We start from the raw sequence: 144179 nt of genomic DNA on the forward strand, positions 1-144179 counted from the left end.
GACAAGGGAAGAGTAAAAATGGGAGTCTGGGAGGATAGATGGCCAAACGAAAAGGCTTTAAATCACAAGGAAGGGCTTTTTCCCCTTTCTTTTTTAAGGCCTTTTAGTTTTGGTGTATTAGAGAGGTGTGTGTTCCAGATGTTCCTGACCCACAACCCAAGATACAGTGTCAAACATGGAGATTAAAGAGGTGAATTCCAATGTGACTCAGAAGGGATTCCTTTTAGGTCAGTTGAAAATACATTTTCTTTCCAACAAGTTCCCGTGGTCACGCTTTACAAGTTTGAATGGAAGCCTGAAATCGCAATGGCAGCAATCCATTCACCACTGCGATTGGAACATTTATGTATTGTAAGTTCCTCGGGCCGGCACGCTGTGGGTTATAAAAGGTGAGCTGCTGTTGGCATGACAAAGTGCTTAGAGGCAGAATTTGATGTCCTCGCTCCCTACATCTGTGATCTAGATCGCTTGCTTCATTGGTGTCATTTAGGTTTGTTCTGGAGCAGTGAGTAAACCAATCTTCTTACATACACCCCTGTCTGCAGTTTGTCTTGATTTATGAACAGGGAATAACCCAACCGAACTTGAGGCTCATTTGTCAGCTGTCATTAAGATGTACTGGTAAGGTGTTTTCCTGTTACAAATACCCCCTCCTCAGTCACTTTGCTGCTGCCGCTGCCCGTGGGCCGTGCTGTGGAGGAAGAAGAACAGAAGAGTCTTGCTGGCTCTCCAGCTGCGTGTTGCTCACAAAGAAGAGACGGCTATTATGTCCAGTTTTTCTGCCTACACCAGAAGATCTTGCTCCCTGCACAGCAATCACTCATTCTTATTTTTCATCTCTGCGAGTGAGCATGCAGTGGGTTCCCTGCGCCAAATCCTTGCTTCACTCCTTGCTTCCACCCCTCTAGTGCTCACAGACGTGGTTGCGCTCTTGTGGGCTGAAACTCCCACCGGAGGCAGACACCGATTTGGCTCCAGGATGAATCTCGATGTACGCGGATTTAAAACGCCAAGTCTAGCATGAAACTCTAGGGCCATGGGAGACTAATCAGTTGTTGAAAAGTAAATCAATCAATCAATCAATAAAGGCACATGTCTGACGTCTGACCTGCTACTAAGAGCTTAGCTGCAAAACAGAAAAGTCCCTGAATTCTTTTGTTATGAATCTCTTTGGTTGAAGGTTGGAGAGAAGTGGAGGAAGAAACATTGCCACCAGTGAAGGGAAGGAAGCACGAATGAGGCTGACTGAGCCGGCGAGCCTGAGAGAGACACATTTGCTGGTCTGTCATTAAATATGCATTTCCTATAGTGAAAGTCCATCTAAACACACTCCCTGAAGTGACATTTAGCTGCAGTCCTCCAAGCTGCTAGACACTAGACACATGCAGATGGAGAAGAAGAGATGGGAGTGCAGGTTTCACAGGAATAAGCAGCAGAGGCTTTGAAAAAGCCGTCCAGAGGGGAAAACCGGAGCACACAATCCCAATAACGCAGCTTCAGTTCGATGTGTTAATGTTAAATATTCAAAAAGTAAAAAGTGACTGAAAACCCGAAATATGTCGGCTTTTCCATGAAAGCAAAACTGAAAGTACTGTTTCAGTAAGTGAAGCACAGGTGACTGCTAAGACTGTGCACACCCACAAAGCTAGCTGTCATTAAAGCACGAGTCTAATTATAGTGTTCAAATTAAACCCGTGCTCAAACGTCAGTGTATCAGAGGCTCTTAGTGGGTTCATTTACCCTCTGAGGTCCAGTCAGAATATGTAATTTAGTTTTTTAATAAAGTGCTTTCCCACGTCTTGGCAAACAGCCGTTCTTTGATGTATTTTGACAGCAGTATTTCTGAGGCCATAGAAACTCAAACCTCTTTCAGGAGTCATCATTTTCAAGAGCCACGTACACGAAGCACACCATAGAAAATGCAGAGAGAGAAAAATCTCCTCCAGCATCACTCTCAGAAGCCTGAGGGAAGAAACTAGAAGAGATGCTGTTTTGAGAAACAAGCACGACTCTGTTATCCTTGTTCTGCTGCTCTCTATGCACGAAACAGCAACAGGTTGAAATCAGCTTTTTGGGGAATTACAAAATACAAATGTTTGTTTTCTTTTGTTCATAAAATAAATATATTTCATTTTGGGGAACATTGATTTGCCAGGAAGTGCTAGATTGGCCAGCTAGACCCAGAAGGGTTCATAAAGAAAAGACGATTAACCATACTACATACCACATGATTAACCCCGACCAGTCCTTACTGACTGCGCCCCGTTTGGCAAATAATCTTCACTTTCAGGTCCTCGTGAGGAGAGCGGTGGAAGAAGACTGTAAACCCTAAGAAGACTGAGGAATCAATCCCAGTCACTGACACATCTAATCTCTGTCTTATCTCATGTGAAGAGTGTCAGTGCTGCTGCTTAAGGCTAAAGCTAGCACAAAGAGAGCAGACGGGTTTTTGTCAGAGCAATGAGACTCAGCATTAAGTAGTGGAAAAGCACCGGGTGCCATTCAGTGCCAATAACAACAAATTACTAACACAGCAGTTAGAGGACTTTGCTGGATTTCACACTGGAGAACAGCACAGATGATTCACTATTCATTTCTTAAACTCATAGTAGCAAAAGGGAATGTCCTCCTAATATTTCAACCGAGTCTCTTCTTATTTCAGCATTAATGAGAAGTGCACAACTATGAAAACCAGGTTTGGACACATTGCTTCATCGAACCAGTAAACGTAAAATGTTGCTTTTCTTTAAGTAACTTTAATAAACAGCTGCAGGGTATCTGAGCGCGGTTTTATGTCTTCACAGGTTTCAGTGAGATCATACATAGGCTCCCTCTCTCAGCTGATTGGTGGAGGTTTGCGCCCTTCTTGTTTTTAATCATTGACGCGTGCTCAAAGTGAACCCACGGAGTTTTTCTCTTACCAGAATCATCATATTTTTTTTCTTAACTGCTTATACAGTTTAAACTGTGGGACAACTGGAGGCTTTCCCAGCTGTCACAGGGCAAGAGGCGGGGTTCACCCGGCAGCTAGCCTATCAGAGGGCTAACAGAAAGAGAGAAGGACACAGTGATTAACATTACATCTACAGCCAATTTAACCCACGCAGACACAGGGAGACAAACTGCCAAGCTTTCCTCATCACAGCAATGCCAGCGTCTACTGAACTATGAATTAAATGCAAAAATAATGAGATTATTATTATTAGGAATCATTCGAAATAAAAGAATCTTTCCCACTGCACTATATTTGGGTACAGGTTTGTCTGTTTTGGGTGATATATTACAGCTGTTTGTATGTTGTTTCTGTTGTACAGAAATCGTACATAGATAATAAAACAATAATAGATTTTTCTGCTTTTCTGGCTGTTTGACTTCAATTGAACTGACAAAATCTTACTTTAATACTTTCATATCTGTGCAGAGCGTTACAAGCTGTGTAGCTGGCCAACCTGGTGAAACTTTGACCGACTAAATGTTTGTTATTAACGGTTTAGTGTCATTTCCAAATGATTGTTCTTAACCTACAAAACTGCAAGTGCAAGCTGATTTTGTGCTGCATTGATTTTGAGTGTAACCCATTTAAAAGTGATTACATACAAAATAATTGAATAATGTCCACTTGACCTAAAAAAGAAAGAAAGAAAGAAAGAAAGAAAGAAAGAAAGAAAGAAAGAAAGAAAGAAAGAAAGAAAGAAAGAAAGAAAAGCCTTTGTAGAGCTCCAGGAACACATGTTGTAAAATATTTAAAGCTCTCGGCTCCTACTTCTGATTCTGCTTACAGCCACACACTCCTGCAGTGTTCCTCACTTTTCCCTGTCTTAATTTAATGCCTGGATATATGGGAATGGTCTGTGCACTTGTCTGCTCTGTTTAGTGCATGATGTGTTGTATATGTTTGATCTAATTATCTTTTTTCTGAAGAATTTGGCGAAATACAGCAACTTATAATAAATCTGCCAGTATCTCAAAAAGGGGTCACAGAGGTTTTTAAATGTGGTCTCATGGTCGGGTCCTGTCTGACTCTCAGAGGGAGCTCAGGCAGTGGCCGTCCACCGAGCTGCTTGCTTCCCTTCTGTGACTGACGGCTGAGAGAAACTCTTTTCTTTTACAAATGCACAGAGCACCCATCTTTTGTCTGATCCCACAAGCTTTTCAAATATATGTAATAACAGTGTAATTAGATGATACTTAAAGCAGGTCTTTGGTGCTTTAATGTGGCACATTGTCTCCCAAAACATATCTACCTGTAATTGTGCAGTTACAACAATATTTAGATGTGTTTGTTTACTATGTACCAGCGTGAAGGATCCTGAAATTTCAGATTAGCTGAACTGACTGTAACTTACTACAAGAACAAATTACAAACATGAATCAAAACTAAAAGCAAGAACCGTGCACAGAAATCAGCTCTGAAAGAAAATGAAACCAAGGCAGAAAACAAAACTCAAAGATTAATACACAAAGCCCCAACAACTGCACAACCATGACACAATGCAACCATGTTTTCTTTGTTTAATTTGTTTTGTTTTCTGCGCTGGCTGACATTAAAACTAATTTCAGCAGAGGACACTCTTGTCTTTCGAGCCAAATAAATACCTAACAGGGGATGGTCTGAGTGACACGCTGCATGGATGCTCTTTTATCTAAAACATAAGATGAAGAAGCTCTTTTGTTTCTTGCAGTGCTTTGATAAAAACATACAGGATATGACTTACAATCAAAGTTCCTGGGGAAACCCTTCTGTGCATCGTCCTCTTTTCTGTCATTCCACAAAGGAAGGTAAAGGTCCTGTGATGTATTTGAACTCACACCTCCTATTCATGTGTCACTGGAGCCAGCTCACCAGGTCACACGGCACCTTGGATCCAAGAAAAAAGGCCAAAGTGAAGGTGTGTACCTTGTGCACATGCGCAGTGGTTATTAGCTGTCTTTAGAACATCAATACAGAGTCCCTGCGGCTGTTTCTAATTAATAAGGACACAAAGTGAATACAGCAACCTTATCATCTGCCATCTATTACATGGAAACTGCAGTAAATATGCTGCTGTTGACTGCTCCACCTTTGAGGGAAGTTAACTTGCAAAGTTGGAGCAACAGAGCAGTTTTGCGTGGCAGTGGTTCAGTCAAAGCTGCAGTCATGATAATGAATTGAACTCAACCAGCTGCGCCCTTCCCAAGTTTTGTAAGTGGTATCATGAAAGCATTCAAACATGTAAGGGCAAATCTGATTTGCAAAGCAAATACCCTTAGTCAAACAGCCACTGTCAGTTGTTCGTAAGTAGAGTGTATTAAAAAGCATTTATGTCACTTACAATTATGTATACAGACTTTTTTTTTTTTTTACAGCTACACGCTGCAGATAAACTGACAGAAAGCTAAGTTATGCATGCATGATTTGACATGCAAACCCTTAGAGAGTGTCCTTACTGTAAACATGATGGAATTTTCACAACTGACGTATCCGTGCATTGAAACAATACGTTAAACTATGTTGCCAGTAAAACAGAAACATGAAAAAATGATTCCAAGCTGAGATTCAGAGCTTCTGCTGAGAAACTTCCTCTGAGTGCAGGACGTGGTGCAAGCTGATCACACACATTATGCCGAGCATATTGCCCCTCAGAACAAGACAGTCTACACAGTAAATGTAAGACGCAGATGCAAACATGCATAATGTATGAGCGCGCAAGTGTTCACTTGCAATGTGAGTGCACCATGTTGAAAGTATTTATGACATATTGCGACGTGAATAATGTTCCTAGACACACATATGTGTGCACATATTTGCATCCACATACACATACATCTTCGCACACACACACACAAACGCACGTGCGCGCGCACACACACACACATAGCTGTCTCTTGGCAGCTAACTACTCACTTAGGTTTCACTGAGCAAGCAAAAACACATATAGTATTATTAGCGTATTAAAAGGGGGCTCACAATAAGCTGTTGGTTTTTTGTTACTATTGTTATGCTGTTGTTAACAACTACAACAGGTTTAGTGTACTCCATCTATCGATTACTGAACAGCAGAGACTGTTTACAGAGACCATGGGTTCTGCTTTTGGTAAACTTATTGATCAGTAACTAGTATGTTCAAATAAACCAGGCTCCCGAACATCTATGAAATGTTGCCGACTGTATCATGCTGGATAGGTTGTGTACTGTTGCATGTTACACAGGAGATGCACGCATGAGTGGAATTGTTTGAAACGTACTTGTGTGAATGCCACAGTTGTCTGTAAAAAGTCCTAAATATTTGTTTTTAAAAATAACAGTAATTGTAGCTATAATTTTGTGCATGACAAAACCTTGGTTGTGTCATTTCCTGTCAAATCTGGAGTGGAACTTTCAGAATTATTGTATTTATAATTTTTTCCTTTATTTATGACCATATGGATTCCAAAGCTTCTCAGCTGTTTTTAAACATCATGTTTGCTGATATATTGTTGCCTTTCTTAAACGTCCTTTCAGTGAAACTGCTGGTGGAAGGTTTCTTTGTATCCCAATTTTTAATTGTTAAGTCTGTAAATCTGTTACATTATAACAAATTAGACATCAAAAATGACAACTTTGAAAGTATTCATAAATTTGTTACTAGTGTAAATGACAGGCGTTCTTACATGTTTATACTGGATTTGATCCCGTTTGTTTTATAATCTACTTGTGAGGTGACTTGATCATGTCAGACGTTGACGTTTATGAGCTGGAAAATGAATTGAGACTTGGAACGTGCACATCAAGTGATTCGAACAAGTACAGGTTGCTTTTTTTTTTTTTTTTGTAGAAATGGAGGACGGTGATACTCATCGATCACAGCACCACTTTAATTTAACCATTTCTGCCAGTGTTGCATTTTTCCAGCACAATCAACTAACGTAATGAGCTCAGTGCGGGAAGGTGAGGGGTGGTGAGGGTGGGGGTGTCGATGTGCTTTTGGTGTTGGGGCTGATAGGGTGATCGGATCCTATCACGAGGACTCAAAGCCTGCTGGGTGGTAAACGGGCCTCTATATCAACCAGCTGACTAGAAGGGGGAAACACACGGGCTCTGGAGCCTCCTCCATCCCACACACAGCCTCCAATTAAACAATTATGGAATGAGGCTGCTCTAATTGGAAACATGGCCGGTCCTGCCGCACAAGAGCCTCCACTGCGTCAACGGTCCTTCAGACACCCTACTCCACGCCTCTCGGCATGCCCTTGAGTTGAACTCTCCGCTCTGTCTTGCTGTCACCCTCGTGTTCCTGTTCTCTCTTTCTGTCTGCTTCTGTTTTCAGTTTTAATTGCAGTAGTCCATATGGACGCTGGGAAAACTGCAGTGTCTGCAAGCCTGTATGGACTGCATTTCCTGTGGCTGCTGTGTCCTTTATTTAACACATAACCTTCCATAATCTGAGACTAGGAGTTCAGGATTGCACTGCAGCCGGATCTGGGTGCAATCATTTGCATGTGTCCTTCTGAAGGTTTTTGTTGCTTGTTTATAGGAGTGGCTTTTGTAAACTGGAATAATCACGACACGTAGCGTGAATGCTTCTTCCCTGGATGCGGCCCGTCCCTCAGTGTCACTGTGGAGAAGAATGACAAAGTGCCGTGTCACAGAAGAATGCTGGGCATGTTGTAGCCAGTCGCACAGGTCAGCCTCCTGACAGCGGGCCAGTTTTATGGCTTTGCTGACTGCTGCTTTTAATGGTGTAATTGTGACAATGATCTCATTCTCTCCCTCTCTCCGCCTGATCTCGAGGAGCTCTGTGTTTCCCAGTGGCTGGCAGTCAGGGGGGAGAGGTGGGGGTTCACATTTCATTAGCTTTCAATTCATATTGAATTTATTAATCCCATGCTGGTTCTGCAGGCTCGAAGGCTGCTTAAAGGGGGGGTATCTTCGATATAGACACTTTTTCCTCCATCTGCTTGCAATGTGTGCACAAAACTGTATGAAAGGGGGGGGGGGGGTAAAGGAGCCAAGGAAGGCGGGAATGGAGAGGCAGAATAACAACGACAGCCTCACAACAAGGACTTGTGAAAAGACTGCAGCGGCAAAAAGTGTGTCAGATCATTTACCAGCAGGGATGCACGACTTCGCCTTTTTAAAGGCAGCGGCCCTGCAGAAAGGCTCTTGTCTAGTCAGCACTGCAACAAAGGCACAGCCACGGCTTTATTTGTGTGCCTGGAATGTTCCTGTGTGCTCAGGGGCAGCACCCGAACAACTAACCCTCGGCTCCATCAAGGGAGGGAGCGCGGCGCTAACCTCAGCTAGACCTCACCCCAGATAGAGAAGCCAAGCATTGTTGCAGCAACCGAGCTGACAAGCACTTCACACTATTTAGCTCCAGAAGTGACTCAACAAAGGGCAGCTCTCTGCCTAACTGTCTCTGAGTAACGCTGTTTGACGTCGCGCTGTTTCTGAAGAGACTCTGTGTTGTATCACACGGTCCTGTTACAAAGCACAGTATAGAGCTGGAAGTGAGCAGGTGTCAGCTGACAAAAAACAAGTTTATCCATCTCTTGTGCAAACAGTCTAAAAGCATACATTCTCAGCTGAAACACTTGTAGTTCACGATCAGCTATTCATGATCCCCTCACTCAGCGAGCCTTTACACACTACTGCCCGGATAGAGGCTTTGAGGGCACGGAGCCAACTGCTCTGCGTCCTCAGCACTCTGCAGCCCTTTCAAGCTAATAACAAGAAGGCTGTCTCGTGTTATCATTAAAAAAGCAAAAAACCCTTTTAAATTGGCTTTGCTTTATGTTCTTCTGTTAGTGGGAGGGGCTGCTGGGAAGTTCCCATTCAAGCTCAGGCCAAGTTTAAGTCGAGCTGTGTAGCAGCAGGATAGTGGAGTAAAGCAGTTTGGTAGCATGAAACGCAATTTGTTTGTCTGTCATTCCAGAGCTTGTTGATTTGGGTGAAAATCTTCCTTGAACACCTCTCAGTCAGCTGGTGCGCTACATGCTGTACTTTCTCGTTCCACACGTACCTGATCTGCAGGCCTCGAGCTCTCTCCGCCAACCCTTAGTCTCACGTATTTCGTTTCATTCTTTCACTTTCCTTATGGGATCTTTCACCCCACTGAAAAGGTGCACGCTTATTCCGCATCATGACTGCATCTTTGCAAAGATCTAAAAGAGCAAACGCACAGTGAACCCCTTTATAAAGACTGCACACTGCACACTCTGTTCACCATTGACAGAAACTTGTTCAACAAAACTGATTTTAATAATGAATTCTAAATACGTCTGGACACAAACCAAACAAGGGCCAATTAAATGCTGCAGTGCATGATGAGTCCTCCACCTCACAGGTCAGGTTTTGCGTCTTTATTTTCATTGCCTGCATCATTATGTTTTATGTTGCGGTTCGTGTTAGATTTATCCCCCTCTGTCTGTGATTCAGCCTCATCAGCACACAGTTGTAGTGTTTTAGTTTACATGCATTTACTTGTCTGTTTCCTCCTTATATGGCTAATTCTTTCAGATGAATGAAGTAACACATGCAAATGTTTTAAGCCACTTCGATTTTAAGTTCTCCCTCAGTGTGGATTATGAAGAGGGTGATTACCGTCTCAGAATATTACATTTCACACACAACCTCGGCACGCCTGACGTTTTTCTTCTTCTGTGTCAATAACTTTGCAGTCGATGCCATATGTCATCATTTGAGACAATGAACAGAGTAAGCGGCTATTCTCACTATTTTCGAAAGTGTTTCTCAATCTAGTGGCTAATTATGAGCACTCGGGGAAGGAGCCAAGGAAGGAAGGAAGCAGGGGGAGCAAAGACAACATATATCTCCATGTGCATTAACATGGCGGCTGGGAGGGGGGTGGCTTTATTTGAACGTGGCACAGTTGTTGACCCTCTTCATAACTAACCTCTGCAGAGGCTAAGAGTGGGATATTACCACTTAGCCTCCGTAAACACAAGTTACACTGTTGAACTCTGGAGCTCGGAGTCGTGCTCTTAACTGCCGGGTGCCTCGGCCGTGTCTGCTCGTGAAGGGGAAAACCTCTTCCTGCCTGAGTGGTCACTTTCATTGATTTACAGAAAGCTTTTCAAATATTTCACATGACTGTTATGATCTTTCAGTAGCAGCATTGTTTGTCTTGTTTCTTGTCTCACGCCTAAGGCCACAGGACATACTCGAGAACAAGAGCAAACACACACACACACAAAGCAGAAAGCATACCAAAGGCTTGTGTTACATTTCTGCACTCAGTTTTCTCATCTTCAGTGTTTCATGATTTATCGTTTCAGCATGTTTAATGATAATCAAGGCTATTTTTCCATCCAGTACTGTAATGTTTTTGCTGTCTTATCTGACAATGTTTTAAAATGTGTTAAAATCCAGCCAATGTTTTTCTTCTGGCTAAATTTAACAGATTTTATGTTCACTTTTTCACGCAGGATTTAGAGACACATGGGAACTTTGACAAATGCTCCTACAGCAGACTGGCAGGGACCACAGAGCATGTCAAATCAAATGTCAAAGAAGCAGTCGGCCAAATTCAAACTATCCTAAACTCTCCTTTCCCCAATATGCTTTTGCGCTGCTGGGATAGAATATATGTGACAGAAAGTCTCTGTGGGGCTCAGATAAGAGGGAGCTGGAGATAAGTGAGAGAAAACTATCGGCAGATATGATCGCAATCTGTTACCCACATTACTTTCTCTGGTATGACAACTGTGCTCATCGACTTCACTATTAGATGTTTTTTTTCCATTTCTGTTAAACAGTCTTATACAGATGGTATCATGCCACAATTGTTTTTCGTATCAAGGACTGATGATAAAGCGTGGGAAGCTCTGGAAGTGAGATTAACATCCATTCCTATGGGGAGATTTAAGGTTTAAAAAGCTACGCAGTCCTTTAGGATCAGATGAAAGACAAAGCTGATTTTGCAGAGCTTTGGGGAGTGCACAGAGCGAGCTAAAACTCTTGTTATATATATTGCATCTGTAATGCATTTAAGGGCTTGAACAATTAACATAGCTTTGTTAAATGCTGGATTTTTAAAAATGACAAACAGCTCTCTGTCTAAACAGTGAACAAGTATAATTTTGGTTCAGGCACAAATCAAACAGACGTGAGCAAAGTGTGAAAGATGGAAACAGAAGAAATGATCAAAGAGAATGTCACTTGCTTCGAGTGTGTACAGTTTTCATGTTCTGCAGGTGATCTTAGTGAAAATTTCTCCTCATAAGGTCTTGGAACAAATCGATTTCCTCACATGTTCTCTTCAGGCTACCGCACTGTGACTCCATCAGTGTTTCAGCAGCAGCCAGCTGCTTCTGGTCTCAGGATCATCACCGCCTTTCTGTTTCCCTGTTCTCACTGTAAGTCTTGTGAACAGCAGATGTCACTTATACTTATCCTGGGCACACAGGAAATGAACTGCTGCAGGCAGTTTTCAGGTCTGAATTATGTAAGCGCATTATTGCAGGCTTATACAAAAGTCCACAAATGCTGTAATAATGTCATAAACATAGGAATTTTGGAAAAACAGAGACATGTTCTTATGTTGGGATCAAAGGAAACAATACGTGGTATGATGAGATATATGATTATTCCAAAATGTGCAAATAGGAACTGAAATTCCTTGTGGATGAATCCCTGTATAACAGAAACAAAAGGGGCTGGCTACCCAACCATCGGCCATTCATTTCTTTAAAGAAATTATGACTAAAGACAGCTTACACTGTAATCTAATTAGGAACAGCCAACTGCAAAAAACGCAGTATTAGTATTCCATGAACCTACACTGCTCAGCAGGAGTAGACGACTTAAGGGTTAAAAAGGAAACAAACATTACTCTGGCTGAGTTTCATTTTTTAAGGTGACCAGTAATATGGGTTTGAATACATTTATTAAAAATTGATTGTTTAAAAAAATTATGTAGAGATGCAGATGACAACTACCATATACATAGTGATGCAGAAACAAAGGCTTTCTAAAAACAGATAACCTTAAGCTTGATGCACACTACAATACACAGAAGACAGGGACAAATGAGTTAACTGGGTTTATTTTGCATACTGTTTGCAGCACTAATAGAAATCCTTTTAATTTGGCCCAGCACCAACTTGGATCCTGGCTGGATGAGATCAGAGGTGCAGGATTTAGAAGTCTATCTAGATGTCAATCTATTACTCTGTACTTCAGACAATTTAAAGTGGAAGTTCTTTAAAGCTTTTCTTACAGAGAAGAATTTGAAAAGAACATACAGTAATTACCCTGCTCTGTGTACTGTAGTTGGTGGTACTCAAATGCAACTCTTACTCTTATTTGGAAGGTAAATATTTAACAGCCACACTGCGGTTCAGTATTTTGGCACTGGTGCGTATCTCAGATATCACCCCCTGAACCCTACCAGGGCTCCCTGTCAGATGGTGTGATGAGTAGAGATGTGGCCTTTTTATAGTGAGCGATGTATTTGCTTGGATCTTACGGGTTCTCTTATTTCAAATCTGATGAAACACCCTACAGTGTAACTTTACTCTCTCTTTGATTGGGAATTTGTATAAACAAACAGCATCCTTAACGACACACTTTAGGAAGACTGTGTGGAACATCCTCTGCTATATTGCAACGGCATCAACAACGATTTCTATTTCATTTATTCATGAATTGAACTTTTGCTTCTTACATCTCTTTCACGTGTTGCATTCCTGCAGTGCAGCGCCTTATAAATATGAGATTTGACTGCTTTCATTTCGTCGCTTGAGCTACACAATTTTTAACTACTGCTTTGAATAAAGTAAAAAAAAAGAATTCGCATCAATTCTTTTTGGTCGTGCATTTCAATTGCAAGTGCAACATCACATGCGCTAGGTGGTGCACTGTGTAAGTGAGCAAGTTTATAGGGTTTGATCATTAGTAACAAAATCTGTTGCTCAGTAGCGCCACTTGCGCTGGCCCAGCGGCAATACCTATCAGTCTTGTGTTATTACAGCCCTCATGACCACGACAGTGTCAAATCAACGGCACTAAAAGCGAAAGTCGTTGTCGGGACTTTCAAAGTAAGACGTCCATGAGCGGTAAAAAATTTTTTGCAGGCTCTCTTTTGACATGTTGCATGTAAAAAACAAACAAATGCATTATTTTAGTGAATAAATAGAAATCCCACATGCAATAATTATAGTGTTCAATATCTTTTTCATAACCACGTGTTTATGATATTACTGCAATTGTGAAGAGGAATAATTGCATGCTTTTATTTTTCCGGAAGTGCACCTTACTGTCTGACGCGTGTCTGCACGTGGACGGCTAACTTGCCAAAGATTTGACCACGAATGAGCCAATAGGCTGTGGAAGGCAGAGTTGTCCCTGTGGCCGCCATTAAAGAAAGGAATCCATGAATTCAAATGGAAACCAACAGGAACCGAGGCTGAAATAATGATCGAAATAATCGTTAAAATATAGGCCGGTGCCAGAATTCGAGAGGCTGCTACAGGATGTGTTTCGATTTTAGGCTAAATTTTGCGATGGAGGAGTGAGACAGGACGTTTTTATTTTTTTAAGCGGAGACCGTTTTAGGGCTAAGGGGGAGGGGGAGAGTTGCTTCTTTGCTCTCCTTTTCTTTTTGTTTTATGAACATTTTTCGCTTCCTTGAACGCGGTTTTACTGTGTGCTTTTGACATGTCGACTTAAAGACCACGCTGTCTTTTTTATCCGCTTTTATCCCCGGTGGGAGGAAACTGTAATCGGAAGGTTGTTGAATTAACTATCCTCCAGCCAAATGTTAGAAAAAATATTTCTCGCTGATTAAGCCTGTACATCTTAGAAAACACCGATCCGCAAATTCTTTTTATTTAATTTCCCGGGAAGTGAAATGATGGAGAGTTGGATTTTGCAGTGAAGAAGGATGAGTTCTTGTTTTGTACCAAACGGGGCCAGCTTGGAGGATTGCCATTCCAATCTATTCTGTCTGGTAAGAGATTTAAAACTAAAGGAAAGCAGCCATTTTTAACTAGCTGAACGGGGGCTAAGCTAACGCTAGCCACAGAGGCATCAGTTGATAGCAGCTTAGCTAGGCTTACGGCCCTGTCGAAGCTGACATCGTTTTAGGACAACAAGGTGTCCCACTTTGCTAATATTACCGCGTACGCTTGTTATTTTAGTAAGTTTGGCCCCAGGTGTGACCGCTTGCCTATTATAATCTTCTTTCCATTACATTTCCGTTTCCCAGTTCACAAACAACACACTTGAGGTTAACGCCAGTGGCTTGCAAAGCTTCATTTACTTTATGTCATAAGACCCATACACACATACAGAGCAGCATATAGTCTTGTTAGCACGGAAATAAATGTTGTGCATTTTACTGCCAGAGGCAGGACCGTGCTGCCCTGAGTGGAGTTGTAGCACTTTCTCTCCTTTCGCCTCAGCACCTTGTTTATTATTAACTTGCTGCCTCGTTCTCATTGCATTTCCACTGTGTTTTATCGAGTGTTGACCCGTAAACCAAACATTTCATGGACTTCAGTTTGTGGCGTTTAGTCAGAGTCTGACGCTGTGGTGCCTTTGAATACTATTTTCTTTCCCGTGTGTGTGTGTTTGTGTGGCACTGACAACTCCTGGATGAAAGAATGTCGCTGCCCAACTTGCAGAGCCTGTCGATAGAAACACGCCCCTTAATAAGTCTTGTCTCGAAAGCTCTTTCCTTTTAACAGGCATGTTACTGATATTACCGCCGCAGTTGTCTGTTTGCAACCACTTATCTATTATGTCATCATCTTGTTTATTGGTGGATTTAATCTCCTTGGACCTCATTTTCTAGTATTCACACCAACTAGGGCACAGGCCCCAGGCTGATTATATAATCTGTGGCATTCATCCCTGGGCACTACATCACACGGGGAAGCTACACACCTCAGCTACACCTAACTTTCTACACCTACCACCACCATCAGCATCTTGCCAGTTGTGGCTAGTTGGCATCACCCTAAATAGTTGTGGTTATGCTTCTAGCAGCTCAAAGCTCCCCAGTATTCTTTTAAATCCCGTGCACTAAGAGCCAATCGTGTGGTCTACAGTCTTAGCCACAGCAGCAAATGTAAAGGTGCTGCTTGAGCAGAGCGTCTCTGGGATAATCAGGAACACGGTCTGAATGTGTTTGTTGTTGCAGTTAATTGGCTTGTCAGCAGGCTTAACTCCAGTTTCACTTGTAGGTTAGCCGAGGAGCACAATGTGCTCGTCTCCAACCGCAGGAAATTGTTAATGTGATTGTCAAGTGCTGAAATGCACCCTTTAGAAAAAGGAGACTTCTTTTATAGATTAAATGACATAGAAACCACTCTGTGGTGCAGTGGCAAGGCTGCAAAGTGCATAGATTGTGACTCAGTTTGTTAATGTTATTATTAGTTATTATATTATTATTACATGAAAACCTCAAACAAGAAGTGAGACTACAAGTGCATCACAAGTAATTCTGACACAGAATCTAGCATAATAACAGTTGAGTGAAATATTACACTGTTCTTACCACAAATTGACACAGCTGTCCGCCCCCTAAAGGTAACGTTTTGCTGCAGAAAATCCCCACTCTCTCAGTACTGCTCTGTTGGGTCGATTGTGTGTGCTGAACTCATAATTACAATGTTTACGACAGCACTTGAAGGCAGCGTTGGCTACAGTATACAGGCGAGATAGAGGCTGGTAGTTGTGGTGCTGTGCCTGTCTGGCTGACATTTTCCTGCACACTGAGACTAAGCATAACACCACTGCTGTTATGACTCACTTACTGAACAGACTCCACTTTGTGGTTTTATGGTGAAAGAATGCGAAGACTTTGTGGTAGTCTCTCCCCCCCGTTCATTTTTCCGTGGATACTCTCCTCTGGAGTATGATACTACTTGTTGCATGCTTTTTCTTTCTTTTTTCTTCTTGGCATTTTTAAAGTGGGCTTACTTGGAATAACTCGGAGTGTAAGGTAAATTTATCTGTTCCTCCACTATGAAACACAATTGCAGCTGCCTTGTTGTGAAATTTATAGTTGGACCTGCGATACATTTATGAGCTGGAGAAGGCTGTAAACTCTAAAGAACCACTTGGCAGAGATCTTCCTTTCAGCGATGTGCATCAGTTGAAACTGATTGAATTTTTGCATTCTCCTGAACTCGAAATGCAAACTCACACTTGGTAGTTTCAGGTTTGTTTCCTGACAGTTAACGGTGGGAGAGGGGCAACAGGCAGGAAGAGGGACTTGCTATAAAAGGAGCATATGTGGTATGATTAGTGAAGCTTCACCTGGTGCTTGTCTCTTATCTTGAAAGGCATCTGCTTGAACACAGTGTTCCCATACCAAGAACCAGAACTCTTAAGTTGCTGGAGGGAAGGTGAGCAGCTGGCAAAAGCAGGGGTCATAACCTCCCCTGAGCAGGCATCACCTCAGGCAAACTTCCTGCCTGTATCCACTGGCTTTTTGGCCTTAGCTTCCCTCGTAATGCAGCAGTGTGATTTTTCTGGTTTGGCATATGAAAGACAAAACTTCTCGTGACCCACATCGCTTACGCTGCCGGGACATCTGTATAAGCTGCTGCTCACATACCTGAGCATTTACTAAGACACAGACGGGTGCCTGAAATGTTCAAGGCACACTCGTGCACACAGCCGGGACAGCATGAATGTTGGAAGGAAATACAGATATCCTTGGCATCCCCTGTTCTTTTTTTTGCGCACACACACAAGCTGCAACTAATTTATTTTGAAAGCACAGACAGAACAATTGCAGAAGGCACATTTATCCTTGATAGAGCAGTCTGCCTGTTGGATATTGTTGATGGGAGGCAAAGTACTGATGTGTCTGGCCTTCAGTCTCTTGCCTCTTAAAGCTCAGGACAATCTAAGGACAAAGGGAAATATGTGGTTTGATTTAGTACACTGTCACATGTGTTTTGTGTCAGGTTAAAGACTGTTATGACAGCTAAAACAAAGCAGGGAAACAAACTGTAAGCATGCTGACTGAAGGTGTCTACATTTGAACTACATGAGTTGCAAATGTAATTTAACACCAGTGTAATTCCTAACTGATGTAGCCAACTGTGCGTCTGTGCACCCTGAGAGATTACTTGTTTAAGAAACAGGTTGTATAAAAGCCTTTCACATGTTGTTTAAAGGTTGCGCGCAACTCAAACGACAGAACGTCGCTGGCAGGCAGTGCTGCCGAGAACTTTATCACATGCACACAGAGACGATTTGATCATCTATAAATGCAAAGATGGACTTTTAGCATTTGATGTTGTGGTGTTTGAAGAATTATAATTTACATCAACACATTTTCATTCGTCTTCATTGAGTCCATCCGTTATGAATCAGCAGTAGAAATATTTGGCTTACTTCCCGTCTAAACAAAGCAGATTCTGCTTGACATCTTGCAGGAGGAGACGGGTTTTTATTACTAAGTGGCTTGAGACATTTTCTCATCCAATTCTTCCCAGTAAGCTTAGCGGGTACAGATGTGTTGATAAAATAGAGCTGCTTTTTGTGGTCTTTGCTTGGCAATCCTATTGTCAGTGGAATAGACCAGAGGAACTCGTCGGTACAGTATTTACCCGAGTAGCTCGGTCGATGTTACGTTAGGGTTCAAGTCAAAATTTTTCGTTTATTTCTTTTGTGTAAGAAAATGTGTCCACGGACAGATATGAAGCCATAGCAGAAATGTTAACCATTTGCTAAGGGTTCACTTAACGCGTTGCATAAGTTGTCCTACACTGTGCACAAGCTTCATAAAACTCAGTCTCCTGTATTCAAGCAGCCACCGTAGTTTTTGACTGACAGCATTTCACTGTTGAACCAATTCACCATATTTTCACCTTCTAGATAAGGATGAGGCTGTGATAACATTGACAGCCCTGTTAAGTTGTTGCATTGTGTAACAGGGATCATTTATTGCAAAGTAAATAAAAGAATAGAGGAGGCTGTAGCAGTTTGATAAAGTTTCCGTTAATCATAAAGTCACATATCAAGGTTTGGAAGTGTCAGATTTAAAAAACAAAAACATGCACAAAGGCAGGCAGTTACTTTTTCACTGAAACGATTTGTGTGTGTGGTGTTTTTAAGTTTTATTATTCTAAGTTGTAATTTGATTGCATACTGCACATTAACTGCAGTACAAGAAAGTGTGTAACAAACAGCTGATGGCTGCAACTGCAGAGTAAGATGAAAATGTTCTGTTTCATTCATTCAAGCAGAAGCGTTACTCAGTGTTTTAGCAGTGACTTTGGCATTAGTAGGTAAATCTCAGAGCCACACTGGATGTGGAGAGTTAACCAACTGTTTAATCTTCTCAGCTGATCAGTTTTTATGCATTTAAGTGCAACACGGTATAGTTAAGCCTCTTTTTTTAAGGAACTTGTCAGAAATACATTTTCACTTAATTGACTAAATATTAATGATCTTTATTGTTTTATTATAGATTACAACCGCTTAATTGCCTGTGAATGTAATACTTATGTGAAAGAACAGAGTAGGAAGTGATCAGATAGAAGAGCCCTGTAGCCACTATGTAAATTCAGGGAAGGCTTTTTATTGCTTGCTTGCTTAAGATAACTCAGCAATAGCAAAATGTCAAGGTAATGCTTATTCCAGTTGTATTTTCAGTGTTTCTCCATAGACGGCTCGACAGTTATTTAAAAAAATATCACAGGAAATATTTCAGATGGTGCAAGTATCTGGAAAAGATAATTATACAAACTGTATTGGCATTAATTCAGTATAGAAACTTGTCTGAGTAACGGCTGATGTACTGCGACCGACTTGCAGACTGTGTGCAGCACATAATCACTTCTAAATGTGTGAAACCAATATGGATGAGTGTGAGAGGCCTGTAATAAAATCTGTAGTGCACTCAAGACCAAAACCTTTTATATGGTGAAATGCACAATGCCATGGGGGACAGGCCATGGTCAGTAAGCTGATGAGGGCTGTTCACTTGCTAATTGCCTATCTGTACTGCCTATGATCTGGTTTCACAGTTAACCGTTGTCTTCGCTCTCCCTTTGCATTGTGTGCACAGATGTTTCCGAGCGAGGTGCAGGTGTAAAGAAGCGCTTCTCGCACTCCAGCAGGAAGGAGCAGCCTAACTGCTGCAGCTCTGTTACACACAGTTGTACACAGACTCATTTCTGCTGCTTAAATCTTGGAGTTTGTCCTCAGCATGTGCAGCTGCTTTGAATTCCCCAGGAGTCTGGTTGTGCATCAGAGACCATGGTGTTTTGATCATACACATGACTATAAAGCAACCTTGGGCTTTTTTGTGTTTGACTCTCGGTTTAGTGGTCGAGCTTGTCTGTATTTGAACAAGCAGCCAGGCTGTTTGTTGCATGTTGTATCATATAGCGAGCCTTTACAGGATTCATGCTTAAACTGATGTTTTTTTTTCTGCTTGTGGGTGGAAATATTCATGGTGTCTTGATCTCCTAACTTCTTGTTGTGATCCAACTCGGCCCCAGCTGACACAACACAATGCCTCCCTGTCCCAGCTAACACCATAACGCTAACGCCACTGCTTGACCACAACCGCTGGTAATCACTTGCTCTGGCTCAGCGCCTTTGCACTTGAATTAGGACGTCCCTTGAACTGTAATGGCTTAATTGGTTGAATATACAGACAGACAGCTTGCCAACTCGGCCAGAACGAAATGAAACTAAATGGTGGGAAGATGAACAGTCTGTGTTGTCGAAGATTACTTAAAATGATGTGCCCCTAAGGCATTGTGTGTATGTGTATTTTTTTATGGTAGTTAGCACGTGTGCATGTGTTTAGGTAGACATGGGTAGTCAGTCAGCACTTGGGTGATAAGCTGCAGTGCCAGCCAGCAGCAGAGCGTAATGTTCCTGTTTTAACACTTAATAACCCCACCAGTGATTTACTGCCTATGAGGCTTTTTCCTGTGTGTTTTGTTCTCTTTATAAAAGCCAGACAGTGTTTATAGAAACCCCCCCCCCCCCCCCCCCCACACACACACACACAGTACTCTCCAATAATGAGGATTAAGCTGGTGAGACCACATTTACCAGCATTAGTTTTTTCCTGTGAGTGTTTCCAACATGTCTTTCATGATCGCAGCTGAAACATTAAGTACAAGATCTTTTACAGAAACAGTCGAATGTCCCACTTTGTTTGCGGCTGTTTCTCGTTTGCGTCTGTAGCGAAATGTTTTCTCCCTCACAGTCTCGACAGCATGGGGTGTTGTCAGGATAGTTAGGGGGTGAAAACCCCCATAAAAGAGGATTAATACTTACTCTTAACACTCTGCTCACCACATGTTTCCTCAGAGGTGCTGAGTGGGTCCCAAAGCAGCGACTCTGCACACTAACAGTTTCTCCCCCCCCCCCCCCCCCCCTCTCTCTCTCCTGTCTTGCAGGCTGACTTGACAGGGATCAAATGGAAGAGGTTTGTGTGGCAGGGTCCCACCTCTGCACCAATCCTCTTCCCGGTGACGGAGGAGGACCCCATCCTATGCAGCTTCAGTCGCTGCCTGAAGGCTGATATACTAAGCGTGTGGAGGAGATGCCAGCAGCAGGGTCGGAGGGAGCTTTGGCTCTTCTGGTGGGGTGACGACCCAAACTTTGCTGATCTCATCCACAATGAGCTTGCAGGTGGGAACTCTTTTGCATACACAGAAGTGCCATTAATTAGAATAAATAAGCAATGCATGTTACATTTACTGTTTAGGTGCATTGCATTTCTGCAGCTTCCTCTCTCTATGAAGGTCGGAGTCAGTTATAGGATAATAGCCAGATTAGTACCAGAGTTCAGAGGAGCAGGGCTGTTTGATAAAGAGATGCCCCTCACAGTTTAAGAGCAGTTCATTTACACTACTGCAGAAAGATGAACAGATAGTGTGGCAAGTTGTTTGGTTTTTTTCTTTTAGATGATGATTGAGTACAAGTGGAATGTTCTTTTATTTTGTCAGAGAAATGACTCAAGTCAAAAAGCCATTGTAGGAATATGAAATTCTACTTCTGCTGCCTCTGTCAGACTGAACCAAGGTTGCATAGCTAAATGAGTAATGGCTGTAAAAGATAGCAGAAAGTGTCGAGGACTCGCAGCTTGTGTAACAGAAGCACTTGAACATGCATCCCCCTATCAAGAAACGTTATTGGTTGTACAATGAAAAATGATACAGATGTCACCGCTTGATTGTCAGGTAGGCACAGGGGAGGTACGCTGAAAGTGCGAGCCTCAAGCAAGTGTCGCTATCTGTGTAATCCAACACCTCCGTAGTGCCCCCACCCTTTGCCCTTCTCTGACTGATAACCCAGCCAGCCAGCCAGACTGGTAGTGCCAACATCTGCAGGGCTAACTCCCTCTCCCTGGAGACACTGGGCATCATGCTGTATTATTATTACTTGTGTGTTTAAAACAGGGTTAACATGTCTGAGTGGTCCTAGGCTGCGGCTAAGGAATCAGCAGCTTGCCTTTTGGCTCGAACAAGCAAGTTGGAAGTCACATGTCACCGTTTTGCACAGGGTTAACAAAAAAGGAAGAAGGTATAAGAAGCAGAGCAGGGGCAGCCATGCAGAAATGAGGCACATGCACCCCCACCCCTGACCCTGCTCTGCTTCTTATTTAACTTTTTTTTAGTAATAGTACAATTACTGGTGGAAGATGGGAAAAGGCCATCTTTATGCATGCTCTCTGCCATGTAGATTGCAGTTTGGAGTCTGAGCTAAATACAGCCTGCCTGTGACCCCCCCCCCCCCCCCTTTATTATGGGACATTGTGCCTGAAGTAGCCTCAAAATGGGAGCTGAAGGCTGCAATGGGCAGCACATTTAACTCTTAACAGGTCCTGGTAGTAACCCAAAGTGTTTGGCTCAGGTCTTCTGATGTAGGCTGCTGGGGTCACTGCTGTGTTCTGGCTTTGGGCAGATTAAACATATTTAGTGTTTCAGGAGATGGATATTAGGTAATCAGATATTGTCTAGAAAACCTGGACTGGTATTTTTCCTTCCAGGTATTTTAACACCAAAAGGATGAATCATGTTTTTGCAGTAGTCTCGGCAGCTCGTCTTTGAGGTGTGGTGTTATTTGAATTTTTAATTAACCTCCATTGTGCCTTTTCCTCTTGGGACTAATCTTGACACGGACAGTCAGAGGCTTTTTGCACCGTCCTTGTCTTTGGGTCTTTTCGTGGGGCTGTCACAGCTCTGTACCATTAATGCCAGTGCTGAGCGTGTGAGCACTCGCAGCAGTATTCTCCTGAACAACAACTGTTGCCACTCAGACAAAAGCACCTCATTGCCACTGGTATAAGTGGAAACCAGAGGCTAATTCCGTTTGAAGTCGGAAATCGGAATCTCCGAGTTTTCGGTCAGAATTTACAACAGGAACACCCGATCAAGTCGTACTTCCTAACGGGAAAGTCAGAGAAGCCGCATGAACCCTGACTTAAGAGTCCAAGATGGCAGCAGTGCATGTAAACATTAGTGAAATTGTAAAATCTGTAGCATTACTGCCGTTTATGTCTGACTGGTTAATTAAGACACACAGAGCACTAACCAGCCTCTCTCCATCAACGTGCTGCAGGAGTGTTGTACTGCCAGCATGAATGGCTTCACCCTTCTGAGGAGCAATGTCAGTTTTCCTCGCTTTCCCGACTTTTACTGTGGGAATGCACTTAAACTGAGAATGATGTCACTTCGAGGCAAATGGATTGCTTCAAATGAAACACTTTGTCAGAAGTTTTCTTTGGGGTTGCAAATTCAACAAGTCAACCCCAAATTTCTAAAGCCACATCTTTCCAAACTGTTGCAGCATCTTGTTGCAGCGTTTTATAACCCACCTGTATATCTCTGCGTTCCTGTACTGACGTATCATAAAGAACCGACGGGATTGTACGCTCCCGTCTTCAGCCCAGCGCACGGTTACATAAATTGCTGCGCAGGAAAACTTCTCAGTTCCCAGATTAGAGGTTTTATTCATTTCAGCTCGCAACAGAAAGTCAATTGAATGTTAATAAAGTAGAAAGTGATCATCCTGAACACCAGGACACCAGCTCGAGCTGAGTGTGGGTCTCTGGGCGGGTGTCCCAGAGGAAGCAGGGTGCTGAATGAACACTTGCTTGTGTTTATGGACTCTTCGGGGTACCCTCCCTGTTGAGGTGTGAATTGACAGATAACTCCAACCTGTGCATCCAACCGGAATGTCACAACTGTTGTCGCCTTTTAAGCGCCTCAAACTCTCTGTTGTCGTTCTCTTTTCTTTGGTTCCTGGCATCTTGGGAATTTGAAAAAGCTTTATTTTCTTTTTGTTTTTTTTCCCAGCCTCTATTTTTTTTTTGTCTTTAGTGCAATGTTGGCGGTAAACATGAAAATCCGCTCTTGTCCTTTCATTTCAGCAGCTGAAATGGCGCTTGCTCATTCCCCCACACCCTCCTTTCCACCCTCATTAGATTAGCAGCCTGTGAAAGTCTTTTAATTTTGAGCAAGTGCCATTTCTGTATACCAGTGTGCCAGTAATCCCTTCTCTCCAGGGAGATGAGGGGAGAAGGAGCGAGCCAGAGAGATGGGAGTAGTGAAGGGCGGAAAACTTAAGGGATCTTTTAACGTCAGACTCTTAATCACCATTGAAGGAATGTAAGGGGAACAAACCACCAAGCCCCTTTTCCACACTGTTGGACAACCCGCGTTGCTTGCACTTACACAACGAGAAAACTAATTCTAATCTTCCCCTGGCCATGCACAGAAATTATTCCCAACAAGTGAATGCCATTGCTGAATTAAACGCCCCCCCCCCCCCCCCCCCCCCCCCCCCGCCCCAACTGGGTTAGTATAGGCATGTATTCTTATGCAAATGCAGTGCTCTCTTCATCGTCGTCTCCCCCTCAAAAGCTGGTGGAGTCTCCTGACCAGGGGCAACCAGAGCGAAAGATAAATGCCTGCCTTTTCCTCCTCTCAAAGACCCACTGATCTTTCTTCTTTTTCCTGTTTTGCATAGAAATTAGGGAGTGGATGTCTGTCTGTGAGGGTAATTGCTCCATTGCACATTTGTCCTCAGTCTCCACTAGCTCGCTCAGGTCCTTTTTCTCTGCAAACCAAGTCCCGCCGAGGCTTCTGCTGCCAGCAGCCTGACACCACGTTTCTCTGGGGTGATTCCAAGTTCAGTGTTCCCCCAGCTGAACGTGACCGTAGAGTTGGTGGAGCTGCACTCACATATCAGATTTTTACATTTTTACATTTCCATGTTACGTTTAAGCTGAAAAAAATAGACAAAAATTCTGAAGATTTTTTTTTTTAAAGAATAACTGAATAGTTCAGTTTAACTTCAGTGTTTCTGTATTATAATAGCTAATGTCTGCCTCTGAGTCGACAGATTTCAAATTGAAATGATCTGTTTCTGCTGTCCAGAACGGATTATCAGCGGCCCCTCTCTGCTTCGGTCATTGGTAGCCCCACATCTATTCATTACTGGGTGCTGGGTTAGATCCTTGAAGAGAGGAGAGACGATGGGGGCGGGGAGGTTGCGTTTACAATGCCCACCTCCTCCGTCAGTTTGATGATGAACACACTGAGACGTGTTCAGCGATGGAGGGAAGAAAAGTGCAATTTAGCAGCACTCTGTGGGCTTGTTTTTGCACTGATCATCTAACAGTTGTTTAGCTTTTTTTGCTGTTACGCTGTAATGTGTTTGTAGCTTTGCCAAACTTTTGGAGAATTTTCTTTTGTTGTTGTCGTCTGATGACTTTTGTCTGTGTTTGAATCAAGGATGAAATCAAAACAAGCCTGCTTTGCACCTCAGGGCAGAATCTCCAGTTCCAAAGGGCATATTTCAGTAGTCGGTGAGGGTCTGTTAGCTGAAAGTTTCACTTTCTCACAGGTCGGCCTAACCCCACCCCCCCCTGTGAAGATCTCTCGACTGCGTATTTATTGAACTGCCCTCAGATCTGTGACAGGTGCTCTGTTTGAAGCACGTCCTGCAGAATACAGATGCATGTTGACAATATTCACAAAATTCAAATATTAAGTGTTTGAATTACCGTATTTCCCAGACTACAAAGCGCACCTGAATATTAGCCGCACAAGCTAAAATCAGGGGGAAATCCTGTTTTGTACATACATTAGCCGCACCTGACCAAAAGCCGCAGGTGGTTCAATGTTGACTTATCATATGTAAGAGTAGAGCTGGGCGATATGAGATTTTTTTCATATCACGATATGTTTTTTTCATTTCAGGCGATAACGATATCTATCACGATATCAGCCAAATAACTATATTTGTAAGATTTAAATGTGCCGTTGCTCACAAGTAAAATGTGAAATAATCAGCAGCTTGTTTTTATTTAAATATTTATTTCCCGTAATAAGTTCAACAGGGTAGATGTACTTAAGGAACATGAGACTTTTTCAGATAAATAAAGGCAAATATTGCAAACTACACAAAAGGCAGCCGCTAAAGCGTTTAAGTTTCAAAATAGAACAAACGAAACAGACTAAATTGTCAATTCCACTTAGAAACAAAATATTAATTCTAAAAATAAATCTTAGTTTGTTTTACAGAAGAACAGACAAAACTGACTAACTTTTGTCAATATCAAATAAACTGAGAACTAAAAGGAAATTCTCAATCTCTCCTTGTTGTATAGCTGAGCTTTTCAAACAGTTTTAACAGTTACTTTAGTCTGACAAAAGCCGAATGACGAATCAGCGCTTCCAGTCAGAGACTGAGGCTACGTCCACACGTACACGGGTATTTTTTAAAACGGAGATTTTCCGTTTCAGTTTTAAAAAATAATCCCGTCCACACATAAAGGCAGAAATGAAGGAAAACGCTGCTATGAACATGCCAAAGCAGCAGGTGGCGCTAGATTCCTAACCGTGCAGAAATGTTGGCCAATCAGAAGTCTAGAAGCCTCGGTGGGAAAAAGTAAACAAAGCTGGGGCATAGAAGCAGAACCGAGTCGTATGTGTGGAGGGACAGTAACTGTGTGTATATGTAAGCATTTAAACACTGCAGAGAGTAGAATTAACAGTATTGTAGAAATTCATTTCACCGAAACAATAACGTGGCGCACAGTGTGACGCATGCTCCAGTTTATTGTATTTCCAGACTTGCTTTCGGCACAATTTACAGTGCACGCTACTCTGTTTTTGTCAGACTTGAAATAGCCGAAATACCTTCACCCTACGGAGCTTCTATGGCTCTTCCGTTCGACAATCTCTCCGGCGTTGGAACCATCATCTGTTTTCTCTTCGGTCACGCTCGGTTGATTTTTCTAGTCGGCACACTCATTTCCTCCATTACGCGCTGGCTGCTTCCCAAACAAACACACGTGCGGCTTGGCACTTGTGCTGTACGTAACAAGTCACGCGACGTGACGCTGCGGCTGTGATTGGTTCGGCTCTGCGCTACTTAGTTTGGATTGGCTGTTCTTTTTATTTTTTATTTTTTATTTTATTTTAAGAGGACAAGAGCGGCGAGGTCTATCGCGATAGCTTAATTTCTCTATCGAGTAAAAGTTATATCGCGATACATATCGTTATCGTTCTATCGCCCAGCTCTATGTAAGAGAATATGCACAAAGGGAATTGTCAGGAAAGAGATGGCTGTTTGGAGACACACCCCTTTTATTAATATTTTGAAAAACAAGTTATGGGTACATATTTGCACAACTTTTTAGGTATATGTACAAGTAGCGGTAATTACAAGTACGAAACATGTACTGTGCTTCATAAATGAGTAACAAATGTAGTACATAACAATAACCTGCAGCACACCAGAAAAATAGATTCGGACTACCTTTCAGGCTCAGGTTCAGCGACACGGCTTTAACAAGAAGAAAAGTCAGTCATTCACCATCTTCCTCTTCTTCCTGCGCACTAAAACCACCAAAGTCCTCTTCTCCAGTGTCGGATACAAACAGGCTCAGGATGGCTTCGTCATCCACTCTCAGCTTCTCTTCTTCGTCACTTTCAAAACCAAACAAATCCTCGTTGTCAGTGTCAGAGTCGAACACCCTCAGAAGGGCCGTGGCGGTGTCCTCCTCTCCATCATGCAACAGTCCAGCCCTTCGAAATCCGTTGGTGATCGTGGATGTTTTCACACTTTTCCACGCTGTCAGAATCCACCGGTGGAGTTGAGCATAACTTGCTTTTCGCAAGTTTATCGCCACTCGTCATCCACGCCTCCCGCTGAACGCTACTTTGAAGTTTGTTTTTCGAGCTGCTTGTACGGCACTATGTTGCCTGGCGGATGGACACGTGACCAACATACCACTCTTGAACCCCGATACTGTGTGTCTGATCACATGCCCTTCCGCCAGGCAACGTAGTGCCGTACAACAGCGGCACAAACAAAACAAATCGTCTTACGATATGACAAAAATCACGGACAATCCAGAGAAAAGCCGCACCTGACTAAAAGCCGCAGGGTTCAAAGCTTGTGCAAAACGTAGCGGCTTATAGCCCGACAATTACGGTACACTCCCTCATTATTTAAGTACCATTGATTCTTTAAACTCCCCATTGCGAGTTTAAAGGTTGCCTCTGCTGTTAATTTTTTGTAAGCCATTAATTAGGGTCATTTTTTTTTTTTTTACATTTTTTACAAAGGTAAATGTGGGATGTTTCATACATGACATATCACCATAAGACTTTGTAATCTAAAGTGATTTTCTTTGAGATTAAATTACAAATGAGTCCAAACAGATGCTGTTGGTTACTGACTTGTGATTGGTTTAAAGCAGGGCTTACCCTTTTGAAATTGCTCTGTGAGCTGATTTATTCTGTGTGTAGCATGCTGATGCGTTGCATGTGGTAGCCTATAAGTGACTTTTTGCAATCTGAATTAGACAGATGTGTTTATAAAAGCAACGCTTTTATTAGATTGAGTAAATTTCCGTTACATTAAGCTCAGTCCCTCATCATTTTTTCCTTGCGGTTGCCTGGTTTGAAAGACGTGGTTGAGACTTGCGTCGGTCTAGGATCATATGCGTACATAGCAGTCATAGTCCTGGCACAAAAATGACGAGCCATCCGTTATGTGAACGTCTGACTCTGTGGACTAAGATTCTCACTTGGATAGTGACAGAGGTGATGACACGCAACACGACTTGTGATGCAGATTCAGTCCCACGATGATGTAAGGCCAATTGTAAATGCTGTAGCCCAGTGGATGCCCCAGGCAAGGATTCAGAAAGGAGAAACGCCACTCACTCTTTTAGAATTTCCAAAAATTATTGAGGCGGACAGCCCGTGAAAGTCAGACTGAATTTTGAAATCTCCAAGCTTTAGCTGTAAACATGAACAAAGAGTCCACGAAGCTTTGAAGTGGAGCGTGGTTGGCGTACAATTTAGAAAGGAAACATTGTTTCTTTTTCCTTTTTTTGGGTTGTGTGATTGAAAGTTAATGTCCTACAGATACTTTAAAAGTTGCATTTTGTATCTAATGATGCTATAAAGGATGTTTAATGGAAATACTTCTTGATTGCTACCAAACACTTCTGCCCACACATGCGGTAGATTTGTTGAGCTATACGCTGGGGATGTATAGTGGAGATTATTAGTTACACTTGGTTAACCCTAATTTGGGCTTTTTGGTCCCCTCTTCCTTTAAAGGTGGTTCTACACTCGAGTGTGTAATGCAGAGATTGATGAATAGATAAACCCAGAGCAGGTCTTATGGAGAAAAAAGTGGAAGAGGCCGACGGCTTTTTGTGCTTGGGGATCAATTTTCCAGGGCTAATCTCCTGCCTGTGAACCACCCTCCGCTTTCCTCTTTTCCTCCTGCTCCATCTCCCTCGGCCGCTCTCTCTGATGGATCTCCTTTGGCTGGCACGGCACAGGGACTCGGCCATGCATGCAGCTCTGGCCCATGGGTGCACTCTTCCCTCTCTTCTCTCTCAATCCCTCTTTTCCCTCTCTGTTCAAGAAATATTCATTAATTAGTAATGGAGACTTTACAGAGCACTGCTGGTTCTCTCTTTCCTTGCAGATAAGGATGAATAGAGGGAGAAAGTGGAAAGAGAGGAGAGAACCTTTTGGCCAGACTTGGTTAGAATACCCCTGAGCACAGTTGATCACAAGCCATTAATCTTGCTGTTTAATGACTGATTGCTGCCCTAATTGCTTATATACACAGTTGAACATATGTGTGGGTGGGAGAGGGGCCTGTAACATATATAAATACCTTTGAGATTGTCTAATGTGCAGCACATTTTGGTGCTTTTTGGTTTACCGCTACTTCACCGGTTACTCTCGTTGCATCATAGTAAGGAGAAAAATGGGCCAGGGCTCACTCTTTTAAAAAAAAATTTTTTCACCCTGCAGTTATAATTGGTAGGTTAAATAGAAGCGCGCTCTCTGTAGGGACAGAGGATGAACTTAAAACTTTTCACTATGTTTAAATTGTATCAGTCACATGAGACTGATCTCAGTCAAGTCAGGTGCAGTTTAACAGCAAAGAATGTGAAATGTTCATATTTAACCTTTAAAGCTGGCCGAACGTTTGCTTCAACTCACAATGCCCTTCTCTGTTTTTGTAAACACAGAGGACACGCCTCATCATCTGTGATGGCCGAGTTTCTGCTTGTCATTAATTTATGTTTCCTCTGCAACACTTAAAGCTCTTTCCAAAAGCCTTGACAGTCTCTGGCAGGTTACACTGAGCTGAACTAACATTTTTAGTGCTTTTTATATCTGAGCGACTCGATATAAATGGATTGCTAGCATAGCAACATTAAGACAAAACAACAAAACAGACTTTTAATCTCCTACGTCAGCCTAAGAGCGATGGAGAATCTTCAAGTGTTTAGATGTTAATGGGCCTCGGGCAGTTTGGCTCGTGGGGCAGAAAACTTTGCACCGAGCGGTTCGGCCCTTGTGTTCCAGCTTTTTTCAGTCAGCTTGTGTTTCTTTTCTATAGAAGTAGATGTGAGTTTGCCTGATACTGATGAGCTGCTGTGCTTCTGCCTAAGAGCTTTTATAAAGGTCAACTCATCTGGGTCTGCTGCACAGGAGGCAGAAACATGAAAGTGTCCTAACCATCAGCTGAGCCCATAAATCTTTGTCTAAATGAGGCCACTCATCTTTCACCCCCATGTGCTGACCACCGCCCACCACGCACCACATGTGCGCTCGTTGATCTGCCAGAAAGCTGGAATTTTGGACAAGTGCACATTTATCATGGTTTGGGAAATATTTCGAATATTTTTATTTATTTTCAGAGTCATTTCCAGTCAAAGATGCCAAACATTTTTCAGATGGGAGGATTTGATACTTTGTGTCCTCTAAAGTGAAGCTGATGTGTTTGAGACTATTGGGCTGACGTGAAAACGAGCAAATCGGTTAAATAAATGTAAAGGAATATTTTTATAAATAGTGATTTGTCAGTTAAGTGAGAAAATATTATTGCTTGTTCCATCTGGTGTTTGCTGGAACAGCTCAGTGTGTTCTGCAGCTCGTCACCTTGACTGTGACCTTTGCACGCTGTGAAGTGGATGGATGTTAAGTTACTTCAAGTGTTGGAAGTTTAGTTTCCTTCCTTCCTTTTTTTGTTTTTAAATGTGATTGTGTCTTTTGGTTTAGAGAGGCGGACTGGTAGATTTTGAGCAGAAAGTTATTGTGTCTGTCTGTCTGAAGTGTATTGCAGCGGGCATTGCATGATGAGCACGAGGTCGTTAAAAACACTTGAAGCAAACCAGATGTCTGTTTAAGAGCTACTTGGCGCTGGAGGGAAGGGACAGGCGACGGGGAGGAGGACGAACGGGGCAAATGTGGGTCTTGGCAGAGAAAAGCAAATGGGATAACCATGGCGGTCTTTACAGAGGAGGCCTGAAATGGGACTGGAGGTTTAAGCACTTACTTTGATGTTTTCACGATTTTTCGTCTTTTGAACATTATCGGTCTCAATGATCTGTCTCTCGAATCCTTGATTTTGGCCTAAATCCTATTTTGTTTTTCCCCCTCAAGTCCTTTCTTTTAATCTGCCATCAGTGCCTCAGTTAGTCGGCTTTCTTTTCTTGCTGACTTTTTGCCCTCTCGCCTGTAATACCTCTTTAGGATGGCCTAAAGACCAGATGCTAAATCGCTGAAAGCAGGCTTGTGTTAAGAAAAGGTCCTTCTTGTCTGTTTATGTCCACATTTTCTAGAAAGTTAATGGCTTTATGTTGTTGTTAAAATATTTTTAATCCACTGTTAGCGTTAATTTTTAATGGGGAAATTGTTTTCCTGCCCATTTCCTGCCTTTGCCGTACTTTTCAGTGTTCCTGATCTTATCCCCGAAGATATGTGTGCACCTGATGAATTAGTTTGTTTCTCTGAAAATCGTTGGGAACATAACCCCTTTACTTGGCAGCTAGCCTGAGGGTGTTTTTCTTTTGCTCGGCTGTAATGATTTAAAGGCTAGCCGGAGCTGAAGTTGACTGGATTTGATAGTGTTGGTAATATTTTCTTTCTGAATTGGGCGTCTTTTACATGGCAGGCAGATGTTGCATCCTTGCTTTTCTGGAGTTGAGTAAGCTACAAGCTCTCAGCATCTTAAACCTGCCAAGATGGCATAGAGCCTGTCTCATTCAAAAAAGGAAGCCAGTGTAATTTCCCATGTGAATAACCTTGCAATCATTTTAATTTAAAATGTCGTTACCTGAACTCGCATTAGAACAGCAAGCCAAGAGTGGGCTTAATAATTCAATAAAATTTTGATTAACTTGCTTCTGGGCTGACTCGTACCGCTCTGGCACACGGCAAGCTGACGTGAAGGTGGGTAGGTCACACTCGGTGTTTGTTTCGACTGCGCTCACGCAGAGACGGCACACTCGGGGAGATGTTTGCTGCAGACTTGACTGAAAGGAGCTTAAGTGCTATAAGATGTGAGCAGTGGCTGTTAATGAGATTAGGTCGGCATTCAGGCCAACACTGAATGTGAATCACAAAGCAGCTCTGATATGGGCCCGATCGTGCATTTCTTCATCCAGCGCGGCTAGATGGAGTGTAATGGGTGTCTTGTTTTATTTCAGTTGGACATGCAGACCAATTAAATACAGTCCTGTGCTTTTACGAGTAGTACAGCATCAGGTGAACACTGTAGCTAGGACATTAGGGCATTGTACTTTCCCAATACAGTGGGCAAAAATGATGTCTCACCACTGGACAACGAAGCTCTCTGATTCTCTTATCAGATTTCATTTGTAGCAGCTGTGTAAGTTCCTTCATAGAGAATAACAAGGGCAGCGCTTTTCAAATTCTTTTGCTGCCTCCAGGTCTCCACAAAGCTCTAATAGGTGAAAAAAACCCACACCTGACTTTTTGTACCCGAAGCTGTGGCATTACGCTGACACGTTGCTGTTGTATCGTAATCAGCCTACGGTGATGTCATTATCTCTTAAGGAATTTCCTCTCGTTTGTTTTCATTCCTGAGACGTCTCTTTCTTAAAAAGCTTTCCGCGATAAACATTACGCCCCATCAGCAGAGTGTTTACAGCTGCGCACGTGTATCGCGTGGAATCGGCGATTACTTTTCAGGAAGAGTTTGTGAGAAGGAGACTTATTGGCAGGTGAAAGCAGCGCAGGCATCATCTTATTATTATAGGTGGTTTGAAGTAATAATTCATGTCACTGAGATGTGTAGTAAATTTGTCAGGTCTGAAAGCAAATGGTGCTCGAAGTAAAAAGTGGAAGGGAAAGAATCAGTGCATGAAAGGACGAGGAGTCGAGAGGAGGAGGGGGATTCAGGTGCCAAATCATCATAAGGCTGATTCAGCGTTTGCATGCAGGAGCGTTTCTGCCATGCAAAGGAATGTTTTAATTTTAATAACAGTAAGAAAGTAGATGGGCGTATAAATATACTGGACCGATAGTGTTCACGTGTGCAACATTCTGAGCAAGACGATATTTAGTAAAGTCACTTTGCAGCATGCGTGTAACATTTAAGTTTTACTCTTTGCCTGAGACCAACTTGGGTTCCTACCTGCTGCTGTTTATGGGCGCACTGAGCGAGTGAAAAGGGAGTTGTTGGAGTCTGGAGATCCCTGCTCACCAAGAAACGGCATCACACACAAACTGTTTTATTTAAGGGGGAACTGGTGGACGTAATGGTCACAGACAGTGAATAGCAACGTGAATACAGCAAACATCTGCAGTGAAGTCTCGGTTTTTCCCCAGTGACCTGAAAGCAAAACCGGAGTACTGTTGAACTGTGAATTGTGCTCTTCCACTCCTGAACCCTGGTACTAAACACAAAACATCTGAAACCTCCACCACCTGAAAGCAGGCAGCGGCAGCAGGTTTCCACTTAACCGCTCCCTCTCTCAGTGATCGCACTCTTGTTTGCATGTACACGGCCTGTTTGCCATCTTTCTGACTGTTTTGCATTCCAGGAAATGTTTAATTTCTGTAGCAGAAGTGTCTCTGCGTCCAGACTGTGACAAATATCATGTTACAAGACTGTAACCCGGTCTCCTCTAGTGGTTAAATGTGAATTCACACCGCTGGTGTGATTGGTTGCCACACGTCAGTTTATTTGACAGTTTGTGATGCTGCAGGGTGTTTCATAATGACATCTATAGAATGAAAGGGCCATTTAGTCAGCGTGGATTTTGTTGTGAAGTCGTGGACGCGGCGTGCTCGTGTTCAGTTTGTCAGAAGTTTATACATATTCAGCAGTGATGCGTTATTAAAAAATAAACACTTTCACAGCATTTATGTGTCGCCCACTGTGAAGTCAGATGAGGTCATTCTGGGTGATGAAACGTTTTTAGTGTAAACCTCGGTGTTGGGTGTGATGTGACGATATGTTTAGTTATGACAGTTGGCGTTGCCATATGTAATGTTGTAAACACTGATAAATATCCTTATTAGTGACAGAGCCATCTGATCAAGTGTGAGGCTGCTTCTCCTCAGCACAGCAGCGACACACTCTGTGCTCTCGTGATTGACATGATTGATTATTTGCCCTGCAGAGTTCTTACTGTTTTCTCTATAAAAATGGTACAAAAGCACTCAAATCTTCACCTTTCTGATAGCTCTTTTCTGTTTTCTTTACCAGCCGAGGACGATGGGCTTTGGGAGAATGGCCCTTCCTACGAGTGTCGCACTCTGCTATTCAAAGCCATCCACAACTTGTTGGAGCGCTGCCTCATGAATCGCAGCTTTGTTCGCATCGGCAAGTGGTTTGTCAAACCCTACGAGAAAGATGAGAAGCCCATCAACAAGAGGTAAGCTGGCACTGCTTGTTCTTGGCCTTATCCTCCTCTTTTTATTTTATAACATTGCTGTTTTGAGTGAGGCTGTGATGTGTTTGGGTGCAGCTGAGTGGGATGAGCCCTGACGTTAGTGGTTGTGTTCCCACTGTTCACTTGGCATGAATACATGCATTCGTGTGCTGGCTGTGGGGAGGAGCAGGTATCGGATAGTATGGATCGTACCAGGGATTTCCTGTTGTGTTTTTGCTGCAGATCCTCTCAGTAAACATTGTGTTTGGGCTGTCTTTCATGTTTGGCCCTTTTGCTGGAGCCCGAGCAAACAAAGGATCTGGCTTCATATGTGTTTGTTGATGTTTTGAAGCCTGGACTGACCTCAGGACTGGGTGCATTTTTGCTGGGGAGGGGAGGAGGTACCCTTGTGCCAGCACAGTCTGTTTCCTTTCTCTCCTCTCACTCTGTGTGTGTGTGTGTGTGTGTGTGTGTGTGTGTGTGTGTGTGTGTTGTGTAGCTGAGGTGTCCTCCACCTCCTCGTTGCTATCTGCTGAGCTGGGTTTCTTGCCGTCTGTGTCAGAGTTCATTGATAACAGACAGAGACACGGCTAGTGAGGACAAAATGACCATAGCAGTTCTTCCCCACCAGCTACCCTCCTCACTTTGTCTTCACACTGAACACACAGCCACTGGCTGAAAGCTCCATTGGAGGTCTTTGTAGATAATGCTTTTAAAAACTGCATTTGTAATGTTAGGTGCTGACTAAGATTAAACCATTTGGAGTTGGCATGGTGCTTTTGGTCAGATTTTCCAGACAGCTGATCACGGGGCAGTCCAGCTATTTGATCTTGTGTAGGCACAGCCACGTTTGTTTGTGTTTGCGAGACATTTGCAGCGTCCAGGTTAGAAATTGTGTAAACTGTATCTGCTGCCAGCTTGTTGTTATCACTGCCTCACTGTCGCGTACGAATACGTCTACTGTTTCACTCTCCTACATCTGTAGACAGTTACTCTTGTGTGGTAGCTTCATTTAAACACTGTTATAATAATAGACAAGATGGTACTGAAGATCAAGTAGCTTCTCTCTTGAGCTGTACACATGCCCTGTTTTTAGCTCTATCGCCTCTTTACCCAGTACGCTGATTGCAGAGGGCCCCGGTCAAGGGGAAAAAAACACAATGGTCTTTTCCTCTGCTCTGGAATTCACAGGCCACCCTGTCTGTGCGTCTGGCTTTGCCTCCCTCTCTTTCTCTCCCCTTCCCTCCATCCCCCTCTGCTGTCACGGAGCAGACTGGGCAGGTTATAAATAGTGGTGCAACTACCCTGAATCTCAGTTGTCGTCAAAGATTTTCTTTTCCTCCTCTCCTTTGGTGTGATCTGCAGTGCCCCAGCCGTGCTGGGATTTCAAAAAACACAGCGCCACAAAAGGGTGACAGCAAAGTAACCGGGCTAGTGTCACTGCCGTGTCCCGAACCGCTTTTAATGTAATGCTGTACTGTTAGTTATTCATAAATGGCTCTAGTAATGTTGAACACAGAGCAGAGTCTGACTGTCTTATCCTTCTTTGCCTCTTGTCTCCATGGCAATATTGAAGCTTGCCCTATCAGTACTGTGATAGAGAACTGAGTGTTTACCCCTCGGGAGACCTGATCGTGGTGTGCAGCATGACTCGTTATGACTTATGTCAGTGCGCATATCCAACATCCTTGTCGATGACTGGTTGAGTCCACTGGGAGTGAGTGGAGTCGGAGGGAATTCCCACTCTCATTGTCTTGTGAAAACTCTACTTAACTGTACAATGTTTAACTCCCGGATGCCCCCCACCCCAACTATTGTAACACCATGTAGTTGGATTACTTGACACAGTCGATGTTTGCCAACATAAGCACCTTGCTCTCCTTTCAGTGATTTAATTTAGTGTGACTTTTTCTTCTAAAACACTAATCGACAAGCAAAAGCTAAAATATGAGAATCAGGACGTGGTAAGAAAACTGCAGGTGTGCATGGTCTTTGTAGCTGATTACTATAATCAGAGACGCTGTGTCCAGGAGATACTCATTGTCTTATCTTTCATTTGGAGAGATGAATTAGGAGAACAGTAGTTTTAGAGATCTCCTCATTGAAGCGGTGTAACATAAAGTAGATTTGAGGTTTCTAGACTGAGTCCACGACATCAGTGTCCTGCAGTTATAGTGCCAGGTTTGTTCTTACTGTATCAGTCATAAAACCTTCACAGTGGCCTGCTTGTGTCGTCGTAGCATGCTGGCACCCCCAGTTTAGTGAGTGACTCTGTGATCAACATGTAGACTGAGCGCTTCTTGAATGGCTGTTGGTCTTTTTTAAAAAAGAAAAATCACTCCAGGTTGATTATGGGGGCTGTCCTATCCTGTTTGCCCCTCCTCACAATTCAAACTGACTTTAGTGAGATTGGAAGGTGAGAATTTGAATTCCATCACAACATGACAAAACCAAGTGTTTAGACTATTACTACATATATCGTTATTATATTACCTCAGTCAATGAGGTTATATGATCACCTCGCTCGCTTATGTCTTTCCTGATCTGTCACCTATGCAGAAGCATGCAAGAGCACATTTTTATATTCATTATTCCAGGAATAATGAATATAAAAACTGACTTAAACAGTCATGGAATTAAAAGAAAATCAATGAGAATATATTGTAAATTCTCACTGTGTGCATTTCTACATTTACTCGTAACTGTTTTCAGATGTGATCTGACTGCAGTTGAATCCTCGCTTAAATCCAAACAGGCTTGATTGATTTTGCCCCTTCGTGAGTGCTGATGCGTTATTCCAGCAGTATGTTGTTCTGGATACAAGTGTCTGCTGCAGAGAGCCCAGTCTGGTATAGCTGGACCACAGAGCAGTGCAAAGGTTTACATATACTATTGCTGGATGTTCACCTGTTAACTTCTCACTGCTTTTTGTTTGCTTTGTTGTTCCCTGGTTGGCACTGAGCCACGGTGTATTTACACACTGTATTAATCTGTGTTCAACAGGGCCAAAGTACTTCCATGGAATTGTTATCATGTTGCCTCTTTTCAGTATTTTTTCCCAGTTTTGGAGGAAAATGCACGTGTGTGCTTTGTATCACTTTTATGCCTCTCATTAGTTTTGCTTCTGTGTTTTATGCACCTGTAGTTCAAACAATGCTTTATAGCAGAAAATGTTTGTTTACTTTGACGTTAAATCTATAAGATGCAGACCGACTGGTTGTTTATTGCTGTTGTATGATGGGCTGGTAGATCAGTTGTGTGTAGGCTCTTTGAGAAGTGGTTCTCATCTGGGGAAATATGAAATTGTGATAGGCACATTATTTTCTGTACATACATAGGACGATAAGTATAAGTCACAGTGGATATTTAATGCAATATACAGTGTAGTGTACATGAGTGTACTGCTGGGGCATACTTTTGAATTGGTCAGCAGTCCAAACTTCCAACATTGGAAAAAGATGTTCAAAAGCTGGAACTAATAAATACTGAAACAGCTTGCTGGGTGTATAGCTAAAAATCAGATCTGCAGATGGGAAACGCCGGTCATCCCTCTGATCAGCAGGCGGCTCCTGTGCAGCATCCAAAGTCTCCAGTTGGTGGAGGCTGGGGCCAGCTGACACTGTTCATAACCTCAACCCCAGACCTCAGCACGCCCGTGTTGAAAAGCTTACATCATCCCTGCCCCTCCTCCTCCTCTTCGCTTCTCATTATAGCATGATGTATGTGGCAAACAGTTTTTCTCAATCTAAAAATAATAATAATTAAAATAAAAAACTGCAAAAAGTTGCTCCTCTAGTTATCTTTTATTAGATGACAGACTCGTTTCCATTTGATAAATAAATGGCTGCACGCTGATCAGTTAAATCCCTTTTGTTTAAAACGTGAGCTGCAGCAGCATGAGTCGATCCAGCTGACGGTAATTCTCTTTGTTTGGTGAAAAGGCGGCTCCAAGTTGTGTAGCTTCTGTGAACCTTCTACTGCGAGGTACACTGGCTCCAAGAAAGACAGAGAGGGGGGAGGGAGGCGGGGAGCGAAGGAACAAGCAAGGGAGAGCTCCTCTTGGTTGTCATGGCAGCAGGGAAATGCACCCTGGGATCGAGTGTTTCCAAGGTGAAGCGGGATGCTCGTGCTCAATTGGTCAGCTTAAGGCAGACTAACTCGTCGACTTGCTCCTAATTGGCTGTGCCACTGAAATTCAGAGCAACATTAAATCCAGCCTGCTTTGAGGTTTCAATTTGATCAGGACAAAAGGGATATTATTTCTTTATCTGCATGGCGTGTGCCGTGTACTTGAAGCGGCATTTACAGCATCGACAATGTACTCCAGCTGCGCTGCAATCAGTGTTAGATTACCACTCCACTGTATTTAAAATGTGTGTATTTTTGTTGTGCATGCAGTTGTTGTTATTGTTGAAAGCATCGTTAACAAGTCAAGCTGTTATGAAATGAGGCCAGTCTGCAGCAGCTCGTATTACAAGAGACACACACACTAACAAACATGTCTCCCACACATGCAACTGTCTGCACTTTTCTGCATGACTGTGGCTTATGTGGATGAGCACATTCTTCCGCTATTGTTTTGGCCCGATGTTGGGAGGTGAATGCGCGAGTCCTGGTTCGCTGTGGCAGGCGGAAGCAGAGAGCAGCACTCTGTTAAGTAGGACAGTGCAGGATAAAGGGCCACTGCCTCCAGTCTGGGGCTAAAGTGCTAAATTTATCCCCTCCCTGCTCCCAGCACAACACAAACACACAAACATGTTCGTCAACAATCAGTATGCGAGCCAGTCCACATCGAGGGCAGTCTCGGTGTTGGCACGCAAGTGGCTGGACATAGAACCCGCAGTCAGCGAGGAAAACGCACGTAGTGCAGTCGCACAGATATAGACATGCAGGAGAATTCAGCACCTCTGCTCGGTACCCTGCCCCCAGCACTCGACTGCCTACCCCCTGATCTTGCCCACACTTCATCAGTCTCTCTCTGCAGCAACAGGAACTCCAGGGAGACTGGGCTGAGGGACCATGTGACCCGGTGCTCTGGATATATCATGTTGCTGGAGAGATCCTGTCCAGAAGATAAATATGGCTCTTAAAGGAAAATACCGATAGCTTTCATTGGTATGGTTTGTTTGCTTAATTGCTGCCCAGTGATACAATATTAATGATTCATTTCCCTTGGCGTTACATTAGTGTTACATTTTTAAAGTCCTTGCACCCTCATCTTAGTAAGACTCTATAATCTGTAGCTGTCACCTAAGCTTAACTACATACCGACATCAAACCTGTCAGCTGTGTTGCAGAACTCGTTACCTCACTACTGTAAATTGGTTACAATTTTGAATATCGGAGCAGTTTCCACTGTTTAGTGCCAACCAGAACTGACCAGTCTCTGTTTGTACTGTACCACTGAGAAAACACATTTTAGAAGTCAGCAGTGGAATTCAAGTGCAGCAGCATGACCAGAGTTCCTTGGTCATAGTGAACGATGCGTTCTTAGGTTTCCCCCCACTACCTCGAAGTCACCCTCTCATTTCCTCAGCAGCCGGTGACCCGCATTCCTTCCATTCCTCTCATCTTCCTATGTGACCAGGGGCTATGGTGCAGTACAAGCAAAGGTCTCAAAGAAGTCGTCATAGTTAATCCGTCAGGCGTCACGTCCCCTCATCTGCTCTGCTCTTTTCTGTGATTTGTGTGCTACTGTCTTTAATCCCAACGTTCTGGCAGATGGTCACATTTAAAGATAATATCTTATGGTCGGGGGCATTTCACCTCATCACTGCAGACTCCTGTGCGGCTGCGTCACAGCCTGACCTAACCCTAAAATGTCCAGAAAAGATGGAGGCAGATTTATGGATTGCCAGATGTGTAATCCCTTCCATAGATTACATTGCCAATTACACACACATGTTGTCAAAATAATGACAAACCAGATGTTTGGTTTTAGGTAAACGCCATCTTATCTGGGCTATTATGATAAAAAAAAAAAAGAAGTAATCTGCAGCAGTACTCGCCAAGCACGCTGCTCCAAGCATCACGGAGTTGCCACAGCTCTTGTGTGGGTTTATTTTACCCCCAGTATCTTTTTATTTCTTTATGTAATCCCGAGCTGACTCCGTGATTTTGAAACTGGGGCTCTTTCAGGGCCATAGCGTCTGTTGCAAGAGTCCTTGTTCTTCCTTTTGCTTGAAGGTTTTAATTAATGGCTAAAACCTTTTCACCACATGTGCAGCTTGAGCTTTTAACCTGCTAGTAAAGTCTTGGGCCTCATACTTGCAGGCTTCTGATATTTGTTCTGATAACACGCTAATTAAATTGTTCTGTTAATGAAAGAGATTCTGCCTTTCTGTTAACCTTTCTTTGTTTCATGAAACCTGTAAATTTGGTCATGGCATTCATTTACATTTGCATATAGTGTCTTATAGATGGTAAAAGTGTTACATGCTTTTCAAAAAGCATATCAGCTTATTAGAAAGAAAAGGGACAAAGCGGGCCTTGTCATTGTGGGTTCACTGCAGAAGCCCAGCTTTAATCCGGGATAATGCTGACTAATTGCCCTTAGCTCCGAGTAATGAATCTTTATTATTACAACTGCACAACTCGCTTACTTGTGTCATAATGATCTAATGACCCAGCACACTTTTAAACAGGCTTAAAATTATTTTGTCATTACATACTAGCATAGTAAATGTCCCCCCCCCCCCCCCCGACAGGTATACGCTGTTTTATCCTTTTGTCTCATCCTTTAGTTTATGAGTGTAGCATGCTTTGAACAGACAGAATATTTCAACAGATTGGTATCACACAGCTGTGACACGAGCTCCTCTTTGACATGAACATGTGCACCGTCACAGTTGTGCTACAGTTGCAAAGGGATGATGTAAATGTGGTAATGTGCGTAATGTCTGGCTCACATTGAGAAAATGGCTTTTAGCTGATTGTGTGTGTGTGTGTGCGCGCGCGCGTTTGTGTGTGTGTGTTACATGCTAAATGGGGAGGCAGCTAGAACCCGACTTGCTGTCAGGGTTATGTCAGTATTATCTTTAGTCAGCTACGGCAGTATCCGTGTGCGGTTGTGATACACTTGCAGAGGATCGGATTTCTCCTCTTTTTATGGACTTGTCGTTCTATCTCCATCCATTTTTCCTTCCCTTCCAAGTTTAATCTGACGCGTATAAAGAGACTCAGCCCCCGTCTCCGTTCGTGGCAGAGGGAAATCAATTCAGCGTAATAGAGCTCTGCATGTGTGAAAGTGCTGGCCTTAAGATTTTTAGTTTGGTGTTTTCCCCAGCTCTGAGCCTCCTGTGTACACCAGCTAGAGCTGGTGTGTGTCTCTGGGCCTTGTGTGTTTTTGTGTTTATGTTACTTGGCAGTAGACAGCAGTGTTGTTTTTCCCAGTGGTCAGGTGGCTAGACAGTAGGGAAGATTATATCACCCTGGAAATGTCCTCAAATTCACTGCTGTTTACCGCTTTAATCCTTTTTCTTCTTGGCCTTGCCCTGCTGAGCAAAATGACACAAATGAAAATCTTCTGTTTCATTTCTCAAGCCAAAGGCAACCGTGGCATTTTACATTAAAGTCAGATTTGCACCGCCTTTCTGTGTATGTCCTAGTAACAGGCATGCAAACTAAACAGTAACACTGTTAAGGAAAACAGACTGTTTTGTTCTTTGTAAGAGAAACGCCTTTCACAACTAACCACACTTTCTTAGCATGAACATGGATAAACAGTTGTGACTGAGCGGTGACATAAAAGACTCCGTGTGTGATTGCTGCCAGCTCCAGAATCATTGTTTATTAATGTTGTGCCAGAATCTGTGCCTATGCCAGCATGTCTTGTCACTGCTGCAGCACATGACCAGTCAAAACATGTTTACATGCCCCAGATTGTAATAACAAGCTGTTACAATGGCAGATAACCATGTATTGGACAGCCCAGAGGTGACTGATGTTTACAGTAAAGCAAAATGACCAGAAGTGAAAGGGCCTTTGTTTTCCCCTGAGGAAGGCGCACTGGTTGTTGTGCTGAGGAAGTGTACAGCAGCTAAACGGAAGCCCACGTCTTAGAGCGGAGCAGCCGGACGAGCTCGACAAACATCTGTGGAATGTCACAGCTCGACTGTAACCTTCCTTTTTCTCTCTTCTGTCTTTTCACAACTTCCTCCCCCCAAACTCTTCTTGTCACTTCATGCTAGGGCTGGGCCATATTATACCGTTCACGGTAATACCGGTATAATGTTAGGCAATGATAGGAAAATGAAATATCGCGATAGAATATGAGTAAAACGCGCATGCGCAGTGCCTTTGTTTTCATACGTACATGGCCGATTGTTGAGTGAAACAGATGAACCAGAATTGGTTTGTAAAAATGGTGCAACTTCAGTGATGTGGAACTGGTTTGGTGTTTGTCCGTCAGATACACGACAAAGCACATTTTTTTGCAGAACATGCAAGCGGCCGTCGTTATTGTCATATTTGTCGGACTAAGATGCTCTTAAATCTGGGAGTAATCTGGGTCCTAAACTCCGTATGCTTCTGGTCAAACGAACACTGCAGCATCACTAAGAGTTAAAAACTGTCTAAATTCTTTCATCTTTAATAAAACGATCAGCATTGCTGCTTTACCAGGTGTAACTATGAAGTTTAACTTCCAGGCATCCATGAAAACAAAATGCATTACATTTAACGGAGTTAGAAGCTAGCAGGAAGCTAGCGGAAGTTAGCTCGCTAGTTTCGCTAGTTACCTAAGCATGATATAGCATGTTCTGACTGAGAGATTTCTGAAAAAAAATCAAACGTACAGCTCTGCTATCACTTCCAACATAAATGAAGACAGAAAACTAAACAGCAGTGACGTTTGTAGGGTTACTGAAGTTGGGCTAGCTGGTATATAATGATGTGCTACGTGACCGCTAGCGACACAGCTATGTTAGCATAACATAAACAGTGAAGCTGGAGGACGAACACTAACACTTTTCCACTTATAAAAGTTAACGTTAAGGTTCCTCATGGTTAGAGACAAATGCAATCGCATGGCAGGATGCTGTAAAAGGACCAAACTTCAGTCAGGAGAACAACTGAGATAATCCATCCACAATACGAGGTTAGTCATTAATATACTGCAACAACATGGGAATAGAGCAGCTGTGATAGAATACAGCATTAATGAATCAATGGTACAGAAGTGGAGGAAGCAAGAAGAATGAGTTGAATAAAGTTTGATTTATCTGACTGCTTTGTTTTGCTTAATGTGCCTTATAATCCTGTGCACCTTATGGTCCGAAAAATACGTACTGCACACTGCAGTTTAATGTTGCAAAGCACCTCTTTTTAACTTCAGTGAATATTATACATGGTTATGCTCAGGATATGTCAGCACATTTCTACTGGAAATGCCTTTTGGTTAAACTTTCAGCAAGGAATTTGCATTTGCACTGTTACGTTTTTATAAAGCTTTAATGTACATAAAAACCAGCTTCTTGTTTAAGTGAAAATAAATGATAGGTTGTCTTTTTTGCGCTAGTAATGTTGTGGAGTTGTATTTTGTCTCGCATCAATTATATCGTCAGTTATATCGTTATCGCAAATTTTCAAATATATATCGTGATAAATATTTTTGGCCATATCGCCCTGCTCTACTTCATGCTCCGTGGCTTACAATCGACTTCTGATTCTGCACAGGTCAAGTTTCATATTACCTTTCTAACTCTGTGCGTCGGTGTGTCATTCCTATGCTCAAACAATACAACAGTTCCCAGAAGACTTTTTGGCATTCTCTAAACCTTGTTTTACACTCTCCCAATTAAAACTGGATTAATAACAATAATAAAATGCTTTATTATATGGTTTTATCCAACAAAAGGATGTCTTATAAACAGAAACAAATATGAAAAGCAAGAAAGAAAGTTATAACAGTGATACCACCAAAGTGCAGTTCACATGAACTTAATGTAGCTCAGGCAGTGAATGGTTTCATTGATTTCTGGGAACCTTGGATAAAGATGATGGCAATGACAAAGGTAAACAGGTGTACTTGGACTCTGGGTGTTGTGCAAATAGAAAAGTGGCAAAAGGCAAGGCTAATTGTGTTGTATGTGAGACACTAAGGAAGGAACAAAGGACTTGTATCAATTACCCAGGCAGAGAGATCGAGCTGGAAAGGATGTGCAGCAGGCTGGGGTGATTAAGGATGTGCTAACGAGGGAAGGGAATGTGCTCAGATGGTGGAAGGAGCTTTTTGAAGAGTTGATGAATGTAGAAAATGAAAGGAGCACAGTGAATCAGGAAGTGCAGATAATTGGTAAGGAGAAGAGGGGGTAGCTGGGAAGAGGAGAAAGGTAGCTGACCCAGACGAAAGTAGCAAGGTTTATGTGCAGAGCTGTAGTAAAAACAGGGGATTAAGCTGTTGATCCACACCAGGAAATTATGCTGAGACGAGAGGTGATGATCATTGAGCAGCAGTATGGCTTCATGCTGAGAGAGAGCACTACAGATGTGATGTTTGCTTTGAGAGGTCAGAACGAGTTTCACTCTGTTTTTGTGGATGTACAGTGCCAAGAGAGCAACCGTGGGACTGCCTGAGGAAGTGAGACGTGGTAGAGACGTATGCCAGGCTGGTGCAGAATATATACGAGGACAGTGGTGAGGTGTGTGGTAGGAGTGACAGATGGGTTCGAGGTGGGGGTGGGATTCCACCGGGGATCAACTCTGAGCCCCTTCTTGTTTGCACTTGTAGTGATGGACAGGCTGACAGATGAGGTCAGGCAGAGTGAGCGTAGGGAGCACTCACTACCGGAGAGGCGGAGGTATGTTCTCCAGAGAAGGAGCAAGACAAAATAACATGGAGTCGAGGTAGTGAAGGTTGATAGGTTTAATTACCTGGGGTCAACCATCCGAAGCAACAGGCAGTAGACACGAGAGGGGAAGAAGAGTGTGGAGGCCGGGTGGAGTCAGGGGTGACAACAAGACGGTAGTGAGACCTGCTTTGGAGACTGTGGCACTAACAAGAAAACCAGAGGCTGGACTTGAGGTGGCAGAATTGAAAATGCTTCAGCCTGTGTGTGTTGATGCATGTGAAGGCGACAGAGGAATACAAGAAACTGAGTTGTTTGTTAGTGAGACGGTCATTATCATATCATCTGTTTGTGCTACTTATCAAACTATCCCTGCTGAAGGTGCTCTCCGTGCTCCGGTCCACCTGTGCCGCCGCACAGGTCGCTGGTCTTCAGCACCTCATTTTCATGCCAGTCCAGCCGAAGGCAAGTGTGCCCACCTGCCGCCTTTGGTATGTGGCCACGCTTCAAACCCTCACCGGATTGTCTTATTGTTTCCTTACCAAGCTGAGGGCCATTTGCATTTGAGAGGTGAAGCAGGCCTTGCCTCTGTGGACAATCAGAATGGCATGTGAGCAAGCGTCTGCTGTGTGTGACAGTGAAGAGAGTAAAAGGAGGAGAGCAGATCAGAGAGCAGCCTAAGCCATTTGCCAGTTAATAGATGAAGAGCAGAAGAGAGGGAAGTGGGAGGAAAGGTGGAGACGGATAGAAAAGATGATTAAAAGATCTCGAGGTTGCTTTTTCAGGCTACGTCAGCCTGTTTTCTTTTATAGTCGTTCTAAACATGACAGACATAAAAATGTGAAGCGGGATCCCACAAATCTAGTTAATGAACATAATACTCTGACAAGCATCACGCTGTTTTAAAGGCTGTTTAACTCAGCACTTTAGATGCACTGCAACCTGTTTCATCACATCATTCTTGAAATTATGCTTGAATTCCTTTAATAATTTGACAGACCAGAGGAGATACTTAGTTCTTTCTGTGTCCATTAGCTCGAGCTTTGTCTGCTGTTGACAGCTGGTGGTTTAATTGCAGCCACGCAGTCTTTTGTGGTACTCAACGCTGGCCTTGACTTTTGGCCTCTTTTTCCTCTCCAAGTGCAAGCAGTGTCTCGCTGCGGTGGAGATGACATTCTGAAATCCCAGAGAAGCTGAGTCTTGAGGCAGGTTCAGCACAAAGTAACAGACACAATGCGTGCCCCAAGGGATCCCTCTGGGGATTCCTGGTGAACCTTAGGCAAAGTATAAAGCTTCTGAATGAAGTCATAATTTCATTTGGAATCGAGTTGGGATGGGACTCCTACAGGGATGTCAGTGTTGCTTTTAAAGGAGCATCGTTTGCACATGATTTTTACATTTTTGTGATTTATTTTTTCGTGTGTATTCCGTACAGACTTGAGAGCATTACGTTTCAGCATGAAGGTCAGTAATGATTAGAGATGGGGGTGACTTGATAGAGCATTCTATCAATGCAAATATTCAGAATACTATAAACAAGAGGGTTCATCTCACGCACGACCATCCTGGGATAAGGTCAGCCGAGCAAACTTGCATCAAATTGGTTCAACTGAGAAATCATCCAACCCTGGACACACTTAGGTTAACAAAGTTGCCTCCTAATTCAAAGCAAGCTAATGGCCTGCCATGTCTGGCAGGTTGGTTGCCCAGAGCTTGTTGCACGTTAACAGCAATTTCTAATTGAAAGGCAATAGGAAGCAACCTTTGTGCAAACAGTTGCAGTCTGACTTGGACCAAGTGCGAGTTTGTCAAAGTTGTGTAAATAATTGCTACCTGATATATAAATGCAGACAGAATGCCAACATGTTGCCATCAGTCTGAATTCATCTTTGTCACATGTTGTGTGGGCTCAACTAGGGCTGTGCGATATGACCAGAATCTCATGTCCCGATATAAGACAGCTGCGCGTCGTGTAGCTGAGTCGAGTGTTTTAACCGATGCATGAAACGATACATTTTAGACATAAGTTGTAACGGCGCCGTTTTCTTTGTGAGTATTTATTACACGGCGTGCTGCGGGGAAAAGCCTGTTCTAACGTTTGAGTCTAAGCTTTATTTTTTAGCACCTGGCGGCTCTTTTTTTACTTCTCATCTGTAAATAATCTGCTCTTTCACGTGATTCAGTTTATTTTGAAAAGTCTCAACAGGATCTTGAGCTTTATTGTGAAAGGTTTATGTGGAAAATAAACAAGCGGACACGCGATGCTGTTACCGTTGTTGTTGCTAACGACAACGCATAAAAACAGGCGCTTGTCTGTCAGCAGTGTGGGTATATTAAATATAAGAGAAAGAGAACTTTAATAAATGAATATAACCACTACAGTGACCATCAGAACGATTAAAAAATATTGCTGTAAACAGTTTATTTTGCGACACCACGAAACAAACGACAGCGTAAAATGAAACGATTTTTATATCGTCAGCATAGGGCTGCTTTGGGTATTTGGGTTGCTGCCCCAAACGTAATAATTAAACGCAACAGATGAGACTTTCAGTGATTTATCGCAGTTTATTGCCGTCTTATCAGAAACAGATTGCATGTAATTGCAAACTTGACCACATTTAATTTCAGACTGATAGCAGCGTTTATAGCAGGTTTTAGGGACGCTGTCATTTTGCAGCCACAAAACAACATAATTTCCTGTTTTTAAAAAAGGTTTTAAATAGCAATGCAAAATGCCATAATATAATCTATCTTATTGTGATGATATCATACCATGGGGTGTCTGCTCTGGTGATTCCCACCTATAGTAGCCATGTACCAAAATCATTTACTCAGAAGTCCCAGTACTGCTCGACTCATCTTAGCTAGCGGAACAACCCGCCACTCTTACCAGCAGCTGTTGGCCGCTGTATGTGTCTGTCTTGCACACTGTGTGCGCACATGGTTTTACATCCTCCAGCTTGCTGTGGGTGTTTGGAGAAGGATTAAAGTTGGATCAATGCAGTGTGTTTGCGAATGTCACACGTGGGGACAGGATGGTGAACACTAGCAGAGAGACTTGACAGTTTGTGCTACATTTAGTCACAGTGCAAGTTTTACCAAATCCTGCTCTGTGTGTGTGTGTGTGTGTGTGTGTGTGTGTGTGTGTGTGTGTGTGTCAGCAGTGAGGAAATGTATCTCATGCTGTTGATGTTGCGGTGCTTTTTAGGCCAAGTGCTGATCAAGCACCTGTTGACATTTAAAAGCATCTCTGTGCAAATTGCTGTGCAAAAATCACATTTAATTTGCCGGCCTACAGGATTCTGAAACACTGAAGTTACAGAAGGCAACAAAAAAAAAAAAAAGATTTTAAGCTGCAACTACATATTTAAACAGTTTAAAACAAGACGACAGAAGGATAACGTGACATTTGGGTGTTTAAAGTGAGATTCTCACACTAGGAAGTAATATGATAATTTAGTATGACTGTTTAAATGTCAGCAGCTGGCATGTCGAGTAATCTTTTTAACCTGTCAGCTGACACACTGACACACCAATCTGTACAATCACATTTGTAAAGAAATTTGTGTGTGTGTGTGTGTGTGTGTGTGTGTGTGTGAGAGAGAGAGTGTATTTGGTTGTACTTCTGCCTGCTGAGCCACAGATGGCAGCCCTTTACCTCAAGCTTACAAGTGCCCCACAAACACAGATGTGTGTGAATGTGTGGTGTCAGGTTTTCTTTGCATGTGAGAAGAGAATGGCGTGCTGTATTTCTGTCGATGTCTGCAGAATGTGCCGGCACATTTTTACCTCACTCCCTCCCTTCCTCTTTTTTTCTCTCTCCTTGTCACTCTCGAAGCTGTTCACCTCTTTCCTTCCATGTACATAAATACACTACTGTATTAGTAAGTTGGCCTGGTTGGCCAGCAACAAAGACACTGCATTCAGTGCACGACAAGAGCAGTCTATCCAATTCTTAGAAAGCCAAGAATAGATCCTGAGGGGGGGGGGCGGGGACACCACTACCCCTGCAAGCCCGTACTAGTCAAAATTTGCCGCCACCTTAACAATTTGGCTCCACGCCGTGAAAGCGGGAGGGGTGCTGGTGGTTTGGCGACGCGTCTTGGCTCCATAACTGGAGGGTGTTTTTCACAGCGCACACACCCCGTAAGATACGCACTGCAGTCAAAGAATCCTGTTGTATATGGCTGCCTGGTTACCTGAGCTGCTGCGACACACCTCCCAGACAAAGGTGTCTTTGCTCTCTCCTATCATGTGGCCTAATTGCCCAGATGTCTCCTTGCATCAGTTAGTTAAGAAATGTCTCCTTGCCAACTTAATGGCAATAAATGTGATTTGTTATTATTTACATGTAGGTACAGACACGATCTGCGGTGGTTCTTCAGCTTTAGTCATTCAGAGTTTTACTGTAAAATAATTGTAAAACACACGTGAATCAACAGTGCACGAGAACCACGTTTAGATACGATTAGAAAAACGTGGAGTTGTTTAAGCCGTCATGTTGTGATTGCACAGAGGGTGCTGGTTCAGGCTGTTCCATTGCAAATGAATGCCACAGGTACAGCACAGCTGCACTATGATGTGTGACTGTTGCACATGTGACTTTGTTGTTTGGGGGTTAAAATAAAAGGGGGGGGGGGGGGTACCCAAAATCAACACTGAGAGGAAGTGTCAAAAGTCATAAGATAAGATAAGATAACCTTTATTAGTCCCACACGTGGGAAATTTGTTTTGTCACAGCAGGAAGTGGACAGTGCAAAAGTTATGAGGCAAAAATTAGAATACAATAAGAATAAATACAGTACACAGCTGTACAGAATAGAATAAAATACTATATACAGTAGAATAAAATAAAATAAATATACAATAAGATAAAAATAGAATACAAATACTATATACAACTGAGTAAAAATACAACGATGCCAGAAAAGATTATTGCACTTAGTATTATTGCATATGTATGGATGTGTGTGCTTGATCAGTTAAAGTCTTTATTATGGAGTCTGACAGCAGTGGGGAGGAAAGACCTGCGAAATCTCTCCGTCCCACACCGTGGGTGCCGCAGTCTCCCACTGAAGGAGCTGCTCAGTGCTGTCACAGTCTGCTGCATGGGGTGGGAGATGTTGTCCATCAGGGATGACAGCTTAGCCGCCGTTCTCCTGTCACTCACCACCTCCACTGGGTCCAGAGGGCATCCTAGAACAGAGCTGGCCCTTCGGATCACCCTGTTCAGTCTCTTCCTGTCCCCAGCAGAGATGCTGCCGCCCCAGCAGACCACACCATAAAAGATAGCAGAAGCCACCACAGAGTCATAGAAGGTCTTCAGGAGTGGGCCCTCCACCCCAAACGACCTGAGTCTCCGCAGCAGGTACAACCTGCTCTGCCCTTTCCTGTAGAGGGCGTCTGAGTTATGAGTCCAGTCCAGTCTATTGTTCAGATGAACACCAAGGTACCTGTAGCTGTCCACAGCCTCAATGTCCATACCCTGGATGTTCAGTGGTTGCAGTGGAGAATGCTTGTGCCTGCGGAAGTCTACCACCAGCTCCTTGGTTTTACTGGCGTTGATCTGGAGGTAGTTCAGCTGGCACCAGTCCACAAAGTCTTGGGTCAGACCTCTGTACTCCTTGTCGTCCCCATCAGTGATGAGGCCGACTATTGCAGAGTCATCAGAGAACTTCTGCAGGAAGCACTGGGTGGAATTGTGGGAGAAGTCTGCAGTGTAGATGGTGAAGAGGAACGGAGCCAGAACCGTTCCCTGTGGGGCCCCCGTACTGCAGACGACCCTGTCCGACACACAGCCCTGAGTCCTCACATACTGTGGTCGGTCGGTGAGGTAGTCCAGGATCCAGGTAGTGAGGTGATGGTCCACTCCAGAGTTCACCAGCTTGTCCTTCAGAACCGAGGGAAGAATGGTGTTGAAGGCACTGGAGAAATCAAAGAACATGATTCTCACAGTGCTTCCAGCGGTCTCCAGGTGAGCGAGGGAACGATGTAGGAGGTGAATGACGGCATCGTCCGCTCCAATGCCAGGCTGGTAGGCAAACTGAAGTGGGTCCAGTGATGAGCTTGTTAGGCGCCGAAGCTGAGCCAGGACCAACCGCTCCAGGGTCTTCATCAGGTGGGATGTCAGAGCCACCGGCCTGTAGCTGTTGAGGTCCTTGGGGCGTGAAGTCTTTGGCACTGGTACAACACAGGAGGTTTTCCAGAGCTGTGGGACTCTTTCCAGCCTCAGGCTCAGGTTGAAGAGGTGCTCCATATTTCCTGGATTACAGTTGCTTATTGATTTAATGATAATAACGACTGATATGATCTCTCATGTCTGTCGTTGTAACCACAGGAGCGATCTCTTGCAGTTGACTTGAAACAGTTTGTCTTCTTGCTTTTTTTTTTTTTTTTTTTTTTTTTTTTTAATCACTCAGTAAAGCTGGGCTTACACTCTGCGATTTTTGTCCCATTTTAGCCGTGCGACCATTTTGGTGATCGGCCCGATTCTGGCCTTCATCGTGCGTCGTGTAGTATACGCCGGGTAACGAGAAGCGATTAACACCTCACGACCAGCTCCCGATCATCAATCGCTTGGTCGTGAGGATTTCAAACCGTTGTGAGGGTGTCACCGCAGCTGCTCACACTGAGCACGTGCAAAGACATAAACGTCGGTGAAAAAGACGGAGCAGCAGTGCAGCGTGTGATCTGGACACAAGCGATGGAGGCACACCTTGTAGAACTTTGGCTCATCCGAGCCTTTTCAATGTGGCCTCACAAAATTATCACGACCACAACAACCGTGAAAATAGTTGGATTTACTCTGCTGCTCAATCACAGCTGCCTGATCAATGTTTTTCATTAGCAATTTAGCAAAGTTGATGTGGTGGTGTGTCTGTGTGAGTGAAAGACAGAGGGAGAGCGACAGATTTTCTGTTATAACCTCATATATCCATTTTTATGGGCGCACAGTGTGAGCACTCGGGTCGCATCAGAGCATCGGGCCGTATAGTGTGAGACCCTGCATCGTGACCTATGAACTTCTAACCCTGCGAGTCAATCGTGCAGTTTGAGCAGGAGCTGGATAACGCGACTGAAAAAATCGCAGTGTCTGCCCAGCTTAAGTGAGCTGCATATGCAGGGCAGATCTGCAGTGTAGAATCGAGGCTGAGGTTACAGATTGCATTAGTGACAAGAAAGAAATTGGACTTTGATTAACTTTATTCTAGCCAAACCTGATCCATCAGACGTGCCAAGTTCGGCCCAGGCACTGACCTTTGCAAGTACGACACCTCTTAGTACAAACAATTATGTGTGGCTCATTAAAGGCAAAGAAGCAATCGTGCTCTAAAAACCTCATAACAATGGAGAATGCCCGCTTGATGTGTGGAATTTGATTGCCATCTGCAATAACGCTCACTTGCTCAGGCTGCTCACACTTTAGGAGAACTTTATCAAGGCAATTTGTTTTTCTTTCACAAGACTGGAAGGTCTTTTCTCCCCATGTCGATCTGCCTCGCTCTGCTCCTTTCCTTTAATCCTCTGCACAGGAGGTGTGTCAGTGCCGGAGAGACGGGTAGAGAAGACTGATATTAGCTTAACCAAATCCTCAGAGGAGGCAACCCTCTCTGATCCACTTCCAAATTCACTTCGTCCTTACCCATTTGGTCATTTGCCACACACGCTGCCTCTTGCGCTAACTGTGTGTGTGCGTGCATGTACACGTCAGAGAGAGGAAAGCCTGCCGACAATGCTGTGCATCCCCCCCGGTCCCTTCTCCCTCAGTCTGCCCCGTCCTTGTTTTACTTCTTTAAGTTGTTGCTGCTGAGGTCAGACTGGCACAGGCAGGCTTTGTTGTGAGCACAAGAGCGTGTGTGAGGGAGGGAGGGAGGGAAAAGGTACTGTTTTGCTGTTAAGCATTTTGGCCACAATGCCAGAAGTAGTCGTGGCTCGCCTTTCTGTTTTACTCTGGATGGGATGTACAGACGCACACTTGAACTCCAAACCACCTGTAAGCATTGCTGTGCAGACTGACTTGCATCCCGGTCTCTGCACATGCTATTGAAGTCTTTAAATACCCACTCGTGTGTCATCGATTGAAAGGATTAGGATTGAACTCTGGAAACCTTTATCATCCACTCTGTTATCGGAATAAAAAAAAGTGGCGCAGGCTATCGGAGCAATTTAATAGAGGCATAGGAGGCATCTTTGAATCAGATAAGTAGCTTTTACTCCCTCGGGTCTCTCTGGAATCGTTTTTTTTCTTTCTATCCAAAGTCTCTGTCATGTTGAAGCAGGATGTAGGTGAGACGTGAGATTCCATTATATCTGACACACACGAAAGGGAAAAACCACACACAGGTTTCTATAATCATTTTTTCTCTCTCTACCTTTCCTCTCCCTGCCATCTCCTCTGTTTCTGTCTTTGTGAATACGAACTTGAACTAGACTATGTGATCTGCTCATCCTTTTTTCTTTACTTTTTCTTTATTCTACTCCAAAGTCTGCTGGAGTTATTCACTGGAAGTCTTTTCAAAGGTGCATTTGAAAGTAGTGTAATCCCAAATGACTCATCTCACTCTCTTTCTCACAGTGAGCACTTGTCCTGCGCCTTCACCTTCTTCTTACATGGCGAGAGCAACGTGTGCACCAGCGTGGAGATCAACCAGCACCAGCCTGTCTACCATCTCACAGAGGAGCACCTTACTCTGGCTCAGCAGGCATCCAGCCCCTTCCAAGGTGGGTCACTGCTGTGTGTTACCCAGCCTTCAGTGACGTGCAAACATGTGACATAACATCAAGTCACGTCGTCATGTTGTTGAATTTGGTTTATAATGGTTTCAGCTGCGTGGTGATGGGCATGTCGCTCCTACTTGTTATCATAGTGCAGGCATAGATATGTGAATTAGTTCAGCAGTCTTTTTACATTTTTCCTGAGCAGATTAAACTAGTGCAATATGAACAATTTATATCTTCACAACTATTGAAATGAATATTTAAACTGTCTTCTCGTTAAATTAGATAAAGACTTAGTTAACTGTCCAAGCATTTGTCCAGAGGTATTACTAAAGTGTCTGTAGAGTAACAAGACTTTGGTGTCACCTCATAATTTCAACCTGACCTTATGAATGAAGATCTGCTGCACAGGAAGTTCCTAATAATGTGTCAGGTTGATTTGATCTGCCAGACCTCACCCTCACATATTGTATTTTTTCAAATGGCAGTAAAATAATTTTTATGAGGGTTGTTGCTTGTTGTTTGCACAGAGATGCTTTTTTTGTATCTTTAATTTTGTGCATAAAACTACGTTGTAATCCAATAAAAATCTACCAAATAGTACAGAATGATCCCAGACAAATGAAGCACAATAAATATCGCGGTTGCCCTGTATCGGCTGCAGGACTTTATTACTTAAGACTTAAAAAACAAAACTGGATTCTCTGGATTTTGCTCTTCAAACAAAAGGCTTATTTTTACACTGAATCAACACATTATTGCAAATTTTCTGCTGCTTGTCATTGTAAGTTTTTCTGAAATAGATTACACAAGTCATTACAACAACGTGTCTGCTGCTGAGGACACAAACCACAAAGTTTAGAATTAAAGTTGATGAATTATTCAGTGTGAGAAAAATGTCAGAGCTGTAAATAAAATCACATTTAAAGTTTCTGCCTGTTTAAAAGTCCAGAGCTGTTCAACCCCACAGCCTCTTGAACCGTTGTTACGGTCAAATTTATTTTCTTCTTTGGATTCAAAGTAACAGGTCACTCATGCAGAGTGGCAACTTTTATCTTACAGTTACTTTAGACTGTTGAACACGCATAAATGGATTTTAATAAAATACTAATACTGCTTGTTTACATCATTGTATTTTGCACAACTCTGTTGCTTGTGAAGCTCGCACACAAGAATTTCACTCACATGTGCTGTACCAATGTACCTGCACATGTGATGTGACAATAAAAGTGATTTGATTTGATTTGATGGTTAACAAAAGTGTAGAGATATATTTTTTCTGAATGAAATGGATCAGCAGTCTGTGTGTTCGGTGCTGTTTGTAAGATAAATCGTATGTGATCTTCTGTCGCGCTGTCTTTCGCTGCTCTTTGGCTCGCAGACAGCTCAATGAAAAGTCACACCCCATCCAAATGTTCGTGTAGCGACTTTAATATGCATAGTTTCATACTCGTGTAGGAAGAAAACAGATTGCTTTATGAATACGGTCATTAGATGTAAAACTGCTATCACACACCCATCCTGTTGATTCTTCTATTAGTAGAGAGGTATGAGTGTCGTGTCATTATCTAGTACTCGGCTCTTTCATTTGCATACTTTGCTGACTTGCCTCGAGTGTCCTCTCAGCAGCGTTGGACCGCACGAATGCGCTCGGCTGTGATGTAACGTGTCCCCCTGCACAGAGATGATGCAGAAATTAAAATCATGCATAGCTAAAATGAATGTTTTGTGGAAATTTGACAAACCAGCCCTCACGAGGCTTATCTTTATTTAATCTTTGTGCACCAATAAAAAATAAAAAAATAAACCCAGTTGGACGAGACGTTTTCCCAGAGGAAAAGTTTGCCGCCTTTACCTTTCTCATTTATGGCTGGATAGATGTGATGCAGCTGTCCTCTTTTTCTCTGTACGCCCCCTCCAGAGTAATAATAGTGATCACTTCCTCCATTCGCCACAGTAATTCCTGTACAGACGGCCCCTTTAGTGTCTCTAGAGACCTCATGAAGGGAGGTGATAATACCTCTCAGTTAAAGACGAGTACTTTAGATAAAAATAAAAAGACTATCAGAATTTAGCATGCAGATACGTATGGTGATGTTTATGGGGTTTTCCAGTTATTTAGAAGGATTATATTGCTCACCAGCTAAGAGTAACTTGCGACTGTTTTGTTAGTCTTTAAATACTTAAATGGCAATATCTCGCCGAGTTTCCATCCTGGTCAGGTAATTGAGGGCTCAAGGTTTTCAGAGATGCACACTGACACCTCTTCTCTTTTCACTGAGTGATAATGCTGCTGAGTACGCTCATACAAGTGATCCACAGGAGCAGTTTATTAGAATGATGCATTCGTTTTTGTAGCATTGGAAACACCCTCATACAGCCCAGCTATGTGAAACTGATGCGTACACCTGTCTCTACTGTGAGAGCGTGTGTGTCTGTGTGCAGGTGTGCGTTTTCACCGCCGCAGTGTGTATCCTCCTGGCTAACCAAGCATAGCACCGAGAAAGGCCTGACTTCCATCCCCCTTTATCCATCTATCCGCCGCCCCCCCCCCACCTCTGCCAGCTTGGTTTACTGCGCGGCAGAGCGCTCTGGCGGGCAGACCTCTCCAGGATGTGACCTCATAAAAGGGCGCAGAGTGAATGTAATGAACTCTCAGCCCATTACACTGATCTGAGCACATTTGACATGTCTTCAGGGAACCAGAGATGGACTCACAGCCAGAGAGAGGGGCAGGAGGGGTAGCTCGAGAGAGGGGAGGATGAGGTGCGGTGGCGATCAGGGGGAGGGGGGTAAACCATTTCCATAATTGTGCTGAATTTGATCTCTCCTCCACAATTGGCCCGAGGTCTTACGAGCGCGTGTGCGCACAGCAAGAAGTGCAGAAAAGGAAGGAGCAGGGCTGAATTTAATCAAGGTTAATGTGATCGTCCATAGCTGGATGTTGTCGTGCATCTCAACGTAAATAACCTTTTGTTCTTCTCTCTGTTGGGTTGTTTTCGCTGAGGTAGTGCGTTCTGTAGGCTGAAGCGAAACAGTACGCCGAGGGGCGTTCGGGGCTCGCGTCTAGATGACGTGTTTTTATAGCTTCTTTCTTTTTTTTTAAATGCTCTGAGGTTCATTTGACAGTAAAAAACCAAAATAACATTATTCCTCCAAGTCACCTGACTTTGTCTGGTGAAGCTCAACATTGCTTCCAATCTGCTGCAGTGCTACTTATCTCCCACTGCCACCTGCCAGCGCCGTCCTTGAAATATCCCGAAGTGTCGGATCTGTTTGTCACTTTTTTCCCTTTGTGTCCAAACAGTGTCGTTTAAAGTTGTAATCCTTAAGATTTCAGCCCTGGTCAGTTTGATAACGGGCATGGTTGGCTTGTAAAAGCAAGTGCGGTTAAATGCTGCAGAATTCTTTGAGCCCCGACTTTGTCAGAAGCACAACAGAAGAGCAGCAAGTGAATCTGTTTAAAGTTGTACCAAAAACAAACTTGGATTGCCAGTCAAAAGTGAGGATAATCAGGGTGTGACTTCAAGTTTCACTGAAACAGGAAGCAGCTGTTCATCTTGTCCAGAAGTTAGGTGTACAGCCTGCTGCCCTCTGTGGTTGCTCCTGAGCCTTTTCCGTTTCTCCACGCGGTATTTAAAAGGATCCGCTTGCAACCAAACCTGCCACAGCATGTGATTGTTCTTGTTTCCTGTTGCTCCTTCATGATAAGTCCACAGTTGGAAGCTTTTGATGCAAAGAGCTGAAGTTAATGATTCATTGTAACTGCTTTTTAACCTCCTCGATCATTTTTTGCCCCTCGTGTGTTTACTCAGGTGGGCCACTTCGATCCTGCTATTAAAAGCTAACATATAGGTTTTTAAAAATTGCTTAATAGAAATGTGTTAAATGGCTGCTTCCAATAACCTACTGAACATAAATGGGACTTTATCTGCACATGCTCAAAGCTCCAGGCTCTTTCCTGGAAAGACTATTTGTGCACACAGGCTTTCTTTTTCTACCCTCTCCTTTTTTTCCATTGTCTCCTGCCATTTTCCTATCATGAAAGCTGTTCTGCAGTCCAGCCGCTCAATCAATACCTGGGGACAGAGGCCATCGAGTCTAGTAATGACATACTAGGAAGGCAGAGCAGAGAGGGACATTAACAAATGCTCACTCACACACCCACCAAGCCAGTCTGTTCGTAGAACCATTATACCCCCCTTTCCACATTTCAATGCATAATAGACAAAGAGAAAGGAGAATGGATGCATAGCAAGATGGTGTGTGTGTGTGTGTGTGTGTGTGCGCGCGCGTGCGTGTGTGTGTGTGTGTGTGTGTGTGCGCGCGTGCGTGCGTGCATGTTTCCAGTTGGTTTCTGTGCTCATACGTATGCATTATGCATGTTAGTTTATGGTGCTATCTGCATTTGGCTGATGGATGTTGGTCTGTTCTGTAAGCTGACTGATGGGCTCTCTCTGCCACTCTCATATGTCTGTGAGGTCAAGTGTGTTTGCCAAGGACTGGCCCCTTTTATAAGCCTCTGTTTATGGGCTCTGAGAGGCTGCTGCTTCTCAATAATTGGCGTCTGGAAAGGTCAGAGCGCTCCTGATTCGTCCAGAGATGGCAGAATGACAATGAAAGGAAAACACATGTACAAAGAAAGACGAGATGAATGATGTGAAGAATTTAGCGACAATAAGAACAGACAGGAAAGGAATCGCAAGTGGTATGGATTTAGAGAAAAAAGGGACCAGGATGTAATGGGAAAACACGAACTAGTTTTTAAGTGTAGTTGTGGAAGATGTGATGCAGAATGGAAGATTCCCAAAGTTATGCTGACTCTTTCCTTCTTGCTGCTTTTCCTTCCTCCCCCTTTTTAGTGATCCTGAGTCCATTTGGTCTAAATGGAACACTGACTGGCCAGTCCTTTAAGATGTCAGACCCACCTACCCAGAAGCTGATTGAGGAGTGGAACCAGTTCTATCCCATCAGTCCCAGTGCCAAGGAGAACGTGTCAGAGGACAAAGTAGAGGACATGGACTGGGAGGATGAATCTCTGGCCTCTGTTGAGGTCCTCGTTGGTCAGTATTTATTTTGAATCCACAATCTTAAGAATACCTTTTTCACGTGTAGAGTTTCTAGTTTAGTTTGACTGATTTGTGATCCTGAACTTTTTGCATGTTTTGGTTCAGGTGGTGTGCGTATGGTGTACCCAGCCTGCCTGGTGCTGGTACCCCAGTCAGACATCCCTGTTGTGACCCCTGTGGGGTCCTCCCACTGCACTGCCGTCTACTCGGGTGGCCACCAAGTGCCTGCTTCCCAGCGAGAGCCCGCCATGTCTTTGGTGACACTCACCCCTCCCACATCACCCGAAGAGGCGCAGACAGGTAAAGACATAAGACTCCTGCTGAGTCCTAAGTTGAGGATTTCTCTTAACATGACTGGAAGAATTTGTCATCTTTTGTCAAATGGTCTGTTAACCTTCCTCTTTCCTTCCCCAGTGGACTCTCACTCGGCTCAGAAGTGGGTTAAGATGCCTTCATCATCTGATGCGTTTAGCGTGGACAGAACAAGTCACCACGGAGGAAAGATTCCACGCCGGCTAGCCAGTCAGATGGTGGAGCGTGTCTGGCAAGAGTGCAATATCAACCGAGCCCAGAACAAGTACGTGTGACATTGTGCAGAGTGCTTAAACATGAAAACTGCCACTAGGCATGCCGTAATGGATGCATCACCTATCGGTTACATTGGCTTTGCTCTCAATCAGACTTGTTTGTCTTCACCGTATGATTATGGGAAAATATTTGACAGTAAATTCAATTTAATTTTATTTACACAGCACCAAAGGCACTTTATAATGTAAGGTAGAGCCTACAATAATACATACAGAGAAAAACCCAACAATCATATGACCCCCTATAAGCAGCACTTGGCGACAGTGGGAAGGAAAAACTCCCTTTTAACAGGAAGAAACCTCCAGCAGAACCAGGCTCAGGGAGGGGCGGGGTCATCTGCTGTGATTGGTTGGGGTGAGAGAAGGAAGACAGGATAAAGACATGCTGTGGAAGAGAGACAGAGATTAATAACAAGTGTGATTCAGTGCAGAGAGGTCTGTTAACACAGTGAGTGAAGAAGAAACACCCAGTGCATCATGGGAATCCCTCAGCAGCCTACACCTATTGCAGCATAACTAAGGATTCAGGGTCACCTGATCCAACTATATGCTTTAGCAAAATCAATCTAGACCCGTGCATTAACTGGTACAAACATGGTCACTGATCATTCCTGGTTAAAAACATATTATTTCAATATATGTGATGAACAGGAAGAAACCTCTGGCAGGATAAGAGGAGCAGTTACCTCTGTACAGAAATACTGAGTGTGTATTACAGCGAGTTGTGTTTATATACGTATATAAAATGTAGATAAAACTGAAGATCTGATTATTGCTTATTTGATATTAATTAGAAATATCATAAATAACCACATTACTTGCACAGACATAGATGAATTATTCTGCTACATTTCTGTCTGCTTTTTATTATTGATTAAACTCTGAGTTCTGAAGAAAACCGGACAGATATAAATGTCGGTAGTCAAGTAATAGCTTAAAGTTTTAGGCCTTGGGTTGTTTTTATTATTCTACAGCAGTGACTCTGACACGTTGGGTGCACCTTGGGATCTGTTGCCTCTTGACCAAGCACAAAACGTTCCCTATCGTTAGCTGTCAGCCAAACCATTACCGCTCCAAGGAGGGTGATAAAATCAGCCGTGGCTCAAAGCTTTTACCAATCGCTGCTGTATGTGAAAGAAAAATGGCATCAAAAGTGGATGGGGCTGTTCACATAAATGCTGCTTGAAAGAATTGGGGAAATTGAAAAGTCTCAATAGAATTTCGTTTCGACTTTTTATTTATTTATTTGAACTCCCTAGGCGAAAGTTTCCAGCTGCAACCAACGGTACCTGCGAGGAGGAGCCAAGTGAGAAAGTGGGAACCTGGGATTTTGTGGAGTCTTCACAGAGGTCGTACTGCAGCTGTTCGAGGTCAGTCGATGTGCAGTTCACACAGGTATTGCTCATATGTGTGCGCTCAAAGACATTTCAAAGAGGTTACATGGAGTCCACAGGGCTTTGAACACCGGCGCAGAGGGCCGTACTCAGCAAAATATCTGCAAGTTACATCTGCGTCTGGACTTTGACAAGCATATTATTCTTCACATTTTTCAATTTATCACTATTTTGTGTAAGCGACAGCCGTGGCGGGGCTGAAACCTCTGCTGGCTTGTGTGTTTCTGTAAGTCGGACGTTTTTATTCCCGCGCTGACTGGAGTGATTTCAGGCGGAAAGAATAGTTTGACCTCTGATGTAGCTGTTGAGGGTGGTAAATGGAATGTGTGTTGTTAATGTGAACAAATAAGCTCAGATCATGTGTTTGCCCTGGTGTTTTATCAGTCTGAATCAGCCCAGCTGTCCTTATAAAGTCCTCACTGAACAACCTCCTCTGTATTTATTTAGGATAAAATAACACACCCATCATATGCATTAATATCATTTTGCATGCAGTAGTCTAACACCTTGTAAATGCTATTCTTTGTTTGCTTATGCCTGCAGACGGTTAATATTTGTCCTCTCTGGTTAATATATAGACATTCTTGTCTATCACATTTTATTTAATGACAGTTTTTAGATCATCGTAAACAGCATGCTGCTATGTCTGCGTCCCATGATCATCATCTTCTCTGCCTCCTGATAAACTGCAGATACAGGCAGCTGTTTAATCCGCTGAAACGCAAGCCTGACCACTCCAGTCTGCACATCTAACCAGTATACTCTATGCCTGGATGCTTGACTGGTTTTGTCAGAAGTCCAAACCAACTGAAAGAAAGTCCTGCTTTGTGGTTGATAATGAAGCGCTATCTAAAGTGGATCTGTGTGCGTGTTTGGGGAATCCTCTGCACCGGGCTCGTGCACCTTGGACTGCAGATGAGCAGAGTGAATTGGGCCAGTCAGCTGGAGCATGTTAATTTGTTGGAAAGCACCCAACTCTTTGGCAGCACATAAATGGGAAGCTGTGCGTTGCCAGTTTTACTGTCCATTAGCTTTGTTTTGTAGATGGAAGCCATACGTGTCTGTTTATGTTGACAGCTGAATGCGAGGTCACACACAAAGCCTGCTTATTAAAGAGGGACACTGATGTGTAAGTGTTGCTTGCAGCGTGAGTGCTGAGCCGTCAAAACGGAGGGTAAAAGATGACCTCAGACTATTTTTCTTTGAAACGTGTCTGATGGGATGTAGGAGCCAGGTGATACCAAGGTGAGGTACGGGAGAGGGGCTTTGGTGAGGTGGGTGTTCTAGCAGGTCATGGCCCTGGTGAATCCTTCATATATTTTGTGTCTTTTCTTCTGACAGCACTCTGTGAATGTGCTTCATTAATTTCTGTTTGGCTGTCTGAGGAAAATACAATATTGATGTTTTAGAAGATGATTTTTTTTTCATGCCATCAGTTTGACTGTGAATAATTAAAAAATGTATGACTATGCATTAGCCTTTGTGGTTTAGCTGTTACAGCTTTACTCTGGAGCTGATCCGTGAAGTGTTCTCTGCTAATTGTGTTGGGATAAATTTGGGGGGCGGTGCTGCCTTGTTGCTCGTGAGCATAATTGGGCTAATTGATGTTTTATAAGAGCAACGGATGCGATGGCTTAAAAGGAAGTTTCACACGAGCTGCACAACTTCTCGTAAAAGACTCTCTGTATGTGCGAGTGTTTTGCTCCTTGTCATCAGTACGTCACGGTCTCACTGCATTTCCCTGTTTTTGCTCTCCTGCAGATACAAATTAGTTAAGCAGCGAACAGCCAATAACACGGGCCAGCCTCAGTCAGCTGGCCAGCCATCCCAACCTCCGACCAAGCACAAAACTGGAGGAGAGAAGCCAGAGAAGGGTGACAAGCAGCAGAAAAGACCCCAGACACCCTTCCATCATCGCAGCCTGGCCAGCGACGAAGCCTCCATAGACACAGAAGCAACAGCTGGACAAAGGTTGGCCCTGAGGAGTCAGGATGGAGCAAGATTTCCTAGTATTCGCTCTGCAGATGTATCTGCCATCCAAAAAGCCCCCCAGCTCCACAGTGGGGGCGTTAGCACTGGGCCATCAGAACAGGCCAACTCCCCTCAGCCCCCACCACTTAGTCCCCACCCCTGTGAACGCAGTGAGGAGTCAGGGGAGGGCTTGAAGAACCCTTCGACCCCCAATAGCCAACACTTTTACCAGCCGCAGCCGGAAGCTTGCCTGGTCGGGGTGAAGGGCAGCAGCGAGGAGCAAGGAGGGCCAGAGGCTCTGAATCAGCACTTCCAATCCCATCAACCCAACCCCCACCCCGGAACCTCAGCCTACTCCGAGCCTCCTGAGCCTACCGTGTATGTGGGTGCAGCGATCAACCTGGAGGACGACAGCTCCCACGCACCATGGAGGTTATTCAACTTACCCCGAAGGAAAGAAGCCGAGCTGCCCACGCCGCTGCTGCCTGGAGACAAGTTGAGAGAGGAGGCAGCCGCATCACAAGACAACCTGGTGTCGGTCACAGAGTGAGTGGCAATTACACTTCAGTCCCCGTTCAGTGGCCTCTGTTTGGGAAAGCCAGCTATCCCAGCTTTCCTACTTTGTATACGGTGCCAGTGAGCCGCTTTGAAGCACTTTCAACAGCCCAGAAAAAAATAGTTTAAAAAAATAATAACACATCTGCCTCCTCTTTCCTCACCCTTGCTGCCCCTCCTATTCCTCCTGTTCAGTGTAACACTTAGCTACACACAGCTTTGTGACCTTTTGACTTCATACATCACCAATATGCAGGGCTAGCACTACTCAGTGATTCCTTCACACAAGCACAAGAGAGCAATGAGGGAGAGAGTAATGATGGAGTTGGATAAAGATAAAACACTGCTATTGTAATAGAGGTGGAGCTGATAAAAGTACTATCTGCTGGTTATCAGTTTAGCAGGTTCTAGAGAGCATTTGACTGAGCTGCAGCTGCTAGTGAGGTATCACAGATAGTGGCAGCATGAAGGGTCCAGGGTGAAGACCAGGGTGGCCAGAGAGGGAATTATCAGGGAAGTTATGCAGTCCTGAGTGGGGCCGGCCACTTGGATGGCCTATCCTAGCTGTAATCCCCCCAGCTACAGCTCTGAATATTGGCTAAGCTGTGACCCAGGTCACTGCACACCATCACCTTGCATCAAAGCTGGACAGGCGTGATAGGAGGACAGAAAAACACAGTTGTTGCTGGCAGGGAAGGCCAAGGATAACGCCTTCTTCTCCGTGTCGTCCCGGGCTGTTACATATGATGAACACGTAGGCCAGAGTCCGAGCTACAGAAGAGTTTTTGATGAGTGATGCAACAGGTGATAGTTCTGTGTGTCAGAGCCACCGTGTTCTCATAAAGCCAGCAGAAATGTAATTGTCTGACAGCAAACAGGAGGCTTCTTCTGCATGACGGCTGTCGGAACCAGTTGCAGTCACTGCCATTTCTGTAACTCCAGTAAAAAACACTGGTACATGATGTCACACCAAAACAGAGCAGATGGGGCAGTGTTCTTCTCTCACCCTGTTCACACACAATCGCAATCATCAGTTAGACTGCTACTTTATGAAGATCTTTACATTAAACACTAGGAGTCACTGCGTTTTTTATCCCCTATCCAGGGTGATGTCTACGTCTAAATGGCCACTCAAGGTTTCCGAAGAACGCGTGCAGATGTATCGAGCCAGGAGGAACCAGCATCTTGCTGCTGCTGTAACAGATGGAGATCACGAGCCTGAGGTCGACCCCTACGCCTTTGAGGAAGGAGATGTCAAGTTCACATTCTCCAACAAGAAGGATAAGTCAGGCGGGGAGCGGGAGCCAGGAAAGAAACACAAGGTAAGGCCAGCCAAGTGGAGGAGCGAGGAATGCTCCTCAGCTGTTAGCAGGATATTCATACGGCTTTACTGCGCGCTGTAATGGATGCATTATGCCAACCTTGCTGTAAAAATGGCCCCTTTTGCTTATTGTTCTTCTGACAAGAACATCAGACAGTAAGCTGTAAGCTCTGCCTGCTCTCTATTACATTTTCTCCTATATGTCCATTACTTTATTTAGATGCATTCAGAATAGATTTTGCAACATTTTCAGAACTGAAAAAGTGTCACTTTCTGTGAATGCAAAATTACCTTTTGCACAAGTCACCCACAAGGTACGCTGCAAACCAGCTCCCAGCTCTGCCATGTGCCATTTATTGGATGGTCTTCATTCTCTGATTTAGATCAAATTGCTTATTTGTGTAACAGTAATCTTTACAGTTATAATTGTAACTGTTGCAATCTAGATCTAAAATAGAACCTCTAACTGTGACCAGCACGGTATCCACAACATCCTGTTATTATCATTTACTCACTTTCTTGTCTCCATATTTGTGTCTTGAGCTCTGTTTGCACAGGACAGGGACACTGACAGCACGTTGTACTAATAGTTTGTAAGGTGAAAATGCAGAGGGGAATGATCATGTCCTGAACATCGTTATGATTTTGGTGTTTTTCTTTTTTTGTCGTTGTTGTCTTCACTACATTTCCCATCAGTCTCTTTTCCTTTGTGAGATTTATGGCTGCTGTGCTGGTGAAAAAATGAAAGTTTACACTTACAAAGTCAGGTGGGCACAGACTGGAGATCTATTCACAGATAAAGCGTAAATGATTATGGGAGATGAGATGGGTAGTAGGGCTGCACGATTTAGCATAAAATGAGAATCACGATTTTTTGGCTTAGAATTGAGATCACGATTCTCTCACGATTTTCTTTTCCAGTATAAATATTTATTGCACTTATTAACTGCACATCAACTTCGTAACAGTTGAGACTGAACATAAAAACAATAAATAAACATAAAAACAACAAATGTCTCACGTTTTGTTGTTGTCCTGCTTGAAATTCCGTCTCCACCGTTGCTCGACGCTGCGTGTACAGAGCAGGTAGTGCAACAATAGAAAAGTAGTTGCGGGACGGCACTGTGTAGCGTTTGTCTAGGGTGTTGATCATTTTCCTAAATCCCTCGTTTTGCACAGTGTTGATGGAGCCATATCTTTGGTCAGGTGATAAGTGATAGCCTCCGTAATTTCTTTGTGCCTGCGGGAGGTCGACGCGTATAGGGAAGCGCTGTATAAGGTTCCCGTTATTGATGTTTGGGTGGTTGACCGGGACGGATTTTCTCCTGTCACTTTCTCGTCATCCCTGACGTGCTCTCCGTTGTTTTTTCCCCTGCTAATTTTAGCATCACACGGCACAGCTTCTGTATCACGTGGTATAAGGCTCCGCCCTTGTCATTTGTTGAGCAGGAAGAGTGAGCGCTTGTTTTCATGCAGAGTACGTCCCGGATCAAAATGCGGTACAGTCGTCGTCGTCTTTTTTTTTTTTTTTTTTAATCGTTGTCATTTAGAAATGAGATCGTACATAAGTATGAATCGAGATCGCGATTTTCTAACGATTAATCGTGCAGCCCTAATGGGTAGCGTGCACTCTTTTCACAGGCCCAGCTTATTTAGCACAATATTATGTCTGCAGCTTGTAGTTGTTTAGCGCCAAATTTCAGACTTTGCTTATCTCCGTGAAAGTGTCGCAAAACACACAAATGTTGCTGGTAGTTTGTAAATCCCATGAAGTCTCCCAGTCGCACTGATCCCATGTAAAAAGGACTTGTTCCAAAAAAGAAAATTCCTTGTTGGTTTTAATATAAATTCATTTTATTCTAAACAACTTGTAACTGCAGCTTTAATATAAATGAGGAGTAAAAACTGCATGAAGTGACATTAAATATAAATAGTCGAGGCATGTTTGAGGATTAAATGTGCTTAGCTGCTTTCCTCTGATCATCGTAATGATTATAAACCTGAGTCAGCAGATATTCCTGTCAAAGGCAGATTATCACGTGAGACTTTTATCGTGATTTATCTGTGGATTTGTCACCTTGAAGTCCAGCTAGTTTTAATGCTGGTTTACCTGCTTAGAAAACAGCTGTGCGAGGCGGTTTGGCTGCTTTTAGTTGCTCTTGTAGCCGCAGTCCATCGGCTATATTACAGAAAGCTGCAGTAACAGTTTGAAGAAGGCGTGTTGGTGCGAAGCCTTTTTGAGCATCACCGCTTTATTCCAAGCCGTCTTTCACTTAGTTGCCTGGGGTGAAAAAGGGACAAGAGGGCTGATTTTAAGATCCGGGAGCAGGCGAGTTAGAAAATAGGCCATCCGCATCCTCAGCAACGCTGCACTAAAAATAACAGGGCAACCACTTTCTGCATGCATCCGCTTTCACTGCCAAAGTCTAAATGAGCAGGAAACCATTCCTGAATCACTATTGTTGTTTGCGCCCAAAGGAACACCAAATAGTTAGCCTCTCCAATTTCCTTTGAGTTGTTGTGTTTTTCCTATTTGATCTGCCCTCTTCCTCCTTCCCCTCCTCGCTGTGTTCTCCTGCTCTGCTTCCGCCTCTGCGGCTTTTAGCTTCGGTTCCAGAGAAGGGCCACCTGTTGGCTGGTACGATTTTGAAAGGGAGATTCGATGTTTGTGTCCCCGTCCCCAGCGGGACGTCACAGTGCCACAAACCCGACTCATTGAAGCGTTGAGCCTTAAAAAGCGCACTCAACTATTTTCCTTCTCTTCTGTCTGGTTACGACCCCGCTGCACGCCCCCGATGTGTGCAGAAATGTGAGGGTGAAGGCAGCTCTCGGTGGAGTGAAGTCTCTTAAGAGCACTGTGTGCAGTGGAGCTCTCCCTCTGTCTGTCTGCTTTACTTTGTGTGTGCACATCCACCACATGCTCTGCGTGTGAGCGTGCACTGGTTATTTCTTAAACTAATAATTTTGTTGTCTTTCGGTTTGTTTTTGTTGTTGTTTTTTCCCCTTGAGTCATTCATCGTTGTAGCTGCAATGAATTTCACCTCCTACCTCAAATCACTTTTATTGTCACATCACATGTGCAGGTACATTGGTGCAGTACATGTGAGTGAAATTCTTGTGTGCGAGCTTCACAAGCAACAGAGTTGTGCAAAATACAATAATGTAAACAAGCAAAATACAAGAATGGCTACATCTGAAACTAATAAATATATGTACAATATATAATAGTATATGCATTTCTGGATGTGTATACTAAATATTTTTCTGTGTGTGTGTGTGTGTGTGTGTGTGTGTGTGTGTGTGTGTGTGTGTGTGTGTGTGTGTGTGTGTGTGTGTGTGTGTGTGTGTGTGTGTGTACATATTTTACAAATTAAATAGAGTAAACAATAAATAAAATATATAAAAATATAAAGAGTTGAGACATGTGCAAAACAGTGGCATTACTGTACAGTATGGAGTGCCACATATTTAATCTAAACCTTCAGAATCTGCCTGTGAAGGTTAACTTTACTGTGTCAAATTAAATCTTAATGTGAGATTAAGTCATTATTTTAATAACGCTTATTTGTCGAGTCAGACATATTTACTGCTCATCAGACTATTAAATCACTTACTGGCGACTCGTCTTGTGAGACGGAGAAGAAAGCTGGGCTGCTTTCGAGTCTTTTGCCAGATGCTAACACACCTTCCCACCCAAGGCTACGCTATTGATAAGGGGTTAAGGTGTCTTTGCCGCCTATAGATTGCAGCCTTGGTGGGGATGTTGTGCGCTGCCCTGGATTGGGCCTCTAAGGGAGACAGATTAAAGCCTGCGTTACTCAGAGAAAACCCTGGAGCGTAATGAAATCAATGGCCGGGACATAACATTGCTGTTCCCCTCTCAAACTGCTCAGCACACAGTGTACACACAACACGCCACAAGAGCACGCTGGCACAGAAGGCCAGGCCTCCCAGATATCGATGTCTGTGTAGGAGCCTAACAGGCCATTCCTTGGATCGTGATTTCACTCTGGGCTGCACTGGAAATCTTATTTGCCTCAGCAGACACGAGAATCTACCGCTCCCCGTTTGTCTGCCTCTCTCACTGTACTTTTGTTATTGATAGGTTGAATTATTTTGCACATTGATTGGATAAGGTAGCATGTGGCTTTTGAAATGGTTCTCTTTGTGTTTTTGTAGTTCATCAACTTTATTTGTACATTTTCTGAATCACAGTTTTGGGCTTAAAAGATTTGACACGCCTATAACCATGCAGTTGTGTGAGAATTTCATTGATATCGGTGCAATTTAATTTGAGAATATTGTTTAATGAAGCTATGAAACAGCGTGTCAGTAACAGTTCAGTGTTTGTGTTGTTCTAAGCAGCCAATCTCTTTTCTCTCTCACAGGGTGAGGATGGAGGGACCGGCCCAGCAGATGGTAAGCAGCCTGTTTCCAGCATCACCCCAACACACTCAGTTGTACTGTTGCTCTCAGAAGACCGACATAGTAACTCCAGCGTTTTTCATTTTAGTATTCAGATGGATTTTGGCGAGCCACCACAGTGACTGAAACCTGTTAGCTACATTTCCAATATGTCAATAGAAATTAATTTACCAAATAAGTAACATTCATTCTCAATTACTTTTAATTTAAATCTCATATAACAGATTTGTCATGCTGAAAGCATTTCAAAAATTGAATTTTTGGAGAATTCTAACGAAACGATCACAGCTCAGAGCAACGTTGCTGCCTTCAGTGGATTCTCAAACAGCCGGCGTCTACTTGTGGAAAGAGAGAAGTATTTACAGCAGTGTTTGTGTGCGCAGACCCTCAGCGTGCAGCGCCTCACAACCGCGTGACTTCCACCAGCCTGATCCACGAGACGGACCTGGTGGTGTCCATCAACGACCTGGACAACCTCTTCAACTCAGATGAGGATGAGCTGGCGGTCAGTAGAGATCTTGAGTGTGGTTTTGTGTGTGTTTCACTTTTGTGCCAGAGCAGTGGTACCTCTGGTATTTACAAGCCATTTGTGTGTGACTAATACCAGGAATGAATTAATAGCTATATTTACTGACTCAAAAATACCGACTTAATCAGGTGTTTTATTCTTTTTCGTCCCTCTCCCTCCTACAGCCGGGTTCTAGGCGACCGGTGAATGGAACGGACGGGATATTTGGCAACAAGGAAAACAAATCATCCATCTTGGATCCTGTACCCTGTATGTATCGCTCAGTCTCCCACCACTGTCTCTCTTGCCCCCCCCGTTAATGTGCCATGCCTCCCTAGGCTCCAAACACAGATGTAGAATCAGATTGGTCGCACCTGTGAGGCCCCTGAAAATTAAGAATTACACACTGAGGTTTTGCCAGAAGCCACCTGAGACATAAACACAGTATTCCCCACGCTTAGTATTCAGCTGAGGTTAAAGGTTTCATATCCTTTAATCCACTAAATGAAGTTCATGTTTTACAGCTCAAACACAGTTGTTGCTCAGACTGGATTTGGCCACCTAGTGGTGAAAAGTGTGACTGTTCGCTACCAGACAGCTTAGAAACCTGCTGCTGCTGGAAGTTATTGGTTTGTTAGTCTGAGGTCAGCTGCAGCTGAGATTTTCTAAGCAACAAAAACAAAATATGTTTCTGTTGCTTAGTGTTGGTTGGAGCACTGGGACACTAGAGCCTTTTAAAGATGCTGTATATTTCACTGTGAGGAAAATTGGTCTCAGATCAACCGTTGTCTTTAGTTTTATGTACAGCCCAGGGCCGTGGCCTTTACTTTAAATTGTGTGTGGTCTCCCAGATGCATCTCACAATAGCAAAAGTAGTTAGTTGTTGGATATTCCCTCAGCATACTGTGGCCATCTATTTATTTAACCAGGATTCTGCTGCAGACTTATCTTTATGTAAATGCAAGACATGTAAAAAGGAGCTGCTGGTTTCACTATCATCTACCTTTGCAACAGCTGAGTTTCAACAGCCCAGCTGAATTCTGAAAATAGTCTTGCATTGAATACCTAATGCAAATGCAAACTTTTCCTCACATGAGGGTGATAGTCCTCTTAGAGGAATGTAAGGAATTAGACATTCATTGGTTTGGTAGTCACATAGCTATAGCTGCCTGTAGCACCACCATGGCTGTCATATTTGATTACAGAAACATAAAACATGCATCAGCAGGCAGAACGCTTAGTAACACTTAAAGCTAAAATTGAAACATTTTTTGTGAAGCTATTTCCGTAGTTACTATCTTACTAAATGGTTTGTGAAGTGCGGTTTAAACATAGGATACAGACCTATAATTACTTGTATCCCCAGTGTAAGCTGTGTGATAACAGCAGTAGTCTTGCAATAGACGTTTGCCTTAAACCTCCTGCATTTGTTCCTTTTCAGACACGTTATAGCCTCAGTCTGACCTTCATCGTTACCCTCTGGTTCTTCTATTCTAGGTTCAGATCATCTAATCCAGATGTTTCCCACGCCTCCCTCCCTGGAGCAGCACATCATGGGATACTCACCTATGAACATGTGCAGCAAGGAGTACTGCACCATGGAGCCCGGCACGGGCATGACAACAGTGGAAGGCCCTTCAACTCTAGGAGGGCACTTCAAGATTGAGGTGGAGGAGAGCTTCTGTAGCCCTAAGCCATCTGAGATCAAGGTGGGTGTGAGACTTACAGCTGACTGACTCTGTAGGGAGGATTTACTGCCAGAAACTGTAGATGTCAAAGCTGGTGATTATTGGTGGATTTGGTTTTTAAAACAGATTCGGAATCAAGGGCCCATACCACAATGCAATCTGCTGGATACCAAGAGCAAGAACAGCAATCTTTTGTTGTGATGCACAGAATTTAGAATTTCTTGTCTGTTGTGCTTCAGAGGTCTCTTCTTGTAGGGTGATCTAAACGTGCAAAAACATCTACTAGAAAATAAGGAAAAATGATCTTTTTTAACAAAAATGTAACTGGCCCAGTATCAAAGTAATCTAGTGATGCAAATATTGCAAACGGGATCTGGCCAGCACCAGTATGTCCTGCCTGTGCATGCATCTGATTTCATTTTCTGCAGCACGTCCAAACAGAACATGCAAACTGTCAATACAATAACTGTGTATCAGGTAATATCTGAATGTGAAAAGAAGCTGCCGCAGGATTTGTTTGGGATGCTTGTGATTCATCTTTTGGGTGTTTGTTTGTGGCTACCCCGCCCCCAAAGGACCAGACACAGTGATGCCTTATTTTCTGTCCATTTTGCAGGACTATTCTTTTGTGTACAAGCCAGAGCTGTGTCAGCTATTTGTAGGCTGCTCCATGTTTGCCCCGCTGAAGACATTGCCCAGTCAGTGTCTCCCACCTATCAAAGTACCAGAGGACTGCATCTACCGACCCAGCTGGACCATGGGCAGGGACATGCTCAACCCCGTGCCTGTGATGACCTACCTTAACAAGGACAGGTATGCTGCTCTGTTTCTGTGATATTATTTGGATGTTTACCTTCAGGTGTGACTCTGTAGGTCTTTTTTTCTCTCTGTCTTTTGACAGTCAGTTGAACTAATTCAGATATGTCAGCCTGTTTGAAAGAATTGTTCTGATTCAGGGCTCTAGTTGAGTGTGGTGTGCGAGGAAGTGTGTACCCTGCTCTCTGTCTGTCCACACAGCCTCTGGTCTATCCCTGGACACCACCTTAGCAGTCAGCTCAATTTCCCATGCATGGCTGCCTCAGGCGGAGCAGGGATCCGAGTGTAAAATGCCTTCTTGGTTGAAGGCGAGGATTATAACCGCAGTGGTGAGATGGGCCCCCACAGCGGCTCCATGCCACCTAGCTGCTCATAGCAGCGTGCCGGCTATAGTAGATCTGTCAGTGCTGCTGTTGGCTACACACATGCAGCTCTGCTATTTTCCACACAAACATGGAAACTTATTTCTGACAGTTTGGTTTTTCTGCCTTTCTTCGGTCGACCCTCACATTAGCTTTGTGTTTGCTGATTGCTATCTAGGCTCTGTTGCTCCTCTTGTACAATGATGCACTTCTTATTTCAGTATTAACCAGTGTTACTTTACTTTGTGTGTTTGACTAATACATGCATATTGATAAAGTGCATAACAAACCATGTAATTTTCTATAAATAATAAAAACCCTTTAAAGCAAATGACTGAACTGGACCAAACGCTAGTTGTTAAAGATACGAGACGCGTTGCTTTTTACTTACAGGAAGTGCTCTTTCTCAGCTGGAAAGGTTGACTGATTTTTTTTTTAAATTGTTTTTTCCACAAGAAGTCATTTTTTTAAAAGCAGAACTAATTGCATCTGCGGGGTTATACTGTCGCCTGATGATGCAGATCATTTAAGAACATTTCTCTCTCGAGTACACTGGAGCATGACTGCAGATGTAGAGCATAACAAGCAAAGAAGGTGGTCAGTGTTTTTGGTTTAAATATTTGAATAACTGTAACATTAGTAAGGTTTTGGTTTAAGTTATTGGAACGCTAAGTTGAGCCTGAGTGGGTAGACAGAGGTGTCTATAAGCACTTTGTATATTGTTGCTATGGTGCTGCCTTGCCATCTGCATCCCATGGCGACTGTGTCCCGGCTGGAGAGTGTTGTGCTGGGACTTCCTTCTAATGGGTCTGCGCCAGGAGCTGTTCCCCCGACATGCAGCTAGGGACACGATGTGCTCACCCACCCCCACCCTTCTCTGGCTCTCTCACACACTCGGTCTCCCTCTGCTTCCTCACAGTTGCTTGCAAACCCAAAAATGTCCTCACCTCAGAGGGACGCTTGCTGAAATGTTTATTGAATGTCTTCTCCCTCTTCTGCCTTTTTTTGTTTCGCAGTCTCTCCCTCCTGCATTCGTGTTCCCTCATGTGTAAACATGTGTCTGAACCCACTCTGCGTTCCTTATTGTACTGCCTTATTACTCAAATTGTCTTCGCAAATTCAGCAAGACAGGTGGATGGCAGTATGCTGTTATCTCAAGCGGTGTACTGAATGTTACTGATCTGGCACCCAAGAAGAACCATGTTTTGCATACAACTGTGTGGTGTCTCCCATATCTTTGCACCGCAGTTAGACCCTCTGTCCAGGGGACTCGTGTACGTGAGACGGATCTAATTTGTGTTCTTTAATTTCTCTGCGTTTCTCAGTAACATCCCCAGTGTGGGCAGCACCATGGACCAAGAGTACACCCCTCAAACCCAGACGCCTTTCATGATCAACAGCGCTCCACCAAGTAACAGTGGTGGCACCGGCATCCTGCCCTCACCCGCCACCCCCCGCTTCTCCGCCCCTACCCCACGTACGCCTCGCACCCCCCGCACGCCACGTGGCCCCTCCAGCGTCCAGGGTTCAATCAAGTACGAGAATTCTGACCTCTGCTCCCCAGCGGCGTCAACCCCCTCCACCTGCCGACCGCTGAATTCGGTGGAGCCGGCCACGGTACCCTCCATCCCCGAGGCCCACAGCCTCTACGTCACCCTCATCCTCTCCGAGACGGTCATGAACCTCTTCAAGGACTGCAACTTTGACAGCTGCTGCATCTGCGAGTGCAACATGAACATCAAAGGAGCGGATGCGGGCGTGTACCTGAGCGACCCGGTCAGCGAGGCCCAGAAACTTTGCAACTGTGGCTTCAGCGCCGTGGTCAACAGGCGCTATGGGAACGGCTCGGGCCTCTTCCTGGAGGACGAGCTGGACATCATCGGCCGCGGCACGGACATCAGCAGAGAGGCAGAGAAGCGCTTCGAGGAGCTGCGGCTTTCCTCGCTGGAGAGAAATGGAGCCGGGAGAAGCGACCATATCTCGGACGAGCTGATTCTGCTCCTGCAGGATCAGTGCACAAACCCCTTTTCACCCATTTCAGTTCTGGAGCATGACGCAGTGACTCGGGGGCCAGGCGGGGCTCCTATACCCCCATGTGTACGGGTAGAGGAGAGGGACTACCGCAGCGACTGCTACATGGCCATGGAGCACGGCAGGCAGTTCATGGACAACATGTCAGGTGGCAAGGTGGACGAGGCGCTGGTCAAGAGCACCTGTCTGCACAACTGGGCCAAACAAAATGGTGAGGCCGTAACGCCTTCAAGAACCTGCTTTTTTAATAGTTTTTGTTTTGAGAAACAAAATAATTGTTCTTTAAACACCATGTTTAAAGTCCATGGTTTGTTTCCCCCCCGTAATGTTGGTGTTGTGATGAATCTCTGTCTCCTGTGTTCACCTGTCCTCCAGCAGTGGACGTGAGTGCGCTGTGCTCTCAGGATGTGCTGCGGGTGCTGATGTCCCTGCAGCCCGTACTCCAGGATGCAATCCAGAAGAAAAGGACGGTGCGGTCATGGGGCGTTCAGGGTCCCCTCACCTGGCAGCAGTTCCACAAGATGGCTGGACGGGGCTCTTACGGTAAATCCCGTGTTAAACTCTGAGACCTCGCTGCTATTCACGCGACGCTATTAGCGATTGACTGTTTTCGTTTCCTGATACAGAAGATGAAGAGGTGTCAGACTGAGTAAAATCCCTGAATCTTGCTTGTCTGAGTGCAAAAGTGCTAACTGAAAAGAATTGCCGGTCAGATCCTTAGTTTGTAGCATAAGGATGATTAAGAAACGTTGTGGATGACGTTTGAATCTCGAGGGAGCAAAGCTCTGGAGACTGTCACATCAGTAGTGGGTGAAGCCCCTCTGCTGTGGTTCTGCTGGGAGGAGCTGTCACGTTGCTGGGTGACCTCACAGTGAAAGTTTGAATGTGACAGCTTACCAGTTAACTATTTTCACTCTTTGGTTTATTTCTTGTTGCTTTCGGCTTCTTTCCACCCACGCTTGGTTTTACCTTCACTCTTCTCCTGTTTCCCATCACCTCCACAGGCACAGACGAGTCCCCGGAGCCTCTACCCATCCCCACCTTCTTAGTGGGTTATGAGTATGACTTTGTGGTACTGTCTCCATTTGGTCTGCCCTACTGGGAGAAGCTGTTGCTGGATCCCTTCGGCTCCCAGCGGGACATCGGCTATCTGGTTGTTTGTCCTGACAACGAGGCTCTGCTCAGTGGTGCCAAGACCTTCTTCAGAGACCTCACCGCTGTTTATGAGGTAAGGATTAAATGTCCATACGATGCCCCTTTAGTTTGTCACCACACAACAACTACTCTCAGCACTTTCTTTAGCTAAATCAAACTAATGAAAGTAAATCTATGTATCATACTCTGTTTTTCACACGCCGCCATTATCCATTTTCCTCCAGTCATGTCGTCTGGGACAGCACCGGCCCATTTCCAAAGGCTACGCTGATGGCATCGTCCTTGTTGGTGGCAACGGAGCCAAGACCCCCGTGGATCAGCCAGTCAGTGATTGGTTCCTCAAGGCTGCCAGCAGCAACAGTGACACCTTCGCTAAGCTCAAACTCTATGCACAAGTGTGCCGCCACAACCTCGGTACGCTACGCTGACATTTCCTACCACGTGCTTGATTCTGTGTGGCTGCTGGTTGTTCTGGTGGATAATATGGTTCATTCAGCTCTTTGGTGCTGAATTTCCACCTTTTAACACCTCTTGATGTAGTTATTAATATATTGCTATGTGATAAAAAGGCTGGCTGGAGAACCTTGACTGCTTGAAAGCGAGCAGAGCTTCCAAAGAAGCGTGATCAGAGTAGGAGGATGTTGAAAAGTAGTAAATGGAGTATCTTTTTTTATTTTCAGTCTGCTTTATCTTATTGATAAAAGTCCAACGATGTGCGCTCTTCTTTCCTGTGTTGTTTCTCGATGCAGCTCCATACCTCGCATCACAGGCATTAGACAGCTCTCTCCTTACGCAGCCCAGCCCCACACCCTCATCCAACCAGTCATCATCCACACAACTATCTAACTCCACCTCCAGCACAGCCAGCCAGCAGGCTTCAGTGAACGCCGCTGGCTCCACTGTTCCCAGCAGCAGCGGGCCCTCCAACAGCTCTGCGCCCTCCAACAACCTCGTGACATCGTCAGGCCAGACCGGCAGCACGATACCTGCCAAGCCCGGCTCCTTTCCCCCCTTTGGGAGCATGGGCGGCCAGGGCCAGGGAGGCGGCCCCCAGAGTGGACAGCTGGGACAGCAGGCTGGTACCCAGAATACCGGTGCCTCGGGGGACAACTCCAGCAGCCAAGCCCAGGGGCCCACAGAGCCCCCCGAGAGGTATTGTCAGAACACAAAAGCCCTCATACATCCAACAGAAAAGTATTAATACTAAACACTTTCATGCAAAAAAATAAAGTTTAGCATTTATGATCTAAAGCGAATAAGTTGGCTGAGCGTAAAATGAGTCCTTGTATTTTCTGTAGCACTTTGGAGCGAGAGAAGGTGGGAGTGCCCACGGATGGGGAGTCCCACGCTGTCACGTACCCACCTGCCATCGTTGTTTACATTGTGGACCCCTTTAGCTACGAGGAGGCGGACAGGGGCGCGGGGCCAGTGCCCGCACAATCCAGCGTGTGGACGCTGGGTCTGCTACGCTGCTACCTTGAGATGCTTCAGTCGCTGCCTCCACACATCCGCAATTCTGTTTCTGTACAAGTAAGTAGATTTCAAAGGAGAGGTCCTGCATGTTGTTTTGATTTCATTCTCATCGTGGGAACTGCAGTGTTGTTCCACAACCATAACATGTGTGCTACTTCCCACTTTTCATGTTGCATGTAAAGAAGCATTGGTAAAGAGTTTAGAGTTTGGTTACCTGTCATTTTAAAAACTTTGTGTCCCTTTCGTTCTCTTCTGTTAAACCTCAGATTATCCCATGCCAGTACCTGCTTCAGCCAGTGCGAGGTGAAGACCGTCATATCTACGCCCAGCACCTCAAATCGCTCGCATTCTCAGTGTTCACTCAGTGCAGACGGCCACTGCCCGCCTCCACCAACGTCAAATCACTGACCGGCTTCGGCCCGGGCTTGGCCATAGACACTGCACTGAAGAGCCCGGAGGTAAATGCAGCAAAAGCCAGGTTGTAGGCGTTGTCAAACTCACAGTGCTCTCTTTTGGTCCTGTGAGTTAGTGTTATTGTCCGGGTATCCTCCTTTCTCTGATCGATCGAGAGCAAAGAGAGGGTGGCACTCCGACCCCAGCAGCAGTGTTTCAGGCCAAACATGAACCTGACCTGATGTGGTCCAGCCTCGAGCCCCAGCTGTGTTGAGTGTGCAACCAGAAAGAAATAGTTTTCAGACTTAACCATCCCCAGAGGGTTTTTTTTTTTTTTTTTTTTTGAAACTGGAACCGGACCAAAGGAACTTGTAACCCTCTGCTCCTCCAGAGTTTTCTTTCCATTATGTGCTTGGCTAGCTCCCTGAGACCTTCATAATGGGATCTTGACTCCCAGTTTAGACAAAGGGGTGCTTTAGATCAGGACCTAATTCAGCTGACTTCCTTCCTCACAGCAATGCTACCTTTTCCTTTTATACACTGGAAAGCCTTGAAGTACCTTGGAGAAACAACTGGGATATGGGTGGGACAATGGGACAGACACATTAGCATATTTGTCCATAAATAATATGGGAAGTCAGCCAAGACAGAAGAGATCTAGTATTTATCCTTTGGTGCAGAAGAGGTGAAACATAAATCCTGAATCTTTTTTTCCATCTGCAGAGGCCAGAGTGTCTGCGTCTGTACACGCCGCCGTTCATCCTCGCACCTGTGAAGGACAAGCAGACAGAGCTGGGGGAGACGTTTGGAGAGGCCTCGCAGAAGTACAACGTGCTATTTGTAGGTTACTGTTTGTCCCACGACCAACGGTGGCTTCTGGCTACCTGCACTGACCTGTATGGGGAACTGCTGGAGACCTGCATCATCAACATAGATGTACCCCACAGGTAGGACTGCATCAGCGTTACAAACCTGCCATCTTCACAGTTTGGACCGTGGCATGTTTTTATGAAACAAAACCTGGCTGTTTAATATTACTCTACACAAGTGTTTAACCTCGATGTCACTCAGGGTGTCTGCTTCATATCTAATCTGCACGACGCTTAGCACTCAAATTTAGACAACAGGCAAGAGGTTCAGCTTAGAGCTGGGCGATATATCGAGTTTTTAAAACATATCGATATATTTTTATACGAGATATAAGATGTGACAATATCCTTTATATCGATATAGTCTATGTTACGTTATAATTATAGTTGTGGAGCCGCAAGTTTGCCTCTCTTTCGTCCACTTTTGTCTCTACGCAACGTTACTCCGCCTCGCCTTCACTGAAGACAACTCCCCCTCCTCCCCCATTGCTTCACGTGCAGGCAGCGACAAGATGGACACGGCAAATCTCTGTTAACGAGTTACTGCGCATCGACCCGTGCGTGGGGCTGGACGGCGTCAACGTGTTAACGAGCTAACAGCGCTAACCCTAAAATCCTTGCATTTTCTCAAAAGTTGACAGCGCGCCTTATGTATGAATTCTGGTTGTGTTTGATGGCCGCGAACCGATTTTATGTGGAACACGGCGCTCAGCAATCTGTCAAAAATGTTTTATTACGACTTTGGTAAGCTACGGAGCTGCACCGCTTGATAGTTTGTCGGCGCATTACGGCTACCGAGGAGCCTTCGCGGAGTGATACGTACTGTGCTTCAACGTAATATTACCCTACTGTGTATAAGGACCATAAATGGCACCTGTTCAGAGACGTGGTTACGAAGAGGATTTCAAACTCAATGCTGTCAGTCACAGAGTAGAAGTTGGGAACAGAGCAGCTGTGAAATCTGTCTTTGTTACTATGCTCAGCGTCTTTTAGTTTACATTTTGACTGCACAATTGTGAGCTCTTTGTTTAGCACAAAAACAACATTGTTTTCTTTTATTTATGGAGCATTATTATTTAATAAATGCTCATAATTTATTTTTGAGTAAATTTTATGTACATCTGCTCTATGTTAATAAAAGTGCCTGTGTGACATCTGGGACACAGCTTTGACTAAGAACTCTCATTTTGTTCTTACTTTATGGCTTTTAAAAAAAAATATCGAGATATATATCTTATATCGCCGTCCAGCTAAAAAATATCGAGATATGAATTTTGGGTCATATCGCCCAGCCCTAGTTCAGCTTATCCTGCATTGAACCCCTGCTGAGTGGCTAACGCGAGGTTTTGACGTGTTTGTGCTGTGTGTGTTCTGCAGGGCACGGAGGAAAAAGGGGTCAGTTCGGCGTCTTGGCTTACAGAAACTGTGGGATTGGTGTTTGGGACTCGTGCAGATGACATCCCTTCCCTGGAGGGTGGTGATTGGCCGACTAGGCAGGATCGGGCACGGAGAGTTGAAAGGTAAGGAGGACAGTCGTGCTGATTCATTCATTCATTTATTTATTTATTTTTAAAGTTTGCCGAGGCCAAAAACCAGATTGTCGAGCACTGAAGTGTTTTCGTACCAGTGTACGATTCACTCAGTCTCCCCTTTGTCTCGCCTCTGTGTCCCAGACTGGAGCATTCTGTTGAACAGGAGAAACCTGCAGTCGCTGAGTCGACGTCTGAAGGACATGTGCCGAATGTGTGGCATCTCTGCCTCGGACACCCCCAGCATCCTCAGCGTGTGCTTGGTTGCCATGGAGCCACAGGGATCCTTTATCATCATGCCAGGTACAACGTGTGCGCTTGACAAAGATTCTAAATAAACGTACTGATTTAATGTACACGTCGTATCTGAGTGACAGTACTTCACCCAGAGAGGCAACGTGTGTGTGTGTGTGTGTGTGTGTGTGTGTGTGTGTGTGTGTGTGTGTGTGGGGCATGATGGATGGTAGGAGCGTATCACAATGCCCCCCCCTTCCCTTCCCGTCCAGGGCGGATTGATGGCAGGGAAGATCGTGTACCTTTCGCTCATAAAGCACTACCTCTCAGATACTCATTGATCTCAATGCAGTGTGATGGAGAGCCAGATCAATGGGTTTATTTTGGGAAACGAGTAGGGGGGGATTGTCAGTGCATCATGCTGGGATTCTGTTGAGCTATGCCAAGCTGAGGACATCTCCTTTCTAAAAACCCCTTCAAGCTGAAAGAGATTAGCGAGGCTGTGTTAGCCTCAGATGACTATGACTAAGGGGGTTGGCACTAAATGTAACAGCTGTTCTGACATTCAGAATCTACTTTCCTCCGTGGTGTGTATATATGTGAGGACGCTTTAAAATACGCTTTGAAAACCTAATACTGTGATTTTTAGCTGCAAAAATTAACACATATGAATATTTAATCAGTTAATTCTTTCAATTTTGAATGCCGTAGCTGTGTTAATCAGTTAAAGCTCTAACTCGGCTTTTCTGTTAACATAGTCACGATGGTGCGGTGAAATTAAATCACTTTTAACGATTGGGATGGGATGAATTTGCTCAGCGAGCACCAGTTTAATCACTTTACTTGTACTAGACAAAAGGATTGTGAATGGATTCTTGTTCATATTGTGTGTCTTCACTGACCCTTTCTCTCTCCTCTGTGCGTCCTCTCAGACTCGGTGTCGACGGGCTCGGTGTTTGGCCGCAGCACCACCTTAAACATGCAGACATCGCAGCTTAGCACGCCGCAGGACACTTCCTGCACCCACATCCTGGTCTTCCCCACCTCTGCCATCGTCCAGGTCGCCAGCTGCAATTACACCAACATCGACACCAACATCGACATTCTCAATCCCACCACTGGTCAGTCGTTCTCCTTTATCTGTCTTTCACTCAGCAGCTGTTTCTTGTTTGTTTGTCTCACAGCAACCCCCCCCCCCCCCCCCCCCCCCCCCCGTTCAGTGCAGTTTGTTTCCAAATCCTCCCTGTTTACTTTTCTAGTCTGTTAAGAATGAATAGTAGTCATGGTTGCATACATGCTTTCTGCATCTATGGCACCCTCAGGGGTCTTCAGCTCATTTCTTTTGCGAAAAATACATTTGTTGGCAGAAAAAGAAGCTATATTTACAGTCACAATTTGCATTACAGTAAGTGGCACACTCACCCTCCAATCGCAGATCCTATTGAGCTGTTCTCTTCTCCACAGATGGCTCTGATGCTATCGGGATCTTGGCCCTGCTTGACCAGGAGAACGATTTAGTGGATCCAGACATCATCAACATCTCACCTACCACCTCCCCGGTGCACTCCCCTGGCTCTCATTACCACCACGGAGGTGATGGCAGCAAGGTACAACATGTACATAACGCACACACACGCTGTGCAACATGACGCTTAGAAAGCAAAAAGTTTATCTCGAGTTTCCACCTCGTTGCAGGGTCAGAGTACCGATCGTATGGAGTCCCACGAAGAAGTTCCTAACCTCCTGCAGCAGCCTCTGGCACTCGGCTACTTCGTCTCCACGGCCAAAGCCGGCCCACTACCCGACTGGTTCTGGTCAGCCTGTCCGCAGGCTCAGAACCAGTGCCCACTCTTTCTCAAGGTACTACTTAAGGATACTCCTGCATCTTTACTGGGGCTGTTCAATATGATGATATACATCTGATGACGATATGAAAACATTGTTTCATGTCACGCTATCGTTTGTTTCGTGGTGTCGCAAAATAAACTATTTATGGCAATATTGTATTTTTATTTATTTTATTTTGAAGCAGCCATATTAATTTTTTTAAGTTCTCTCTTTCTCTTATATTTAAAATAACCACACTACGGACGGACAAGTCACTGTTTTTATGTGTTGTCATTAGCAACAACGACGGTAAACCCAGCGTCTGCTTGTTTATTTTCCACATAAACCTTTCACAATAAAGCTCAAGATGCTGTTGAGATTTTTCAAAATAAACTAAAATGATGACAAACAGAAGGACCAGTCAAAACAAATCCAGCACCTTATTCCTAAAGGAGGGGCTGCCTCTGTAGCACGGACATGGGTTGGTTATGAAAAGTCTGACACGAACCAGAAAACTGTAATTATGCAGGAAGCCGGCCCCCACCTCAGACTCCACACGACAAACGTCTTCTACCACCTACGCAGCGATCACGTGAAAGAGTGTGGAGAGAGTTTACAGACGAGAAGCAAAAAAGAGCCGTCAGGTGCTCCAAATAAGCCTCAGACTCAAACGTTAGAGCGCGCTTTTCCCTGCAGCACGCCACCTAATAAATACAAAGAATACAGCGACCTTACAACTTATGTCTAAAATTTATCGTTTCATGCATCTGTCAAAACACTCGACTCCAGGTGCACGACACTCAGCTGGAAACTCTTCACGCAAGTAGAGCTGCCCGAGATTCACAGAATTTTCAGAAAGTGTAACATTTTTGTGATTTGTATTGTTGTCGGGCTGATAGATGTCTTATATCGGGATATGAGATGTTGGTCATATCGCACAGCCCTACTAGTGAATTTAAGGAGCCGTCCTGAACATTATCACCCAAAGCCCAACACCAGTGTCCTGTGTGGGTTGCAACCCTGACCTTTTTTCTTACCTGTCGGGTGTTCTACTAAAATGCACTGACACTTTTTTACGACAGAGCTCTGCGTGGCCGTTATAAACAGTGCTGGTTGTTAATCCCGGGCTCAGCTGATAGCTCTGACCGCTCTGGCATAGACTTGGTTCACCACCCCAATAAACCACAGCTATGTCGGAAATGCAGTAAATTTGTAAGGCTGGTGAAGAATGTTGCTGCTTGAGCAAGTGTGATTGAAGCCTTGTGCGTAATTGCACACAATCAAAGTGTGTTGTACTTAGAATAAGGTCGTTTTGTTTTGTTTGCCTTTTTATCCATTGCTTCTGGAATTGGCTGCAGACTCACTGCTGCTACCCTTCTGCTGTGAAAAGAGCTGTCATTATTTAAATGACATGTAATGAAAGGTTGATAACTTCATTATAATGCCTCTGACGCCACCTCTTCCCCCCGTGCTTCCTCTCAGGCCTCTTTGCACCTCCATGTGGCTTCAGTGCAATCAGATGAACTGCTGCACAGCAAACACTCCCACCCCCTCGACTCCAATCAGACCTCAGATGTACTCAGGTAAACAACACCAGCACACACTCTGCATCAGGTCGAGTGCACAAATTACTATTACCACCCTGCTGACTGTTTCCAGGGTGAGTTTTCTATTTGTAGCCGATTTCAGACTGACGCTGGTTTGTGCACAATGCTGGTAAAAGTTGCCGCATGTTTTAATGTTCATCGATTGAACGTTGAAGCGTAACCGTTTTGTATGCCTGTGTTCCTCGGCAGATTTGTGCTGGAGCAGTACAACGCCCTCTCCTGGCTGACATGTGACCCGGCTACGCAAGACCGACGATCGTGTCTACCAATTCACTTTGTGGTGCTCAACCAGATGTACAACTTCATCATGAACATGTTGTAAACATCAGGCTGTTACAGGAAGAAGGCGGCGGGGGGTCATAATGAGTGAAAACCAGTGTACGGAGCTGGATCCTGCACCAAGATGGGATCAGATGGTTTTCCAAGCCTAGCCAGTCCTTCTCCACCACGCCGCCCCCCCCCCCCTCCCCCGTGAGACTGGATATTCTGTCCCTGTGATTTAAAGACATGCACGTAGAGACAAGGGAATAAAAAAGAGGGGAAACTAGAAGCTGAATTGCATTCAATGAACGTGAAAGAATGACAGATTGGTTGTCATGATATGTAGCATGGCAGCACAGTCACTGGCCAGTCTGTATCGATGAGACAAGTTTATCTGTAAAATTATTGGAAGAAAAGGGACATATTTGATCAAGGAAAAAACCCAAGAATGGATCTTTGGTTTTAAGACATGAAATTCCTTTTTATTCCTTTGGATGTAATTGTATCCAAACAAAATGCCTGCATTTATCTTATTTATTGTAAGTTTTTAAATGTATAATTTGTCTTATTTCTTAACCTCTTTTATATATAAAAAATGGAGAAGGTTTATATCACCTTCCTGCTTTAAAGCAATTGGTCTAAGATATATGTAATCGTCTTAATAAAAACACCAGAGGAAAAAATCCCATAAAAATGAAAGTCCCAGTAGGTTGCTTTTAGAGTATTATTTTTTGTAATGGAGACAGAATATTTGTATTGTCACAATGTACAGAAGAATTAGAGTGGAGAACTATGTTTCATGCCTTTGAGCGTGAAGACCTTACAGCAAAGCTGTAGCTACAGAGGACTTGTACAGCAATGAACTTCACTGTGTTCAAATAAAGAGGTACATTGTTGTATATAGTATTTTATACCACACATTTAGACACAAAAACCAAACGGCAATATATATAAAATAATTCTATATGAATGCCATGCCAGCAGTCGGTGGTGTGGCTTCTGTTTTAGGAATAAAGTGCGTCAACTTATTTTCCTGTGCTTGTGTTTATTGCCTGGGGGAGGGGGCTGTGATGTGCAATTGGACAAGGACACCAATAGTGCAGCGGAGTGACAACTATTGGCATCTCTTGGAAGTAGCTGACCTCAGGTTTAATCTTATTTCTTTTTTTAATCCGTTTATTTTTCTTCGAGAAGAAAATGAAAGCAAGACCGTGAGAAGAGACGTGCAGTGTCCTTTTCAGCACATCCCTTTATTGTAGCGCGCCTCTCCGTACTCCCATTGGCTGAGGTCTGCCTCCTGGCACCACTTCTGATTGGTTATGGACACATTTAGACCAGTCCCATTTCAGTGTGAAAGTAAATGTGTGGTGTAAATGAACCTGTTATGGATGGCTGCCCGTTGGACATGCAAAGACAAACATGTTCTGTCTGGATGTTTCCTCCATCTACTGATGTTGCTCTTTATCTTTCATATTAGCCAGCGTCTGTTGGCTTGGAAAATTTGACCATTAAAATGTATTTGGTCTTATTTTGAGTGTAGATAAATACATTCAATATTTAATAAACCTATGAAAGTTTATTTTGCCATGTTTTCTTTTTTGGAAAATCATGGTTGTTTGCAGTAACCATCTGCGTCTAATATACAATATCTCTGCAAGCTTGTTACCACACTATTCACATGTGGGAAAAGGCATTGGAATAACCACGCAGAGCCATTTGAGTGGGATATCTTGCTTGTAAATGGCTGAGTTGCCCCTGGGTGGCATGTAGTAGCAGCTGGCAGTTCATTCTTTTGATAATTTTCTGCATTTCTTCTCGCTGTCAGCGACAGGGGGATAAACGGGTCCTGCTCTCCGTTTTCCTTCCTCACCAACTGCTGTCTGTATATTCTTCAAAATGTGGAATTTATACTGACACCAGAAACTGTTTGGGTAAGTACAAATCAAGATTAAATGGAGTTAGAAATGGGCAGGAATCTAAAAGCCCTAATATCTCATCATAAGCGGTATTTGCAAAACATTAGTGTAATCAAAATACTACATATTATTATTTTTTAACATTTCCACCAGTCTGGCATAAGCTAGAATAAACAGTTTCCATTGTTGTCTGTCCGTTATAACATAGTCAAACTATAAAAAATCAAAGCGTGTGTAATCTAGCTGTAACTATGAAAGAATCCCCATCATATACACGCGCCTATGATCAGAGAGCTCGCAGCACGCGCAGGCTGGAGTAGTCTTTGTTCGGTCATTGCTGCTTCACGGCACCGACGACATTAGTGCTTTTGCTTTCACAGTACCCACGGTGTTCCCTGTGGGTAACGATGAGATTTAGGGTATCTATAATGGAGTGAAAGTGCCAAACAACGGCAAAGACGTTTCCATAAACGTGCCGGTGTTGTGCCAAAAAGTGATTTCCAATGTTTCCGTGTATTTTTTATGTGTAATATCTTTACGTATGTTGGTAAATAGACTTCGGTGAACAGCGTTTACAAAGGGGTTATATATAGAATTAAAAGATTATCTGTTTTTTCAAGTATCTTTATAACTCTGTGTTATTGTACTCACATTATAACCAATCCGGTCCTTTTCCCCCACTTACAATATTTTTACTGAACTATTGTAATATTTGCTGCCATTTCTGCTGTCTTACTCTTACAAAAGACATTTTTAATGTTAATGAGATTTTTTTTAACTGCATAAATAAAGGTTCTATAAAAGTCGCTGCCAAAAACTGATTGCGGCTTCTACCTTGTTACACGAATGTTGTTTGTGGCTCAATATGACTTTGTGTCATCCATGAGGGATGCATTTGACATATGTTTCACATATTATAGGCCATCAAGTTACTTATAGCAGTTTAAATACGAGCAATCAGTTTTTGGCAAATACCGGAAATCAGTTTTTGGCAGACAATCACTTTTTGGCACAACACCGGCACAATCCAGGACAAGTTCCTCTGGGGGCTCTCCCCGATCGTGCGACCGCGGGGGCTGACGGTACAGTCTGACGTCTGAAGGCCTCCGCGGCGATAACTGTTTGAAACAGTACGTGTCATCTTAATGAGCCAGGTAAGGGCGTTCTTGTGAATTCGTGTATTTATGTTACACTTACTTTATAGCTTAGACGGACCCGTCAACTCAAGGTTGTCTTGTGACAAACTAGCCTAGCTTTTAGCTCTTAGCTTGCTAGCAGTATGCTAAAAGTCTTTCCAGAAGCGAACTGAATGAGTGTTAGCTACTGCTAGCTCATATGTAGCCGTAAAAAACCCAGCTAAGAGTTCGAGCGATTTTAGCCGAATTGCTGGTGCTTTAAAAGGCATATATTAAAGATTTCTGAAGGTGAGTCCAGATGATATTTTCACAACAATCCAGTAAACACTAGTTCATGTATTACTCCCAGCAGTTGTTAGCATTTGCTTCAGTTAGTGGTTATAGACGGCTGTTATCTTGTTTCTTTAGTGGCGTGTAACAGCGTTTCTGTTTGTAGTGACTAAACCTATGAACAAGTTATCAAACAAAATCATTACCATCAGCGTACAAGTTACTCTCGCGTTAAAAATGTATATCGAGGAATGAATGGTCACATTATGACAACCGTTAGCTCTGCAACTTAAAGTGTATGTACTGTTGAAAACAGACTAGCAGACTGTAGAAAAAAATGCATCCAGTTTTCCTCTTTAAACCGTCAGTTTTGTCTGTTTCCCCCAAGGTGTATGCACGGAGCGATGGGAGACAGTGCAGGGCTGCAGTTTGTCAGCTCCTATGCTTTTGAAGCCATGCAGAAGGTGGATGTAGTGCGCCTGGCTGCGTTAAGTGATCCGGAGCTGAGGCTGCTGCTGCCCTGCTTGGTGAGGATGGCGTTATGTGCCCCCGCTGATCAGAGCGAGTCCTGGGCACAGGACAAGAAGCTTATCCTCCGCCTGCTCTCTGGGGTTGAAGCCGTCAACTCCATTGTAGCACTTTTGTCTGTTGACTTTCATGCCTTGGAGCAGGACGCACGGAAGGAGCAGCAGCTTAGGTATGACTTATTTTCACATGGTAACACTATATACTGGCACAGTAGTGGGTTACAGAGTGGGAAAAGCTGCTTATCGGGTCATACATATACAGCTATATTTGTTACTGTGTTTTAAAAAACAAAAAAGCCTACTTGGAGTTCATTTTAGCAGTATACATAATGTACCGTCTCCTCTGCTAGGCACAAGGCAGGTGGCTCTAATGCAGAAAGCATCCTGGTGTCACAGCTGCAGCATGGCCTAACTCTGGAGTTTGAACACAGTGATCCCCTCAGGAGACTCCGTCTGACCCTCAGTGAGCTCCTGGCTATCATGAACAAGGTACAGTCAAAGCTCCCCTTATAATTCGGTAGATCTCTGGACACTGACGATGATAACTGAGCATCCACGTTGTAGAAATGTGGAACAAACATGTCACGTATACCTGGGACAGCTGTGTATATGTAAAGAAATGGAAGTATGAATCATTAATGAGTGTCACCTGTGGACTACAGAAACAAGATTGTGCTGCTTTCTTTAACTTTTCATTAAATTTGAAGTTTCTATCAGAATTACGACTAAATCTCTGCCAGCTGCTCTCGCTTGGAATGAAATTAACTGCGTGCTGCTGTTGTCCTTTAGTAGATCCATCTTCATCTAATAGGGTGAGTTGGGTGATGCGTCCCTGTGGCCTGTTTCACATTCCCGTGTTGTTTCTCAGGTGGCAGACTCAAATGGAGAGTTTTTCTTAAAGTCTTCTGAACTCTTTGAAAGTCCTGTGTACTTGGAAGAGGTTGCGGATGTCCTCTGCATTTTACAAGCAGGTAAAAAAGATTATACATTATAATAGCATTGCATTTAATGCAGCAACATTCAAAAACTAGAAAATGCATTTTCTGAAGAAACTGCAGTGTGAATGCTGATAGTTGAATGTTTTGAGCTGAAATGAAACAATTGCTGAATGTTAAGTTAAAAATGTTGAATGAGCTGAATTAGGGATGGGTATCGTTTAGGTTTTATCCGATACCAGTACCAAACCGGTACTTTTGAAACTGTGCCGGTGCTCAACCGGTGCTTAAAGAATGGAGAACACAAACTTTGTCCTAAAACCTCTCATGTTCAGCTGGTTTTTTGTAAAAAGATAACAATGTTAGCCTTTTCTGCAGCTATGGGGCATATATGGTATCACTCTTGGCTGGAAGCAGTGCTTAAACAATGGAAAAAACACAAACTTTGTCCAAAACCTCTCATGTTCAGCTGGTTTTTTGTAAAAAGATAACAATGTTAGCCTTTTCTGCAGCTATGGGGCATATATGGTATCACTCTTGGCTGGAAGCAGTGCTTAAACAATGGAGAACACAAACTTTGTCCTAAAACCTCTCATGTTCAGCTGGTTTTTTGTAAAAAGATAACAATGTTAGCCTTTTCTGCAGCTATGGGGCATATATGGTATCACTCTTGGCTGGAAGCAGTGCTTAAACAATGGAAAAAACACAAACTTTGTCCTAAACCTCTCATGTTCAGCTGTTTTCCACTTTTTCTTTGGTCATTTTAGCCTTTTTGGCCAGGGTGAAGGGAGTATCTGCCATCAAACAAGAAGACAGCTGCATGTAGCTATGATGATGTTTGCTAGTTCACCTTACCTGCATTAATGTAATAACATGGTTAGATTACTCAACGTAAATTACACACGAACAACATGAAGCTACTCACGCAGAGAAGAACGGCTGCTGCTGCATCATCATCCTCATCATTTCTGCTACACTGGCAGGGCTAGGGGCCAGGACTCTCCTCTTCGGGTTTTTGGGGGATGTTGCTAACTCTGGGTCCGATAACAGGCACCACACCCGCAGTAGATGTGCTCGGTGTGAGGTCTCGCAGCAAGCTATCAAATACGGCGCATTTCTCGGCTTTAACAAAACGCTATACGTCGCCAGGTGTTTCATCGGATTTGAGGTGTTACCTCCTTTGACAGTATCACAGTATCAGCTTAAAGCACTTGTTGCTGCTGAGTTTGCATCTTTTGCTGTGAAGTACAGCCAGACTTTTGACCGCTTCGCCTTGGACATTTTTAATCTGTAGCTCTGCTCTAAAAGAACGTACGTACCTGGACCCGCCTACTACGCTCACAAAGGTAAAATGATTGGCTAGAATCCAAAGTGTATGACACGTGCCATGATGGCACTGGATACTGGTACCCATCCCTACAGCTGAAACATATTGAATAATTCACCTGAAAGATAAAGTGGAGAACTGTTGAAAGCTGAAGTTCACACAGAAGAAGTTTCAAAGTTTGAAAGTAGATGATGTTAAAATGTACATTAGAAAAAGCTGAATTAATTTTTTTTAGAAAAACAAAACATCTGAATGAATATTGAAGGTTCATATTCTTTTAATCACTGAATGACTGAAATGTGGGAGATTCAGCTACAGACAGGTAAAGGGTGTCAGTTCTAATAACCCCTACCAGCTAGGGCTGGTAGGTGTGGAGCTTGCTACAGGGGTGCTACTCTACCCTGCGGAGAATGAATATGATTATCTGAAATTCATCATACAGACTCAGGGTCAGCCACCAGATCGTGTTCTAGACTCTGGCATTTACACTGATGACTATTTCATTGAAGACGACTACAAGCAACAGCGCTGGACAGATAAGACTGACCAACAATTTCAGTACGAGACAGGATATCCATCCCTGGAGACTCGATACATAAAACTTAAACGTCTTGATGACCTCGAACAAATAACGAAGGTTAGACGAGGACCAGAAGATGGCCAAAGCTTATTTGTCAGCTTAATTAAAGAGATGTTGGCCTTGGATGCACACCAGCGCATAACACCCTTGGAGGTTCTCCGGCATCCCTTTTTCAACCCTGGCCTCTCTAACAGGTTCCCATGTATTGACACTGAGAGACCACACAGAATCTCCAGAAGGGAGAAACAAAAGTGTGGATCATTGGGTCAAGCTACATCAGATGAGGCGAGAGTGACGCAAAAGAGAGGAGAAAATTTCGGACTTAATGCCAACGTCCAGTGGTTTGGCAAAGGAGGGATGCGCTGGAGCGGAGTCCTTCCTCGTTTTTATGAGGAGCTATCCACACAGAGACCACCTGACATATTGGTAATCCATGCTTGGGGCAATGATTTGGGACTCATGTCTGCTTATTAACTTCTGTCATTGAGAAGGAATTGATGCAACTGCACACAGAGTTCCCTCAATGACAATTGTATATTCATCCATCAACGAGCGTCAGTTGGGAGATATGGAAATCCAGGCAAAATCAATAAGGACAGGCAGATCGTGAACGCCAGCATTAGAAAGGCTGCTGGAGTGATTATTGAGCATCCATGCTTGAGGTTTTTCAACAACTCCATTTTTTTTTACCCGACGGAGTTCATTTAAACAAGAAATGCACTGAAAAGCATCCGCTCGGCGTCTTCAGTCACCTCACAGAAAACTTTCCTTCAGTCCAGAAAACCATATGTTGTTTATTTTAGGCAACGTGAGCCACACTCTCATTTTTCTTTTCTTTTGCCTCTCACCCCCCAACCAGCCATGACAGATGGCTGCCCCTCCCTGAGCCTGGTTCTGTCAGAGGTCTCTTCCTGTTTAAAGGAAGTTTTTCCTTTCCACCGTTGCCTGGTGCTTGCTCTCATAGGGGATCATTTGATTGTTGAGCTTGAATTGAATTGGATTGAACAACATTTTAAACATTCAGGTGAGAGGTTCACATTGTAGGGAGCACTACAAAATCTACAAATAAAAAAATTGTCATGAGCGGCAAATGAAAATAAAGAAAACAATTTTTGAAAAACATCTCTTGCTGCTCTGTTGGCATGGCAAAGTGTTGAAAACATGCCGAAGCTCAAACACTAATTGTTTACTGCACTTTGTCATGCAGCTGATTTCTGCTTGAAGAGCAGTCTGCAGCCAGCCACTCCCATCTCCTCACAGCCTTGTCTTTTTCTTGTAAAAGGCAGTGACTTGCTTTTTGATAAATACAAAATAACTGAAAAATCGAAATAATCCAAATAATAAATAATCCACTGCTCCTGAGAGTTCAGAAATAACGCAGCATATTTAAAATAACAAATATTTCTGTAAACATGTCTGAAAACAATCCGTTTCTTTGACCCTGCCGTCTGAAGTGTGTTTGGATTTTCTCCGTCTTAGAGCTGCCTTCGCTCCTGCCGATCGTGGATGTGGCCGAGGCTTTGCTTCATGTCCGCAATGGTGACTGGTTTCTGTGTCTGCTGGTTGCCAATGTTCCTGACAGCTTCAATGAAGGTAATTCATCTGTTGCACAACGCTGCACATTCTGTCAGCAGATAATGGAAAATAGAGTGGCTGATTAATTGACAGGAATAGTTGGATATAGTCAGTGTGGAGGAAACAGGACTTTATCTGAGATTACCTCCAAGGTTTCTCGCTTTATTAGAATTACACACTGATATCTACAACTATATGTGTTGTTCTTAATGCTGTTCACGGCAGTGGACCGAGAGTGCAGGCATTTGTCTTTGACTGATGATGAACATTATTATTATGTCATCCTGACTCCCCGAGAGCCCTTTGAGAGGCTCTCTGGAATAAAACACTCACTGTCTCCTTATCGCACAGAGTGTCAGATCCATGTCAGGCGCAGATTTGTGCTGCGTAGCGGTGATCATCACAGATTCCTTTTGGCTTTGCTGCTGCAGTTACTCTTTCATTGACATGAAAGTGCAATGGATTCATCCTTGGATGAAGTGTTTGTAAGGTTTGCCATGTTAAACACCAGCTGGCAGCCAGACTTCACCCTGCCGCCTCATCAATGGTGTATGAATGATCCAGGAGCAGCACAGATGGAAACTAATTCAATTTCAAAGCGTTGCCATAATGCCAGCTACCAAATTTACTTTTAAACAATATACAGTGGGAAAGTGAAGGACAAATATGCCAGAGAATTGATGTAATCATGGCTGTTGTGTATTGAAGGACATAACTGGGATCTGGAAGTATTCAGATTATACAGTGTTGAAAGTCTGCATACGTTTCTCCTCATTTGCTGTAAGGATATAGTAAGCAGAAGGTCCACAGTGTTTAAGCGTGCCTCTCTGTTGTTGCAGTGTGCAGAGGTCTGATTAAGAATGGAGAGCGTCAGGATGAGGAGAGCGTAGGTGGGCGGCGCAGGACTGAAGCGCTCCGGCAGCTATGTCAGATGAATCCCTCACAGGCTCTCAATATCCGGGCTATGGTGGTAGGTATACCGTTAGTATAATGGCGGGACTGAACTCACGCCAAACTCCCACTTTATTTACAGCATCCCAAAAGTCATTTATTTCAGATGAGAGATGAGTTCTTCTTATCTAGTAGCTGCTCTTTTTCTACTCTGGATGCACATTTTCTGCAACATTCATTCTGCTGCCCTGTTTTATCCCATTAATTATGCATGTATTAAATCAAATTAATACTCGCACCAGCACATTTGGAGCATCTGCTCCTTTTTTATGAAGCGCTCTCCTGATTAAATGTTTGGATAGCACGACGGTTGTGTTTGCAGAAACATAGCCGCATTAAATATTGATTGTGATCTCAATATAATTATTTGCCGTTAAAACATATCTTCCATAATTTTGCAGTTTCTCTTGGTAACAAATTTAACGCGGCACCCCAGCAAAGCTCATCTGTTTCTCTGCCTCGCTAAACGTAGCCTGCTGGTAATGTAACAGTCATGCACAGATTTCAAGAATGAAAATCAGTTTGACAGACAAATGTTGTGCTTACACCACTTTGTTAAATGATGAATAATTTGTAAGCTGTAGACGTTTGTTTGCTTTTAGCTCCTAAACGTCACTCTTTAGTTATTATAGACTTGACTAACGACTGGCTCTGCTGTGCGGGGAACTATTTTCTCTGCTTAAATCAACTCACCTGATAGAGGGCAGTAAAAGTGATAGGATTTTGCTCTTTAGTCATTTATGTTGTGGTACTCTTAGTGACGCTGTCCCCGAGGGGGAGAAATGAGTCTTATTTCTATCGCTCATAGAGGTTAGAATGTCGGCTATTGAACGAGGCAGAAGAAATTCATTGCCTTGCTGAATGATTCATTAGCAGAACTCGTACTTGGCTGGACTTTGTGGTCTCAAACAACAAGGTCTGGGAATTGATGGGATCCAGTGCTGAAAACAATGTCTGGTGGAGGGCAGTAGAGCTCGCAACCAGCAAGGTCAAGCAACGCGTGATGTTAGAAAATAATGTCGAGAAACATTAATAGTAGGATGACGAGGAACAGTGAATTTAAACAACAATGATATTTCGTTTGCACAGAAAAAGAAGACGACACTAATACAGCAATGCAGGCTTGTATTAGAACGACACCCATATTGCTAGTTCCCCTTTTTTAATTTCCTTTATTTTCAAACCTTGTTTTGGCTCATAATCACTCACTTAGCAAGACAGCTTCTTTGCTCATGTTTCCCCTCAGTAAGAAAAGGAGCTATACAGGGGTCTCGAACTCCAGTCCTCGAGGGCCGCTGTCCTGCAACTTCTCCATGTGTCTCTGCTGCAGCACACCTGAATACAACTAATAGGTCATTAGCAAGACTATAGAACTTGACTGCATGCTGAGGTGGCGACCCCTAACCCTGCTCAAGTAAATGTGTTTGGAACAATGTAATTCCAACAATGCTTTTATTGCACCGTGTTCATTCAGTCATGAGCTGCTGTAACATGAATCAAATGGCTGAATTGCCACCTCAGCATGCAGTCAAGTTCTATAGAGTCTTGCTAATGACCTGCTAGTTGTATTCAGGTGTGTTGCAGCAGGGACACATGGAAAAGTTGCAGGACAGCGGCCCTCGAGGTCTGGAGTTCGAGACCCCTGAGCTATACCTTGGAGACGCGTGTCTTTGCAAAGACCGGGAGCACATCAGCCCATAGTGATAATCAAACAAACATAGACGTAGTCATTATGAAAGAACATGATTAATATTTGATAGAACAGGTGACGCTCTGTAATTGACTGTGGGTGCTCTGTGTGTTCCAGGTGGAGGAGTGTCACCTGCCTGGTTTGGGTGTGGCTCTCACTCTGGATTATAAACCAGATGCAGCAGATGAGGCAGTCAGTCCTCTTGTGTCTTATGTCAGCGGACTGCTGCTTGGCACCAATAGCAAAGTCCGTACGTGGTTCAGTATGTTCATTCGCAATGGACAACAGGTAAGGCCCCGGTTGACTCTCGTATTTCCTGACAACACATAAACAGTCACTCCTTTAGGTGCAAGAGGTGGACCACCCACAATGTCCTCAACATGCTGGATTGTTCCTGTGATGTTTTTAAAGAACAGACAGTAATACAAACACTCGCTGACATTCAAAATGAGATCCTGGTGGGAGTATCTTTCTTGTATTACTCGGTGTTCAGCGCTCGAGTTGGATTGCCCCAAATTTAAGCTAACATTCAAAATATCACAGCAGATATAAAGGAGATCACGAGTCTGGCTATCTGCTGGCATTTCTTGCAGTTTATGGAGCGCAGACACGCTTTAGTCAGCTTTTCACTGTAAATGTCATCATTTGTTTAAATTTCCCTTTCATAAAATGTTGGGGGGTTTTTAGGCGATAAAACTCTGAGGAGGAACGGAGCTTCTGCTCGCCATTGGAGAAATGTCCTAAAATGTTCCTCAAGTTGCTGCTCATGCAACGAGTCAGTTAATGATCATAATTATCAGATTTGTAAATGAACTTGGGCAAACTGTTACCAAGGCCCAGCGGTGGAAGCATGAAAGTTAAATGGTGTCCTCTCCTCACTCGATCCTGCCAGCGTAAGAGGGAAAGCAGCTCAGTGCTGTGGCAAATGCGCAGACAGCTGCTGCTCGAGCTCGTTGCCATCCTGCCGCGTTCACGCAGCACCCATGTGCCCAATAATGGCGGCATGGAGGAGGAAGGAGGCTCGGGGTACTCTGGCCTCAGAGAGGAGCACGTGGTGAAGGCCAGCGCCCTGCTCCGGCTGTACTGCGCCCTCATGGGTATTGCAGGTCTCAGGTGAGTCAAAGATCATGATAGCTTTTGTTACATTTGATTTTATAATCAATATTTTATGTACTAGTTGTAACAATGTAACAATGTATTTTAATGGCTGTGTTTCCTTCCAGACCTACAGATGAGGAAGCAGAGCAACTACTGCAGCTGATGACCAGCCGGCCTCCTGCCACTCCTGCTGGCGTTCGGTTCGTCTCCTTGTCTTTCTGCAAACTGCTGGCCTTTCCTACTCTAGTCAGGTACATAACGTTTATTGACTCTTACTTTTAGACGTCTTTGTTTTATTCTGCCAACACAAACAGGCCAGGGATCACAAGCTCTTTTTAGCTGCCGGTGGTCTTGAATTTTGATTTGCCCGCTGCTTACCAAAAAGCCCTGTCGGTGTTTTTTGGCATTAATAGTATTCTTTTCATATGTCGACTGAGCATTATCCTCTGTGTGCCTGTGCAGCACTCCAGAGCAAGAACAACTGATGGTCATGTGGCTCAGCTGGATGATCAAAGAGGAGGAATACTTTGAAAGGTAACAATAAAAAGGCTTCATGGAGAACGCAAAAGATTAGAGAGTAAAATCCATCACAGGAAGCTGTCACATGTCTGAGTTTATTGTGACACACACGTTATTGTACTGATTTTATATGTCGTAAGCTTTAAATGTTCATCACATCAGCTGTAATAGGATGATGTCTTTACAGAATTAGTCTATAATGCAACATAAACCCATGTGTGAAAGCATTTGTGGCACTTAGATCCTGATCCTGTCTCCTATACTGTGAAACATTATACACAGCTGCTGTTGGTGGTGACCTCCTTTCATATGAAGAATCAGCAGATTTGTTTTTAAAAAAATGTAATTTAATTTTTTAAAATTAATTTCAGGAAGTAGAGCCAGTACCATTCACAGAGTTTGGTGTCGGTATAAGACAAAGGTGCTGAGGTCAGCTTCCTCGCCAGTTTTGATTGGTTGTAACTGGTGCTGACATTGACTGGTATATATCTGACATGCATAGATAGCTGTATGGTGTCTTTTCTACTCCTGCCATCCATCTCAGGTATTATTTTTAAACAACCACAGCATACTTGTCCTAGAAATATGAATTGCTAACCAGCTACGGCTAAAACCAAAGCTGCTGTAGGCTTATCACAGATTTCTGTTTGGGCCCGTTCAGTGTCTTTTTCATAAGATCCAGGATAGTAGACATGGACATCAGAGGGGACTTTAAAGTCAAGAACCTCTTTTTGAATATTGGACATTATTAGTCAGTTACATTAGTTATGTGCATCTCCAAGTTTGGCCCGTTGTTGTTGCTCCAGTGCTGATGATGCAAGTGACAAGGATCAGTGGATTCACGCTAATCGGTGTGCCGGATTTGAACATTTCTTTACATTAGGCTCTGATAGATTTCAGTGTCAGATGAAGAGGGATGAATAAGGAAGGGCAGATAATCTAAGGATGCCTACACACACTCGGTTTCCTTGCCCCTTGACCAAGTGACCGAGGAAACAAAAAACGTTCCCACAATGAACAAGAAGTTGAAAGTATTAAATCGTCTTTATGTGTTGAACTCGTTCCTTGGAGATTTGTTTTTCCTGTATGAAGTCTCTGACCTGTTTCAGCACCTTCAGCATTGAATATGAATCCGTGTTTTTGTGACTCGAGTCCATAAACCATAAATCTGACAGGTTTGTCTGACTAACCTAAAGGCTGTGAGAGGAAGGTTCGGGTGTGTGTGGGTTGATGTAACGGTCATAATCACTTTTATTTAAATTCTGTCCTGCAACATGAAGGCTTAACGACAAACCTAAATGTCTTCTCTCACTTGCCTCTCCTGCATATGTGTTTGTCTTCCTCCTTACAGCGCCGCAGGCGTATCTGCTTCTTTTGGAGAGATGCTATTACTGGTTGCCATGTATTTCCATAGCAACCAGCTCAGCTCCATTATTGAGTTGGTGTGCTCTACTTTGGGGATGAAGGTAAGGTGGTAGGTGGGAGGGAGGCAGTGATCAATACATCAGTCTGGCTGACCAGCCACTGGCCCCTCTCGTCTGCTGCAGCAGTGGTGCATATAAAGACTATATCACTAATGAAACATTTGCAGCATACACGTATCTAGCTAGCTGCTCTACACCCTGCAGCCAGTTTTCAGTGTTATTACTTATTAAGTGCACTATTGTTTCTTGTCTGTGTGCTAAGTAGTTTCCCCGTCTCACTGTATTTCCCACTAAGATGTGTAATGTAATTGGATTTAGAGCCTGTTTGTTTCCACCCCTAGGGCAATCCTCTCAATTCAGTGTTGTGCTTGCCATGTAGAATTTTTCTTATGAAATATGAAAAGAGGGAATTACAAAATAGCAGCACTGCTGCCTACAGGCTGTTTTCACCCACAGCGAGCCTGCCACTCTGGATGTTTTTCATAGTTTTTGTGTAATTCCTGCAGATTGCCATCAAGCCCAGCTCACTGAGCAAGATGAAGACCATCTTCACACAGGAGATCTTCACTGAACAGGTGTGTATGTATATTACAAGTCCATCATTGTGTATTGTTACTGGGCAACCACCGTTTTTGTCAGTGATTTGATTTAGATCTCTGACTCAACACCTCCATCCTTTCAGGTTTCACTGTTTACTATCAGACCAATTTGGGGGGGGGGATTTGCTGCTGAAACCTTTTTCATAGGAAGCACAGAAAGTTTTGACTTTGATATCTTTAGGTTATTACTGCTTGACGTTGGCAAACTGTCACGGTGCATGACAGAGTTTTCACACCAGTATAGACTATTAGCATCACACACATCTGTCTGTGTCATGGGGTAAGCTTCTTAAACAGTGTTATAAGAGAGATCGGACACCTCATGAGTCTTGAACCAGTAAATCCCATAATGGCAACGATGGTTGGATAGTTTTAACCCTATTTTGTAGCAAACCTTTTAAACTGTTTTTTCAGATTCAATTTGATATTAAAGTTAGGAGCTACTTTTGGCTGCTCCCTTATTTCCCAAGGATCGGCATATTTGATTTGGCACACATTTGATGCCCTTTGCCCTTTCTGATGCTGCCCGCCCATTTATCTGGCATTGGGACTAGGAGTGCACTTGGCTGGGGTTTATCTCCTAACAGAATTAAATTTACCATCATTCACATATATGGTGAATGTGTTACCACTGCACCACGGAGCAACTATATTATTTCGATAATGATTCAAAACGTAAACACTTGGCCAAAGATGATGGTTGGGCCCATGCTGCTGGTATAGAAGTAAATTTTCCTGTCCAGGAGCTACAAAAGAAATGTGGCACAAATGTTTATAGTCTTTACATTTCTGAACTGTTAACAACAGTTGTGTGACTTTGGCTGTGCAGGTGGTTACAGCTCATGCAGTTAGGGTTGCAGTGACCAACAACCTAAGTGCCAACATCACAGGATTTCTTCCCATTCACTGCATCTACCAGCTGCTTCGGAGCCGAGCCTTCACCAAGCACAAAGTGTCTATTAAGGTAATGCACACGTTATGGCTGATTGTGACTATTGCGTAACTTTGTACTACTGCACAGCTGTTTGAAACTGTGTTGTTGCCCTTGTGTGCACCTTCTAGGACTGGATCTATCGCCAACTCTGTGAGACGACAACACCCATCCACACCCAACTTATTCCCCTAATTGATGCTTATATCAACTCCATCCTTACTCCAGCTTCCAAGGCAAACCCAGAGGCCACCAACCAGCCAATCACAGAGCAGGAAATCCTCATTGTCTTCCTGAGCTCTGCAGGAGTAAGTCGCTTCCGAAGCTAAATCCGCACCCTTACAAAACACCAGTGCAGTGCATTTGATGGGTTATTGTTAATTTAGTTTGAAACATAATTACACTTTCATAATCCATAATTTTGCTCACATATCCATGTCCACGTTTGCTGGTGATCTCTTTAGCAAGCGGATGGTAGTCGAGCAGGACGGCAGCGCTACTCTATCACCACCCAACTGCTTATCCTGTACTACATCCTGTCTTATGAGGAGAACCTGTTGGCTAGCACCAAACAGCTGGGTATGTATGAGGCTGTTTCCCAACAAAAACACTGCGATGTGTTTGGCTTCCCTTTGTGCTCTTGGCTCACCTCCCTCCTGCTTCTCATTTTCTCTTTCTGGGCCTGTCTGAATTGCATCCTTTGTCATTTTCCTCACTGAAGAATGCATTGTGTGGATGATGAAGGGAATTTGTCAGCAAGTGAGAAGAAAAAGGAACCTTTTGTCCTCTGTTAAGTTGTAGGAGATGCTCTGGATGTGCAGTCATTCATCCTTTTCTCTCTTGGCACTGAATGTTGGCTGCTTCATAGAGAATAAATGGTTGGCTGACAAAGAGCCAAGTACAATGGCTGCGGGAGCAAAGCTAACTAGGACAGCTGTAGGTTAGATTGAGCATTAGCAGTTAGCCTAGTCAGTGTTTATTCTCTCCCGTGACGAGCTCTCCTCTTGCCCTTCATTAGGCCAGATTTATGTGAGAGTTTATGTCCATCTCTTTAATTGCTGTGTTTACCCAAGTGCTCTCTCAGCCTTCAAGGAAGGAGTAATGAAGCCCATCAGCAGTGGTAATGAACCCACGTCAATGAAAAATCACCTCAGCTTCTCGAACGCATCGGCACAGCGGCTCTGGTGTCCTCACACAATCAAATGAAACATTTATCCTCCATCTCGTCCTTATTTTGCTTCACATTTTCACTCTGTTTAGTATTTAATTCAGTATAGTTTCTGTGATCCACTCACTTGTCCTGTTTTCCTCTTTTTCTGTTTTTTTTTTAAGCCCTGATGCAGAAGAAGCCAAAATCCTACTCTGCAGCCCTGATGGACCAGATCCCCATTAAGTACTTAGTTACCCAGGCCCAAGGGCTGCAGCAGGAACTCGGGGGTGAGAGTCACTTTTGGCTTTTTCTTACTAAACACATGGAGAAAAACCCCCAAAAGGTAAAAATTATTTGATTATTGTAGACTGAACGCAGTTTCTTCACTGATCCCAGGTCTGCATTCGGCCCTACTGAGACTGCTTGCAACCAACTACCCACATTTATGCCTTGTGGAGGACTGGGTGTGTGCGGAGGAGGTGACCGGTACCCTGCCCCTGTTGAGGAAGATGATGCTTCCCAGCAACACCTGTAGATACACCCAGAGACAGCTTCACCAGGGTGAGCACAGGAAATTTAAGATGTAGCTGCTGAATTTAAGTTAAAAATATTAAGAGAGAAACATTTTAAAGTAATAAAAACCCAGACAGATGATTGATGGCTTTACTAGCACCACTGACGCTAATCTAGACGCCACAGTTGGGCGAGTGAAATGCCAGATTATCTGTTTTAGGTTGGAATAAAATCATTTATCAATCTGTAATCTTTGTGGTTAATCTTTTATGCTGTGTTGATCCTACAACTGCTGAAGGATCAACAGTTTCAATAGATGTAGGTGATGTGTAGCTACATCCAGATGCTGTGTGCCGCTGCACGACAGACGCAGAGAGCTGGCGTCTCGTTTATTTGGCTCTGTCATGTGGTGTTCTTGTGTTTCTCTGATCTTCATTGTAGTAGTTTAAAAGAAAGTTGTTTGAACTGAGTGATGGTTACATACTTGTGTTGCGGAGCCTGTCTCTTAACCTGAACAGCTTACTCCATTTGTATGGCGTTATTTTTGTGCCACTATTCTGAGCGCACGTAAAAAAAGTTTGCATGTGCAAGTGTTGTATTTTGAGGAGAAATTTATTTTGAGCAAAGAAAAGCTGAACTTGAGTGAACAAAATTCATTGCTGCGTGCAAAAACTGTATTTCAGTGTTTGCTATTATCCACACACACAACAGCAGCCCCTCTCGCTCAGTTTTTGCATTTGCGCTCGCTCGCAATGTGTTGCTCGCGCGCTCAACTCTTTCTCCACACCGTTATATTTGTGCCACAAAACCAGCCAATCACAGACTTGGATGCAAAAAAATCTGATTGGCTGTTTTGGTCTCCAATCAGCTCGAAATGACAAAATGCAATATCCCAGAATCCATTTCGTCCAAACTCAAACGAGGCAGTGGCGGAGGAACACAGAGTGGCGGAGTTCGGAGATGCCTGTTACCCACCAGCTGACCGCATAGCTGGACTGGCCATTGGGCATCCCGGACATTTGCCTGGTGGGCCGATGGTGATTTTTCATTTTTATGTTTGTTTGTTTTTGGGCTGGACCAATTACAACACATCCGTATTGAAGGGAAAAGGAACGCGATTAGTCCCGGACTTCAGCTAGAATCAAAAAGACAAAGCTGGAGTTATTCTGTCTTTACGCTGCACAGCTGCCTCTTCTCTCCCCCTCCCTCTCCTGTTGCTACTTCAATCATGAAACTGATCAATGATCAGCTGATCGTCTCTCTTGTTTGTTTATCTCCCACTTTGCGCCAGAAACAGGAAACCAGCGGATGTTACGCTAAACAACAGCAGCACGTTTAAGCTGATCAGCTGTTGTTAGAATTTATTTAATATTAATTTCTAGTATCAGCTGATGTTTGCTGGAGCCACAGCTGTAAAGCTGCTGGTCATGATATCGGTTTGGAAACATGAAGGTGATACAAATCATACATGTATACCAACAAGACAGTACATCACTGTCACAACAGCGTTTGTTTTAGTTCAAAGGATTTTTTTTTCTTCGTTTTTCCTGTAACACCTGGTGGTGTAGTCGGTGATTTTCTGTCAGTTCAGCCTTTTATATTATGTTTAACCCGAGTGACCACCCGGTCAGCTGGTGGGTAACAGGCATCTCCGAAGACGTCAGAGCACTTATGCAAATATGTGATGTCCTGATGAATCGAGCAGGTATTTGAAGTTTACACAGAAACATTCTCGCATGAAAATATCTTTAAAGTTTATTTTGTGACCCAGAAAGAGTAATATTTCAAACTCCGCCCCTCTGTGGTCCTCCGCCACTGCCTCGTTTGAGTTTTGGATGAAATGGATTCTGGGATATTGCATTTCATCATTTCGAGCTGATTGGAGACCAAAACAGCCAATCAGATTTCTTTGCATCCAAGTCTGTGATTGGCTGGTTTTGTGGCACAAATATAATGGTGTGGAGAAAGAGTTGAGCACGCACGGGCAGAAATGTTGAGAGCACGAGCAACACATTGCGAGCGAGCGCAAATGCAAAAACTGAGTGAGAGGGGCTGCTGGTGTGTGTGTGTGTGTGTGTGTGTGTGTGTGTGTGTGTGTGTGTGTGTGTGTGTGTGTGTGTGGATAATAGCAAACACTGAAATACAGTTTTTGCAGGAATGAATTTTCTTCGCTCAAAACAAATTTCAAACACTTGCACCTGCAAACTTTTTTTACGCGCGCTCAGAATAGTGGCACAAAAATACCGCCATACATTTGTAGGATTTAATCTGTGATTTACATTTTTCCTCTGACTCTTGAAATGCATCCATGCTGCTAAAGGAATCTGTTGATTAACCTCAACGGACAATCACAAAATAATTCTCAAGTGTATTTATGATACTGTGCTGTGCACTTGTTGTACACTGATGGAGATGCAGCCAAAGCTTCTCTATGAATCAGAGATTAAAGCTTATGTTTTCCTCCCAGCCTTCCAGAAGTTGCCATCAGGTAGTCCCAGGCTGATGCGTATCCTGGAACATTTAACACTGCTTTCACCTGGAGACCTGATCCCTTACGCGGAGGCCCTCACAGCCAGCATGGCTCTGCTGCTGGAGCCTGCTGTGCCTCGTCGTATACTACAGACCGTCAACAAGCTCTGGATGGGTCTGAACACCGTGATGCCCCGCAGGTACGTGCTCCGGACATGCAATCAGGAATTTGTGCCTTAAGGCATTAATGGAATCACTTGAGTAACTAAAATTGGTCTAAAGAATTTTCTTGTCCTCACTAATTAGAATTTGACATCACTGAAGTCAATGAACTCCCCTGCTGCTGGTTAAATAATAATTATACATGTTTCCAGTAAAAGGCTTACAGGGGTGTTTGACTTGTTGCTTCCTCCTCTAGGCCTCACTCTGCTGCTCAAAGGAGCACAGCTACCAAAAGGAGCCTGTTACAAGACGAGCTCAGGCAGGAAGACTGAGGGGGAGATGTAAGGGGTTGTCGGGGGAGCATGCTAGCGGGCCGTCGTTATTACCGTGTTGTTTGGAAAATACGGCGCACTTAAAATCAATCCTTTGATTTTTCTGAAAGTCGACAGAGCCCCTTATAATCCCGTGTGCCTTATGTATGAACTCTGGTTGTGTTTACTGACCTCGAAACGATTTTATGTGCACGGCGCTCGAAAATCTGTCAAATGTTTTAGTACGACTTTGCTGAGCTACGAAGCCGCACCGCTTGATGGATTGTGGGAGCGTTACGGCTATCGTAGGCGGAGCCTCGCGGAGTGATACGTGCTGTGCTTCAACATAATGTTTCCGTATTGTGTGTGTATAACCTCTTTTAAGTTTTGTGGATATTATACATGGTTGTGCTCAGGATATGTCGGCCAGTTTCCACTGGAAACGCCTTTTGGTTAAACTGTCAGTGAGGAGTTTGCATTTGCACTGTTACATTTTTCTATAACTTTAATGCACATAAAAAACAGCTGCTTGTTTAAGTGGAAATACATTGATGTTTTTTTTTTTTTTGCACTAATAAAGTTGAGGAGTTGTAAAGTATTTTGTCTCGTGTCAATTATATCGTCAGTTATATCGTTATCGCAAATTTTCAAATGATATCGTGATAAATATTTTTGGTCACATCACCCTGCTCTAGTCTGAATATTAATCTTGGGCGTAATACTGTCAGTTTTACTTTGAGCAGTTTTAATGTTGTCCCTTAACAAGGCAGTGTTTCTTAGTCTTAGTTAGGTCAGAGTTCTTTAAAAGCCGGGTACAGTCGGTGCTTCAGTTAACAAAACTGTGTGGTGGGAATGAAATTGTGTGTCTGTGTCACAGGCTGTGGGTGATGACGGTAAACGCCCTCCAACCTTCAGCGAAGCTGCTCAGGCAGCAGAGGTACACCCAGAATGACCTGATGGTCGATCCTCTCATCGTGCTGCGCTGTGATCAGAGAGTATACAGGTGACTACAAAAAGCCACGCATGGACTCAGACATACAGTCTCAGATGTGTTGCAGTAGGTGGGCTTTCATGTGGTCCACATTTTCACTGAACGTAACTAAAGAATTTCTTCTTATACAAAAGATGAACCCTTTATGACCAGGCAGCGCGGGCACGCTCCGTTTTCCGTAACTATTTTTAAAGCCCGGTAGCACTGGAACCACGTGAGCTAGCGCAATCATTTTTTTTTGCATATGAAACCTGAGGAGTTGTACTTACATCTTATGCCATCAGCTCGTCCTCAGTCACGGTTTCCTTCCACATACAGCTTTGCAACACCTGCATAAAAAGCACTTGCAGCAACAACAACATAATATTCCAGAAACAGGCTCGTCCGATCCGATCAGCTGTTCATAACACTTCCTACGTTTGAATAGACGTCAGCGTGAACTGTTGCATGCCCGCCATGACCTGCCCGGAACTGGAAGTGACGTCATTTTCACAGAAAATTTATTTTTTGTCCTGTAGGGCATTTACAAAGATATGCAGGTATTTTTAAAATAGATTTTGAGTTTATGCCTTTCTGTATCGTGTCTGGGAGGCTTAAACTCAAACTGCTGGAAATAATCTGTTTTGATGCTTTTTTTTTTTTTTGCAAATTTGCATCATAATATTTATTTTCATTTTTCCTGCAGTATATAAAAATTAGTGTATCTCAAAAATAAAACTATGAAGACACTCAAAATAATTTTCCTGTGGTTGGAAACTATTTTGTGCAACTGTTTTGTATTTACAGTTTTGAGGGGTGAACCTCTGAAATTACTCTAACTGGAAATATATGGAAAAAAACAAAAACGATTTTCAATTTTTTTTTGTCATTTATTGCACTTTTTTATGTAGTTACTAAGGACTTAATGCATACATGTTATTAAAATTGAGGCTATAATGGTTGTATTGATGTATAGAAACTGCATGTAAGAATATAAAGATGAGCTCTGGCAGACGTGTTATGATGCGTCTTAATTGTCAGGTAACAATATTTGTTTTTGGCCAGGTGTCCTCCTTTGATGGACATTGTCCTTCACATGCTGAATGGCTACCTGCTGGCCTCGAAAGCCTACCTACAATGTCACCTGAAGGAGACGGCCGACTTTGATCGACAGAGCCAGACTGTGTCGAGCCTCGGTGTGCCGGGACAAGCAGATACGCCGGAGGTCACCAGGGAGGAGCTAAAGAACGCTCTTTTATCTGCGCAGGTCATTTGAGTTTTATAAGAGTGCTATGCATGTGACAGCATATTCATTCCTAACCCTGTTTCCTGTATCACGTTGTTTCTTCATCCCCCCCAAAATATTACACTGCAAAATTTTCAAATCTTATTTTTATGTGAAATTTCTATCTTACTGGTGTTTCAGTAAAACAAAAAATGCAAAAAGACACTAAAGTGTAACGGCGGGCCTTTTATGCAAAGTCATTATAAATCCTTGTTTTTGTCCAACTGCAGGACAGCGCAGCAGTGCAGATTCTTCTGGAGGTGTGCCTGCCAACCTCTGAAGAGCAGCAGCTGGGGGCCACCACAGACAGCCTGTTGAGGAGCATTCGGGGCCCCGTGCCAGGGAAATTGAAACAGGGAAGCCTGGGGCCTGCAGCCAAGGGGGGCGGGGAGGCTGCGGAGCCAGAGGGAGGTTTGCTCAGTGATTTGAGGGAGGTGCAGTGTCTCATCTGTTGTCTGCTGCATCAAATGTTCATCGCCGACCCCAACATTGCCAAGTTGGTCCACTTTCAGGTAATATAATGCTGGCAGGTTTATTGTGCCATTTTGTGCATCCTTCCACATTTTCCTATTGAAAGCATTACAGTCATTGATAATTGATTACACCGTAGAGCAGAAAATACCTTCAATGCGTTTTTCAAGAAGATCCGAATCATATTGACCCCATTAGTCATCAGATTGTGCTGTGGCGTAAGTAATAAGTGAGTGCAGCTCCCAGAAGCAGCAGACAGCCATATGGTGGACTTCATCAAACCGCTTCCTGTCACAGTAATCCATCCACGCTGCTGAGCAGGAGCTGCTGAGCAGGAGCTGCTGAGCAGGAGCTGCTGCAGTGTGCATCGGCGCACACGCATGTTTACGCTGGCACTCATTTACATAGACGACTGTTTGAATAAATGAACTGCTTATTTGCGATTTCTTGCTTATGTTGCTAGATTAATTCCAAGTTTCCCGTTTCCTCTTGTCTCCCTGTCTGCCAGGGTTACCCTCAAGCTCTGCTGCCTCTAACTGTGGCAGGCATTCCCTCCATCCATATCTGTCTGGACTTCATCCCAGAGCTGCTGGCCCAGCCCCAGCTGGAAAAGCAGGTGAGGCCTCCCAACCTCCCCTCCCCTCTCTTTCCTGGCTTTCACTCCTAGACTTGCCCTGGGTTTGTGCCAGAGCCTCTCTTACACTGTTGTGCTTTTATTTATTTATTTTCTCCAACCAGCTCTGCTCGCTGCTCTGCTGAGTGTTTGCATATTTGCTACATAAATAAATGTATTAAATGTCTCACTGTTGTTATCGTGTGTCCCTGCAGATCTTTGCAATCCAGTTGCTATCATATCTGTGCACCCAGTACGCCCTACCCAAGTCCCTGAGTGTGGCCAGGTTGGCCATCAGTGTCATGGGTACACTTCTTACAGGTCGGTAAACACTCTTTACGTCTCACACGCTCATGCATGTGGTGATATACTTCCTCTTTTAGTGTGCGTCTTTTCTCTGTCAAACATTCAGTCTGCTGCCTGCACTGTGCAGTTCATCTTACATGAATCAGCTGTTGGCACACAGATGTTTTTATCCCTGTGTTTAGCTGCCATCCTCTGGTGTTTAGCTGTTAGTGCAACATTGTTTCTCTACACTGTATTAACTGTTTATCAGCCTTGTGTTTTGTGTTAATTGTGTATTCGTGTGTGTGTTTTGCTTCCTAGTGCTGACTCGTGCCAAGCGGTTCCTCTTCTTCATGCCCACCCTGCCATGCCTGGTGGCTTTCTGCCAGGCGTTCCCTCCACTCTACGATGACGTGGCAGCTCTCTTAGTACAAGTGGGCCAGGTTTGTTCTTCGGACGTGGCCACCAAAGCCCGGGACATCGATCCTTTTATCGCGCGTAAGCATGATTACTCGTTTTCTTGGCAGAATAATGTTGACACAAAAATATTTTGACCCGAATGATTTTTGTTCATCTTTTTAAAAATCCACAATCCAGATGTTGTAATTAAAGCCATCTGATCATTTCTGTCCTAAATGTCTAAGAATTATGAGAAAGAGCCTTCATCATTTATTAGCTTTGATGTGTTTGAGTGAAGCCTGATGTTGCCTTACACATAAAGACCAAGTGCCAGCCTGCTCCTCAGACTGAGGGTTTGAAGCTCGGTGTTGGTATCACTGCTGTTGGATCTGTACTCACTGTGGATGCACAGCTCATGTATTTCACTGGATCTAGTAAATGTGTAGTAGGAGTATACCTACCATAGACATTTAAAGGTGTTGTCCATGTATGCTACTGCAGACAGGCTTGATCTACTTTGTTTATTCAGCATTTCTGGACGCTTCGATTGGACATAGAATAATTTGTGTAGATGAGTTTAGATCTACCAGTGCTAAAGAAAAACACTTGTTTTTTCACTCAGGCTTGCAGTATCTTAAGGAGAAACCACTGGAGGCTGTGGTCTCAGGAGGACACCCCTGCAAGCTGACTCTACCCCAGAAGACAGCAGAGGAGCTGGGTGGGGCTGACCCTGATGTCCAGCTCTGTTACTGCATAGAGGCCACCTTCATGGACATTATCAGCTGCACCCTTCACGGACTATAGAGCAAACACACACAGAGACTCTGGATGGTTCAAAGGGACTTGATTAAACCAACAACTCCAAACACTCGGTGTTCATGTGCTCTGTGATGATTTGTAGAAATCAAAATGTTTTGGGGTTTTTCTTCGACCTCTGTAAGCATATTTTTTTAACTTTAAGTGCTACGACCTTTTTTTCTCAGGCACTGAAAAAAATGTTGCCTTCAGATGTGAGAGTTTTGTAATGTATTTGTTTGTAATAAAACAAAGGAAATATCCGTCTGAGGTTTATTCTGCAGTGGGAAGTTTGGATAGATGTGGCATCTCCTCTCAGCAGAAATCTGGACTCCTGGTTTTCTGCCCCTTGCATATAATTAAGATTTTATTTCTTGTTTTTACTGGAAATAGTTAACTTTTTTTTTATGCAATCAAAAAAAGACCTTTAAATCCAGTTACAGTTAAGTCTTAGGAGTTGTTTACGTTTTTGACCTTTTAACATTTTAACACAAGTTCACAAACATCAAAGAAGAAAAAGGATGATTGGAGCAAACGAGTTGGTTCTGTTGGATATTTTTACAATAATCTTGATAAATACCTGAAATATACAGAAGAACCAATTCTTGTCAGTTACAATGTTTCCAGTAACTAAAGTCATTAAAATGGTTTGTTTGGTTTATAATGAAATCTTTGTACCTCTGAGCACAAACATGGTTGGTTCCTTCTAAAACAAGCAGCTGGTTTCAAAGACAGATAAATAGCACTGAGGCATATTCAAACATTCACACGCTTCAGATAATAACTTTGGGTTATGATTCTTAGATGACCTGCTGCTAGTGCACGTGTATAAAAATACTGTCCAACTTAAAAAAAAAAAACAAAAAAAAACTTGTTCAGGCTTAAGCAAAAACAGCAGTGTTTATTTTCTAATTCTTGAATTCAGGCTGGGCTCGACCCCCCAACCAGCCCACGCCTATTTCTTAAAATGCTGTTGTGTGCACTGTAATGTGTAGCTGCTATCTCACATGTACCTCGGGATGCATCATCATCTGTAGGCCTCGTGGGCTGACATCAGCCTATCAGGGAATAAGATGGCATTTAGTGATGTCAGTGACTGATCTGTATCTGTCGCGTCACACCGCTGTTGCAGTAGGTAAATGTCCAAAGATGTCGAGATAAAGAGCTGGGAGGCTTTCAAACTATTTTTAAATGTGGAATTATTTTATTTTCCTGGCACAAAGGTGTTGATTTGAACTTATATTCTATTGGAGATTATGTATCGGAATTTCAGGAGCAGGACCTCCAAACACGCTCCAGAGGGTCCCCCAGTTCTGCAAGCTGTCGTTCTCGTTTACGTGCCCCTCCCTCCCTCCGTCCCTCCTTGTTCTCATTTCTTTAACTTCACTTCTATTTAGTACACGGGGATCTGCCAGGCCTGGGAGCCATCGCCAGTCTCCTTCGAGGCCTTCCCCAAACCGCAGCTCACTTCATGTCCAAGCATCACCTTTACCTACTAAAACACTGTCAAACCTAAAATGAGGACGTGGGCCCAGCGAGTGAATTCTATTCTACTTGCTTACTATTAGTTACTTCACATTTAGTGTAGGTTGTTGCTGCTGTGCTGTCCTGACAGGTGTATCCTGATAATTCACCAGAGGGCACTCTTGCCACACTAAAACCAACACGTCCACTCCATCAACAGCCATTAATTACAGAAACCTTGTTGATTCAGTGGTAAAGAGTCAGAGAGTAGTTTTCAAAGTTGATACACAAATATAAAACTGTTACTGTCAGAAGGTAAGAATGCAGCCGCCCTGTGATTTACAGTAATATGCAAAACGCTGCTGGAGGATTTTACATATTATGTGCCAGTACATAATGGCGCCACCGCTGTTTAAACGACCAGAATTACTGCACATAAAATACATACCGAGGGATTTTAGACCTAATTGCACCGGCAGTCACGTGTAAATGTAATATATGAAAACAAACTGGTAGATGATATGCATCATGTTTTGTAGCCTTTTAAGGGAGAGATGAGTGGCAGCCACAGTTTCTCTGTTTGTGAATCCATGAAGTGCTCTGCAGCAGTTTGTTGTGCCGCTGCAGTTTCCTGGTGCTGTGAGAGATGCCTGAAGCAAGTGAGGGTGAAATCACAGAGCAGTTTTGTTTTCACTGCTGTGCTTGTAACATCGAGCGCCCAAAAATACAACATCTTGCAAACTGCAAGGAGAAGGGTGCGGCGAGGGGAGAAGTAAGAGAGATGTAGTTGCTCAGTTCAGTTTGACAGAAGCTGAAGAAAATAAAGAGAATCTTCAGGTAACATTTATTATGTTTCGTGCTGATTTGGAAATACCAAACGATGGCATCTATGTTGTAATTAGAGTCTGTCAGCAGACCCAGAACAAAACTGCTCCAGTTCAGACACGAAGACGTTGTGTTCTGCAGGGATGTAGATGCCGTCGACATAATCAGACCTTCACGTCTTTTAAAGAATGTTATTTAATGAGGGAAGCACCAAAACCACACTTTAGTGCTGATACTGATACAATACTCACAAGTGATTTGTCTGTCACGGCATCTTTCAAACAGCACAAATTCAGTCACACGTGTTTAGATCGCACGTATAAGAGCCGCAGAGTTCACGCCGCGTCCCTCACGTACAAAGTTAACATTTACAGTAACGATGCGGCGGCTGCTGATTATCTGCTGTCTCTCATTCATGAGACACAACCAAATCTTCAGAGATCAAATGGTCATTTTTAAATAATCAGTTTTACATTCAGTACATCAGCATTCGACAGCAAACAGGCAGCAGCTGCTCGGTGAGCATGAAGACTAACCGTAGTTTCACAACAATGCTTTCATGTCTTTAGAAATCTCCGAGATCACTGAAGGCAAAGTGGCTTTCTTAATGTACTCGTCCGAGTATAATGTTGCCCACATTTTCACTTCAGGTTGCTTTTGTTCACGTTTGTTTCCTGTTTGCTTTTGTTTACTGGCAGTAATAAAAGGCGAGCCCTTAAGAGGCAGCACATCTCCCACTCCAGCTCGTTACAAGAGTCGCTGAGGGTAGCAGAGCATTCTTCCCTTGTTTGTCTCAGTGGCTCTTAGACAGAAAGGCACTTCAGGTAAAATGCAGTAAAACGCCCACGTACTGCTATAACTATGCCTGAGACATCCATGTGATGCACACTGCTTGGCTCTCTGTTGCTCTTCAGGTATTTGAGTTTTCAATCTGTTTGAATTCTCTCATACAGAAACAGCATTTTTTACACTGGTGAAATCAAATCTGCAGTGACGTTTCCAAACACAACTCTTTAGCACTCCAGCATCTTTTTACATCGTTTCAAATTATACACAGCAAAACTGAACACATCCCTCTGCAACATCCAGTTATTCAGAAAGATTTTGTCTTACAGTAACTGTAATTTGAAATATTTAGTGGAAGCACTTAACTAAGCACCTCCACTTAGTTAAGTGCTGTTTTATTTTGGTGTGAGTTTGTAACACCGGGAGACGCTGGCATTGGTGGAATTACTGAACTCTGCAGGTGCTCACATAGAAAGCCCACGTGGATCTTTTGGATATTGCACCGTTTCTCCAGCATACTTTAACCTGTGTGGCGTGCTCAGTGTTGGACAAGTTACTTTGAAAAAGTAATTAATTATAGTTACTAGTTACTTCTTCAAAAAATTAACTGAGTTACAAGATTCTAAAAGTAATTAACTACTGCGTTACTTTAAAAAAAAAAGTTTAACCCTCTGGGGTCCAGTTCAATGTTCCCTCTAATGTTTCATGTGTCTGAGCGAGCACACAAACTCCCTGAGCGGACACTTGGACCACTGTGAGCAACAGCAGACGTGAGCACTGTGGTCATGCCAGCATCCAATCCATCCAAGTTACATGTTTATTAAAGTAATCAAATTACAGCATTTATGTTAGACTACTTTTAATTAACTGCTTTAGTCCACTTACAATGAAAATTTAAATGAATCTTGTTCATGACCTGTGCAGCATGTTAACACCATTGGAAGGAAAAATAACCTGAACTCCAATTTTTAAAACACAACTTCTTCTTTTTTATTTTTTTATAAAGCTCTGACTGTATTATGAGTCTGTGGTCTGGGAGAGAGTCTGTAACTCTGTCTGCAAATAACAGTAAATAATGACCAATGCTGGGCAGTTAATTATATAGTTACTTCTTCAAAAAAGTAACTGAGTTAAGCAAACAAAGTTTTGCAGCTTTTACCTAAAAATGCAGCCAAGGCGTTTTTAAACAAACATTTCAAACTATTTACAGAACAATCAGCTGTTCTGCATCAAATCTGATGCCACACAAATTATTTGTGTCACTCCAAAAATAATTTCTGTCCACTATGAGATGAAGGAGAACAACAGCCTGATACCTGCAGGCCTGACAGCAGCAGATGTGTCACTGCTGTAACACCTGTAACACTCAGCAGTCGCCTCGTTGTTCTGACACACACAACAACTACTGACCACACTACACACTCACTACAGAAGACAACACATTAACTACACACTCCAAACACGCTAAACGTCACAAATCTCTCACATCTCAAAACTCTCTCTCTCTTCCTAAACAACCAAATGTCATGTTGCCATATCATTTTTTGATTGGTCGACATGGTGCATTTTTCCACCAACACCAACGGGCTGTTTTTTGTTTATTTTTGTTTATTTTTTGCTCATAAGCAGAGCGTGCTCGCTGCGCTGTCCTTAGACAGTAAACGTGACGAAACTATTGAGGAAAAACAGGCGCATATCTTGTTTATCATGACTCTGGTTTTACGTGGCCTATCAACACAGTTTATAAACTGGTATATGTCACCTTGTTGCTTTGTCTTGAAGTGGTCATGTGATTGTCTTACCACGACTACTTTATTCTTCCTCAGTCAAACAGCAGCAGATTGTTTTGCCCCCTGAGCTCCAGGTGTTGTGCCTAGTGATGTGCGGATCGATATTGAAATATCGATTCTTCCGATCCCAGTAGTAGTTCTAGAATCGATTCTCATATTAAAATATTAATATTTTAGTACTTTGGGGTAAATTTGTAGTTTTTCATTAACAGGAGCACAGTGGAAAGAAACTACATCATTCGGATCGTCTAAATTGGAAGGAACTACTTCCTCTTACGCCTTTCATAGTCATGTGCGAAACACAGCTGTGTAAATGTGTCGCAGCCCCTGATCAGTGTTGCCAACTCCTCAGTAAGGAAAATCGCTATTGGCTGTGCTGAAAGTCTCTAGAAGTCGCTAAATGACGTCATCGCTTAATTTGCATAATTGGTCATGCTGATATCATTGTAACCCACGTTGTTGGAGAGAAAAAAGAAGAGACATAAAGTGAGTAAAAACGTCCTAAATGCATTTAGAATTTATTTAGAATTACAAATTATTTTTTTCTTTAGCGATTATTGTTTTGTTGTTTTTTAATGTCACAATTCCAACTCTGCTCCTTTATCCAGGCCTGGACCGGCAAAAGTGACCCGAAATAGGCGCTCTGGTGGAGTTACTGTGTGTGTGTGTGTTTATAAGTAGTTTTAAAGCTTGTGATCCACAAAACAGCATAAGACTAAAAGAAGACCTGACTGCGTTACAGTCAGTGCGGGAGCAGCGGCTTCACTCATGCGCGATTCATTTGCCGTTTGGACGCACAGGTGTGAACGTCTCCTGCCCTGGTAGCAGCTGAGGAGGACTGTCCTCCGCCCGTGAGCGCTTTGGCACGGGTGAGGTGCCCACAGCAGCACCGCTGCTTGTTGAGAAGAGCGATCCGCGCTTTCACGTCAAAAAGTCGTCATAAATAAGTCTCCAATAACACCAGAAAAAGTCACCAGATTTGTCGCTAGTCGCTTTTTAGAATAAAAGTTGCTAAGGGGTCTGAAAACTCGCTAAATATAGCGACAAAGTCACTAAGTGGGCAACACTGCACCTGGCGTGCGCACTCCCAACAATGGCTGAGCGTAAACAAAGTCACGTGTGGACATATTTTACCTCCACAAACAGCCAAGACGCGGTTTGCGATACATGTGGCAAGACAGTGAGGTGTTGTGGCAACACCACTAACCTCGTGAAACACCTCAGAGTGAATCATATCACAGAATATGACGAGTGTATGTTGAGGTGAACTGAAGACGAGGACAGGTGCTGCTGGGCGAGGACTCCTTTAGTGCTGCAGGCAGGCAACATGCTCAATAGCGCTCACCTTCAAGTTTTTTATTTCTATATGATAATTCTGCATCATTAAGCAATAAGAACAAGTAGTCTGATGTCCTGTAATCATTGTGAAGCTATATCCTTATATTATTATTACAATGACATAATGCAATTCTATATTGTATTATGAAATACAATGAAACAGGAAGTTTTTGTACAGAGTATCGGATCAGTGTCGTCGATACCACCCTGGATTTTACTTGGTATCGGATCAGAAAGGAAATCAGTGGTATCGCACATCACTAGTTGTGCCAAAAAGTGATCGTCGGGCAGAAAGTGACTGCTGTCCGCAGGAGCGCGCAGCTGCTTAAAGCTGTAGCGTCCAGATTACTTACAGCTACTTCTGTGCAACTGATATAAGATGCGGTAACCTGAACACAGCTTCAACCGTCTGTTTGTTGAAAAATAGTAACGCGACTGCATTTTCTTGTTAGTAACGGTAACGGCGTTGTAACGATAGAAACAGTAATTAGTTAGATTACTCGTTACTGAAAAAAGTAACGCCGTTAGTAATGCCGTAACTGTTATTCCCATCACTGGGCGTGCTTCAGGGTGCCATGTCAAAGCGTTTTATCGAGCTGGTGGGTAGCAGACGTCTGCAAAAACATCGGAGCACTTTTGCAAATACGTGATGTCTTGATAAACCGAGCAGATATTTGATGTTTACACAACTACTTTCTCGCCTGAAAATATGTTAAAAGTTTATGTTGTGACCCAGAAAGATTAATAAGAGTAATTTTAAAACTTAGTAGCAGCCGCCATTGCCGGAAACTGGAGTTTGGCTGAGTCGCGCTATGAATTCTGGGATATGGTGGGCCACGAAGGACACACCCGACCCATCCTTCAAATTTAGGGAAATGAAGGACGCATTTGTCGGCCGCATTCGGAGGAGTCTACGAATTTGGACAGGCTTCGGCGCGTCGCTGTGACGTAATCGGTCTACAAATGCGTCAACGATCACCCCCAGTGATTCGCTGGCGCTACGATTCCGCACAGGAGGGAGGGGTGAGTGAGGAGCTATTGCCTTGATGTGAGCTTCTACTCAGGCTTTTTCTTCCAGTTCAGAGCAGAAATGTTTCTGTTAAGAAACTGGCTGTTGTTTTTTCCCCCACAATTTTAATTATAAGCTAGATATATTTCACTATTGAAATGAGTTTGCTAACAGCAACAGGGATGAGTCAGTGAGTCCGTTGGGCTTGTGAATCATGATTCACGAGTCAGTAAAGTGATTCTCGAGTTCTGAACGATTCGTTCATGATTCGCACATCACTAACCTTCACTCAATACAGACGAGTGAGAGCTACGTGTCCGTGCCATCCTCTCACCTCTCCTCACTGTTTCCCCTGTTTAAGGGCACAACATTACATTAGTTGTAACAGTAAAGTAAAAAGATAATTCTGTGTTTTTACATTCATCAGGTCCCAATCAGCCCAAATAGCAAAGAGAAAATAAAAATGCCAGGAAAGAGTTCCTAAGTTGGCTTAAACACCTTTTTTAATAGCGTGGAAAAAGACTCATCATCACGTCCTACTCAGCAATGACAGGAAAAGGTAACGGCGAGAAGAGGAAAACTACATGTAAATGCACATTAAGCTGTACTACACCATTAAAACCAGCAGACAGAAATAGCCTCCCTCCCCATGTGCGCTGACAGCGTGTCGGAGATACTGACACCATAATGACGCAGAATAAATCAAATATGAATACAACGATAATTAAACCACTGATATTATAAATAAATAGGATAAAAAATCATGTTGATTGACAAACTATCAGTCATGAGTGGAGATGATGGGCCTTTGCTGAGCCATACTGGATACTGAAGTCCATCCACATTAAAAGCAGCGTAATGTTATTGCAGGCACGAGAGCTTCAGTGCACTGAAAGCATTCACACGATTGCTGATCTGGTTGGAGGAGTAATCGACCTCGATGATTACCGGCCTTTTTAATCACCAGCTACAGCACCGAATGAAAGAAAATTTGTAGATTAGGTGATTTTCTCTTTATCCACATTTCTTCCATATGAAAAGAAGTTTGTTTTGCACGATCAAAGAACACGCAGAGACGATGCCCCCCCACCCACACCCACCCACCCTGTCGTCTTCTGCTGGTGGATGCTGAGGGAATTGATTACACGGAGCAGGAACACTTTGTCAGGCCTGAATGCGTTTTTCACAACGTGTTGCCGGGAACAAAGGGACACTATTAAAGCTTTCGTAAAACCCTCTAAAAACTTTTGATTTCCCTCTCGGTTGAGCAGAAAGCGTCAGGAAGACCGCGATTGAAAATTAATTGGCAGCGTGTCAGTGGTGTATTTACATTTTGTTCTTTTAAAGATGCAATTAATTACACGAGATGAAGAAATCTGCAGAGAGATGAGATGCGTAGCGTTGGTTGCTCTCCTCCCTGCAGACTGTCTCTGCTCTGAGGGAGTGTAGGCAGGCTTGCCAATTAGACACAGACTAAAAAACCCAACACTGCAATGTTTCAGCAGGTAAAAAAAGAGAAAGGCCTAAATTTAAATTGCCTGGAAAATCAATGTAATAGACAGACAGTAGCGTGTAGTTTTCACATTCTGATGCTTCAAGATATACGAGGAAGATGTAAGAAGAATGTTCTCTTTCAAGAGTTTCCTAACTCCTGGAAACTGCTGCAAATTAGGTGCAGGGCTGGCACGGCAAGTGTTGTATGCAGTAAGTTAAGCTTTCTTATTTCTTCTCCTTTTTTTGTTCGCCAAATGAGGTGTACTTCAGAGCAGAGCTAACAGGACTGACTGCATGTAAATGTGTCTGTAGTCACCTTTACATCCAGTCAGTCTGACATTCATCATCATCATCATCAATGGAGCAGTTACTCCAACATTTCCCAGATTTTCCTGTCTCGACTGTGTTTCTCTAACAAAACTCAGCAGACATTAGTAGCATTGCTGTATGCTCTATTTTATGAAACCAGTTCATTTTTTACTATTGCGTCCCTTAAATCTTCTTCCTTTCTTACACTCAGTCGCGCAGTTTCTGGCCTTTACAGACTCTTAACACGGAGGCTAAACTGTCTGACCCCCGTCAGGACAAATGGAGGGTTAGGCCTTTTCATTCTTTCAAAGCTAAAACACAAAGTGAAGCTAACAGAAAAAAGGAAGGTTGGATTTGTCCCACCTTACAAACACGCGGCAGCAGTTGCTGCTGAACGCTTCTTTAAAAGCAACATATGCTTTTTGTACTGGAAATACATTCGACATAACAGGAAGAAGGAGCGGGCGAGGCAATTGAAGTTTGGCAATAACATCTCAAATGTCCCACATTTCCACTCTGGCAGTAAGTACGGAAAAGTTTTAAAGAAAGAGACAGTTTGATGTTAGGACATAAAAAGGAGTAATGCGAGATACCTCAGGAGCTTGCTTGCCTCGCGCTTTTCAGTGAAGACCAAAGAGGGCCTTTTAAAAAGCTTTTATAATTGATTCCACCCAGAGGTAACCCAAGGCAATCACCTACCTCACCAAAAGCGAACACTGAAGCCCTGTGTAAAGACTGCCTGTTCCCCCCTCTCTATTCCCTGCCATCTTTTTTATTGGAGCTTTCATCTGCGAGTGTGAATAACTGCGAAGTGAGCCAAAGCTGAGTAAACATTGTCTGAATAGGTGATTGATGGATCAATTTGGGTCCCTCGTTTCCCAGCGCTGGTGGCGGCATTCACATTGATTATGTTGCCTGTGGTCGTTGGCCAAAATACAGTCCTTGAAATGAGTATGTCTCTTGGAAAGCGTCCAGCGCTCCTTCAGCCAAACAGATGGCTCCCAGTGCTGCAGTCATATCCATATTAATGACATGATTACAATGCATTACAATCAAGAGATCTTGTCATTAACTTTGCGATTTAAAAAGCAATTATGGGTTTTGATTATCCTCTGCTGCAGATATGAGGTGTGCATGTCTTCCTTTGCCAGTGGGCCCTTAATAAAACAGCAGATTGATTCCTCAGCTTTACCCTGACTGACAGCTAATGAGTGGAATGGCTTCTGCATAATGATGGAATGCAGCAAGGCTGAAAGGAGGGAATGGAGAATATGAAGATGGGCGTCATCGTGTCAGAAGAGGTCCTCTGTGTTTGTGAGCGTCCCCACAGACTGCAGCGTCGGCCGCTTCGTCTGTAGAGCTGTTGGAAATGTTGGATACATGTGTGGAGGGTTCATGTCTCACTCCTGATGAGTTAAGATAACGTTTCTGATTCTCTTTGTCGTCATATGAAGTTTTTATTTATCCAGATACAGACTGTATACTAAAGATGGAGAAAGCCAACATCAATCCATGTGAAGCCTTCGTGTGTGGCTACCACCAAATTATTTCACTGGAACCAGAAAAGTGAACGAAGGTTGGCGAGCTCGATTCACCGCATCAAGGATGCTGCAGGATTCAGGATTCACCACGACTGAAGGGCCAGTGTTTTGGACACAACGAGCTTTATTATTCGTGACATAATTTAATAATAGTGCAGAAAGCACTACCAGCACAAACACGATGGCGGGACATTGATGATGAGTCTCCAAAGCTCACAAAAACCTGTGTGTCACATACGATGAACTAGAAGACTTTAGTGTAACGCGCTTCCTTTGATGTGATGAACTGTGGCTGTGTGGTTAAAGGAGCAGTACTTTATTTCAGTGTAAATTAGTGCTGTCAACAGATTTAAAAAACAAACTAATTAATTGCACACGTTTCTGTAATTAATTGCGATTAATCACATTAGTTGATCAATAGCCTGGCTGCAATTACACTTTATCAACTTTATATTTGAGCTTGTAACAGACATTTATGCAATATAATGAAATAAATGTAGAACAAACACAAAGAATGTTAAATGCTTAAATTCAAAGAGAATTTGTTCAGTCTTTTACAGGCTCTCTCCTGTGAAATGCAACGAAACTAATATATAATATATATGAGTGCTGTCAAACAATTAAAGTGTTTAATCAGATTCATCACAGGGTTACTGTGGATTACCCATATGGAAAAGATATATATAAATCTTATAAAGTTTGTATCTGTCTTGTGTGAAACTTGTATGAAAAGCATACAAGAGTGAAAACTGATATAAGATCCCTCGAAAAATTATATAATGAAACTTGTATGTTTTGGATACTTCCTAAAACAATATATGAAAGTAATGAGAAAGTGGCCACTTTCATGAGTAAATCATGTAAGTTTTTACTATTTCTTTTCCATATGGGTAATTTTGATTAATCATGATTAAATATCATGTTTATTCTATATTAATCACATTTCATTTTGCATGAGCAAACAGACTCAATAAAAAATGGAAAATATACGAACTTTATTGAACATTTGGAACATTCATGTTAACAGAAACCTCTGTAAACGTTCATCCTCTCTCTGTCACTCCTGGGGAGGCTTCAAGTCCTTGAAACGAGGACCCAAAGCTGTGTAAAGGTTCTCAGTGATGTTAACAGGTCTGCAGTTTGTTGCAATCCACTCGGCGTCAGTCGATGTGTCCGAGGGCGACTTACTGAGTCCCCGATGCTCCGTGAGGGGTTTGTCCAAGCTGGGTGGCGCGTTAGCCAAAGTGCTAGCAGCATCCTGGCTAACGTATGCTTCGCGTCAATGTGATATTTTAAGCTGGAAGCGCTTCGGTGAAAATTCCTTCTTGCACAACGTCCATGAGACTTTATGTCGGTCGACTGTTCCGGCTTCTTGTTTTTTAATACTCAAATTTCCCATCGAGAGGCCGATGTGCGTTTATCATCTTCCATATTGAGTTGATTGGTTCAGTCACTGCCAGATCAACTGCCCATTTGCACATGTGCGAAGGTAACTCTGCTTGGACGAACTGCCCGAAATGCGCTGCTGAAACGTTTCAGGGATTTTGAGTCACTCTGCTCCCCAGATGCGTCAATTTTTTTAACTGCGTTCATCGTGATGACGGCTTAATCTACACGTGAATTTTGACAGCACTAGTGTAAGTATTTTAAACACTGGGAGACACTAGTATCGGTCTATTGTTATTTGCAGTTGCACCTCTTGACACTATGCTAGGCAAGTTAATGTATTTTTCTCTAAAAGTTTCCTTTTTAAAACGTTGTAGTTCCCTTTAGTCTTAGCTAACTATGAAAACAGCACCGTGCTGAGCTCGGAGCCAGACTCTCACTTAACTTGATTCTTTAAAAGCTGTTGAAAAACTGCATCTGACTCGGTGGGCATGAGCTACTCTCTCCACAGAGATAGATGTGGAAGCTGTGTTAGCCTGCACTTGAACAGTCTTAGCACATTTTATCATCCAGATTTTAGCCAGGATCATGTGTGCCTAATCACAGTACTTCATCATCATATAACGTAAAAGCTTTATATGTGTTTAGAAGCTCTGAAAGCTTGACAGAAACCTTTAATTCACTTTAACCGTTACAATGAGTGACACGGAAATGCTGGTAAATCTGGCATCAGATGAATGGAGGCATAAGTTGGAAAAATGAGCACAAGTGAACTTAAGTGAATGTAAGACACTGTGCTGCTCTTTTAAAGCATGTGATAGTTTAAGACCTTGTAAAGGGTAACACCATCTTCCCTGATGAAGAGAAAAAGATGGGTAGCAGTGTAAAAATGTGATCCTATCTTCTGCCTCCGCTCTGTTATTACCTCAGGTGTGAAATCCTTTCCCGCTCACGCCGGAAAACCAAGCGGGCGTGCTCAGCTGTGAAATTGTATCTTTTCTGCTTTCTCTGCCCTCGCTGTAGCTCCTTTCCCCGTCCTTCAAAAAAAAGCCTTTTCCTTACCTTCAAAATATGTGCTGCGTTTTGTAAGGTGAAGCCGTCCTGCACCTCGGCTGAATAATCAGGCGCCTCCCTCTGCATGCCTTTTAATGAGTGACTGAGAAACCCCAGGAACACCTCGACACGGTCCTACGCTGGCTGAGACTGGGCTGCTGTCTGCTTGTAAGGATTTCATGCAGTGCTGAAAAGCGCGGGACATTTTATTGAAATGTAATGAAACCTTGACAAAAGGTCCCAACTGTTAAAATAACAGGTTAGTTTGAGCATATCTTTAAAAGCATTCTGTAATAGTGAGCTGTTGCTGCCAGGCAGCTTAGTAGGCCCAGTGCAGCCTATGCAGGTTGTTTTCCATGTCTTTCCAGCAATGGCCTGTTTTCTTTATGCCTTCCCCTGTGAGGACAGATTTCTCTGAAGCCTTTTAACGGAGAAATGAGAGCAGCAGTGCGCCTGGAGCTTTATGGCTCATAGGATTGACCTGACGCTTATAGTGTCAAAGAACTGGAATGCGTAACTCAGAGGGATCCTCATCACGCACAGACTTCAATTGCTTTTAGTCATTCGGAGTACAGTGTTTACATTTGAGGTGATGGCATCTGGAATTACAGAATCTGTCACAATGCTAGGTCACAGCACCTCTAAGAGTCTCTTGTATCTGTATACAGTACACACAAACACACTCAACGTATGTTAATAAAGAACTGAGTCTGTAACACTACAGGCACCCTGTGAAATCAGAATCGCATGGCACCGTGAAATAATTTGGATATCTACGCTTTAAGTGTGCAATTCCCAGCATACATACTCCAAAAAATGACAAACTCTTTAATCAGAGTCGGGGTCGTTAATCGGTTTCAGCTGCTTTGGTGTTAATGAAATTAACAACAGATGCACAGATGAGGCAGCCGAGATGGACAGGGCTGTAGAAGGTCCTTAACCCACCAGGAGGACCAGTATCTGCTCCTTTGTGCAAGAAGGAAGATCAGCAGCCCACTGATGTAATGTCCTCTAGTGGGCCCGCTGCTCACTGCCTGGCACCGTGGAGCCCAATGGCAGGTCCACCACCCGACCTGGCCTGTGTTACTCACAGTCTGGAGAAGCCGTGGAGAACATCATGCAGGACCAATGTTGTCAGACATGCAGAGAAGCACGTGGGGGGCAAACACACGACTGTGTTATGAGCTGGTTTAATGAAATCGACCTACAGAGGGCGTCTTTGAATGCAGCCCTCTGCAGGTCGATGAGTTTCACCTCCATCAAATGATGTGGCAGTGTCAGGACAGACAACCACTGAGTTCTGATGTATTTTCAAAGTGTTCCTTTAAGTATTTGAGCACTGTGTTCATGAGGTCAGCTTAACGCTACACAGAGCTGCTGGTACTGCTTGTTCTGATACGTTCGACAAAGGTGGAAACTGTCATCTATATTTGACGCTGAATTCAATAAAAGTGAATTGTGAATTAATACGGGTTGTCGTTACTGCTACTATTGCTCGTGTGATGAACTACCTGGGAGTGATTTCCAAACTCCGAGCTTGTCCCACTGGTGTGTCGACCTCCTGTGATTTCCTCCTGCTGCACCGCAAAACGTTGTAAAGCATATCGTCTGAAATAAATCCTTTTCCGCTGAAAACATTTTTAGGCTCTGCGCTGGAAGCATAAAAAATATTATGGCTTTTAAAAAGGCTATTACAGCCTCCATCAACACTGCAGTAACCACAATGACAAAAACAGTATTACATCAGTGAGTGAAAATGACCACAGAAAGATGAAATGTCAGCAGCCTTGGAATGCCTCTCACTAAGCCCATAGCATGGCTGAAAATAAGCACTGTGTGAATTCTCCTTTTCGAATATACCAGCACAATCTGGCAGCTACACATTTGGAAGCCTTTCAACAGGCAACTCGAGCTCCATATCCTCTCTAACAGAATAGTGTTTCCCTGCCTGCAGTCCTCAGCGGAGTGAGGCTGACAGTGGGAACGCCTGCAGAATAATTTAACAGGACTGTGGGGAGAGCCAGAGAAAAGACAAAGCCCTCCAATATGATCTCCAAGGACCCCGTAGCAATCCACCGTTCGCCTTCTGCCATCGCCATCACTGACACTATTGATTATGGCCCTGGGAGTGATGATAGCATTCGGCTCTCCCCCTCTAGCGGAAGCCACAATCACGCCGTGTTGGCCAAATGATAGACTGTCTCGGAAATGAAAGAGGAGGAGAGGGCTGGGGAGAGAAAGATAAGGGTGATTGAGAGAGATAGGAGATTGAGGTGGTGGGAACGGAGGCATTAATATGGCTCGGTTAGTTTTTCATAGAGGCTGAGGAATGTAATGTTTCTGTCAGCGGTATTAACGCAGGGCTCCATGTCAGAATTGTGTCACAGGGGCATTGGTGAAACAACAAAACGCCGTAATTGCCTCTTTGCCCGTTTGAAGTGCTAACAAGAAATTTCGACATTTTTTACGGTTCAAACTGTGGAAACTGTAGGACATCCAAGTGGTTCAGGCTCTTATGTGGCTGCTTGCAAATGAGGGAAAGGGCCAGGCTGATGCTGCCGCTGAGAGTGTAGAAAATCTACTCGAGTATCATCTGGAATGTCTACACAAACAGGACACACACACACACACATGCGCACTGCTCTTCACATGCCAGGTGGCTCCTTGATTTAATTAGCACAGTGGAGCTCCAATTAGCTGCAGTTGTAAATCAGATGGTGCTTTTCATCAGAGCGTCGAGCTGATAGGCCCTGTAGGATCGTCTTCATGCCTCCCCCAGGGAAGGCTGCATCACAGTCAGCCTTGAGTGGGGGATTATACAGAGATTATAAGCAGACTTAAGCACTTCAAGCCACTTCTATATCTGGGTGACCTGCAGATGAGCCCATATTACAAACTGTATATTCTCTAATCTGATGGTCGATGGTCAATATGAAGAAAACGGCACAGCCCTGTTGCTGTGCACATTTTCACGGTATGAGCAGACATTACACAGTAATATAGGCTCATAGTTGGATGTGCTGGCACTTATCCTGGATAATTAAACATTTACACTCTACAGTAGACGGTGTACAGTCACTAAGCAGTAATGTTCTGGCTTTTTATCATTTCAAAAATGGGGAAAGAATAAAAGAACAAGATCCACATACACACCATGTAGCAGCACTTCCATACTGCTCTCATACCGTACGCATCGATTATGCTTTCAGTATAGTGAAAAGCATTGTGCTACTTTTGTGTTAGTACTTGTTGTTTATTTCCCTAATGTACAGTACTGTGCAAAAGTTTTGAGCCACCCTCTTCCTTTATATTTTGGCAGGAAAATCTGAAATGCGTGCAGCAGTTTATTAAACTAGGCAGACAGTGGAGGTATAGACTCGGGTCTTTGTTGGATTCTTTTTCCTGTTTCCTAAGGACGCGACGTTCAGATACTCTTCATCTGCTCCACTTGTCGAAGGACACACTGCACACCATGGCAAGAACTTGCCAAATTCAGCTTGTTGATGAGCTGGTTTTGTCACTGCCAGAGGCTACAAGCAGTAAAGATACAATTTAAAATAACTTGTCTGTTATTTGTGGACATAATACAGCTCAGGGACTCATAACCTCTGTCTTTCTCTAAGAATTCTTACAAAAGACGTTGGTGTGATGAAGAGTATAACTCACCTTATGGAGGGCACTTGTTGGTGTATCCTAATGAATGTTTTTGCATAGAAAGTTTGTGTGCTATCCACCTTTTAAGCCACAGCTGCAAAGATAGCAAGGCTCATCAAAGGACCAGATGAAAGGTGGACCTAATGATCTCAGCTCAGCTCTCCAGTCCAAACACAGACATATGCTGCTGCGTGTTCTGCTTGAAGCTCTGCTGAAGGCTGAGCAGATGGAGGATGACCTGGAAAGATCGGATCAACAGCCATGAGTGTGTGGCTCACACCTCGCTCCTGTTTTATATGTGCATTTTCATGCACACCTGCCACACTGAGCTGCTGTAGCTTTCCAGATGTTCTGCTCTCAGTGTGCAACGTTGTAACGAGATTGGTACAGTTTCCTCTGTAAGTCTACATCTCCAGCAGTGGCGCTGTTTCTTACCTCTACATTCATATATGAATGAAAAATGTGACTGTAAGTAAGCACCAAATAAAATGCACGGGAAGAAAAAGCACCAGAAATGTGGTATTTTTACACTTTACTAGTGAAAGAACCAGTATTGTTCTTATAAATATTTATTATCGCTGTCCACAGTGTGTGTTTTTGCCTCTCTCTGTCCCCTCACTCCCCACCAATCACAGCAGATGGCTCCGCCCCTCCTTGAGCCTGGTTCTGCCTCCAGGTTTCTTCCTGTTAAAAGGGAGTTTTTCCTTCCCACTGATGCCAAATACTTGCTCATAGAAGCTCATCTGATTGTTGAGGTTTTCTCTGTACTGTTGTAGGGTCTGTATTATTGGGGGGGGGGGGGTAGGCCACAGACACACCGATGTCAGATTGTGGTTTACGTCGGCTGCACGAGCATCCGCAGATTTATTTTCTCCACACTGGTGCATTACTTCACATGAGTGGTTATACATCAGTATGCTCTGACAAAGTCAACATATACACTTGTATTCATCATCTGTCTTACCCTGGCTAGTGTTGGGAGTCATAACTCACAGGGGTTTGACCGATTGTTGGGTTTCCTCTCTATTAATATCGGTTCGTTACCCTTAAAGTGCCTCAAGGCAACTTTTGTTGTGATTTTGGGATACATAAATAAAACTGTTTGATTAAGGACAGGGGTCAGTATAGTTTGCTTTAGAGTGGATTCATTTTAAAATGAGAGAAAAACATGGCAGCTTGAGAGGACTAAGCTGGGAGTTGAACTGCTTACTTTAGAGTTGCAAAGCATAGTGTTTTCAGCCTAGAAAAACACCACCTATGTGCATGCTGTGGTTTCACAGCGTGCACACGAGCATGTGGAAACAAGCAGCAGTATTCAAGCTGTTGAGTTAGCAGTATAGTATAGCACACAACAGCCCACTTTGACTTTGGCTTCTTGTCCGACCAGCAGGGAAAAGAAACCCTGTTTGTGTAGGAAGAAGCCATGTAATCTTGGGACAATGCCTTGAAGTGGTGGGGCACTGGGACCTCACTCCAACATGGTCGTGTCCTCTGTCTCTCTCTGCCTCTGGCACCTTTGGTTGCAGTGTTTCTTGGGGTAGTGTTATGCAACCACACGTCCACCACACGTCAGGACAGGAAAGAATCTGATTTTACGTCAGCTTCTGGTACATTTCACTGAGTGGATTCATTTCTGTGCCTTTCAACGTCATTACAAATGAGCATGAGTCACGAGCCTTGAGTAACATCTACATAAACATGTTGGAGGCATTTCAATTAATGCTAATATTTAAAAGTCTGTCAACCCTGATTGTAGACTGTCAAAGTCTACAATCAAGATATGGATTCATGAATGGAAATGAAAAGTTTACAGCAGGCTGCAAACCTCTGATTTCACTCAGGACCAGTCTGGTGAGATTAGAGTCTGTAAAAACAACAAAAACAAAATCTTTGCACAGATGAAACCAAGACGGTTCAAAACACACCACATCATCTGCTTAACACTGTCGTGTACGGCTGCCAGTGGAACCAGGTCAGTAGTGTTTACTGCTGATGTAATTGCTGCACTTCACAGTACAAACTGGACAATGACCAAAGCATACTGAAAAGGCAAGCCAAAGGTTTTTCAATGTAAAAGAAACAGGATATTCCTAAATGGCCGAGTCAGTTGATCTCACACCAAAAGAGCGTTTGCATTAAATCCAATAAATACAAAACTGAATGCAGAAAGATCCACAAACAAGCAGCAACTGCAGCAAAGGTCCAAGGCACAAAACACAACGACGAACACGATTTCTACATTTCAGGCTGCACAGACTGCAGACATTTTTCATCCACGTATTAAACATTTTATATTAAAATCTGTTTGTGTCCCATTATTTCTGAACATTTGAAAATGGGTTAGTGTAAAAAAAATGGCTGCAAACACTTTTTTTTTTCAAAACGCCTTGAATTAAAACGGTAATTTAAAGCACATATTGATCGTTTGATGTCCCATCTACTGTGGTGGTGTCTTTGTCCCAAACATGATGGAGGACACTTTACATTGTGAGGACCGACCGCACTGCGGTGAGCACTGAACATGCCCCCCTTGTCCTTGCAAAGAGTTCTTGTGAAACTTTTACAAAACCTGCGTGAATTAAAAATCTTTATGACCTGATGTGATTTCACAGATAATACGCATTAATATGAATGATGGTTGGTCAGTGCCATTAGATGTCCATCTGACAGGAGAGGGTGGGAGGAAATGAAAGATGCGAGGAGATTAGATGGAGTGAAAAATGGGCCGTTATGAGAAATACTGTTACCATGTAAAGCAGCAGATTGACATAGATGGATTTCCCACAGTTCCCTCCTGTCCAATATATCACCCAGGGGCTGACTTTGTCCTTCGCTGCTAACCCTGGTGAGTGCAGGTGAGTTGCTAGAAAACAAGTTAAAAATGTGCCCCAAATGTGCTCACAAAGTTAGCGTAAAGTGGAAATGCTTGCCTCGATTTATTGTTTGGCCAATTCTGGTTTGAATTTAAAAACAACAACCAAGATGTTGCGTTTGATTCCCACAATTCCAGCTGAATCATGGAAAGTCTGTTTGACATTTACTTTCCAAACCTCATATTTAGACAGATCATTTCCAGGAAAAGCAATTTTTCTGTGAACAAAATATTTAAGTGGCTCACAGGCACAAGTAAATGCTGGATAAACTGTGTGCTTTTAATCTGTTTATTACCGATCCGTTGGCTTTCTGGGTTTCTCTGTATTTACTTTAAATGTAATTTCCTCTGTTGAGATTTTGTTTTCTCAGATAAGTGGTTTTGTTTCTTTATGGGGGTTTTTTGTCCTTAAATAAGGTCGTTATTAATTTCAACTTATCTTGATTTTAAAAAGTGGTCTGGAACATTTTTTCCTGGCGAGTTTTCTTTACATCGTTTCGTACACAGCAACTTCTTCACTAACGTGTTAAGAGTACGCTGTTAGCTTCCATGCAGCAAAGTCTGAGCGCGCTCCCGGCGTGTAAAGATATTGGATGCTAGACTGCAACAGCTGAACACACTGAGGCAAAAAAGGCAACAACTTTGAGATGAACAGACAATAATCACATCTGTGGCTACTTCTGTTTCCATAGCTAACCGCCTTTGATAGCAGAACTATGGCTTTGTTTTGACCAGAAGGAGTGGAAAAGCTTCTCTATCAAACAACAACAGTTGCTCTCTAAACACAACCAATTAGGATGACGAATGACTTGCGCCTTGGCAAACGTCCCACGAGAGACATGAACATACAGCTCAAATAACAAGACAAACAGAGAAAAACAAAGAGCGGCATCAGAGAGAAAAACAGGATATTTTTCATCCTGGGAATTTTTGCGCCTTGATTCCCTCCCCTCGGTCGATTGTTCTATATCAAGCCTGTCACTCTGTTCTATTTGAGGAGATTTGTAGTGCAGGTTTTGATGCATAATGGATGGGGTCTGACTCAGAGCAGTGCCTTGTGGGAAGATGGAGTTGAGCCAGAGAGGGTACGCCGCCATTGCTGATTGCTTCTTATTGAGCCCTTGGGAGCGTCGTTATGAGGTACTCGGCATGCAGGAGCACTGTACTGTGTCATGCCTCGTGCTATGACCTACACGAGTTACACAGAGTATACGAGCAGCCATTGAGTCCGCGAGAAAGCTGGTTTATAACTCATTAATGCGCCGTTATTGTCTTCACTTTCACACGCTGTGTGGGACGGCGAAAGTCTCCTTGAAGAAATAAACCAAGTTGTAAACAATGTCGAGATGAGCTCCAGGAAACCAAACCTTTTCTCGCCGAGAGCGTTCGGAAACCTCATTACCGAGAACTACAGAGAATTACTGGTGAGAAACCTCTTTAATGAGCACTCGTTACCCCGAGGACAGAACGGCAGGACGACAAGGGAATCTTTATTTAGTGGTTCTATATTTATCATTTAATATTCGGGGGAGGGGGTCACATGCTGATATTCGGGATGTATAGGCTCACAGATACTAAAATATATCTTTAATGTGCCTTTTTATTGTTTCTTTAAGATGATATCTACACTCACTCAGGATCCATGGTAAAACCTGACACCAGAATTAGGATTAAAGTGTTCCAGGGGCTTTTCCCATCAGCCGTATCCTCTCCTCATCCCTTTATCTTGCTCCTGTCCGGTTCCATTTGCCTACGCAGCGGTATCTTTGTAAGAGCTGCCAAAGCCTACACAACTATATTTGAGCCCTGGCTCTGCTAAAAAAAGGAGTTATGTTCAGTGATGACAAGAATTGATTTCCAATTTCCTCCACAATGACTGCATCATTTCCAGCGACTCAGGCAATTTGGCCTACATTACTGAGGCTGCCAGGGGCTGTAGATCAGGGTGACAGCTGTCTTCACCTGAGGCCCCTTTCACTGAGATCACAGAGAGAGAGATTGACTCTCAGGCTTTCCGTTGATGGCGCCTCTATTACGCTGGTGATTTCCTGTGGAGAGTCCAGGATTTGCACTTGTTTTCTCATGAACTGAAACAAATGTGCTTTTGCGTTTGTATGAGGCCTTACAGCATTTACTCGCCTAATACACAGCGCTGCATTTTGCTGCAGTATTTATATTATCTGTTTTTTAAATGTGCTTTTGGCACAAATCTTGTTGGTGTATATATTTACTTGGTATGTATATGATGTCTAACAGTGTCTGCCAGCAGTATTTATTTAAAAAGCTTATCGGGAAAAGGTCCACTGATGGAATAAACACTCCCAGACCACACTGTTGGGAAACATGGTCCAGCGTGCATCTGGGAATATTTCAGTCACACTTGATTCCAGAGAAAAGAGGGTTTTTTTGGATCATACAAAATCATTCAAATCCAAATGCAATACTTTTTTTCTTTTAAAGATCATTATCATTTTCTGTATTATCAGTTCACATAATCACGATTATTCAGTTTCATAGTTTAATAATGCCACAGATAAGTGATTCAGTAATAGCACCTAAGGTCACACTATCTACAAAAGATAATTGTAGCTATGACCCATTGATTTTTAATAAGAATAAGAATAACTTTATACATCCCAGGGAAACTCGCATGTCTGACATCGCTAATGTACTGTTTGCATGAGGAATGATTTTCTGCATGTCTCTGATATACGATGAACAGAGAGGAGTCTTTTACTACTGATGTTTGTTTTGTTCTACAAAGATGTTACAAAGTGGCTGTTCAGAGTCGTTCTGTAGTTTTGGGGGTTTGATGCTGTTTTGTTGGAGCCTGAGCAACATTCCCGTTTATCAGCTGATGCTACCGAAGCTTGTTAACAGTCAGACATGTTTGCTAATTAGGGCTAAGTATCTAATTAGCAGGCAAATAAAACAGTAGATTTTATGCACACGAATTATTTAGTCAGATAATCTCATTAAAATGCTTGAAAAGCCTCTGTCCTCACAAACACACAGGGTTTCAGTGAAAGTCCTGATTTGTGAGCCTGACTCCTGTGGTGTGGAAAGGAAACCATGAAACCTCCTTTATCTTTGAAAGACTTACTACTCGGGTCAAACACTATGTAGATGATATTTATGTCAGGATCACAGTAAATCCAGTGTCTTAAGAGTCCCTGAAAGCTGTCTAACAAATTGTTAAGCAGGATAATGTTGATTACTTGACAGTATAACAGAAAGTAGTCAGTGAGCAGGCCTTTGCATATTTAGCGTGGTTGAATAATGTTGATTGTAACTGTGCTTGGATCCAAATTTCACATTAAGAAGGTGCAGAGTGCCGAGGAGCACGTGACTCGATAACAGCAGAGCTCTCAGCAAAAACGTGCGCTGTCAGCTTCATGTGATGGCTGAGCAGCTGCTGTAGGTGTGACGTGTAGGTGGTCCAGTACCGTCCACCGGCTCTGTCGACTTTTCAGTTTCTCACAATGGTTCTTTTGCTTTCTTTTTAAACCTGTCCATCCCCCAGAAGCAGCAAAAGTGCTTCAGTCTAATTTACAGTCACCTCCTCAGTGCCTCACAGAATTAGATCGACTAAAGTCAGGTCAAGGTTTTAAGCACATTGGTCCCAGAGTAGCAGTTGACTTGCTCTTATGTGGAGCCAAAGGTGAACTGCTTTTCACCGCTCTCCTCGCCGGTTTGTGCATTTCAAATAGAAAAAGGTTGAAGTTCTGAACCAGCATGTTTGTAGTTCCTGCTGTGTGTGATGGTGCTTCAAATGAGAGCAGAGACTTTGTTGTGTTTAGAGGATTTGATTGGTAATGAACCAGTGAGTGTCTAAGAGCACTTCATGCAGAGCTGTGACAGAGCGACGAGTCCTGTGGCTACACGGAGGTGTATGTGTTTAAACATCTCAAACTCGTGGCGATGGAGAAGTGGAGCAATCAAGCACTCGTCAACAATCAGCCTCCAGCTGTCAGCTTCTTCCACTTGTGCTGGCAATGCTGCAAATGCTGAGAGGGTCAGTCAGCAGAGAGAGTACACAAAAACAATAACGGGTCTTCTTTTTCTTTCTTGTAAGAGCGACACATGGATCCTCATCTGTGCCGACTTGCAGTTTGTCAATCCACAATCAAACAGATGCAGATCACTGTCGGATTCAAAAGCTGTCATCTTTCAATTTACACACTACCTTCGCAACCATAAGGTGACATTAGCTCCTTTTAGACATCGTGTGAGGCTGGTGTTATGATGGCGCTTGTGCTGAGGGGTAAGTGAGAGGCCATTTGTCAGCGGTGTCTCTTCACTCTCAGCCGTTTTAATCAAAGATCACTTTGTCCTTTTGATGAATGTGGCGGTGGAGGAGCGTTCAGGACAAGTGGACAGAACTGGGCTTCACATACAAATATGTGCTGCACGTGTTTAAAGAATAATTTAATGATGACATGAGAACGTTTACAGTCTGTCGTCTATTCAGGGAAATTTGCTTTTATTTTATTTATTTGTTTGTTTCAAATCTTGAGTTCTCCTACAGGGATCCTTGCAACAGATCAGTGCGTTTTACTTTCGGTGTATCTGAAAGCTTCAGATGGAATTATAATGAGATGCGAGAGATTTAGTTCACCCCCCCGATGGTTCACAAAGACAATGAGATATAATTAAACTAATCCCAAGATAGCTTTCGCCATTTATGGCAGTAATTTCAGGAGCGATTGTGAAAGATTCTTTAAAAGCTCTAAATTGTCTTTGAGGAAGGTGTTTGTGTCTAAAGTAACAAGCATTATATAAAAACTCAAGGTCAGACGCACAATTGTGCGAGAGATTGCTTTACCGATGTTCAAAGACTGGACGGCTTGAAAGAGAAACAGAACGTAATCTAATGATCGATCAGACTGACTCAGTTTGTCACTGTGGTTATGGGGAGACTATGGGCTCTCCATTAGGTCCCCACTCATCCATGTAATATTAAAAATGGCTGAAAGTCTCTAAAATGTTGACTAATGAGTTGGCTAATCTGAAGCACGCAGCAAATCGATATATAAACCGGTGTCTGGATGAATGAGAACTGCCGCTCACGGTGTCAGGACGCTCAGCCTGTGATTGAAGTGAGAGAGGCAGGGGCAAAATCGATAGCTGAATTCATCTCCCAGATCACAGGAATGTATTAGTGTTGTTAAACACATTCCACTTAAGGCAGCAGATGAGAGCTTTTCAGACTCATAAAATGAGTCATCGTTTAAACTGTGTTTTAGTGGTGTGTCTCCACGAGCTATTAAATGCTGCCAGACCGTCATTAAGCTCCGTCTCATTTCTCGTCAAACGCTGGTGTCACAGGCTCTCAGCTGGTAGGAGAGCACCAAAAGCATCTCATCGATTTAAAGTTGTGCTGACCACTGACTTCAGACGAGAATACATCAGAAGTACGCACACTGACTGAAATTCTTATGACTGTAATTCACAGGGGGCACGTTATACTGCAGAGGAGTCGGTCTTTCCAGGAACACTTATCTGCCTTTCACTGAGTGGAATCTGTCCTTGGCCACAGGGTGGGGATGTTTGACTTTAAATAATCCTGCAATTACACCGGATCAATGCACGCTCGGCTGTAGCAATCATTTTATGGAGGTATTTTCAAACTTGACAGGCATTCCTGCTGCGCTATACAGTCTGCATTGTTTGCCACCAGCAGCCTTAAAACACCATCGCTTTTGTCTCAGGGCTACTCAGTTAATAAGGTTTAGACAAGTGGGTGTTTTTATGCTGGACGTCCATTTCATGGCATTTCTGTGACATTTCAAATTGTTAAACACATTTTCTGGAAGGTGCAATTCAGTGTGTGGCACTTTATTGTAGGGCTGAGCCTCTGCTCTACAGTCGTGGCAACTATCTCATTAAGGCTTCGAGGGCTGGTGTCCTGCAGGTTTTAGATCTCACCCTGGGTCAACACACCTGAATCGACTGATTAGTTCATTACCAGGCCTCTGGAGAACTTCAAGACATGTTGGGGAGGTCAAATCAGAGGTTAAATCAGCTGGGTTGGATCAAGGACACGTCTAAAACCTGCAGGACTCCGGCCCTCGAGGCCTGCAGTTGTGCAAGCCTACAACACTTTGTTGCAGGGAGACCAAAGGGTGATGTCCACTGGGTTTCACCAGGGTCTAGGTACCCAGTGTTGGGGACTAACAGAGTATATGTACCGCTGTTACGTACTTAAAATACAAAATATGAGTAACTGTATTCTGTTACAGTTACCGTTTAAAAAGGTGGTATTCAGAATACAGTTACATTGTTGAAATAAATGGATTACACGGCGGTCTTTTCCTGTTTCATATGTTAGGCCAGACCTTCCCAAAGTGTGGGGCCATTGCAGGGGGGGCACGGTACGAAAAGGGGAAAAAAAACCCAAAAAACAACGCTTGGACACTGCCAGCACAGAGCACCACACAAACGCAAAGCAGGAGATGAAGCTGAATATGTTTCCAAACCAACTTCATTCTAAGACAAAGACTAGAAAATATGGTGAAGCAAATCTGCCCTTTGGCTTCACCTGCACAAGTGCAGAGGTAGGTCTCCCTGCAGGTTTTCCCTGCGTCGGGAGCAGCGCTGGGCTGTTTAAATCACGGACAAACAGGATCCCACATTCTTGAGTGTTCACAAACACTTGTTGTAATGACTAACTACTCCTGACATGTTGGAGATGTTTGCTCTTTATACAGCAAAGTTACAGCGGGATACAAATAACATCAGGCTGATCCTGCCACAGTTTGTTCCCCCTGTCTAAATCACAGACAAACAGGATCCAACAGCTGTTTATGTGTTTAAACCCATTTTGCACAGAGAGGTGTTTTTTGAAAAATGTATTGATGCAATGTTGAACATTATTACACAGGAAAAAACAACTACATGTAAAATAATTACACTGTGACGCCTCTGCCTTTGTAAATGGAGGAACAGTAACTGCGTGTAAAACCTGAAGATAGAGACAAAATACTGTTAATCAGACTATCTGCCATTCTGCAATTCATCTCATGTAAACAATAACGTGGCGCACAGCGTGACGTGAAAAAAGGCGCATACCTTTGACATTGTGTGACGAACTTTGTATTCCTCGTCCGCACGTAAACGCAAAAAAGGAGTTTTAAAAAATCTCAGTTTTCGGTGATTCGAAACACCGTTTACGTGGACGAGGAATACAGAGTTCGTATTTGTCTTGTAAAACAAAGGGGGGCTTAGCAAAAAAAGTTTGGGAACCACTGTGTTCGGCTACGCCCTCTCTATTTTTGGTAATTCCACGTCGGTGGAAACCCAAACAAAACACGCATTAAGAGGCTCTGATGCGTGGCCCATGTCACCCTTACTACACCTACACCTACACTACATAATGACGTGACAAAATATTTTTAAAAATTATTCAAAAATTGATTTAACATGAAGGCAACAGGCAGAGTGTTACTGGCATCGCCCTAAAGCATGCAGCCTGATGGGCAGTGTAGTCGGTGCTGCAGGGAGAATGGACTGTCATACCCGTGATGTGTCTGTGAGCAAGGAGGGAGAAAAAGGAAAAGTACGAGCTGTCACGGAGCAGAAACGGGAGCTGGAAGCATGTAAATATAATAATAACCACTGCAGCCAAACAGAGAGCCTGACGAGCCCAGCTGTAAGTAAGCTGTTAAGACTCGACTGTACGCTGTGTTCGTGTTTCCTCTGAAACAATAAGTCCCGTTGGAGCAGCCTTTCAAATCCTCTCTCTGTCTCTCGCTAGCAAAGTCGACCCACACAACAAAGTAAAGCTAGTTTTCAGCTACGAGCCCGACACGAACCCGACGTATCAGCCAGAGGTCTCTTTACTACGGTTCGGAGCCGCGGACCTGTTTTATATACGCGAGGAATAGTTTCTATACGAGATCGCTGCAAAAAGTGCAGCCTTACCTAATGTCCACCTACTGTTACTCATTTATATTAAGATTTAAACATCTAGTTGGTGTTGGTGTGGAGAGTAACCGTCAGTAACAGTAATAAATCACACAGCAATAGGACATTCATGTAGCTGTAAAAAGCTTAATAATATATTAAGTGTTCAGAATATGTTACTCTCATTGAGTAACGTAACGGAATACGTTACAAAATACATTTTGGGGCATGTAATTTGTAATCTGTAATTTGTAATCTGTAGTGGAATACATTTTAAAAGTAACCTTCCCAACACTGTAGGTACCATTCATTTCACCCACTTCTCCCCATTCAGTCCCTTCTCAGTCACTGTTTCCCTCGACAGAGCACTGAGCCAAACATTCTGACCCTGCATCCTGTTGCTTCCAGTCTCATCTCTCTCAAATAGAGTATACGCTTAATTGGCTCTTTTATTTTGGTGCAACGAGTCACCCTCTGCTCACAAGCTTTAAGTGGCCTAGTTAAGCTGTGTTAAGATGACAAGTCACCACACTGAGTTTTTCAGGATAGTGGTTACACAGTGAAATTATTTAATATACACAGCATCATAAATGGATTCAGAACCAATATCATGCTTTCTTGCATTTTAATTGGACCAGTATTTTCTCTTCTTTTGGTTTTGCTCGGTGTGCTCCATGATGCAACTTAATATTTTACAGTCTGCATGTGTCCTGGAGCTGTAGGGATCTGTTGTAAATCTGGAATAAGTGCTTCATTGTCACTGGGGGTGGTGAGTGGAGTGCAAGATGTTTAGAAACTACACATACTTAACTTAAGCATGTGTAGATCTTAGGTTCTTTACATGTACATCATGAAACAGATGGTGCTGTAACAGCTCCCTGTGTGAGCCTCATTCTTGTACATTGTTCGTGTAGTGAAGCATGTACACCAATCAGATATAACATTCTGACCGCCGACAGGGGAGGTGCCTAACACTGATGATCTCTTCATCATGACACCTATTAATATGTGGGAAATATTAGGGAGCATTATGTCCTCAAAGTCGAGGCGTTAGAAGCTGGAAAAATGTGCAAGCGTAAGGATTTGAGCAAGTTTAACAAGGAGCCAGATTGGGATGGCTACACACTGGGTCAGAGCATCTCCAAAATCACAGCTGTTTTGTGCTGTTCTCAGTCTGCAGTGGTCAGCGTCTATAAAAAGTGATCTGAAGAAGTGACAGTGATGATCCAGTGACATGTTCACGGGCAGGAGTGAAGGCTGGCCCGTGTAAACCTATCCAACAGACAAGCTACTGTAGCTCAAACTGCTGAAGAAGCTAATGCTGGTTCTGGTATGACCTGATCTGATTAAACACATTTTCTTCTGTATCATGTGGAAGCCCAGTCGCTTACCTGGGAAACATCTAACGCCCAGATACACTATAAGAAGAAGGCAAGCCAGCAGAGGCAGTGTGATGCTTTGGGCAATGTTCTGCTGGGACATCCATCCATGTGGATGCTACTTTCACACATACCACCCACTTAATCGTTGCTGCAGACCATTTACACCCGTTCCCTTAAGGGCGATTGCTACCACTTTACTTACTTTTACGGAAAATGTTTTTCCCGTTGGGCGTGGCCTCTGAGCAGGATAATGCCCTCTGCCATAAACAGGTTCAGGAATGGGTTGTGGAGAACAACAATGACTTTGGGTGTTAACTTGGCCTCCAGTTTCCTCAGATCTTAATCCCAGTGTCTGTGGGATGTGCTGGACAAACAAGCCCAATTCATGGAGGCCTCACAGATTACAGGACTTAAAGGACCTGTTGCTAATATCTTGATGGCGGGCACCACAGCACAGTTTCAGAGGTGTAGTGATACAATCCATTCATCCGTCGATCCATCCATCCATCCATCATTCATCCACTCATCCATTATCCATCCATCTATCGTCCATCCATCCATCAGCCATTCATCCACCCATCCATCCATCCATCATCCATCCACCCATCAGCCATTCATCCATCCATCCATTCATCAGTTGATCCATTCATCTGTCCATCCATCATCCATCCATTCATCCACTCATCCATCCATCCATCCATCCATCCATCAGCCATTCATCCATCCATCCATTCATCAGTCGATCCATCCATCCATCCATCGTCCATCCATCCATCCATCCATCCATCCATCCATCCATCCATCCATCCATCCATCCATCCATCAGCCATTCATCCATCCATCCAGTATCCTTGTAGCTGCTCAGCGTTCTCTTCAGGGGGAACTCCAGAAAGAGAAAGCATCCAGCCACGTTCTAATTCTTTTCTTTCTAGTTTCAAACCCAATGCTGTGTTGTATTCAAAAAATTAGGTAAATGATTCATTTATAAACTTCAATTTTGGACTTTAGCATAGCAGACTGGCAGGAAGCAAGGCAGAGGAGAGAAACAAGTCGGTAATGGATACAACAATGTTTGGAGAGCTGTATTGGTTAAAGAGGTTTTAACATCCTAATTAAAATCTGCTGTAGGCCCTCTGTTCATTAATGCCATTACCTTTAAGGGAAAATTCTGCTTCCTCTCTCTTGTGGACACTAATCTCATCCTCTCTGTGTCTGCTGAGCTGTGTCATATGCTGTAGCAACAGAGCGAGACATATAGCAAAGGGGAAGGATGTTGGCATCAGCTATCAAAGGAAGTCATGTTGAATAGGCAGGAAACACACCTCACCTTGTATTGGATTAGATTATTGTTTGTGCAGGTGAAGCCGCTCTGTAGGCAGCGCGGTCATATGTCACGTCATGTTTTTGTGTCAGGCAGGGTTTCACAGGCTTTGTTCAAAGCATTCAGTATTTCTATGCTTTACACACTTGTTAAGCTCAAAGGATGAAATTATATTTCAATTTGTTTCAATGATGTGAAAGTTTGGCGTGAACACTTCATCACTGATGACAACAATTCAGTATTACTCTTTGTAGTAGTACTGAAGTGAAATACATTAGCAATAGAGTAGTTTAAATAGCTTTTTACTTAGTTTGCAGTTTAGTATACATTTAGTATACAGTCACAGTAATAATGCAAGACTCTGAGGATTCAGATTCAGAAAACTTTATTTATCCCCAAGGGGCAATTAAGAGACTGACCTTGCCGGACCGTACATACAATACACAAACATCACATTGGGGAGACAGGTTAGGCTAGGTAGCTGGCCGGTCAGCCACACGAGCAGCGACCCGAAACCGAACAATGGAAAAATGCACAACATCAGGAAGGACAAGGAGAAAAAAGAACTCCCTCCAAACTGAGCTCAAACAGGGAGATCAGTTTGAGAACAGAAAAAAACCACCTCAGCGCATAGCACATGAAAAACTCTTATACACCATAGAAACACATGACAAGCAACAGGGATGGGTAAAAGGTGAGAGACAGCCAGTGTAGACAGCACATCCGGGCCTGCAGCATATGCGCTGGTCCCCTTTGATCCACCGTCTGCATCGGGAGGAAATAAGCATCGAAAGCATTTGGAAGGGGAGGGGGGATGAGTGTATATCTGCATGTGTATATGTGTTTGTGTCCAGAGTTCAGCTGAGAGTGTCCTTTGTCCTGCCAGGCTAAGTAAACAGTCTTCCAGCCAATCGAGGTGACCTTGTAGGATAGGAAGGAACAGTCTAAACACCGTCTGTTATCAGGGAGAATTTGTTTTGTTCAGCTCCAGCCTTGAGACCTCAGCTGGCCCCGAAATGGTAGCCGCATGAAATGATGGTGGTTTATTCTTTTGTATGAACAGCTTATGTGAATTTCAAAGCCGTTCTAGCAGTCCAACACTGGTCTCTCAATCTCGCATTGGAGAGCTTCTCTGAGATGTTATCCATGCTGCGTTCAATGAGCCCATTTTGAGAAGTCACAACTCGACCCATTGTTTCAATCACAGCGGCAGCTTTCTTTACAGGGAGTGCAGAATTATTAGGCAAATGAGTATTTTGTCCACATCATCCTCCACATGCATGTTGTCTTACTCCAAGCTGTATAGGCTCGAAAGCCTACTACCAATTAAGCATATTAGGTGATGTGCATCTCTGTAATGAGAAGGGGTGTGGTCTAATGGCTGGAAGGCTGAAAGACGACCACCACTGAACAAGACACACAAGCTGAAACGTCAAGACTGGGCCAAGAAATATCTCAAGACTGGTTTTTCTAAGGTTTTATGGACTGATGAAATGAGAGTGAGTCTTGATGGGCCAGATGGATGGGCCCGTGGCTGGATTGGTAAAGGGCAGAGAGCTCCAGTCCCACTCAGACGCCAGCAAGGTGGAGGTGGAGTACTGGTTTGGGCTGGTATCGTCAAAGATGAGCTTGTGGGGCCTTTTCGGGTTGAGGATGGAGTCAAGCTCAACTCCCAGTCCTATTGCCAGTTTCTGGAAGACACCTTCTTCAAGCAGTGGTACAGGAAGAAGTCTGCATCCTTCAAGAAAAACATGATTTTCATGCAGGACAATGCTCCATCACACGCGTCCAAGTACTCCACAGCGTGGCTGCAAGAAAGGGTATAAAAGAAGAAAAACTAATGACATGGCCTCCTTGTTCACCTGATCTGAACCCCATTGAGAACCTGTGGTGCATCATCAAATGTGAGATTTACAAGGAGGGAAAACAGTACACCTCTCTGAACAGTGTCTGGGAGGCTGTGGTTGCTGCTGCACGCAATGTTGATGGTGAACAGATCAAAACACTGACAGAATCCATGGATGGCAGGCTTTTGAGTGTCCTTGCAAAGAAAGGTGGCTATATTGGTCGCTGATTTGTTTTTGAATGTCAGAAATGTATATTTGTGAATGTGGAGATGTTATATTGGTTTCACTGGTGAAAATAAATAATTGAAATGGGTATATATGTTTTTTGTTAAGTTGCCTAATAATTATGCACAGTAATAGTCACCTGCACACACAGATATCCCCCTAAAATAGCTAAAACTAAAAACAAACTAAAAACTACTTCCACAAACATTCAGCTTTGATATTAATGGGTTTTTTGGGTTCATTGAGAACATGGTTGTTGTTCAATAATAAAATTATTCCTCAAAAATACAACTTGCCTAATAATTCTGCACTCCCTGTAATCTTTGATAAGCCAGGGCCAAACCAGCTCCGATCAGCAAGAACCCTGTTATCATGGTTCCGAAAAGGTAGATGTCTTCAATGTCCTCCATCGACAGCCCCGCCAGGCACACGACCCTCCAGTTATGCCACCCGTCCATCGTGTCTCCGGCAGGGAACGTCCCTCCAGGACACTCAGTCTCACCCGAGCCCAGGCTTCTAGTTGAGAAGAGGGTGTCAATTGCATTCAGGGACCAGTTGATCAAATCCATAATTCCTTGTTTAGGTTTTAGAGAACAGACTGTGAGAGAGTTCCAGGGCAAGAGTAAAGAATAGACGAGACTAGACAAGGACACAAGAAGCTAAGCAGGGAAGGTCAGTGTTGGGAAGGTTACTTTTAAAATGTATTCCACTACAGATTACAGATTACAGATTACATGCCCCAAAATGTATTTTGTAATGTATTCCGTTACGTTACTCAATGAGAGTAACATAATACTTTGGATTATTTAATATATTATCATGATTTTTACAGCTACATGAATGTCCTATTGCTGTGTGATTTATTACTGTTACTGACGGTTACTCTCCACACCAACACCAACTAGATGTTTAAATCTTAATATAAATGAGTAACAGTAGGTGGACATTAGGTAAGGCTGCACTTTTTGCAGCGATCTCGCATAGAAACTATTCCTCGTGTATATAAAACAGGTCCGCGGCTCCGAACCGTAGTAAAGGGACCTCTGGCTGATACGTCGGGTTCATGTCGGGCTCGTAGCTGAAAACTAGCTTTACTTTGTTGTCTTTGCTAGCAAGAGACAGAGAGAGGCGTTGAAAGGCTGCTGCAACAGAACTTATTGTTTCAGAGGAAAACACGAACACAGCGTACAGTCGAGTCTTAACAGCTTACTTACAGCTGGGCTCGTCAGGCTCTCTGTTTGGCTGCAGTGGTTATTATTATATTTACATGCTTCCAGCTCCTACTTTTCCTTTCTCTCCCTCCTCGCTCACAGACACATCACGAGTATGACAGTCCATTCTCCCTGCAGCACGGACTACACTGCCCATCAGGCTGCATGCTTTAGGGCGATGCCTGTAACACTCTGCCTGTTGCCTTCATGTTAAATCATTTTAAAAAATATTTCTTCACGTCATTGTCAGATGCGAGATTGAGACACGGGCATTTGAGCCTCTTAATGCATGTTTTCTTTGGGTTTCCACCGACGTGGAATTACCAAAAATAGAGAGGGCGTAGCCTAAAATATGAAACAGGAAAAGACCGCCGTGTAATCCCTTTACTTCAGCAAAGTAACTGTATTCTGAATACCACCTTTTTAAACAGTGACTGTGACGGAATACAGTTACTCATATTTTGTATTTTAAATACGTAACAGTGGTACATGTACTCTGTTAGTCCCCAACACTGGGGAAGATAAACGAAGGGGAGAGGAGAAAAGTGTGACCACCTTTGCCAAGAGATGATGGACTTTTGGAAAATGAATGATAGGTACTCAGTTAATGCTAGCTTACTTGGTTAGCAAGCTGCATTCATAAACATCATGGGTAAAACACAAAGACAGACATATTGGCTAATCGTTGTTATGTAACAGACTAAGAAAATACTGAAAAAGTAATTCATCAAAACACAAAAACCTCTGTGATGATCTGAAACCCACAGCAAGCCTATTAATCAGATAATCCATTAAAAATATTCCACAAAGCCTCCTAAAGCACACACACACACTGAAGAGCTGCAATCTAACTCAAAGTAGTGGATGAAGCCTAACAGACAAACCTTTCTGGAGTCCTCTGTTTGGATACCTGTCAGTCAAAGTGGCCACACCCCCAACAACAGTGGCCCACAGCTCATTGAAGTTGGAGACCTCTGCACTCGAGGAACTGCAGCGTGTGGCCCGTCCAGGTCGGCTTAATTTTTGAGCCGTGGAGGTCGTCACTTGGTTAACACGAGACCGATGGTGGTCGGTTTATTATTTGGTTCACTGGTTCAATACGTGTCAGCATGGTGTAGCTCATTCTACAGCTTGTTTAAAAGTATGTCTTTATGCCTCATACCCAGCCGTAGCAAGCTTCTGCTTCACTGTGTTAAAGGCTGTTTTGACTCAAGCTACCACAAATCAGCATGAAATTACACAATGAAATTAACACAAGCTGTGAGTAATTAATGGAACAATAGAGTCATTTGCTGTTAGAGATTCAGCATGTAGCCGTTTCTTCATTCTTAATGAATCTTTTTACATAATTCATTGAAAAACAATGTTACATTTTACTGTAACGAGTACAGAGATGAATCATTTTGCAGATTTAGTTCTCCTCATGGCGTACCGATGATTTACGACAATTCCAACCTGGAAGCGCTTCGTGTGAGTCTGTTTCTTTTCAGACAGCATCAGAAAGCAGACAGATGGACACCGGCCGATAAAATAGAGCCAGACCAGCAAGTTTCTGAAAAACAGACAATCATGGGAGCGCACACATAGTTAACCTACTTTTCTGGTAGAATATACTACTATTGAACAGTACAGGGAGTGCAGAATTATTAGGCAAATGAGTATTTTGTCCACATCATCCTCTTCATGCATGTCGTCTTACTCCAAGCTGTATAGGCTCGAAAGCCTACTACCAATTAAGCATATTAGGTGATGTGCATCTCTGTAATGAGAAGGGGTGTGGTCTAATGACATCAACACCCTACATCAGGTGTGCATAATTATTAGGCAACGTCCTTTCCTTTGGCAAAATGGGTCAAAAGAAGGACTTGACAGGCTCAGAAAAGTCAAAAATAGTGAGATATCTTGCAGAGGGATGCAGCAGTCTCAAAATTGCAAAGCTTCTGAAGCATGATCATCGAACAATCAAGCGTTTCATTCAAAATAGTCAACAGGGTCGCAAGAAGCGTGTGGAAAAACCAAGGCGCAAAATAACTGCCCATGAACTGAGAAAAGTCAAGCTGCCAAGATGCCACTTGCATCCTTCAAGAAAAACATGATTTTCATGCAGGACAATGCTCCATCACACGCGTCCAAGT

At 43.5% G+C, this 144179-nt stretch overlaps 2 protein-coding genes across 2 annotated transcripts; both read left to right on the top strand.

Moving 5' to 3' along the window:
- The first annotated feature begins 13297 nt into the window (after positions 1–13297).
- Positions 13298–84759, top strand: med13a (mediator complex subunit 13a). Its single transcript, XM_085419842.1, has 30 exons — positions 13298–13931; positions 20365–20599; positions 33983–34151; positions 53514–53659; positions 58519–58719; positions 58831–59025; positions 59140–59302; positions 60572–60682; positions 62468–63223; positions 64338–64554; positions 68942–68972; positions 69362–69483; positions 69672–69756; positions 70984–71195; positions 71791–71987; positions 73678–74594; positions 74759–74926; positions 75388–75611; positions 75763–75952; positions 76288–76690; positions 76837–77068; positions 77278–77469; positions 78128–78351; positions 79651–79793; positions 79947–80105; positions 80969–81157; positions 81501–81643; positions 81732–81896; positions 83346–83446; positions 83660–84759. Exons 1-30 carry the CDS (start codon positions 13866–13868, stop codon positions 83790–83792), a joined length of 6489 nt encoding a protein of 2162 aa, XP_085275968.1. The 5' UTR covers positions 13298–13865; the 3' UTR covers positions 83793–84759.
- A 1907-nt stretch (positions 84760–86666) lies between these two features.
- On the top strand, positions 86667–108881 carry ints2 (integrator complex subunit 2). Its single transcript, XM_085419844.1, has 25 exons — positions 86667–86801; positions 87442–87750; positions 87931–88069; positions 88449–88551; positions 91902–92015; positions 92837–92967; positions 94756–94926; positions 95531–95751; positions 95862–95987; positions 96199–96270; positions 97607–97721; positions 98186–98254; positions 99108–99242; positions 99341–99517; positions 99674–99788; positions 100542–100646; positions 100756–100920; positions 103340–103541; positions 104692–104817; positions 105850–106051; positions 106300–106581; positions 107049–107156; positions 107369–107474; positions 107760–107936; positions 108460–108881. The coding sequence occupies exons 2-25, from the start codon at positions 87446–87448 to the stop codon at positions 108639–108641; spliced, it is 3648 nt and encodes a 1215-aa protein (XP_085275970.1). The 5' UTR covers positions 86667–86801; positions 87442–87445; the 3' UTR covers positions 108642–108881.
- Positions 108882–144179: the final 35298 nt, after the last annotated feature.

The sequence above is a fragment of the Rhamphochromis longiceps genome, linkage group LG10 (assembly GCF_057381845.1).
Source record: "Rhamphochromis longiceps isolate RC_006_pf linkage group LG10, R_longiceps_female_GT1.1, whole genome shotgun sequence".
Lineage (NCBI taxonomy): Eukaryota > Metazoa > Chordata > Actinopteri > Cichliformes > Cichlidae > Rhamphochromis > Rhamphochromis longiceps.

What these genes read in the sequence shown, in the direction of transcription:
- med13a (XM_085419842.1), top strand. Translation starts at nt 13,866, where the DNA reads ATGAGTTCTTGTTTTGTACCAAACGGGGCCAGCTTGGAGGATTGCCAT. An exon ending in CTCTGTTGAGGTCCTCGTTG is followed by an intron (nt 58,720 to 58,830) that starts GTCAGTATTTAT and finishes GTTTTGGTTCAG; the next exon opens with GTGGTGTGCGTATGGTGTAC. An exon ending in TCGTACTGCAGCTGTTCGAG is followed by an intron (nt 60,683 to 62,467) that starts GTCAGTCGATGT and finishes GCTCTCCTGCAG; the next exon opens with ATACAAATTAGTTAAGCAGC.
- ints2 (XM_085419844.1), top strand. Translation starts at nt 87,446, where the DNA reads ATGCACGGAGCGATGGGAGACAGTGCAGGGCTGCAGTTTGTCAGCTCC. An exon ending in GCTGCAGCAGGAACTCGGGG is followed by an intron (nt 100,647 to 100,755) that starts GTGAGAGTCACT and finishes CACTGATCCCAG; the next exon opens with GTCTGCATTCGGCCCTACTG. An exon ending in CCAAGTTGGTCCACTTTCAG is followed by an intron (nt 106,582 to 107,048) that starts GTAATATAATGC and finishes CCTGTCTGCCAG; the next exon opens with GGTTACCCTCAAGCTCTGCT.